The following is a 120861-nucleotide window of genomic DNA, read 5'->3' as shown; positions in this document are numbered from 1 at the left end:
GTTTCACTGTGTTGGCCAGGCTGGTCTCGAACTCCTGACCTCAAGTGATACACCTGCCTCGGCCTCCCAAAGTGCTAGGATTACAGGCGTGAGCCATCACACCAGACATTTTGTTTTTTCTTTTTGAAGTGGTTTATTTAATTAATTTATTTATTTTTGAGACAGAGTCTCGCTCTGTCACCCAGGTTGGAGTGCAGTGGCGCGGACTCAGCTCACTGCAATCCCCACCTCCCAGGTTCAAGCGATTCTCCTGCCTCAGCCTCCGGAGTAGCTGGGATTACAGGCATGCACCACCACATCCGACTAATTTTTTGTATTTTTAGTAAAGACAGGGTTTCACCATTTTGGCCTGGCTGGTCTCAAACTCTTGACCTTAAGTGATCTGCCTGCCTTGGCTTCCCAAAGTGCTGGGATTATAGGCATGAGCCACTGCACCCAGCCAGAAGGTTTTAAAAGAGTAAAAACATTAGAACACAATAAAATAATTATTAAAACTAATGAATGAATTAAATTAAATTAAAACTATCACCCAGAGAGTTTGGTACCTATCTGGGTCATTATGATGATGTAATATAGCTCCCGTGTGGAGCTATGGTCTTTGGTCTTTGGGGCTGGCCCTGGAATAGCTAATCTCCACGACAGAACCTGCAAAGTGCAAAGTGTTAGCTTTGTTTGGAGATGGCCCACCATTATGGAATATGTCGTACCTGACTGATGATATCTTGAGGCAGCTCTCTCAGTTGCCATCATTTTTCCAGTAATTGTCAAAGAGAGATCACATAGAACCTCCAAGGAGGACAGTTTTCCTGAGAAATTTCTTAGAAACCTAAACAATTGGCCAGGCGCGGTGGCTTACGCCTGTAATCCCAGCACTTGGGAGGCCAAGGCAGGCAGATCACCTGAGGTCAGGAGTTCGGGACTAGCCTGACCGACATGGAGAAACCCTGTCTCTACTAAAAAAATAAAAAATTAGCCGGGTGTGGTGGTGCATGACTGTAATCCCAGCTACTTGGGAGGCTGAGGCAGGAGAATCGCTTGAACCCAGGGGGCAGATGTTGCAGTGAGCCGAGATGGTGCCATTGTACTCTAGCCTGGGCAACAAGAGCGAAACTCCGTCTCAAAAAAAAAAAAAAAAAGGAAACCTAAACAGTTTACTTCTTTAGTTCTTATTTGCTATGCTGTTTGTAATAGGAAGACTTGAGGAAAAGTATATAATTTATTGAGGTGAAACCTGACTATCAGGTTGTATGCACCTAGCATGATGAATTTAATGACAATCATTTGGTACAGTCACAATTCTGAATTGATTCAAATGACATAGAAGTGACCTTGGAATTCATTTAGGTGCTACTTTTATTTTATGTGAGAAATTTCAAGCTCAGTGAATTACACAAATTCATTCTGCTAGTCATTTTTTAGTGCATTTTTGTTGTTATGGCATGTGACTTAAGATATTATGGAAGCCAGGTGCAGTGGCTCACGCCTGTAATCCCTGCTCTTTGGAAGGCCGAGGCGGGTGGATCACCTGAGGTCAAGAGTTTGAGACCAGTCCGGCCAACATGATGAAACCCCGTCTCTACTAAAAATACAAAAAATGAGCCGGGCGTGGTGGCAGGCACCTGTAATGCCAGCTACTCAGGGGGCTGAGGCAGGAGAATCACTTGAACCCGGGAGGCGGAGGTTGCAGTGAGCTGAGATAGTGCCACTGCACCCCAGCCTGGGTAATAAAAGCAAAACTCCATCTAAAAAAACAAAAAAGAAAAGAAAAGAAAAAAGATGTCATTATGGCATATGATTAGTGTAGGAATGGTCTGCCATGGTATCTTGGCAACCATGCACGTCTCCATGTAGGCTATGTATATTGCAGTCAGGCACCCCCAAAATCTATTTCCCCACTTTTCAGTAGAATGCCCTGTGATTGCTCCTGATGCAAAAGGCGATATGCCTGGGAAGGAGCTACTGTAAGGCAGTTTCTCATCCCTATTTTTTGGGAGACTGCTACAAGGCCATTTCTCATCAACTTCTCTAATTTCAGTTGAGCACAGAACTTTCCACTTTATTCTGACTTATGGTACAGCTGCAGACTTCTGTGCAAGTCTATAAAACACCTTGGCTGTAGTTTGGATTTGGCTCCATGGCAGAGCAGTCCACCACTTGAGCTATCTTCATCATCATGAGCTATGATTCATCATCATCCTGCTGGGCTGGGGACATGGGAGCAGACACCATCTTGCTTTTGCTGTCTGTGTAAATAATAAACTATCTGAACCCACTGGACTCATTGTCTCCTTCTTGACTGGGTCTGTGGAAGTTTGGCAAGTCAACCTAGAAACTACTGCAGTGTTAGGCACTGAGCTGTTGCTTAGGGACTGCTTGACCACTTGAAAATGAGGTTGAATATAAAAGAAATGACATCACATTTGGAGTCACCCTTGATGTGTGAATAATAGACTCATTAAAATGTCCATCAACAGGGACGAATAAATAAAATGTAGCATATCAGTACAGTGGAATACTACTCAGCAATAAAAAGGGACAAGCTACTGATGCATGTGATAACATGGATGAATCTAAAGTCATCCTGAGCAAAACCACACAAAGCCTACATACTATATGATCCATTTATATAAAATGCAACTCAATCTATAGTGACAAAAATCTCATTTGGGGTAGTGGTTTCAGTTATATCAAAAACCATTACATTGTATACTTTAGCTAGACATGGTGGCTCACACCTGTAATCCTAGCACTTTGGGAGGCCGAGGCAGGTGGATCACTTGAGGTCAGGGGTTCAAAACCAGCCTGGCCAACATGGCGAAACCCTGTCTCTACTAAAAATACAAAAATTAGCCGGGCTTGCTGGCACATACCTATGATCCCAGCTACTTGGGAGGCTGAGACACAAAAATCGCTTGAACCCAGGAGGTGGAGGTTGCAGTAAGCCAAGATTGCACTCCAGCCTGGGTGACAGAGCAAGACTCTGTCTCAAAAAAAAAAAAAAAGCTGAAAGCGGTGGCTCACGCCTGTAATCCCAGCACTTTGGGAGGCCAAGGCAGGTGGATCTGGAGTTCGAGACCAGGCTGGCCAACATTGTGAAACCCCGTCTCTACTAAAAATACAAAACTTTGCCGGGTGTGGTGGTGGACACCTGTAATCCCAGCTACTCAGGAGGCTGAGGCAGGAGAATCGCTTGAACTGGGAGCCAGAGGTTACAGTGAGCCAAGATCACACCATTGCATTCTAGCCTGGGCAATAAGAGTGAAACTCTATCTCAAAAAAAAAAAAATTGCATATTTAAGCAGATGAAGTCAGGTCAGAAAGCTCTGTGTATATATCAGTTGTCTTCTCTTTCTGAACTGATTTCTTTTTTCTTTTTTTTTTTTTTTTTTTTTGAGACAGAGTCTCACTCTGTTGCCCAGGCTGGAGTGCAATGGTGCGATCTCGGCTCCTGCAACCTCTGCCTCCTGGGTTCAAGCAATTCTCCTGTCTCAGCCTCCCGAGTAGCTGGGATTACAGGCACGTGCCACCAGGCCCAGCTAATTTCTGTATTTTTAGTAGAGATGGGTGGGGTTTCATCATGTTGGTCAGTCTGGTCTCGAACTCCTGACCTCGTGATCCACCCACCTCAGCCTCCCAGAGTGCTGGGATTACAGGCATGAGCCTTATAGGCATGAGCCACCGCGCCCGGCTTCTGAACTGATTTCTTATATGTATTAATTAAACGCTAAACTGCTGTAACAAAGAGACCTCAAACGCAGTAGCTTAAATTAAAAATTAAATAAAAAATATTTCTCTTGCATAATAGTCTAGAAGTGGTCATTCCAGGTTAGTAGGGCAGCTCTGGTCTAAAAAGTCATCTAGGGACTGAGCTTCCTTTTGTAGCCGTGGGACAAGCTCAAGCTGATTAACCATTACTTAAGTTGTGACAGGTGACTCAGAGCCAAAATTGTGCAGGCATGTGAAATAGAAAGGGCTGTAACCTCCTAATTGTTACTACCACCAGCCTTGCAGACCAGCTGCATTGGCATCACCTGGGACTAGATGGACAGGCCCTAAATGCTGGACCCACCCACAGACTGGGGAGACAAGTTTGACTGCTGCCTCCCTCCTATCTCCTTGCCAGTTGACTTGTGATAATAAAGCTTTTTTCCCCTCAAAAGCCACTGCCATAATATTAGCTTCTATGCAGCATTCCCCAACATATTATTGGCTTTTTCAAACAATTGTACTTTCACTCTATGCCTATTCAGTAGTTGCCCCTTATCCGAGGGCTGTACGTTCCAAGACCCTCAGTGGATGCCTGAAACTGCAGATAGTACTGAATCCTATATAGACTGTTTTTCCCTATACATACATACCTATGGCAAGGTTTAATTTATAAATTAGGTACAGTAAGAGACTAATGACTAATAAAATAGAATAATTATAACAGTATACTATAATAAAGCTTATGCAAATGTGGTCTCTCAAAACATCTAACTACTGTACTCACCTATTTTCAGACATCAGTTGATAGCAGGTAACAAACTGGAAGGTGAAACCTCAGTGAAGGATATACTGTATTTCATTAGATTCACTTTTCTTTTTTCTTTTTCTTTTTTTTTGAGACAGAGTCTCAGTCTGTCACCCACGCGGGAGTGCTGTGGCGCCATCTTGGCTCACTGCAACCTCTGCCTCCCGGGTTCAACAAGCAATTCTCCTGCCTCAGCCTCCTGAGTAGCTGGGATTACAGGCGCGTGCCACTGCACCCAGCTACATTTTGTATTTTTTGGTAGAGACGGTATTTCGCCATGTTGGCCAGTGAGGTGTCAAACTCCTAACCTCAAGTGATTCACCCACCTTGGCCTCCCAAAGTGCTGGGTTTACAGTCATGAGCCACCGTGTCTGGCAAATCCACTTTTCTTTCATTTATTTATTTATTTATTTATTTTGAGATGGAGTCTCACTCTGTCGCACAGACTGGAGTGCAGTGGTGTGATCTCACCTCACTGCAAGCTCTGCCTTCCAGGTTCACGCCATTCTCCTGCCTCAGCCTCCCGAGTAGCTGGGACTACAGGTGCCCACCACGACGCTGGGCTAATTTTTTTGGTATTTTTAGTAGAGACGGGGTTTCACCGTGTTAGCCAGGATGGTCTCGATCTCCTGACCTCATGATCCGCCCGCCTCGGCCTCCCAAAGTGCTGGATTTACAGGCGTGAGCCACCGCGACCGGCCCAGATCCACTTTTCAACAGAGTAGCTCGCTCACAAAAAACCCTCTCATCCTCTCTCCACAACCCTCCTAATTGCCTGCCCTGGTTTCAGTAGAGGGGAAATACTTTCTCTTCCTGAAAGCCACGCCTCTGTTGGGAGAGGAGAGAGGTTATGATTGAGTCAATCCGCAATGGTCAATGATCGAATCAGTCAGGCCTACATATGACTGTGTATGAAACTGCCACTAAAATTTCTACACAACAGGGTTTTGGGAGCTTCTGGGTTGGTAACGCATTGAGGTGCTAGGAGGATGGTATACCCAGAGAGGGCATGGAAGCTCCACTTTTCCCGTTCCCATACTTTGCTCTATTTATTTCTTCCATTCAGCTGTTCCTAAGTTGGATCCTTTACAATAACCTGACGATAGTAAGTAATGCACTTTCCTGGGTCCTGTGAGTCATTCTAGCAAATTATCAAATCTGGGAGGATTGTGGGAACCCCTGAATTTATAGTTATGTCAGACAGAAGTGTGGGTAACCTGGGGACCCAATACTGGAGACTGGCCCAGGTCGTGTAAGTGAAGGCAGTCTTGTGGGACTGAATGCTTAAAGCTGTGAGTCTTATAGTAACTCTGGGTAGTTACTGTCAAAATGGAATTGAATGGTAGGATTCTCGGTTGGTGTCTAGAGAGCTGGAGAATAGGTTGGCGTCAAGAAGGGAAAAAAACAACTACCCTCATTTGGTGTTGAAGAGGTGTGAGAAAAAACCCAACAGTGGTATTGTAAAATGGTGCAACCACTATGGAAAACTGTATGGCAGTTCTTCAAAAAATTAAAAATAGAACTACCATAAGATTCAACAGCCCCACTTCTGGGTATATATCCAAAAGAATTCAAAGTAGAAACTCAAACAGATATTTGTACACCCACATTCACGGCAGCATTATTCGAAATAGCCAAGAGGTGGAGACAACCCACGTGTCCATCAATGGATGAATGGATAAATAAAATGAGGTCTATTCATATCATGCAGTATTATTCAGCCTTACAGAGGAAGGAAATCCTGTCACATGACAAACAACATGGACTAACCTTGAAGATGTTACACTAAGTGACATAAGCCAGTCACAGAAGGACAAATACTACATGATTTCACTTATATGAGGTATCTACAGTTGTCAGAGACATAGATAAAGAAAGTTGAATGGTGGTTACCAGCCGCTGGAAGTAAGAGGCAAAAAGGAGTTGTTTAATGAGTAAACAGTTTCAGTTCTACAAGATCTGGAGATCTATTTCACAACAATGAAAATATACTTAACACTTAAAACATAGTTATGATAAATGTTATGAATTTCTCATACACTTAAAAATTGAAAAATTTATCTGTCACTTAAAAAAACTGATTTTGTTTGATTTTTGGCCTCTATAGATACCCCAAACTTGCATTAATTGAGGTAATCTAAGGTGATGTACATTTGAAGCAAATAGTTCTTTTTCCAAGTAAAGTAATTGAGAGGGCACCCTATAATATGAGAGGTGTTGTAAGGGCTTGACTACAAGACAACTCTTTTCTGGGGATTTTCGTCGGGGGGAGTTGGGGACTTCAGGCTCATATGGTACCTTGCCCAGAGTGCACAGCTTGTGGGCCTTGTGGAGCCAGCATGAGAACCCAGGACTATCTGACCCCAAAGCTAGAGTTCTTAATCATTGCACCTTGGTACCTTTGCAGCCATGGCCACAGCTATTTGTTGAATTAATTGAACAGGAGTTGGGAGAATACTTTTCTGCTTTTCTTTTCCAGATATGTTAGTGGCCCCAATCCTCTGATCACATTCTGTTTGTTGGTGCTAAATCCTGGTCTGGGGGCAGCCAACTAGCCTAGAGCAGAGTTGGATTCCAAAGAAGAGTTTGGCCCTCATTTTGAATACCTGCACAAGTAGAAACATACTGGCAGAAGATGTTCCAAGGCTTCCTGGAGCTCCTACATCCATCACCCACGTAAGAATGTTCTCCTGCCAGTTCCTATGGGTTTGGAGCTATGATAACTAAAGACTCCTATGGCTTAGAATGGAACAACCTTCTCTCCTCTGTAGTGGATTACTTCTGTTTCAGTGGGAATGAAAGTGTCAGGCCAGTGGGGCTCAATACTGAATATACATTAGAATTACCCAGGGAAACTTTCAAAAACACCAGTGGCTAGGACCCACCCCCAGAAATTCTGATTCACAAGTTGGGCTAGGGTCCAAGCAACAGTAATTTTTTTTTTTAAGCTTAATGTGTAGCTGGGGTCAAGAACTGCTGTCTCAGCAGATAAGCAACTGGAACAGTGGTTGACTGGGGGAATCACAAGAGTATCCGATTTCTCCTTGACCCTTCTTGTCAGGGTCCAAATTGTTCAGAGACATCTCTAAAGCAAGGCCCCTGTAAGAAAAGAAGAAATAAGTCTTATTTTTGAAAAAAAGAAAAAAAAATCTTTTGCTCACAGCAACTGGCCATACTGACCTCTAAATCATTCCCTGGCTTTATTTCACACTAATTTCTGCCCTTGGCCTTGAAGTTTATAATTAAAAAAAAAATAGAGATTGGATCTTGCTATGTTTCCCAGGTTGGTCTCAAATGCCTGGGCTCAAGTGATCCTCTCATCTCGGCCTCCCAAAGTGCTGGGATTACAGGTGTGAGCCATCTCGGCCTGCCTGAAGTTCATGATTTTTAAATTGCTGCTAAAAAACCTCTGCATTTGAGTTTAATCTTTAGTTTCTACTGATGGGTTTCTAATTTCTTTTCCTTTTTTTTTTTTCTTGAGACAGGGTCTCAGTCTGTTGTGGAGTGCAGTGGTATGATCATAGCTCACTGCAGCCTGCACCTCCCCAGCTCAAGCGATCCTCCTGCCTCAGCCTCCTGAATAGCTGGGACTACAGGCATGTGCCACCATACCTGACTATCTGATTTCTGATTTAACATGTTTTTGTGAGTTTCATAATGCTGATGCTGGTTCATCTTTGGCGTGAGTCATGATTCATCCTAATTTTCCCTGGACTCTTTCCCAGTACAAGCTAGATGACCTATGTCTCAGCTCCGTCATCTTCCATGTGAGCCAGGATGCAACTGCTCAGAGTAAGGACTTCTCACTCTAGCAGCTCTTCCGTCCTAGGTCCCTGTCAGGGTTTGGCTCTAGCTGTGGCCCTTGATATGGTTTGGCTCTGTGTCCCCACCGAAATCTCATGTCAAATGGTAATCCCCACATGTCAAGGGAGGGGCCTCGTGGAAGGTGATTGGATCATGGGGGTGGATTTCCCCCTTGCTATTCTCACGATAGTGAGTGAGTTCTCACGAGAGCTGATGGTTTAAAAGTGTGGCACTTCCCCCTTCACTCTCTCCCCTGCCACCATGTAAGACGTGCCTTGCTTCTTCTTCACCTTCCATCATGATTGTAAGTTTCCTGAGGCCTCCCCAGCCATGTGGAACTGTGAATCAATTAAAGCTCTTTTCTTTATAAATTACCCAGTCTCAGGTAGTTCTTTATAGCAGTGTGAAAATAGACTAATACAGCCCTTTTTGATATAATCTTTCAAACCCTAGCTGGAATCCTGACACTTTCAGAGTCAACAGAAGAGGAAACTATATAACTTAAGGAGAATGAATTAATCTGTCCCACTCACACTCATGTTTATTTTATTAACCTCTAGTTCACAAGTATATGGTTTTAAAGGGCAAATACACAGGAGGGATTAGGGAGAATTCTATCAGTAATTCTCGTTGTGATAGAAATTTAAGCAGTTTTCTAAGATGCAGCAGATTTTAGCCAGCCCTGAAGAAGTGGGATAATTTTCTGGAAATAGGTCTTCAATAACTGTTGTGGTAAGTAAGGGGTGATAAGAATTCTGGATTTACTGAACTGCCAGAAGACTCTTATCTTCCATTCTATGCTATTAGTTCATTAAGGCAGAGTGCTATAGTTTGAATGTATTCCCCAAAGTTCATATGTTGGAAACTAGGTTCCCAGTGCAAGTGTTGGGAGGTGAGGCCTAATAGGTGATTAGGTCATGAGGGCAGAGTGCATTAATATTGTTATTGCAGAGTGTTCGTTGTCACTAGAGTGGGCTTGTTACAAAAGTGAGTTTGGGCCCCTTTTGCTTTCTTGCCCTTCTGCCTTCTGACACAACACAAAGGCCCTCACCAGATGCCAGCACCTTGATATTGGACTTCCGAGCCTCCAGAATTATGAGAAATAAATTTCTTTTCTTTATAAATTACCTAGTCTGCGGTATTCTGTGATAGTAACACAAAACAGACTAATACACAGAGTAAATAATAAAATGTTGGCTCTGGGCTGGGTGCAGTGGCTCACGCCTGTAGTCCCAGCACTTTGGGAGGCTGAGGCCAGCAGATCACCTGAGGTCGGGAGCGCGAGACCAGCCTGACCAACAAGGAGAAACCCTGTCTCTACTGAAAATACAAAATTAGCTGGGTGTGGTGGCACATGCCTGTAATCCTAGCTACTCAGGAGGCTGAGGCAGGATAATCGCTTGAACCCGGGAGCGGAGGTTGTGGTGAGCTGAGATCGTGCCATTGCATTCCAGCCTGGGCAACAAGAGTGAAACTCCATCTCAAGAAAAATAAACAAAGAAAATAAAATAAAAAGAAAAGAAGAAGAAAATACTTTCATTAAAAGGATGCGGGGTGCCTCTCACAATTTTCTGGTAAGGCTAGAGACCAAGCTTGGGAGTGACATAGCCAACAACCTCACCCAAATCCTGCCACATATCTGGTCCAGTGAAAACATTCCCAGGCACAGTCGCCACAGTTCGCAGTGCTGACACAATGGCCCTGGGCCAGACCCGGACACCTGCACCAAAGCTGCTGCTACAGCACACTGGCAGTGGCTGGCTTCCCTGCTCCCACATGTGCCAGGATGAGTCTAAGTCATTATCTGGGTCATGTTCTCAAGTGAGTGGTTCTAATTGGCATGGCCTGGGTGATGTACCCATGTCTTGGCTTCAAGGAAGCCTGGGAAAGCAAATATTTTATCATTCAATGAATTTTGACTGCACACCTGCTATGAGTTAGGCACTCTTCTAGGTGCTAAGGAAATCAGAGCAAGCAAAATAGGTAAAAGTTCCTATACTCACAAAGCTTCTGTTCGAGAGATGGGCAGATAATGATAAATAACAAGTAAAACAAAGTTTGTCAAAGGGTGATGTGTGCTATGGGGAAAAATAAAGCCAGTGCTGGGGACTGGACCTGCTGCTTTGTAATGTGTTCTGGAGGTCCTTCCTGAGAAGGTGATATTTGAGCTGAGAGGCAAATGATAGGAGGGTTCTGCCATTTTCAACGTGTGTGTGTGTACATATGCTGTACGGGGCAATGCCCATTTTTTGTTTGTTTGTTTGTTTTGAGACAGAGTCTTGCTCTGTTGCCCAGGCTGGAGTGCAGGGGCACAATCTTGGCTCACAGCAACCTCTGCCTCCCGGGTTCAAGTGGTTCTCCTGCCTCAGCCTCCCAAGTAACTGGGACTATAGGTACACACCACCACGCATGGTTAATTTTTGTATTTTTAGTAGAGATGGGGTTTCTCCATGTTGACCAGGCTGGTCATCGAACCGGCTAATTTTTGTACTTTTAGTACAGATGGAGTTTCTCCACGTTGACCAGGCTGGTCTCAAACCCTGGCCTCAAGTGATCCATCCCCCTTGGCCTCCCAAAGTGCTGGGATTACAGGCGTGAGCCACTGCCTGGCGCAATGCCCATGTTTTTAACTAAAGAAACCCTACCTCCACTCCCCAGCCATTGTCAGGTCACCTCCATCCTGTCCTTCAAGCTTTATGTGAAGGTAAAGGAGCTCTGGGACAACAGTTTACTATGCCCAGCGAAACTGTGGGGACAGACTCCGAGGGCCCAATCTTTACTCTTCAACTACAGCAAGGACTGGCAACCTGGATGTGCTACCATAATTGTGGGGAGATTTTGGTGGGCAAGTGTCAGGACTGAAGAAAATGAGTATACATCAGAGTATACATGTGTGTGCATGTACTTTTGTCGAGTGTGATGCTATAGATGTTGTGTCTGAAAGCGATGATTTCAGCCAGGCATGGTGGCTCATGCCTCAAATCCCAGCACTTTGGGAGGTCAAGGCAGGTGGATCACTTGAGGTCAAGAGTTCGAGACTAGCCTGGCCAACATGGTGAAACCCTGTCTCTATTAAAAATACAAAACATTAGCTGGGCGTGGTGGTGGGCACCTGTAATCCCAGCTACTCAGGAGGCTGAGGCAGGAGAATCACTTGAACCCGGGAGGTGGAGGTTGCAGTGAGCCAAGATCGTGCCATTGCACTCCAGCCTGAGTGACAGAGCAAGACTCTGTCTCAAAAAAAAAAAAAAAAAGCAGTGATTTCTAAACTTTTATTATGTACTCATATCAGTAAAAGTCTTGTTCCTCCCCTGTAATCCTTTGTATTTATTTTTAAATTATATACACTTACTACAGAAGCATTATAAAACATGAAAAAATAGAAATGTTTTAAAAATGAAACACATATTTTGAAAATATTTTTATCAACATTTTAAAAAGTCCTAATTTCTCTCAGTAAAGATTATGATTGTGTATTTTATTGACAACACGTAATTCAGTATGTTTCGTTGTTCTGAAAAATCTTATTTATTTTTTTTTGAGATGGAGTCTCGCTCTGTCGCCCAGGCTAGAGTGCAGTGGCGCAATCTCGGCTCACTGCAACCTCTGCCTCCCAGGTTCAAGCCATTCTCCTGCCTCAGCCTCCCAAGTAGCTGGGATTACAGGCGCCCACCACTGCGCCCGGCTAATTTTTGTATGTTTAGTAGAGACGGGGTTTCGCCATATTGGCCAGGCTGGTTTCGAACTTCTGACCTGAGGAGATCTGCCCGCCTCAGCCTCCTGAAGTGCTGGGATTACAGGCGTGAGCTACCGCGCCCGGCCATATTCTGAAAAATCTTTAGCACATTATTTCAGGCAACAAAATTGCACAGTGATTAACATTTCTAAACATTTCATTTTTCAAATTTCTCTCTTCATAGCATAAGTTTCTTTTTTGTTTTTTTTTTGAGACGGAGTCTTGCTCTGTCCCCCAGGCTGGAGTGCTATGGTGCGATCTCGGCTCACTGCAAGCTCCGCCTTCTGGCTTCACGCCATTCTCCTGCCTCAGCTTCCCGAGTAGCTGAGACTACAGGGGCCCGCCACTGCGCCCAGCTAATTTTTTGTATTTTTAGTAGAGACGGGGTTTCACCGTGGTCTCGATCTCCTGACCTCGTGATCCGCCCACCTTGGCCTCCCAAAGTGCTGGGATTACAGGCGTGAGCCACCGTGCCCGGCCAAGTTTCTTTTAAAATTAGCAGTTAATGTCTCATTAAAGCTTAAAAAAATTTTTAACTTAAAGAGACCCATTAAGGATCTCCATTTTTTTTCAAAATATCAGCTAGGCATCCATATTAGTCAGGTTCAGCAAGAAAAAGACAACCACTGTAGGCCTTTCAAGCGGACAGGAATTGAGTGCAGGGTATTTAAATGCTTATGACATCATAAGAATGGCAGCGGGAATTAGGAGCTAGGGGAAGTCTGCTACCACACAGTACTTCAGAGTACAGGAGGTTGATTGCTGCTGTCACCCAGGTCAGAAAAATGCAGAAACCCCTGTTGATGGCAGAGGCCCCAAAGCACTGAGATGGGGCTAATGGATCACTTGGAGGCTACTGTGGGATTTTGGGTCTACCATGGCCTCCAAAATAATAACACCACTTTTTCCTTGCACCTGCGAAAACTTGCATGAGTACAAAAAAAATCACACCTATTCGAGACCAGCCTGGCCAACATGGTGAAACCCCGTCTCTACCAAAAATACCAAAATTAGCCCGGCTCGGTGGCGGGCGCCTGTAATCCCAACTACTCAGGAGGCTGAGGCAGGAGAATCGCTTGAACCCGGGAGGCGGAGGTTGCAGTGAGCCAAGATCGCGCCACTGAACTCCAGCCTGTGTGATAAGAGTGAGACTCCATCTCAAAATAAAATAAAATAAAATGAATAATAATAATAATCAGGTCCAGAAGCTTGCAGGCAAGAGAAATTGAGAAATGCAGTTTCCATAATTCTAGTCCCTGTAATACGGAGAGTAGCATATAAAAATTTGGGAACGAAGCCTGATTGCCAAAAATATGCTGTGAACCTCAGGGCAGCACACTCCTGACAGCCTCTTGTCATCAAAGGAGAGGTCAGCATATGAGAAATGCTTGAGTCTTTTGTAAAAGAAAACTAGGCGATTAATTTTGACATTTGACACCCAGCTGATTTTCGTATTTTTTGGTAGAGACGAGGTTTCACCATGTTGGCCAGGCTGATCTCGAACTCCCGACCTCAAGTGATCTGCCCACCTTGGCCTCCTAAAGTGCTGGGATTACAGGTATGAACCACTGCACCCGGCCAACAGTTCTTGTATATGAGATTTTCATGGCTTCTTTCCATTACATAGTAGTTTCTGTTATTTGAAGGTCTTGCTTTTAATCAAGTTAACCCACTGATGACATCCTGCGGCATGGAAACTGCAGTACACGATAATACTCAGTATATTATGAAACTCAAAACAGGCAAGCTGGACCTGCTGGATGCAAGGAGAGAGTGAGTGATTCCTTCTCATCACTGCCACTCGTCAGCTTCCTGGGTGACTTCTTTCTGTCCTGTGTGAAACTGGGGGTGGTTTACACAGCCTTTCCAGGACATAGCAGGACAATCTTCCTCTTTGGTTTTTTAAAAAAATCTAACTGGGTGCGGTGGCCCACGCCTGTAATCCCAGCACTTTGGGAGGCCGAGGTGGGCGGATCACCTGAGGTCAGGAGTTTGAGACCAGCCTGGTCAACATGGTGAAACCCCGTCTCTACTAAAAATACACAAATTAGCCAGGTGTAGTGGCATGTGTCTATAGTCCCAGCTAGTCCAGAGGCTGAGGCAAGAGTATCACTTGAACCTGGGAGGCAGAGGTTGCAGTGAGCTGAGATTGCGCCACTGTACTCCAGCCTGGGTGACACAAGATTCTGATTAAAAAAAAAAAAGTCTCTTTTTCTAGTTATTAGTCAGTCTTATCTAGTGTCATCTCAAAACTTCAAATGTCATTGACTTGAAAGCCTCTCTCCTCCTCCAGCCTGGAGTCTGTGGGGTCATGGTCAGTGTCATTTCTCTTTCTCATACTGCCTCCTCCGGCCTCGCTGGCTGCTGTCCCTGGCCTGCTGCTGTCCTGGGGAAGCAGGGGAAGGAAGGTCAGGTTTCACTCCATGAGTTGAGTCTGGGAGTGACAGATTCCAAACAGTGCTTCTTTTCTCCTAGGTGTTTTCTCGTGGGTTCTGGAGAGTCTCCACCCCCAGGCCAACTGCTGTCCCCCAGAGGTTACACCTTCTCCAGCTGGACACTAGGATACCTACCCAGCCCCTTAGGCTCCAGAAGTCCTCCCCTCTATTGAGGTTATCCCATCCCTCCGGTGTTCCCTTTGGCTGGAGCAAGGCTGTCTCCCTTTCTAGAGAACCACGGCAGGCCTACAGGAACTCTGAGAATGCAAACCATGTCAAAGGCAGCCATCTCCAGGGGCTAGCCACCAACACGGAGTCAAATCCCAGTCCACGTGTCCCTCAAACTCCAGAAGACATGTCACACTTTCCAAATGGTCCTCTTGAAGTGCTCCCTTATTTGGCATGATCTGATGAGGCACCCACCCCCTCCTGCCTGGGGAGAAGGGCAATGTCCAGCACACAGACAGTTGCTCCAAAGCAATCCTCTCACATTCCGCCAAGGCCAGGACGTGGATGCCAAGCTAATCCTTCCCAATGTGGAGCTAACGGTTTTACAATCTCAGCATGAGCTGCGAAGGTGATCTAGCTCCTCCTGCCTTTAGAATGTGGAAGTACTTGGCACCTACTGTTTTGTTCTCAGCCTTTGGGGCCTCTGGTGAAACTGACACAGAAAGAGTCCCATTTTAGTAAAAGAAGTTATCATTATAAAAAGTAACCCCTTCCTCACGCCAGGATACCTGATGCACCGCAGGTGTCTCATGACAGCCTGACTTAGGAAGCGGGCTGTGTGAAGGTATAGCTAATATAGAATTATTACATATTTATATATTACATCCTTATAGTAATATGACTTTTTATACAAAACATATAGAGAATGGTTTTTTTTTGAGACGGAGTCTCACTCTGTTGCCCAAGCTGGAGTGTAGTGACATGATCTTGGCTCACTGCAACCTCTGCCTCCCGGTTCAAGCGATTCTCCTGCCTCAGCCTCCTGAGTAGCTGGGATTACAGGCACCCGCCACCACATCCAGCTAATTTTTGTATTTTTAGTAGAGATGGGGTTTCACCATGTTGACCAGGCTGTTCTCGAACATCTGACCGCAAGTGATCTGCCTGCCTTGGCCTCCCAAAGTGTTGGGATTATAGGCATGAGCCACTGCAACTATAATCCCAGCACTTTGCCAGAATTTTTGTTTTTGACGTTATGGATAATTAGATGTGCAGATAAATCTCTGTCAATATAGACTACCTTAAAGTGTTCGGTGAAATTTTGTTTTGTTTTTGAGACGGAGTCTCTCTCTGTCACCCAGGCTGGAGTGCAGTATCGTGATCTCGGCTCACTGCAACCTCCGCCTCCCAGTTCAAGCGATTCTCCTGCCTCAGCCTCCTGAGTAGCTGGGATTACAGGTGCCTGCCACCACGCCTGGCTTATTTTTGTATTTTTAGTAGAGACGGGGTTACACCATGTTGTCTAGGCTGGTCTCAAACTCCTGACCTCAGGTGATCCACCCGCCTCGGCCTCCCAAACTGCTGGGATTACAGGTGTGAGCCATTATGCCTGGTCAGAATTTTTGTTTTTGAAATTATGGATAATTAGATGTGCAGAGAAATCTCTGTCAATAGAGACTACTTTGAGTGTTGGGTGAAATTTCTTTTTTTGGAGACGGAGTCTCGCTCTGTCGCCCAGGCTGGAGTGCAGTGGCACGATCTCGGCTCACTGCAAGCTCTGCCTCCTGGGTTCACGCCATTCTCCTGCCTCAGCCTCTCGAGTAGCTGGGACTACAGGCGCCCGCCACCACACTCAGCTAATTTTTTGTATTTTTAGTAGAGACGGGGTTTCACCGTGTTAGCCAGGATGGTCTCCATCTCCTGACCTTGTGATCTGCCTGCCTCGGCCTCCCAAAGTGCTGGGATTACAGGCATGACCCACCGCACCCGCCCGAGTTTTGGGTGAAATTTTAATAAATACACAAAAAATACTTTAAAGAATGACTGAGCCAACAGGGAAGTAAAGGAGACTAGAAGAACTGGAGGTCAGAAGGAGGAGGACCCAGAAAGACAGCAGGAACACATTGTTTGCCCTGAGGGCCTGTGCTAATCCCTGGTGGCCTAGAGGCTGGAATTTTTATCATTTTTTAGTTTTTAGAGATGGAGTGTCTGCTATGTTGCCCAGGCTGGACTTGAACTCCTGGGCTCAAGCAATCCTCTTACATCAGCCTCTCAAGTAGCTGGGACTACAGGTGAGCATCTGCACAACTGGCTTTAGAGTCTGGATTTTTAATTTGCCTCAGGCAGCCAAAAGGAAAGAAGACCCCAGACAGGCATGGTGGGGTGGCAGATCAAGACTCTTGCAGACCGGGTGCGGTGGCTCATGGCTGTAATCCCAGCACTTCGGGAAGCCCAGGACGGCAGATTGCTGGAGGTCAGGAGTTCGAGATCAGCCTGGCCAACATGGCGAAACCCTGTCTCTACTAAAAATACAAAAATTAGCCAGGCATGGTGGTACACGCCTGTAATCCCAGCTACTCGGGAAGCTGAGGCAGGAAAATCGCTTGAACCCGGAGGCAAGAGGTTTCAGTGAGCCAAGATTGCACCTCTGCACTCCAACCTGGGCAACAGAGCAACACTCCATCTCAAAAAAAAAAAAAAAAAAAAAAGAAACTCTTGCATAATGCTGGGGCCCCAAAGACACGGAATTGCTGAGAATGAAAAAAGCATCCCTGACCTTGCTGAGAAGAGGCTTTTCTGTCTCGACTGCAGTGTTGGGTGGGTGGCAGGGTGGAGAACCCCCCACAAGAGTCCTTAACCACCAGCCCTTACCACTCGCATGAATTTGTGGCTGAAATCCATCCTAACTTCGTGGCCCAGAAATCCTAAGCTGAAAATTAATTTGAAGCGGTCAGTCTTGGGTTGGTAATGTCCCTAGGAACCTGGAAGAAGCAAATCAAGTCCTCTCTAGAAGAAGGATTTCTTTAAATCCTTCTTCTTCAAATCCAGGCCTCAAATTAAAAAAAAAAAAATATATATATATATATAGCTGGGTGTGGTGGCACGCACCTGTAGTCCCAACTATCTGGGAGGCTGAGGTGGGAGGATCACTTGAGACAAGGAGGTCAGGTAAGGAATGATCACGTCACTGCATTCTGGCCTGGGCATACAGTGAAACCGTGTCTTAAAAAACAAACAAACAAATAAAATAGCCAGGCCTCAAAGAATGTCCATAAAGTTCTGAAGTGCAGGGATATATCATACAAAAATCACTAAACACAGAGAAAGAAAGCTACCGTGAGCAAGTTAGTAAAAAACCGTAAACTGCAGAATCAGACCCACAGTTTTAAGTTCAGATCTGACTCAGGTGCCTGGAAGTTTGCTCTGGGAAAGGCTGCTGGTGTTCCCAGCCCACTTGCTAAAGCACAGGTTAGGGGCTGGACCTTGCCCATGCCCCTGACTGTATGTCACCAGCTAAGGAAGCTGATAAGCTCAAGGAAAAACAAGCTCGGAGGTTAATATCACCAGATATTTTAAGAGTACAATCACATCAAAGGAGACAAACTGTCCTACAGAAACCGGAATGGAACAAGACAGATCAGGACTCTAAAATAAGCACAACAAAGATCCTCAGAGAGATAAGAAGATGATAATGAGGAACAAGCAGTGGCACAGAATCCAGTGGAAACACTGATATGAAGTTGGTAACAAACTCAGGAAACCGGATAAAAACAATAATAGTTGGGCTGCGTGCAGTGGCTCATGCCTGTAATTCCAGCACTCTGGGAGGCCGAGGCGGGTGGCTCACCTGAGGTCAGGAGTTTGAGACTAGCTTGGCCAACATGGTGAGAGCCCATCTCTACTAAAAATGCAAAAATTACCTGGGCGTGGTGGCGGGCACTTATGATCCTGGCTACTTGGGAGGCTGAGGCAGGAGAATTGCTTGAACCCGGGAGGTGGAGGTTGCAGTGAGCCAAGATTGTGCCACTGCACTCCAGCCTGGACAACAGAGTGAGACTGTCTCAAAAAAGAAAAAAAGAAAGAAAAAAAAACAAGAATAGCTGAAAAATGAATAATGATCTAAATCAGCTGAAGAAATTTTCCTAGAAGGTACCAAAAAGTAATAAGGAGACGGAAAATACCAAATAACATTTAAGAGATATGGAAAATATTAGTGTCAATATCTGCCTAATACGAGTTTCAGAAAAAGAGAAAATGGATGTAAGAAAGAGAACGTATTAAAAAATTGTAAGTGTGTGTGTTTCTTGTTGAGAGCCAAAAAAAGAAAAAAAAAGCTTAAGTGTGAAGTTTTAAAGATTAATCTTGAGACCAGCCTGGGCAATGTTGTGAGACCCTGTCTCTAAAAAAAATTAAAAATTAGCTGGGTGTGGTAGTATGCACCATATAGTTCCAACTACTTGGGAGGCTGAGGTGGGAGGATTGGTTGAGCCTGGGAGGTTGAGGCTGCAGTGAGCTGTGCACTCCAGCTTGGGTGGCAGAGCAAGACTCTTATCTCAAATAATAATAATAAAGATTAATGATAAAAAGACCGCAATGCAAAGGTCTTGTGGAACATCAAACAGAATAGAGAAGGAAAAACCTAAACTTTGACATATTGTAATGAAATTTAGCAACATTGGCCTGTAGTCCTAGCTACTCTGGAGGCTGAGGTGGGAGAACTGCTTGAACCCAGGAGGCAAGGTTGCAGTGAGCTGAGACCACACCATTGCACTCCAGCCTGGGTGACAGAGTAAGACTCCATCTCAAAACAAAAAAAAGAAATTTAGGAACATCAAAGACCAAAAAAAAAAGAAAAAAAATGCAAAAAGCTTATAGAAAGAAGGAATATAGTTCACAAAAGAATAAAAATTGGATTGGCATTAGTCTTCCTAACAGAAAAATTGGAGACAAAAAAGCAATGAAATTATATATATATATATATATAGTATACATATATACACACATATATATACGTATACATATATACACACATATATATACGTATACATATATACACACATATATATACGTATACATATATACACACATATATATACGTATACATATATACACACATATATATACGTATACATACACACATATATATACGTATACATATATACACACATATATACGTATACATATATACACACATATATACGTATACATATATACACACATATACATATACATATATACACACATATATACGTATACATATATACACATATATACGTATACATATATACACATATATACGTATACATATATACACATATATACGTATACATATATATACACATATATACGTATACATATATATACACATATATATATACACACACACACATATATAATTTTTTATTTTTTTATTTTTATTTTTTGAGACAGAGTTTCACTCTTGTCGTCCAGGCTGGAGTGCAGTGGCGTGATCTCTGCTCATTGCAACCTCTGCCTCCTGGGTTCAAGTGATTCTCTAGCCTCAGCCTCCCGAGTAACTGGGATTACAGGCCCCTGCCACCATGCCCAGCTAAGTTTTGTATTTGTAGTAGAGACAGGTTTTCACCATGTTGGCCAGGCTGATCTGCCCGCCTGGGCCTCCCAAAGTGCTGGGATTACAGGCGTGAGCCACCGTGCACGGCCATGAAATTATATTTCTAAGTGATGAAGGAAAAGAACCTAGAAAATTACATCCCGCTAAACTATTATTTAAATGTGAAGAAGCAAAGATGATACGATACTTTCAGATATACAAAGTTTTAACAAGTTTAAAACCAGCACAAAAGCCTCTTTGAAAACTCTCCTGGAATAAGTACTTTTATACTTAATATAAGTATATTATACTTAAAATACTAAGAACTTACTAAGCACATGAAAAGATGTTCAATACCATTAGTTATTACAAAAATTCAAATCAAAAAAATAACAAGAAACCACTTATACCCACTAGGAGATGACAGCCATAATTTAAAAAATGAAAAATGGCAAATGCGGATGAGAATGTAGAAGAACTGGAACTCTTTTTTTTTTTTGAGACGAAGTCTCGCTCTTGTTGCCCAGGCTGGAGTGCAATGGCACGATCTCAGCTCACTGCAACCTCTGCCTCCCAGGTTCAAGCGATTCTCCTGCCTCAGCCTCCCCAGTAGCTGGGATTACAGGCGCCTGCCACCACGCCCGGCTAATTTTTGTGTTTTTAGTAGAGATGGGGTTTCACCATGTTGGCCAGGCTGGTCTCGAACTCCTGACCTCAGGTGATCCGTCTGCCTCTGCCCCCCAAAGTGTTGAGATTACAGGTGTGAGCCACCATGCCCAGCCTGAACCACCACGCCTGGCCGGAACTGGAACTCTTATGCATTGTTGGTGGGAATGTAAAATGGTTCAGCTACTGTGGAAAAGAGTTTGGTAGTTCCTCAAATGAAATGTAGTTAGCATAAAATCCAGCAATTCCACTCCCAGGTCTGTACCTAAGAGGACTGAAAACATACATCCACACAAAAACTTGTGCACAAGTGTTAATAGGAGCATTATTCATAATCGCTAAAAAGTGGAAACAGCCCAAGTGTCTATCACCTGATGAATGGGTAAACGGTGACATATCCATACAATGAGATATTATTTGGGGTATAGATATCTGGATATTAAATTTAATACTAGACAGGGAAAAAGTCACAAAGAAAAATGAGAGACACATATTGGTAAAAGAACATTATATCAGTGCTTGCTTCAGCAGCACATATACTAAAACTGGAATGATACAGAGATTAGCACCGCCCCTGTGCAAAGATGATACACAAATTCGGGAAGCGTTCCATATTTTTTAAAAAATATTATATCTGCCGGGCGCGGTGGCTCACGCCTGTAATCCCAACACTTTGGGAGGCAGAGGCGGGCGGATCACGAGGTCAGGAGATCGAGACCATCCTGGCTAACACAGTGAAACCCCGTCCCTACTAAAAATACAAAAAATTAGCTGGGCGTGGTGGCGGGCACCTGTACTCCCAGCTACTCGGGAGGCTGAGGCAGGAGAATGGCGTGAACCTGGGAGGTGGAGCTTGCAGTGAGCCCAGATTGTGCCACTGCACTCCAGCCTGGGCGACAGAGCGAGACTGTCTCAAAAATAATAATAATAATAATATTATATCAAAAAGATATAACCATAATGAACATATATGCATCCAAAAACATTCATGGTTCTTTGAAAAGTTATTGAGAAGGAAGAATGGCAAGACTGATTAAGATGATGCATCTAAACAAGGCATAGCATGAAAACAGGAAAAAACACACAGGAGATTACAAACAATTAAAAATTGGCCGGGCACCGTGGCTCATGTCTGTAATCCCAGCACTTTGGGAGGTCAGGTGGGCAGATCCCCTGAAGTCAGGAGTTTGAGACTATCCTGGCCAACATGGTGAGACCCTGTCTCTACTAAAAATACAAAAATTAGCTGGGTGTGGTGGTGCATTCCTATAATTCCAGCTACTTGGGAGGCTGAGGCAGGACACTAGCTTGAACCGGGGAGACAGAGGTTGCAGTGAGCCGAGATCAGACCATAGCAGTCCAGCCTGGGCGACACAGCAAGACTCAGTCTAAAAAAATAAATAAATAAGTAATCCTACAAATACACTTCTTTTTTTTTTTTTTTTTTTTTTTTTGAGATGGAGTTTCTCTTTGTCGCCCAGGCTGGAGTGCAGTAGCACGATATCAGCTCACTGCAACCTCTGCCTCCCGGGTTCAAGCGATTCTCCTGCCTCAGACTCCCCAGTAGTTGGGACTACAGGAGCCCATAACCACCTCAGCTAATTTTTGTATTTTTAGTAGAGATGGGGTTTCACCATATTGGCCAGGCTAGTCTCGAACTCCTGATCTTGTGATCCGCCTGCCTCAGCCTCCCAAAGTGCTGGGATTACAGGCATGAACCACTGCACCTAGCCACAAATATACTTCTAAAAGAGTTTCTGGGCCAGGTGCAGTGACTCACGCCTGTAATCCCAGCACTTTGGGAGGCTGAGGCAGGCGGATCACCTGAAGTCAGGAGTTCAAGGCCAGCCTGACCAACATGATGAAACCCCATCTCTACTAAAAATACAAAATTAGCCAGGCATGGTGGCACATGCCTTAATCCCAGCTACTTGGGAGGCTGAGGAAAGAGAATCACTTGAACCCAGGAGGTGGAGGTTGCAATGAGCTGAGATTGCGCCACTGCACTCCAGCCTGGGCAACAAGAGCAAAACTCTGTCTCAAAAAAAAAAAAAAAAAAAAAAATTCTGTCATTGTTGATTATATATAGGTATTATGGGAAAAGCACTTGATCTAATTCAGCGCATGCATATAATCAACCTTCCCAGAAAATTAGGAATAGAACTTTCTTAAGTTCATAAAAACTATATACCAAAAATCTAGAATAACACCATACTTAATGGAGAAGACTTAGATCAATAAGGAACAAAGATTTTAATGTTCCCATTAAAATATGGAACAAAGATGCCACTTTCCCCATTACTGTTTAGCATAGTATTAAAGGACCAGTCTAAAGCTCTAAGACAAGATGTAAAATGTGAAATTGAAAGAGGAGATAAAACTGTCATTATTTGTACATTATATGATCACTTCCATTGAAAAGCTAGTAAAATAATCGGATGAGTTATTAGCATAACAGTTTAGCAAAATTGCTGGATATAAAATCAACTTTAAAGGATCAATAGCATTCCTTAGTACCAACAACAAATCAGAAAACAAAGAATAAGATACAATTCATGGAAGCAACAGCTATAAAATACCTAGAAATTAATATATAAACAAGACCTTCATAGAGAAGTTTTAAAAGCTTTATTGGAAGACACAAAAAAAATCTGTAACTTAAAGATTCTATTATTCTTCTTAAACCACTCTATAGGCCCCAAAGAATGTGAATTTAATGCAAAGTCAATCCTAATCAATATTTCAACTGGATTTTAAATGGAAGTGGAAAATTTTATTCTAAAATTTATATGGAAGAATAAAAATCCATAATTAGCTGGGCCAACATAGAGTAACAAAGACGGGGACTCTCTTTACTATACACTAAGGCATATTTTTAAGTCTATGGTAATAGAAAACAGTAAGATACTGGTGTGGAAATAAAAAGAACAATGGAACAGAACAGAGCTCAAAAATAGATCTTTCCGGGCTGGGCGCGGTGGCTTACGCTTGTAATCCCAGCACTTTGGGAGGCCGAGGTGGGTGGATCACGAGGTCAGGAGATTGAGACCACGGTGAAACCCCATCTCTACTAAAAATATAAAAAATTAGCCGGGCGTGGTGGCGGGCGCCTGTAATCCCAGCTACTCGGAGAAACTGAGGCAGGAGAATGGCGTGAACCCGGGAGGCGGAGCTTGCAGTGAGCCGAGATTGCGCCACTGCACTCCAGCCTGGGTGACAGAGCGAGACTCCGTCTCAAAAAAAAAAAAAAAAAAAGAAAAATAGATCTTTCCGTATATGAGAACTGGATATATGATAAAAATGGTACCACAAATTAATGGGAGAAATATTGATCTGTTAGGTGGTACTGGGAAAACTGCTTCACTAAATATAGAAAAATAAAGCTGGATCCCTACATTACACAATATACGAAAGTGGATGCCAGATGGATTGTAAATGAAAATGTGAAGGCAAAACTATAAAGCTCATAGGAGAAAATGCTGGAGGATATCTTTGTGGTGTAGGGCTAGGGAAATATTTCATAAGTAAACTGCCCAAAACACAAACATAAGACAAAAAGTAGATTAATTAAAAAGTAAGGATTTTTGTTCAATAAAGGATGTCACAGACAAAGTTAAAAGACAGGTAACAGACAAAAGTAACTGACACATCTAAAACTGGTAAGAGATTAATGTCCACAACAAGAAACCAAAATGCAATTGCACAATGAGCAAAGATCAACATGCAATTGACAGAAGGGAAGACTAACTATCACCTTGTTTTTGGTAATAAGGAATTGAAGATAACCTAGTTATCCACTGTGAGGGGAACAGGTATGTATAACGTGGTGCGTGCACACTAGGGAATCCGTGCAGCAGTAAGAAGCAACACCCTAAATGTACACATAGCAACATGGATGTATCTAAGTAAGCAGAAAACAGTAAACATGGCTACCACAGTACCTCTGGTATGAATTAAAATTGTATACATACAACACAATACTACTTACTTCGAACAATGCCTGCAAAACAAGGGGCACATATCAAAAAAGTAAGAGTGGTGCCTATGGGACAGAGCAGAGTGGGGACTAAGGAAGAGGAGAAACTTAATGGATAATGAAGTGAGGGAATGAGTTCTCAAGCTGACTGATGACAATGTGCTATGAATCAAGGCATATGACTGACGCATTACTTTGCATTTGAGTACAAAGTAAAAAGAAATTACCCACAGCACAAACTTACATATAGTTTGAAACTACAGCAGGCATTTGACTATAGAAAGAGAGACTGAGGCTGTCACGGACTCCCTGCGGAGCCAGGCCCTTGGAATGTCAGAGTGGAGACAGAGCTGGATCTTGGTGACATGGAAACACTCCACGACGCTTCATCTAAACCAAGTATCTGTAAGACCACTCAGATGAACCAGATTCCCTTGACTTTTTCAGCCAGGGGTGTCTGATATCTGTGATGAAAGAATTTTAACTGCTATCTATCTATGCCTGTACTTTAAGCAATAACTACACCACATTTTTAAACAACACTATGGCTTCACTTCCATACTTTTGGGAAATTAGGGGAGCAGGACGAAGCATACATTTAAGAAGTAAAAAGACAGAGGAGAGACAGAGTAATAGTAGCCACCATTTATAAGCTCTTATTATGTGCTAGGCACTGTGCTAGGTGCTCTCCATACCTTGTGCGTAATCTGAATACACCCGCCTGGGGTCTCACCCCTGTGCAGATGAGGAAATGGGCTTGAAAGGGAAAGCGTCTTGTCTAGAGTGACACAGCTTCACAGTGGGGTCTTGTGAACCCGTCTGTCTGCTGTCAACCTGTTCTTCACACCACGCCACCCTACTAGAAAAGATGATGGGGAAATGAAGAAGGGACAAACACAGAGACAACAGAGACACAGAAGAGGCAAATATACAGAGGGAGAAAAAACAAACTACGCCTAGGCACATATGGAGGCCCAATGTTTTCTGAAGTAAGGACACCCATGACACGTCAGAGTATGCCTGCCTGAGAAGAGACTGTCATTGTCCTTTGAAAAGTGTACGATCTCATGATTAACCCAACCCTTACCAAATTCAAAGGCATCTCTTCTGCCTGTTTCCAATTATTAAAAATCTTAAACAAAAGACTGATTTTCTCAAGTATTTCTCAAAGCTTTGTACGTATAGGAAGCAGTGGTACCGATTTCAGACAGACTCAAATCTAGAGTTAGATCATTTATTGTCCATGGCAAAGCAAACTTTTGACTGTCCGTTTGCAATATATACAGATGGCAAATATATAAAGGATATTGTGGTTTACCTCTGATAGTAACCTAAGCAACCCATCAATAAGTGATATCACAACTATAGAATACTACAAAGCTGTTCAAAGAACCAGACAGACCTCTATGTGATGTGAAATAACCTCCAAGATAACTGAAAAATGCTAGATACAGTGTATATGCATGCTAAGTTTATTTATTTATTTATTTATTTATTTATTTTTGAGACAGAGTCTTTGCTCTGTCGCCCAGGCTGGAGTGCGGTAGCACCATCTCGGCTCACTGCAACCTCTGCCTCCCAGGTGCAAGCGATTCTCCTGCCTCAGCCTCCTGAGTAGCTGGGATTACAGACATGTGTCACCATGCCCAGCTGATTTTTTTGTATTTTTGGTAGAGACGGGGTTTCACCATGTTGGCCAGGTTAGTTTCTAACTCCTGACCTCAAGTGACCTGCCTCCCTTGGCCTCACAAAGTGCTGGGATTACAAGCGTGACCACTGTGCCTAGCCACGTATGCTAAGTTTATATTACAAACTCAGATACATATCACTGCTTATAACCGGAGAAATTGATAGGTGGTTGCTCTGGGGAAGGAAGATGGGACTGTGGGTAGGAAGATTTGCTTTGCACGCATTAGATCCCCTTGTACTTTGTACTTTTTTTCTCGACCAAATATAACCTTTTTTTTCTTTTTGTTTTTAAGACACAGGGTCTTGCTCTGTTGCCCAGGATAGATTACTGCAACCTCAACTTCCTGGGCTCAAGTCATCCTCCCACTTCAGCCTCCCAAAGCAAAACAAATCTTTATTTTTAAATCAAGCAGTTTATTGTGTTTTCCCCCCAAGCCAAATCCAATGTTAGGATCTACTAAGGTCTGAGTGGAAGAAACACATTCCTTTCTTTCCCCTTCTTCCAGTGATGAGACAGGGAGAGGCCCCTTCCCATTTCTTTCTCCGTTTTCAACCAAAAAGTCACCTATTTGTTACACAAAACAACTTACTCATGTTATCCACGTTCATTGAAAATATATTTAAGTAAAAGGAAAAATAAGAAAAAGTACTGATACTACCACTCTACATTTTGGGGTGTATGTTCTTTTGTATATTTTCTAATGCATGTATGTACACACACATGTATTTACAGCTACAATCACCCAGGTTGGAGTGCAGTGGCACGATCTTGGCTCACTGCAACCTCCACCTCCTGGGTTAAAGTGATTCTTGTGTCCCAGCCTCCCAAATAGCTGGGATTACAGGTGTTCGCCACCATGCCCAGCTAATTTTGTATTTTTAGTAGAAGACGGGGTTTCTCCATGTTGGTCAGGCTAATCTCGAATTCCTGACCTCAGGTGATCCACCCGCCTTGGCCACCTTTTAAACTTTAAGGTTAATTGGAATTACATGAAAAAAGTGTCCCATGCCAAATACTCTCGGTAAAATATGAGTTTTTTTTTAAAAAGTTAACAATGACACCTTTGTATGTTAACATACATTTACAAGATGGTGAAAACATGGTTAAGTAGTTGAATTACATAACGACAGGGTTTTCTGGTTTTGTCAAAAATCATCTTGAGGAGTACTGCTGACAACAACACACTTTTGCAAAACTGTCCTTAAATGTTAGCTAAAGGCACTTACAGTCCCCCTCATCCCCTAATGTATGAGGTCCATGTCTTTTTGAATTTCTTAGTTCTTTTCATCTTCATGACAACACACTGAAAATACAGTTAAAAGGAAAAAATAAAAAGCACTCATACCATCACTCTATTTTGGGGTGTATGTTGTTTTTGATATTTTTTCCTACACCCCCATTTCAGCAAGAACCTTTTTTATATTTTCTATGCAGATCACACGTACACTTATAAATTATTCACTTTCTCTGACAAGCTGCTTTCTCTCTCTTCATCGTTCTCCCACCCCCCTTACCTGAACTTCTTTTTTTTTTGTTGAGACGGAGTCTCGCTCTGTCACCAGGCTGGAGTGCAGTGGTGTGAGCTCGGCTCACTGCAACCTCTGACTCCCTGGTTCAAGCGATTCTCCTGTCTCAGCCTCCCGAGTAGCTGGGATTACAGGCACGTGCCACCATGCCCAGCTGATTTTTGTATTTTCAGCAGAGACAGGGTTGCGCCATGTTGGCCAGGACAGTCTCAATCTCCTGACCTCGTGATCTGCCCGCCTCTGCCTCCGAAAGTGCTGCGATTACAGGCGTGAGCCACCACGCCCGGCCTCTTACCTGAATTTCTAAGGTTGAATTATTTTTGTGTGATTCCCACATGTACATTTCAAGTCCTGACCGTAGCAGCATCATCAAATACACACATACCCTATTACCCAAAAAACCTAGAGTGAGTCACAATCAAGGACTCCCACGCTCTGCCTTCCTCTACTTGTCCAAACATGTCCCTCACAGCAAATGATCTACCTTCCTGATCTGGCCAAATTCCACCAGTTCTTGGAGGCCCACCTCAAGTGCCATCCATTGCACTGAGACTTCCCAGATTACTCCAGTCCCGTTTCTTCCCCACTGTGAACTCAAATGTCAGGCAGCAATGGACCACACCTTTGTGACACATTTTGAACCATTATCTTTTAACTTATCATGTGACTGCAAATTGTGAGTATACTGGGAAGCAGGAGACTGTGTCCTTTACTTCTTGTACCCTGTACACCTAGCACAGTGTGATATGGACAGCAGATACTCCCCAACAGCTGAGAGTGTGATGTTAGAACCCAAGGTAACTCAATAACACAACAGACACGAGGATAGTATGTACATTCCTCTTTATTTAATACAACAACAAACACGTAACATATACAAAAAGAAAAAACACTCATTAAAAGGCCCTGTCACAAAGGATAGACAGGAAACATCTACACTGAATCAAATAAGGCTCTTGCTTCAAAAACAGGGGTTTGCTAGCTACACCTGGAATATGAGCAAGGCTGTTGCAAAAAAATTTAAAAAAAAAAACAACACAAAAATCCCTGCACTGAAGGAGTATATTCATGGGAGTAATTTACTAAATTCGCAGGTCCATATTTAGGAATGTTTATGCCCTCTCACATATCCAAAATTCATCAGGGTTTTATAAAATGTGTGATTTTTTTTTGGTTAAAAAAATTTACCTGCCCTTCTTTTTTCTTAGGAAGGAGTAATAAGAGCTTTCTAAAAACTAGAGACAAGCAAACCACACAAAGTTTGAAATGTTTTACCATTAAAGTTCAAAGGGCACGTAGAACTGAGAATGCAAAGGCAAGATGGCAGTGGGAAGAAGAACGTGACTTCTGCGTCATTTCCTGGTAGCTAGCGTTTAATTAACCAAATGGAAATACCTCGGCTCAGTGCAGGGTTCAGTAGCAGCAGTTTGTCCATATTCCTGCTCCAATTTGAGCTGGAAATTAAACAAGCACCAGTTCATCTCAAAAGAGCCTTATACAAACACACACGCACACATACCCACACCCATTCACATGTCATCACCACCCCCTTTTATTTAAATTTATTTTTTTTTTTTACTAAAATACAAAAAGGGAGACAGGTATATTTACAAAAATCCATGGCTGGTACAGTACATAATTTTTAAGACACACTAAATGCTACAATCTTTCAGGTCCTGAGATTATTACAAATATCAACTCAAAGCTTGTGTTCAGGTCCAGTTTTTAAAGGAGGAAAAAAAAATCCCAAAATATTAAGTCACACACTATTTTGAAATACAGTATATCCCTTCAAGTTAGTAAAAACACACCTCCCTATAAGCAAATGCAATACAGTAATTCGTGTCTTTCACCTAGAGGACCATCAACTCTTTAGGCTCCTTCGAGATTGGTTTTGAAACATGTTGGCATCTATGTCAAGTGTGGAGGTGGCTAATGTATGAGGAAGATGTAACTGGAGGGAAGTTCCTCTGCAGAGTGAACATTCACTGTATAAATACGTCCTGTTTTTCCTTGGGCCACCAAACAAGTCTTTCCCTTATCAAAATTCACACCGTAATGGTTGGAAGTATGTGCTTACCCAGACTAAAAATCAGAATCATTATTTCCAATCAGTTATAGCAAATAGGTCTGGAGTTCGGTAATCATTTTTACAACTGCAAATAAACTTTCTTGCTTGTAATAAAAGAGAGAAAACACCCATCACTTAGTTACCTTGGTAGACTTGGATTAATATATTATTTGGGGCACAAAATTTTCACCAGCTGGAGACTTATTTTCTTCTTTTAAGTTTGAGGGTGTTTAACAAGTGAAATCCAAGGGCAAGCCCCAGATTTACATACCCTCTGAAAGACCAATTTGGTATTTTTGATACTTTCTGAAATAAAGTAAGTTTTCAATGACAATCAACAAAAGGGCAGTGCAAAGCTTGAATGTTTTCTCTGGAGGCTTGCCATGGATCACAGGAAATTACTTGTAGGCTGGGAACCTACCTCTAATTGGGAAGGGCCCACTGATTATCTGAAGGTCTCAGAAGGTATATGTAACTAATTACAAAGGCATAGCCAAGACTCAAAAATAGGTGACCAAAGTTGGCCAACTTTCCAATTAACTATGTAAAACAGTAATACTTTTGTCAACTAAGTTCTTTTTAATTCCTCTAGACAACATTGGGGTAACCCTTGGTAATTTTGCAGGTATAGTAAAGCAAACCCAATTTTCTGACAGAGGGCACACTAACCCTACAAACAGCAGGGATAAGCAAAAAAGGAGGAAAGCTTACGGCTGCAAGCACAGCAAACACAAGATAGTTAAGATCTGACAATTTAAGGGCAGGTTGTCACACAGAAAAACATGTCAACTGGCTGGTCTTGGTTGATACTCCTAAATGTGCTTTGAGGGCAGACGGTGTTGTTAACTTCAAAAACAGAAGTATTTCCATGTTATCTTGGGTAATAGTCATCTTGTTTGTATTTATTAGGTTTCCATTAGTGCTCTATTATAAAATATTTAAAACACAGATTTACAATAAAATCATTATATTATTATTAGCAAAGTGGGAACAAATAATATATAGAAAATTTTGTTAGGAACAAACATAAAATTTGATTCATATGGCCTGTTTGCAAAAGTAGGCTTATTTCAGGGGGAGTATGAAAATAAGCAAGGCAGACTATTATGAGAAATAGCCCCTAATAAAGATCTCCATCTCTTTAGAATAATCTTGAAAAGTAACAAGAGGAAGTCATGAAATGCCACATTATACAGTAGCAAAATCTATTTTTTAATACAAAGGAGAAGAGGAAAAAAAAACCTCTAGTCCCAGTGATGACCACTGATGACTGTTAAGTCCTAGACACAGAGACCCTAATAATACTACTGCGATTCTGAAAAGCATTCCTGACTTGTTTAACAGTTTGGAAAAGTGTCCGAAGTTTAAGTACTAACCCACTATGAAATGGAGATACACAGGAAAGACTGAGAAGTAGAACTATTACAATATAAGGAAATTAAAGATCACAAGTAGCTACTTTCAAGCAAGTGGTACTTTGAGAGTCTATGAGAAAAATAAAATTTAATATCACATTATTCAAAGGCAGTCTGATTAAAATCCTAAGAGAGTCCCTGCCTGATTCCTCTGCTGGGATGTAAACAGTCTTCTAAAGCAGGCCTGCACACGGCTTTACTTTTCAGTTCTACGGGGACACAGGATAGGTTGCCACAGTGAGTGAGCAGAGGATGAAAAAGACAATTTAACCTTTCCTCCCCAGACTCCTAATATACAACTCATATTCTAGTGTAGCAATATGATTAAGAGCTCTGAATAAAGAATGAAGACTAAAGGAAACCATGAAAGAAGAATTCAACATTAATATTCAAAGCTATTTTTAATTAGAGTTTGACCACCCATTCAGCTCTATAAACCTGAACATTGTGTCATATAATCTAAAACTCTCAGAATTGAACACTGGGATGATTTTATCATTAACAACCCAAAGACATTCCATGATACTAACTACAGCTTTGCACCAGTGAAAGGATCTGTAGATAGTTTTTGAATACAGAGTTCACATTTTAGGATAGATGAACACACAAAGTATCTCTATTTTATGCTTCTGTTAATTTTCCCGAGAAGAACAAACACACATTCAACAAAAACCCTTATGCCTTATTTCTTTGGGTCTTAACATTTGTTATCTAAGAATGGAAAAGACAGGTAAATGTGAAAAAAAAGTAGTATGTTTATCTGCATAGTTGATATTTAGAGGCTAACTAAGGCCTTATCTGGAAAAAGCAACAAAAATCCAAAAAGTGTCTTACACACACACACACACACACACACACACACACACACACACACGCATCCTATCTTTAGAGATTCAGTGGACCTTAGCCAATTCTGGAAATTAACCAGATGCTTTGTCTGCTTGGACCTGGTGCTTTCTACTAACTCACTTGAACCTGATAAAATTGGTTCCTCATCCCACATTCTCCTTTCCTGACCGTGAATATGTGCTACAATTTAAATTTACACACACACTCCAACAATCGTTGCTCAGCATTTAGCCCCAACTAAAACTGCAGCATCCATTTTTTTTCCTGTTGCTATTATTTTAAACGATAACGGGAAAATTCTATGTAGTAGTACTACTTAATATACAGGGATGGAAGGTGGGATAAAACGATCTTCGTCTCCTCCTGGGAGCCGGGGAAAACATGTTTCCTTCTACCCTGACCTTCCCCACCCCGACCCAGTTAGAAAGTGAATCCTGCCTTCCGTCTCCCATTTTCTTACAACCTGAGCAGCTGATGGCTCCACCTCTTTCATGGGTTGAAGAAGCATGAATTACAAAGGTGCAATGGCTACAAGAGTATCCGGCTGGCTGTGTGTAGTGCTCACCCCTTCAGTGCAGAGCTGGATACACCTACAGTTCATGGAATTAGTACACAATCTCTGATTTGCAAGAATGAGACATCCTACTCAGAAAGTTAAAAAGCTTAGCTATCCATCCCCAAACAAGCAATAAAAGGAAATTAGACTGAGAAGATGGAAAAGTGAGGCAGTTAAAACTTCCAGGATCATTTATCAACTCCAATAACCAAGCATCATAACTTTATCTAACTTTAGCTCCACAACCTTGACAAAAATCACAATAACACCGTAAAAGGCTAAAAAAACTACTTAAACTTAGTGTTATTTCTCCCCCTTGTTAACCTGAAACTAAACATTTTATCCCACTTCAAAGATAATGTTTAAATAACAAATATGTATCTAAATTAAAATTCCAGTGATTTTTTTTAATTTAAAAATCATAGGGTGCTTTTTATACTCATTATAAGGAAAACATTTTTTAGCCTCTGCAGGAAGATGATAATACTATTTTTAATTATATAGGACATTCTACAAAAACTCAAAATATTTTTGAAATAGTAAAGTCTCTGATATCCCTGGGAGGTAGGTGAATATGATTATACCCAATTATCTAATGGGTAATCTGAGGCACGAAGGTTAAACAATATTCCCCCTAGACACAGTCATTCAAGAATAACACTCATGAATTCCAACTGCCTGGTAAGTTCTGCTATCAGGTAACACTACCAGGAACTTCTGCTTTTTCCTTTTAAGCCACTAGTCTCTTCTTCCCAATTAGAATGTATTGAAAGGGGGGCACTTACTAGGTATATTTGTACTGGGTTTGAGGGATGGTTCAACTTGGTCTCCCTTAACATGTCACATCTATTTGTTTTCAACAAGAAATCGATGAATCTTAGATACTGAAAATTATGTTATTTTGCTCAAGGGAGAAATCTAAATAACCATAAAATCAGATTAAGCCAAATGTAATTATCTAGCAAATAAAAAGCAAATGGAAAATCTCTCAAGAATGCTATAGATTATATGAATGTTTTCTTCAGCATCTGAAGTCTTTCTACTTCTGAGTTTATTAATCTTTTAACAGATAGATATGCAGCTATATGATTTCTTCAAAAATCATTTTCCAGAAGAAAATATGATACATTTTTAACGTTGATAGTTGCTAACTTCCTTCTAAACTTATTTAGATACCAAACCGTGGTTCTAACGCTAGCCTTCGCACGTTTAGTCTAGCGCACCTTACCAATGTGACTTGCAAGGTACTCTTGTTATTCCAATGCTGTCTCCTATATTACTTATGCCAAGTTTAAAGAGCATAGAAAAGTGGGTTATATCCAAGAACAGTCAATGATTCACTAAGTTTATTTTACTTGTAGTAACTGACGTGTGTGTGTATTGTTATTAACTTCTACAAGCAGATATTCAAAGGGCGAAGATGGCCTCTTGTGAAAAGATACTTTTCTATACTTTACTTTTCTTTTTTTGAGACGGAGTCTTGCTCTGTCGCCCAGGCTGGAGTGCAGTGGCGCGATCTCAGCTCACTGCAAGCTCCGCCTCCTGGGTTCACACCATTCTCCTGCCTCAGCCTCCCAAGTAGCTGGGACTACAGGCGCCTGCCACCACGCCTGGCTAATTTTTTGTATTTTTAGTAGAGACGGGGTTTCACCACATTAGCCAGGATGGTCTCGATCTCCTGACCTTGTGATCCACCCTCCTCGGCCTCCCAAAGAGCTGGTATTACAGGCGTGAGCCACCGTGCCTGGCCGAAAAGATACTTTTCTAATCCACCCACTTTAATCAACTAAAAGCAATGGAATAAACAAGGCAGAAGTTTTGCAAACATTGAAAGGGGAGTGTTTGGAAAGGATGCAATGGTACAGCAGCTCCTAGTTTTATATATATGTAATGTATGTATCTTACACATATATCCATATACATAGAAAAGGAAGAGGGTTACACAGCATGACATGACGTTGGCAAGTGTGAGATTCTTCCTCCTGAATCCCCTGACTTATCAGTCTGTACTTTAAGATAATCTGACAATAGTTCCAAAAGAGAGGAAAAAAGAAAGAAAAAAGGCACTTAACAAAGACAAAGGCCTGAATTGAGCACGTTTTAGAGGAGTAATATAAGCATTTTACCAGAGCTAAGAAATGATTTACAAAGAGTTAAACTTTTCCCCTTAAAATTTTATAAAATAAAATTGCATAACATGTTGTGATCATTTATCTACTACTGCACTTTTCTTCTGCTTCATTATTACAAACACAAAAGCCCCCCCAAAAGCAAAAAACAACAATCATACATGCACAATAGAAAGTAAAAGTGCCTCTTTTGAGAACATTAGGTCAGCAGAATTACAGTGCTGAAGCACAGGAAAGTTCTCAAGTTTGGCCTGATTATAGATTTTTCTCATTCTTCTATTTCCAACTTTAAAAAAAACAAAAACAGAAACAAAACGAAAAACAAAAAAAAAGCAAACAGAAATTCCAAACCTAAATAATAAAAACAACAAAGGGACCAGTGTGCTTTTATGGTACACTCCTAAAATAAAGTATCCTAATTCTATACATGAGTCAAACTAGAGGACAAAACATCCTAGAAATAAAGAACTGTAAATTAAAGTCAACCAATACAGGCAAAGTTCATTTTACAAATGTAGCAGCAAATATGATAGATCACTGGAGTTCTAAGAGATGATCCCAAAGGACACAGAGTTCTCATAACCAATGGCAGTTTGAATAACAGTAGAATTTTCGTTTCAGAAAATGTCTTGAACCAAGTATAGGTGGAAAGGGGCGTGGGAGAGGGCAACCAGAGGAGAAAGACTAGATTAGAGGTGCCTGCCCTTTCCAACCCTGGGTAGTAAACAATTTAGATCTGCTTTGGGAAAAAAATATCCTGGGTTAAAAATCATGTCCAATAAGTTGTTTTCAACCAGGTGTCAAACCCACAGTATTCCAACACATATGTGCCCGGTTCTTCCCCTTACCTTCCTGATTCGGTAAACCCTATTCAATGTCCGTGATGTGAAAATGTAATCTGGGCCAACAACATCCATCAGAGGGGGGTGGGCACGAAACAATGCACTATCACCATCTTCTCATTTCCGCAAACTATCAGAATTGTATGACTACAGATTAGCCTCATTTCCTTTCCCAAAACCTTTTTCTTCAGGCTGTTTTAAAATCATGATTTCATTTACCCTCTGACCTCAAAAGCATACAAGAATTATAATTGACTTATAATGGAAATTATTGCTTGCATTTATTCTGGATGCTCTGAATGAGCTTGACACTTTGCTCCCAGTCTCCAACTGAGGCTCAGCATAGCTATCTCCGAGGACAACCCTGCTGACTGTTATTGCTTGTGAATACTGAGGATTAACTTGTATGTACAGTAACAGCTTATATATCAGTGAAGGCAATTTAAAATATAAAACAGTTGAAAACAAACAGCTTAATCTTCCTGAATCAAGAATCCCGAGGAGTGGGATATAATCATGTGTGCTGATTATTTTTGCATTTGGATGTTGCTAATGCTCTTCAGAAATACACGTTGCTCTATAGATATCCTTTCCAATGACTCACCATTTTAAAAAATAACATAATTTGATTTTTAAGTGCAAAAATACAGTATGAGTCACAAGTCTCTGTGCTAAAAAATAACCAATTTATATGTTTGTTTTTAGTAATAAAAACGGTAAAGACAGGTGACCATAAAGTATGGGCACCTTTTTCAATGTTATGATCTAGAAAAGAAACAGATTACTATTTACATGTAGAAACTCTCTGATCACACTTTATCTATACAGAAATACAACGATGTTTGACTGATTCATACAACATAAAAGGGGGGGTCCTGACTGAAATGAATGTAAGTCGTCAGTGCAGATGGGGGTTTAAGGTAGGGATCTGACAGTAGTCCTCAAGGAATCAAGACTAAAGAGAACACAGAAGAAATCTCCATATTATATTCTTGGAGCCAAGGGCCTTCAGATATTTTTACTGGTTCGTTTAAAATGTTAAAGGGAAAAGAACTGATTATCTTGTTCTTTTCTAATGATGAGAGTCACCAGGGATCTTCACATGGCATGATTCAGAATTGATGTTTTAAGACATTCAAATGATTTTTTGACTCAAACTAGTCATTTATATGAATATATGTGTGTATGTACATATACATACAGACAAACATATATACAAGTATTCAGGAAGAGAAATTAATATGCACTTCGACTTCTCTTGTGGTATGAGAAGTAAAACAAAGGTCACCTTCGCAAAGGAAAATCCCATCACTTCCCCTAGTATGAAGCAAAGACCTTTCTGTTCAAATTTTGTAAAAGCAAGAGGTCCACTACATTTGAAAAAATAAAAAAAATTGGGCAAGCTTCCTTAATTGAAACCAAGCAAATCTTCATCAAACATACTGAATTCAAGTCAAACCTCTCTGCAACATCCTCCCAGTATCCTTCCAAAATATCTACTGGGGTTCATACTACATCCATATTTGTTTTATTGATAAACTAAATTCTTAGTCAAGAAATTATATCAGTGATTCCTTTGAAATAATCCTTTCCCTTTACTGTAACAAGTTCTTGGAACTAAAGTTTTCAGTTATTTATTAACTTTTTCGCTATGAAGCAAGCCAATGTGACTTTGAAGTCAAAATATAGGCATACAGATCTGAACCGATCTGTGGTTATTTATTCACAGTCCTGTAGGATATCTGGGACTTCTGTGTATAAAAGAAAAAAGGGCCTGGTTAATACTTTTAATTGAGTAAATCTAATGGTATAGGGTAATGTATAATAAACACAAATGCAATAAATCTTGTCACTACCAGTCTATTTTTTTTAGGTTAGTGTCATTATAAATGGATCAAGCTTACACCATTTAGAGTTTACACAATTCTCTGATATAGTATGAAAATATTCAGAAGCTTAAAAAACTAGAATAATGCGGCAAAAAAAAAACATCAAATCAAATGTATCCAAGAAGAACCATAAATTTTTCCCTTAACATCCTTTGTTGAATATGCTATTTGCATAAGGAAGCTATAATAACTAAGGAGGAGTCTTATTTTCTGCAGATTTACTCACATATCAATACACTGAGTAAATAGTAAAGCTTTAGGATCTCAAATGCTCCAAACAATTTCGCTACACTGGATACAGGGAGTAAAAATACATCGTGACTGTGATCCTAATGTGATTCCTCCCTTTAAAATACCATCTTAAAAATTCAAAAACTATATTCATGCCATTCGAATGACCAATGAAGAAACACAGTGTACACTTCTACCTGTTTATACCAATAGCTAATAATCACCTGAAGGACCACGAGCTAAAAGAACAGAAGGAGAAGTTGTGAAGTTAGATGAATTGGGGAAACTTAGAGTTTAGTTGCTGCAAGGGCTAAAAGCAGCAAAGCAATAACCCTGTAAAGATCCCCATTTCTCAAGAGAAAAATGTGAACACAGTCACATTTTAACATCAAGAATGGAAGTAAGAATTAACCAGTCAATACTAGATGCACAAATCACCTGAAGAAAAGAGTTAAGTACCTGCTTCTGAACGGAAGATGAAATTGACCCTTTTACAAAAAGGGGACATCTAGGTTTCATCTCTTAAGAGCAACAGGCTCAACTTCCTGATTTTTAAAAATCTAGATGATTTAATAATATATATCACTGTGCTAAAATAACTTTCCTGAAGGATCTTTAGTCCACTGATTTAGGGGAGTTGCTACACACTGGAGGAGATTCAAGTTTGTTCAGGATTTTTGAGGGTGTGGTATTTCTTCAGCTACTGTCTATCGGAGATAGAATCATTATTATTTTTTTTTGTGGCAAATCTGCTACACAGTCCATTCAAATAGACATGATCATTATTCCTGACAAACTGGCCTAATTCCAGTTTTTAATGCCTTTTATTAGCAATTATGTCTGTAAGTGTTCAGATCCAACCCCCAGGATGGATGGATGTTTACCCAAATTCTCTTGACTTCCTTCTTCCTCCCCCGGGAAAAATCAAATTTGTATTTCTGTGGGTTTGACAACTGAGTCTCTTTCAAGTCTGTTAATACGGTAACTTTGTCATTCTTTAGAAGAGACCAAAGGTCACTAACTTTGCACAAAAGCATTTCTTCCTCCTGCACCTGGTTTTGCTCAAGTAATGTTTTCTTTTCTTTTTCCTCCTCACCACAGTGCTTGGGACGAGAGAATGTAAACATCGACAGAAACAGCAGCCCTATGACCACATAAGTACTTTCCCATCAGGTAGATTCCATCAGTCAACTAAACATTTCGTCTCCTTTGCTTGCCGGGCAGTCACTGAGATTTCCGTGGTAATTTAGTGTCCCCTTTACTTTGGCCTCCATCTGAGAAAAAGAGATGTTAAATTGGTATGGGTGCATATGTTACAAAAACCAGCTAAGAAAAACAAAGCAAAAAGAACAATTAACTTTTATCTTTTGTGAACGACATCTCTGAAAAGATGTAACTTTTAATATCTTGCATGCCATATAGCATTATAGAGGTTGATACAACATCATGGAGATAAAAACTCAACAACAATGACCCTCTTCTCTCAAATGACTGTGGTTTTCAGTGTTTTTTAAATATGATTTCAACAAGTATTTATCATTTACGTCCCAGCCAATTGTGTCAAATGCCATGAGAGGGTTATAAAGGAACCAGAAGACACAATTCCTACCTCCGAGGGACCTACTACATCTTTCAATTCCTTTGGAAGACAGGTCAATTGCATTTTTTTTTTTTTTGTAAGTGAAATAAAATTTCTTGCCAGGACACAGCATTTCATAATTCCTGATTATCTGTGTAAACAAATGTAGCAAACTTTTCATCTGTAGTGAAAAACATCCAGCTGAGTCTGTGTGCTCATTCTAACCTAGCTTTAAGCGACAGGGAAGTCTGCTACTGGGACAAGGCTCCTTCCTTTTTTTTTTTTTTGAGATGGAGTCTCGCTCTGTTGCCCAGGCTGGAGTGCAATGGCGCGATCTCAGCTCACTGCAACCTCCACCTCCCAGGTTCAAGCAATTCTCCTGTCTCAGCCTCCTGAGTAGCTGGGATTACAGGCGCACACCACCATGCCCGGCTAATTTTTGTATTTTTAGTAGAGACGGGGTTTCACCATGTTGGTCAGGGTGGTCTCAAACTCCCGACCTCGTGATCTGCCCGCCTCAACCTCCCAAAGTGCTGGGATTACAGGCATGAGCCACCATGCCTGGCTCTTTCTTTTTTTAAGAGAGAATTTTGCTATGTTTTCCAGGCTGGAGTGCAGTGGCTATGCACAGGTGCGATCACAGCGCACTACAGCCTCAATTCCTGGGCTCAAGAGACCCTCCTGCCTTAGCCTTCTAAGTAGTGGGACTACAGGTGTGTGCCACCACACCAGCTCAAAATAATTTCTATTTTTACATACTGCTGTTTAAATGCTTGCAGAAAAAATGTTGGTTACTTCATTTAAGCCTCAACTAAATTACCTACAAAAACTGGACAGGAGGAGAGGAAAGGGGGATACCAGGGCAAGGGTAAGGCCCAATGACTTGGAGAGCCAACAGAATATGGAGAAAGTCTCCAACAGGTCATGGCCTTAGCAAGAAAAATGAGGCCTCAAAGACAACCCATGCCTGACAGCAAAGGACAGGAGAAGGAAACCTTTTACTCTGAGGGAAGAGGCATGAATGGCAGAAATACACAGGTGAAAAGGAACAAATTTGACCAGGGTTTGGCCAACTACAGCCCATAGGCCAAATCTGACTCCCTGCCTGCTTTTGCACATGAAGTTTTATTTACAGTCATATTCATGTGTTTAAATACTCCCTATGGCTGTTTTTCACTACAATGGTCAGTTGAGTAGTGGCGACAGAGACCATATGGCCTGCAAAGCCTAAGATATTTACTATTTGGCCCTTTATAGAAAAATTTTACTGACCTTTGTTTTAGACTAAATAAAATTAATTAACATTAATTGAGCTCTTACTATGCACCAGGTGCCAAGCTAGAAGCTTTAAATCAATTATTTTTTATTAAATTCTCATATGAAGTCATTAAAAAACATTTGTTGTCTCCAGTTTACAAGCAAGAGAAAGTGATGGTCAAACAAGTTAAGCCTACTCAAACTGGCAGTTCTGGAATTCAAAAATCCAAGTCTGATCCTCAAGTTCAGTGACTTATACTTTAAAATGTTTCTTAAAGGAAAAATTGTAAACTTTTTTTTTTTTTTTGGAGACACACTCTCACTCTGTCACCCAGACTGGAGCGCGGTGGCACAATCAGAGCTCACTGCAGCGTCAACCTCCCAGGTGTAGGTGATCCTCCCACCTCAGCCTCCTGGGTAGCTGGGACTACAGGTGCACACCACCATGTCCAGAAAATTTTTTGTATTTTTTGTAGAGATAGCATTTCACCATGTTGACCAGGTTGGTCTCGAACTCCTGGACTCAAGCCATCCGCCTGCCTTGGCCTCCCAAAATGCTGGGATTACAGGCATGAGCTACCATGCCTGGTTGAAAAATTTTAAACTTTTTAACTTTAGTTATTTGGAAAATACTGACAGTCATATTTCCTTTCTCCCCCTGGAATAGCAGTGCTGCATAGATAAATTTGATAGTTCGTGTAAGAGCCAACACTGGGGTCTTTTTGAGCCACAAGAATCCTGCTTGTCTAATTCCTTGCAGGTGGCCACAGTCATGCCAATCTGCCCATAAGTACACTACCCTCAGCTGGATTCATTATACCAAGCAGCTGTCTACACCCGGGGGGGACGTGCTTTAGTCACAGGGCAATTCTCTTTAGATATTTAAACTAGTCAGAGTTCAGGAAGATAGGGATTGCTGATGTTTGTGCCACGACTCTGTGTTACCCATTTTATACAACTGTGGTTTTATGCCCACTCTCAAGGGTAAGACTGAGACAGCTCACCAGTTAGTTCTTTTGGAGGATTAATGGCAATCTGTTGCCTCAAGATTGCCCCTCAGTTCCCATCTCTGCACTGTGGTTAATGGTAAACTGGTTCAAACATCATTTTTAATGCAGTGGCCAAAAAAAAAAAAGTGAGGCCTAGACAACTTCCAAAGTTAAGAGGGCAGCTGAGCAGTTATTTCTCCTCAAAACATCCTGAAAATAGGCTTCAGAATAATATCAGTGTCTATGGAGGTAGACTGCTGGGGAAAACGAGAAGCTGGAGCCCAGTGTATTATGCACACTGCCTAATCTGACTGCCTAATGTCAGATTTCAGAGCTATCTGGCTGCCTACAAGGACATAATGCATACAGCTTGGATCATATTAATTTTTCTTTTTTGAGACGGAGTCTTACTCTGTTGCACAGGTTGGAGTGCAGTGGCGTGATCTCGGCTCACCGCAACCTCCACCTCCCGGGTTCAAGCAAATCTTCTGCCCCAGCCTCCCAAGTAGCTGGGACTACAGGCACGCGCCACCAAGCCTGGCTAACTTTTGTATTTTTAGTAGAGATGGGGTTTCACCATATTGGCCAGGCTGGTCTCGAACTCCCAACCTCAGGTGACCTGCCCACCCTGGCCTCCCAAAGTGCTGGGATTACAGGGGTGAGCCACTGTGCCTGGCAGGATCATATTAATTTCATCCCCGCTAAAATGCCAAGACATTTAATGGTTAAGAATACAGGCCATGGAGTCAGACTTCCTGGGTTTGTATCTCAGATCAAGCATTTGTTATCTGGGCAAGTTGTGTATTATCTTGGGCAAGTTGCTTAGCTCTCTGATTCAGTTTCATGATTGGTAAAATGGAGATCGTCATCTATCATTCAGGGGCTTACTGTAAGGATTAAGTTAGCTAATCCATGTAAGCTGTCACAAGACTATGTGGCATTTAGTAAGCTTTCAATAAATGTAAACTACTATCATTACTGTACATAACTTTTAACTATCTTATGAATCCTCTGATTAGTCATCATTTCCACATAATAAACACCTTCAAAAAGGCTCTTTCCTTTGTCATTCCATTCACATTGTTTTCAGAAAAGTATAATCCATATCTATAAGCCTATACAAATAAGAAAGAGATGAAGAAGGAGGTGGCGTTCTCACCGTGAAATGCTTGCTGTAAGTGTGCAGGCAGAGGTGAGTGGGAAAGCGTTGCTGCATGCTGAGCTCCTCCTGGCTGTAAACCCTTTAGTAAATCTGAGAGGAAAACAGACTTGTCAGTCATCTTTAAATTCAGATTTGAGCCCTTTTAGTCCAAAAATGAAAACTGATTTATGTAACGCAGGCATAGCACCTGACTTCAAAGGCCTTCTAAAACTAGAGCATGTTTTTAAAAATTTACTTATGTTAATGTATGTGTATGCATATAACCCAACACAATTGCCTTCCTCTTAAAAATTTCATTAAGATGGAAATGTGGTATAGATAGCTTAAAAACTGTATATAAAACCCGTGTCCAATAATTTGACTTACTATATATAAACTGCATTTCTTAAAAAAACAAAACAAAACTATAATCTTCATTAACTCCAACTGGACTACTCTTAATTAGAATAAATTTGTGAGGTTTCCTGTTCTGTGAAGCTAGACAGCCCAACCAAATAGAAGAGCCCCACTTACTCTGAGTTAGGCTATGGTGGAAAGCGGCTGAGGTAGATCCCGAGGTGGTTGTCACTCCAGCTGTGTCCGTTCCAAAGCCAAATATCTCCAAGGGAAAATGGAAGGGCATGGTCACTGGAACAAGGCCACCCAGCATCCCAAAAGGAGTCACATTTTGATTTGTTACAGACAAAGGTGATGTCATGAGAGTCAGAGGTGAGGCATTAGCCAATAATGATGCTCCTGCTGTGGACTGTGCAGAAACCAGGGGTCAAAATACATAAGAAATAAAGTAACCCAAATTGATTTATTTTCTATAATATCCTCACAGATGCAAGACTGTGCCTTACATCTGCTCTGACAGAAACGTTGTGAGACAGGCTCTTCACTACCACGGTAGGTTCCTTAGACGCTGTTATTTTAGTGGCACTTACATGAACACCGACGCATTCTCTCAATCTACTAATTCCCAACCTTCCACTCGCACTCCTCCACTTTCGCCTCCTAGCCCAAACACCTGAACCATGAGTAAATAATTCTGTGCAATTTCAGCTCGGTCTCTGAAAATGCTCACTTTACTATTTGTCTCATCATCTTTCCTGCAGCAGCTGCTCTAGACTGCTGCTTTCAGGGCCCTACTTGGTATTCTTTACTGTCATCCCATCAGCTTAGAGAGACGAGGCCGAGGTGTTCTTCCTCGCCATGAGCCTCACCTGCCCTTCTCCAAAGCTAACCACCTGACTTACACCATGAATTCTCACCGTGTAGAACTTTCTTGTATAAATATCTAGTACTGCACCTTTTCCATGTTTCCTCTGCCTTCTCAGATACAGAAACTTATTATTTTTTAATAACCACACTGTTATTCTAGCTCTTCCCCAACTCCTAGCAACTATCTAATTTGTCTTCCTTTTATCATCAAACAGAATGACAGACTTCAGTTTCCTTAGTTCTAGTCTCTAACTCCTGAAAGCGGGTTTTCACCTTATTACTTTTCTGAAATTACACTCCTTGAGGTAAAAGATATATTGGACAGTGTTTTCACACTCCCCTACCTGGGCTTTGATGCCGTGTTTACGAATAAAAACACTGAAATCAGAAATATGCTAACATATTTGGACTGCAGGGAGGACTTTAAAAAAATAAAATAAATAAGAAATATGCCAACATGGATGGGCTTTCACAGAGAACTTACTTAAATATATTCCCCCTGCCCAAACTCCGCCCCCTTTTTTTTTTTGAGACAGGGTCTCCTGTTGCCCATGCTGGAGTGCAGTGGTGCAATCACAGCTAACTGCCATCTCAACCTCCTGGAGGCTCAAGTGATCCTCTCACCTCAGCCTCCTGAGTAGCTAAGACTACAGGCACATGCCACCATACCCGGCTAACATTTTTTGTATTTATTATAGAGATAGGGTTTCACCATGTTGCCCAGGCTGGGCTCGAACTCCTGGGCTCACACCATCTCCTCACTGCGTTGGCCTCCCAAAGTGCTAGAATTATAGTGTGAGCCAGAATGCCTCGCAAATATATTCCTATAGCTAGTTTAATTCTTTGAACAATTTTCTACACAGCAATTAAATCATTTTTTTCCATTTTGACTTTTTTATTAAAAAAAAATTATTATTATTATTTTTTTTAGAGACGGGGTTTCACTCTGTTACCCAGGCTAGAGAGCAGTGGAACAACTGTAGCTCATGGCAGACTCAAACTCCTGGGCTCAAGTGATCCTCCCACCTCAGCCTCCCAAGTAGCTGGGACTACAGACAGGCGTGTGCCACTAGACCCAGCTAACTTTTCAAAATGTTTTTGTAGAGACAGGGTCTATGTTGCTCAGGCTAGCCTCAAACTCCTGGGCTCCAGCGATCCTCACACCTAGGCCTTCCAAAGCACTGAGATTACAGCCCTAAGCCACCATGCCTGGCCAACATTTTTCTTTTCTATGTGCACTTACTTATCAACAGAGAGTTGATACAATCAAATTTTCTCATTATCATATATTATCTATTACAGTTTCTGTCATTCTGAGATTTTTTTTGTAGCCTTATTTTACCAAATCCAAATTTTCCTGGTCAAAATTTAACAGTTCTAAATTTGTATTTTTTTTGTTTTCCTTTTTTTTTTTTTTTTTTGAGACGGAGTCTCACTCTGTTGTCCAGGCTGCAGTGTAGTGCTGCGATCTTGGCTCACTGCAACCTCCACCTCCTGGGTTCAAGCAATTCTCCTGCCTCAGCCTCCTGAGTAGCTGGGACTACAGGCATGTGCCACCACGCCCAGCTAATTTTTGCATTTTTAGTAGAGACGGGGTTTCACCATGTTGGCCAGGATGGTCTCAAACTCCAGTGCTCAAGTGATCCGCCTGCCTTGGCCTCCCAAAGTGCTGGGATTACATGCGTGAGCCACCGTGCCCATCTAAATCTAAATTTGATCAGGAAAATGGAATTTGTTCACTATTTTAAAAATAACTGATAAATGTTAGCTCTTTCCAGTTTTATTATGTGTATCAATAAGCATTATTAATTAAGGACTGAGTATTTTAAAAATCTTTGTCCTTTTGCTTCTGGTGGGGTATTTCTTAAGTTAATGTATAAGAAAAATGCAGACAATCTTTCCACATACCATACACATGCCACATAACATTACGTATATATATATACACTTAAGAGGCTACGCCACTGCTGAACAAACATGAAGAATATCCGCAAGCGGCCTTCTTTCTGGTTCTTTAACTGCCTCCCTCCCCTGTTCTCCTTTATTTGTTAATAAAAATAACAAATTTTACAACTGAAATTTATATCCGTAGTTATGGCCTCTCATCTCAATTTCCATCCTGCATATCTGAGAGTTAAGTGAATAATTCCACTTGAATATCTAGCACCAACTTGACATATCCAAAGCTGAAATCATCTTCTCCAATGGGTTCCCCCATCTTCTGTCAACTGCTTTCATCAGGGAATTCCATTCTTTTCAGTGCCTTAGGCTTGAAACCTTAGTTTTCAGGCATTATAAAATGATAACATTATAGTCAACAAACCCATGCTTTCCTTGTTACCAAAATTTCCTCTTACACTTAAGTACAAATCTTCACCACTCCATGTTTGAACCTGACAGTTTTTCTTATTTGCCTGTCTTTTCCTGTACTGTGCCAACCACAATATATAAAATGGGTGCATTTAGGAAAAAATTACCAAGTTAGAAATAATAGTATCTTAATGCAACTGGGATAGAAAAGATCCTACATCAACTTAAAAATTAACCAGAGTTGGCCAGGTACGGTGGCTCATGCCTGTAATCCCAGCACTTTGGGAGGCCAAGGTGGGCGAATCATGAGATCAGGAATTCGAAACCAGCCTGACCAACATGGTGGTCTCTACTAACCCTGTCTCTACTAAAAATACAAAATTACAATGATTAATTCATTAATACAATACAAAAATTAGCCAGGTGTGGTGGCGCGTGCCTGTAATCCCAGCTACTCGGGAGGCTGAGGCAGGAGAACCGCTTGAACCTGGGAGGCAGAGGTTGCAGTGAGCCGAGATTGTGCCACTGCACTCTAGCCTGGGCGACAGAGCAAGACTCTGTCTCGGGGAAAAAAAAAAAATTAACCAGAGTTGCTTCTAATCATAATTCTACTGCAGTCTTGGGATGATAAAGAGTCTCCAAGGCTGTGTGCCCCAGCTGGAGTTCCCTAGTGAGGAACATTAAATACTGTTAATAAAAGGAATCTTTTAAAGCTTTTCTGGAGGAGTGTAATTGAAGCATTAAAATAGATGCAAAATGAGGGCCAGGTGCTACAGCTCACTCCTATTATCCCAGCACTTTGGGAGGCTGAGTCGGCTGAATCACCTGAGGCCAGGGGTTCAAGACCAGCCTGGCCAACACGGTGAAACACCGTCTCTACTAAAAATACAAAAATTAGCCAGGCATGGTGGCGCTCGCCTGTAATCCCAGGTACTCTGAGGCTGAGGCACGATAGCTGCTTGAACCCTAGAGGCGGAAGCTGCAGTGAGCCAAGACTGCGCCACTGCACTCCAGCCTGGGCAACAGAGTGAGACCCTGTCTCAAAAAAAAAAAAAAAAAAAAAAGCAAAATGTAAATTAGGGAGGGCAATTTCCAAAATTAAATAAGTATAGCAAAAAAGTGATACTGTGCCATAACTGTCTAACATTTTACACTTTCAAGTAACTTCTATATCCACTTTAATTTGTTTATAAATATAAATGGAAGCATCAGATAATCTAAATGTGACATGGGTATTTGCAAATCTCTCTATCCTAAAAGATGGAGACCTTTCAGCAGTGGGGTACTCCAATGTTGACATCATCGGGGATCATGCACAGGAAGTCAGCATGAAGCAGGTAAATAGTTCCGGATTATGCCCCATAATCAAAAATAGTTTCCGTGACCTCTACATTTTATTCCCAGGGGAAAAAACATTGAAGGGAAACCTTGCTCCTCCTGCAGTGGGCATTAATTTTTTCTTTTTTTTTTTTTTTTTGAGATGGCGTCTCCCTCTGTTGCCAGGCTGGATTGCAGTGGTGTGATCTCGGCTCACTGCAACTTTCAACTCCAGGATTCAAGTGATTCTCCTGCCTCAGCCTCCCAGGTAGCTGAGATTACAGGCACGTGCCACCACATCCAGCTAATTTTTGTATTTATAGTAGAGACGGGGTTTCACCATGTTGGCCAGGATGACCTCAATCTCCTGACCTCGTGATCCGCTCACCTCGGCATCCCAAAGTCCTGGGTTTACAGGCATGAGCCACTGCGACCGGCCGCAATTAAATTTTTTTAAACCACATACTCTACTTTGGTGAGTGCACTGGTACCCTGTTCCCAACACCCAGAGTAACCTTTTGAAATGCAAATCAGACCATACCAGTCCCCTGTTTAAGAACCTCCAATAGCTTCCCACTGCACAGAGAATAAAATCCAAAGTCCTTACTATGGTCCACAAGGTCCTCCACGCCATGGTTCTGGTCTCTCTCTGATCTCATCACCTACCGCTCTCTCCCCATGGTCCAGCCATGCAGGCCTTCGCTTCAGGCTCTTTTCCATCTCAGTGTCTTCATACAACTGCCCCCTCTGGCCTGAACTATTTTCCCCCTCTTTTCTCCACATGGCTGGCTTCTGCTCATTCAATTCTCAGATCAAACATTACCTCCTCAAACCTTCTTAACCTTCTTTACGTTAGCAGCAATCACTTTATTATCCTACAATTTTATTTTTTCACAGCATTTACCACATTTTGAAAAAACTTGTATTTTTCCTTGTCTTCCTACCTAGACTATATGTGTGAGTATGCTGTTCATCCCTATATCCCCAGCACCTAGAAGAGTGCCTGGCACATAGTAAACACTCAATAAACATTTGCTTAATGAATGAATGATGTTTGGAATTATAAAGTGGCAAAGACAGGATTCACAGAAAATCAGTAAGGTGAAGGGTAAGAAAGAGGAGGAAACCCCTGTGTGGAAAGTTATTAAATAGAAAGCAAGCAGAGCTAACAACCTGAACCCAGAAGGAGTTTAACTTTTGCCAGTCATTTTCACTCTGCAAATGAGTAGACACCCACAGATGCCTTTCAGACAGAAGGTGAATGCTTTACAGGCATAGATAGGAACTCTGTTTTCAGTGTTGGAGAGCTATAGACAGGTTCTAGAGGCTACAAGATAGCTGGTAAGACTTCATTGAGACGCTATGTTAAAACAAAAAGAACTTTACTTTCGCCAAAGGGTAGAAATGACCTTATTCAATTATTAACCTTTTATTCAGTCAAACCAGTATGACAGAAAAAAAAAAAAAAAAAGATCAAATATGAAGGCAGGAACACTTCAGTCTCCAAATCATAAAGCCATTTGGGAGAGGAAGAAAACCAGGAGGGAGTAGTTAGTCTTCAGAAACGCATACTTTGCCAAGTAGCCTCCATGCTGACAAACCAATTATTTGTTAGACAGTATAGGGGTTCTTTTGCAATAAATAATGAAATACAGGAAGATCTTTGGGAACAAAATAGAACTGACAGACTGTAGAGATGACAAAGGATGAAGAAAGATTTAATCTTAAGTTCAAAGAAAATGAAGCAAATGAAAATAAAAATGAATTAATTCCAGAAATAACTCCCCAATTTTTTATAAAACTGATAAAATCAAGAGTTTTCCATTTATTATTCTTATTTAAAAAACAAAAGAAAATGCTGAGAGAGTTAAAAGTAGTTAACCCTAGGAGGAGGATATGGGGCAGGGAACTACCATTTATGCTATCTTTTCACTTATTCCTTTGATCAAATTAAGAATTAATTTTAAGAAGAGTAAACTATTTAATAAACAGTAATGCAGACTAACTCCAATCTTCCATATACCTTTTTTTTCATAAGGGAAGGCCTTTATTCATCCATCTCCATATACATTTTAACATATAATCCCTAATATCAATTTGTTTTTATTATTTTATTTCTGATGAAAGTAAATGTACATACATAAAACATCAGTTAATCCTAGATTTCAATTAATGAATTACCAGTTAGCTGAATTTGTTCTACATTAGAATTCTGGCATCCAGTCATTCCTATGCCTACATTAGTAGCAAAGAATGATGATTTGAATATACAATGTATATTGAATATCAACCCTTAGACTATATTGAACAGCAGGAAACCTTGACATACAGCAAGGGGAAACTCTTCTCATTACATGTTCCTGTTCCACATAAATAGGAGGCAGTACAAAGAGCACTTCCTTAGACAACACAATTCGATAAATAAATAAACGTTATGTTTTCAAAGAATATTTAAGAACCTAAGAACTTGCATATCATAAAATGGTACTTTTTTTTTGCCGGTTATAAAACGAAATATTATATAAAACACATTTTGTTGAAAAAAGTCTTAAAAAGTACCTACAAAGCATAAACAGTATTGGATTAATAGGTGATTTTTATTTTCTTTTTTCTAAATTTGCCTTCAATGAACACATACTACTTTCAGGGGAAAAAAGTTAACGAAACTAAATCATTAACATAAAGGACAAATCTGAGAAAGTGTCAGAATACAAAGAAGTGACACAGAGATGAAAACAATAACAGAAGATGATATGGAAGACAGAGAGATGAAATATAGGCCCAGCGCAGTGACTCATGCCTGTAATCCCAGCACTCTGGGAGGCGGAAGCAGCCAGATCACTTTAGGTTAGGAGTTTGAGACCAGCCGCGTCAACATGGTAAAACCCCATCTCTACTAAAAATATAAAAATTAGGCCAGGCGTGGTAGCTCATGCCTGTAATCCCAGCACGTTGGGAGGCTGAGGTGGGCAGATCACCTGGGGTCAGGAGTTCAAGACCAGCCTAGCCAACATGGCAATACACCGTCTCTACTAAAAATACAAAAATTAGCTGGGCATCGTGGCCCACGCCTGTAATCCCAGCTACTCAGGAGGCTGAGACAGGGAGAACTGCTTGAACCTGGGAGGTGGAGGTTGCAGTGAGCCGAGATCACGTCATTGCACTCCAGCCTGGCAACAGAGGAGACTCCAACTCAAAAAAAAAAATAATAATGATAATGAATAAATATACAAAAATTAGCCAGGCATGGTGGCGGGTGCCTGTAATTCCAGCTACTCAGGAGCCTGAGGCAGGAGAATCTCTTGAACTGGAGAAGCAGAGGTTGCAGTGAGCCAAGATTGCGCCACTGCCCTCCAGCGTGGACGACAGAGTGAGACTCTGTCTTAGGGAAAAATAAAAAAATATATATATATAATAAACAGTTCTCAAAAAACTTACGATAAATGGATCAGAAACAGTAATCAGACACATAATACAATAAAATATTCTTGATCTAAAATAAATAACCAGGTCTGAGATGGGAAAGCTATTACTATGTTCTAGGTATACAATTAATGAAAACTAGGCAGAGAAAACACATTAATGCTAATGGAACAAAAAGAGAATGAGAAAGAGTCTGAGAACGGCCTCAGACTTCTCCATAATCCTAAATACTAAGCAAGAGTCAGTGGAGAAGTATTTACAAAATTTGGAATGGAACAGTTAGTGCCCCCAGAAGGCTATGCCTACTCAAGTGTGACAGCACAGAAAAAAATTATCAGGTGTACATGAGCTAAGGTAAAATAGCATTTATGCCACCCTTTTTTTTTGAGATGAAGTTTCGCTCTGTCTGGAGTGCAATGGCATGATATTGGCTCACTGCAACCTCTGCTTCCTAGGTTCAAGCGATTCTCCTCACTCAGCCTCCCGAATAGATGGGACTACAGGCATGTGCCACCATGCCCAGCTACTTTTTTTGTATTTTCAGTAGAGACAGGGTTTTGCCATGTTGGCCAGGCTGGTCTTGAACTCCTGACCTCAAGTGATCCTCCTGCCTTGGCCTCCCAAAGTGCTGGGATTATAGGCACGAGCCACCATGCCCGGCTACCCTTCTTGAAAAGATTGCATGAATGAGGCACTCAGCTAATTGAGAGATAAGTTTAAACTAAAAATTCATGAATGGGAAAACTGTGGTATAAAAGGGCGACTGACACTAATTTGACATAGGAAATTATATATAACTACAAAATTAATGCAAAATAAAAATTTTGATAAGATAAATGATTTTAAAAATAACATGAATGTATAAATTTGATTTTAAAATAAGAAAATTGGCAGGAGAAAAAGGGAAGGGAAGAGCTAAGCAAATGTTTGTTAAATTCCTAAGTTACTACTTTGTTCTGAACTCTGATAAGAGAGAAAGTTTGAAATAAGCATTTTAGTTTTGTTTTTTCAAATAATTTTAAAGTTGATTTAGTGATGGTTGCTTGTAATGAAGACATCGTTGTGTCAGACAGCTGAATGCTGGTGCACCTTTGTTACTTTGTTTTTTAAAAAAAAAATCCATATCCCAACAAATACCTCATCTACAAGTGTGCCTGTCACTGTGATGTCAGCATCAGGAACATTCCATGGCCACAGGCTGTAATAAGCCAATTGAGAACAATCCACGTATCATAAAAAGCTTATTAAAGTTACCCACAAGAAAGACGACATTATACAATCTTACAGTTTATCACATGGATGTACAGAACATACATACCTGCACGCTGGCTGTTACCACTGAAGACCCTGAGGCAGTGGATGGTCTATGTGGAGTAGACAATGGTTTGGTAGCACCCTGTGTTCCACTTCCTGTTCCCCCAGATAGACTAGTCCTATTAGCTCCGCTTGAGTTAAGGTTGCTACCTCTGCTGGCAGGTACATTCATTGCAATTCCACTCAAGCTATTCTTCCCAACAGTTCCAGTGGATGATGAGTTTGTTAGCTTTGAGGGGGCCTGAAGATTTTTTGTAGGTGGAAGGCCTGAAGTGCGACTAGAGGGCAATAAATTCAAGGTGGGAGACTGTCTGCTGATGTTCATTCCACTGGGCTGTTTATGGACTGGGTTGTTAGTGCTGGAGTGGCTACTCTGGGCGACTAGTGCATTTGGACTGGAACTACTTGGGGATACAGTAGGCTTGGGAGTTGGGTTGGATTTAGAAATAAGTTTAGTTGATAGTGAAGGCTTAGCTGACAGAGAGGGCTTGGGTGAGGCAGAAGGCTTAGGCGAGTGCAGGGGTTTAGGAGATGTGGCAGGCTTGGGAGATGCGGCAAGTTTTGGGGAGGCAGCCATCGAGAAGGGAGATTTGAAACCCTGCGTGGAGATCTGTGACACCATAGCCTTGGCTAAATAGTTACTGGAGGTAGTGGTGCTAGGTACTGTCCTAGAAACCAGGGGGTGGGACCCTTGAGAACCATTTCCAGGTGAGGGGGTAGATAAGGGAAGGCGGTACATAAGTGGCTTATCTGAAGTCTTAATAAGCGAGGAGGAACAGGAGAGTTGGGGATTATTACTTAACTTCACGACGGGGTTGGTCTGGGATTTACTGATGGTGGCCTGTAATGGAGACACATAGTTCTGCTGGACAGCTGAATGCTGGTGCACCTTTGTTACTTGTGTTAACGAAGAAGCATCTTGGGCCTCGGATGTTCCCAGAGCATGAGAAGAGGCAGCAATTTGGGCTTGGGAAGAAGAGGAGACATGGGTCTGTGAAGAGGAAGAAGTGTGAATCTGGCTTGACCTCTGAAGTCCTTGTTGAAGTAGCCTGGCTGGCAAAGGTTCTAAAGAAACTTTAGGGTTCTGAATGGAAGAACCAGCAATAAGGCCTGAAGAGATGCCAGTATGAGCTAAATCCTGGGGTTTCTTTGGTACTGGCCCTGTGTGACCAGCAATAAGACTTGAAGAATGTGTAGTCTGAGTAGAATCTAGTTTTTTGGGAGTAGCTAGTGGCAGCTTACTCATGATACTTGCTAATTTTTCTTCTCTCAGTCCTGGACGAGGCTTTGTGGCTGGCATGCTTATCCTTGAGCCAACTGGAGGGCCCTTGTTCCCATTGTTGATAACCGCTAAAGCTTCAGAAACAAGATCCAGTGAAGGTGAATGGAAAGAAAGGTCTTCATCTAGTGAGTCGTCGAGGCAGATGGTTTCTTGGGCTGGTGCAGAGCTAGAGCTGGCTGCAGCAATGGCAGTTGTGCTGGAGCTCGTTGGAGGACCGCTAACCGAAGCCACCAGGGATGCTGGAGTTTTCTGGTCCTTTTTTGGACTACACTCCTAATGTAAAGCATCATATGGAAAAAAATAGAAATGGTGAATAAAAAATTACAAAGTTAATTTTAAATAACTAAAAGATTCTCATGACAACTAAAATTGTTTTTCTACTGGACATCTTTAGAGACTATCAAAACAAACATAATTTTTGAGATGACAGAGCTCCTGACTGAGCTGTCCTCACAAGACAAAGTATCTGATATATTGCACACAGCTGTCATACTTAACACCAAGTGGAAGGAACATTCATATACTAGTTACATTACTGATGAGCTTCCCTCATCTGCATCAGATCTTCAAATCCTGCTCCAAATCCATCTGTTCAGATTATTCTCTTTTTATTCCCCTACACTCAGAAGACATTCTGCCTTTATATTAAGACTCTCTCCTTCTCGTCTGGGACGGTTTGCTAGGAGGCTGACCTTCACTTTCTGCTTCCATGCATTTCTGCCTCTTTGTATGCCCTGTCCTGCAGCTACCCTACAGCCAGTACATAGAAAAACTGGTACGTCAAAGTGGCAGATGATTCAATCCAAGCATAAATAAATTATGCTATTTATTATGGTGAATCTGTAATTTATTTGTAAATTATTCATTTGTCATTTATTCAATAAATATCCACTAAGTGTCCGCTGTGAGCAGGGCTCTATGCTAAGAAAACAAGGGTATTAAGAATTACAACTCTGAATACCTAAGAGTTGTTAGAGTCTGTTTCTCAAATAATCAACCTTCTTAATATTTAAGAAAAAGAACTAGAGCACAGTTTATAATATTCAAACAGCAAAATAATTAAAAAGCAACTATTTATTTTTAAAGATAAAGTATTTGACTCATTTTATTTTTAAGATTGAGAAGCAAAAGCCTATTACATAAAAGTCATATCAAAGTCTCTTCAATTAGTTTCTTAAACAAACCCAAACAAACCTAGAGTGTTATATTACATACTGATTTATACAACCATAGCACTTACCTTAAGCATAGTGGGGAAAGAATGGAGAGGAAGGGTCTTTACCATCACCTCCTAAGGTATTACATAAGCAAGCTGTTAAGAATACTGTTACACTCTAACTTCCTTAGTATTTTTTCTAAGCTTTTACTCTAAAACCCCTGATTAAAAAACCTCACTACCTATTGGAAGTACAAGTGTAACTGCATTAAGGTCACAAATGTCTGCTAAGAAGAATGGGTAATGCAGATCAAACACGTTTGTTTTGATATGCCATCCACTTACATGATTAGTGAAAATTCCATTATAAAAAGTACAGAATAAAGGGTAGGAAATGTATCCAAATGTTGGAAGTATTACGAGTATAAAACTGCTGTTTTAAAATAACTTTTTGATTAATTTTTATTTATAAAAACATTAAATTCACTCTAATAGAATACTGTGCAGATTTATACGGGCAGAGAAAATTGTTCAGGATATATAACTGAGTCAAAAAAGCAGGTTATCCCATTTATATAAAAGACTAAATAAATAGATAGCTGATTGGATAGATGGATAGATGTATGGATGGATGGATGAATGGAAAGGAAGGAGGGAGGAACGGAGTTTCAGAAAAAGGGAAGGAAGATGTGTCCTAGAAAGCTAAGAGCTTTTATTCTCTGACTGAGGAGAAATTTATACTTTTACTTTTCTCCTTACTTTTCTGCGTTATCTGCATTTTCTTTTGTAGGCATTTCCTTATCTTAACTTTATAACTAGAAACAATATGAGGAGTTACAGTAGAAAAAAACCACATCAACAATATAGCTTTTCCATTTTGGGAAAATGAAAAAGTAATTTAATCACAGAGAAGGAAACAAACAAAAAAACTGATGACTCCCCCATATCATCCTAACACAACCAGTATTAGAATTTAATAAATTTCCTATCCTATTATTCTATTAATCGTATGTTTGAATAGATGTATCAAAATGTAACCAATCCTTTACGGAGGTTATTAAGACTTTAGTATTCTAATAAAAATAAAGTCAAGTGTCAAAACAACGTCTAAATTCAACAGATTTAATGAAAGATTGGCTCAGTATTATTTGGATCAGAAGACAAAGTAGGCTATTAAGAAAAAGAGGATTACTGGCTGGGCGTGGTGGCTCACGCCTGTAATCCCAACACTTTAGGAGGCCAAGGCGGGTGGATCACAAGGTCAGGAGTTCGAGACCAGCCTGACCAACATGGTGAAACCCCGTCTCTACTAAAAATATAAAAATTAGCCAGGCGTGGTGGTGCACACCTGTAATCCCAGCTGCTCAGGAGGCTGAGGCAGGAGAATCGCTTGAACCTGGGAGGCGGAGGTTGCAGTGAGCCGAGATTGCACCACTGCACTCCAGCCTGGGCAACAGAGTGAGACTCTGTCTCCAAAAGAAAAAAAGAAAAAGAAGACTATTTACCCTGCATTTAAAGAGGCTCTAACACCAAAAAAGTCAGGAAGGCCACAGAATAATCTATATTGACCATCTGGCTACAATCTTATAAGCAAAGAACCTCATCTATTAAAAACAACAACAACAACAAAAAACCAAAGAGACAAAGGCTACGGAGCAAAGTGTAAAACCTAAAGGATATGAGCTTTCATTAAAATTTTAATTTCAAATGATTATAGTTTTTACTTCTAGAGGTTATATTTTGATTCTCTTTCAAATTTACTTTGTCTATTTTGATAGGATATTTTTTATTCCCTTTTCTATTTATCTAAATATTAAAAATTTTTAAGTAAAATTATTTTATGTACTAAATTCCATAAATGCACTACTTGTCTGTCTTAGGGATCTAACTGCTGTTTATTGTTCCTACTGACTCTCACTCATAGTAACTTATTCTCTCATGTATTCTGTATTTCAGACTGCAAGCTCAGGTCTGACATGGTTTATAGAAGGAAGGCCTTTGAGGCCTCTGAAGAGGGCACGTTATACCAGACAGAATTTGCTTTTGCTAGTGGCCCCGGGTTACTACTAATCCAGTAACTAAGTTACTTTTTCAGCTTGGGGTTTTCTCAGATTGTAGAGGTAGTGTAACTTAAACTCCTAAGCCAAGAAAAATTTTCAGGAAGGACATTCTTCCCCCAAATCAGAACCCAGTCCAAGACAGCCAAGACAGCCACTTAATGTCTCTGCTGGTGGCTGGATTTTTTTCTAGTCCTTTCTTTTACTAAAGATGTTATTGTTTGAAGGTCCAGTTTTACGCAGATTTCATCCCAAGTTGTAACCTGTACAAGCCCCAGAAAACCCTAACTGCTATGCTCTGAGAAGAAACGTAAAACGAAACCATAAAGTGATGGGTAGAAAGTGCCAAATGCCTCTAAGGGCAACCAAAGTTTAAGCGACAGATTAACACTGTCAGCTCCTTTTTTGTTTTTGGTCTTATGAATTTTTCTTACATATTTTCAATCTCACCTATGCTATGAAAGAATATTTGTTATATTTTACCTAGCATTTCCAAGTATTAATAAAGTTAAGCTTTACAATTGGTGTATGCATATTTCCCACTGCTACACAGGAATCTATTCTCCCAAATACAAAAGTACTAAGATTATTATGAAGTTGAAAACATCTATCTTATAGTGCCTACTGACCTCTGCTAAATACCATACACCTTTTCCATCTTAGGAATGCATTTCAACATTCACCAACTACAACTAACTAAATATTTTGTTTCAATACTTACCTTTACTTTGGGTTTAGGTGCAGGAATCACCTTTTTCTTTGCCCTAAGATAAAAAGATTTTAAAAGGCTATTTCAGTAGCAGTTATATTGCTCATTAGAAAGTTATAATATGTAGCTTTGTAATTATGTGGTAAATAATTCCTTCCGCTATTTGGAAAGCTCTTTGAAGGAACTGTATTTAAGTGCTCAGTTTATACGAAGTATGTAGCAACATTTTCCCCAGTTCAGATTAACTGAAAGGCCAAACAACTAGTAAAACATGAAATGTAGATAATACAATTTTTAAAAAGTTAAATGTAAATAAACTATAAAATAACCCCCCCCAAAAAAAGAGCTTCAAGGAACTTCAGGCTCAAATTAAACCATGCCAAGAAGATGTGAATGAGATTTAACTTAACCAAAACAAAAAAAAACCCTGAGCTTTTAAAGAAAAATTTTTGTAATGTAAAAATTCAAATAAAAAATGTCAAAATGACATGGAGAAAAAGGGCAAGGAAAATTACTATGGAATCTTGGAACTTTTGGAAAACTATGCAAAAGTTTGAAGATGAAAAAAAACGAACGAGTTCCATAGTAAGTCAAAGTATTCAAATGTTTGTTGAATAAAGTGTTGACAAGCTAAAATACTTCACCTTGTCTGCTTTACTTGGCTAAAATGTCATCAATTAGATTAACAAGAATCTTGATTAAAACTGTCAATTTACAACTTCATTTAGGCAACAGTAATTTTCTAAGTTTTTTTTTTTTTTATGAAGGCCATTTAAGGAAACGACCTCTAGGCCCACTTATCCCATAGATTCCTACTTTCTGGTATAAAACAAAACACAAAGTTAAACAAAACACAAAGTTAATGACAATAATGAAGCTATTTAAAAAAAGGGAGAAGGAGGCTGGGTGCAGTGGCTCATGCCTGTAATCCTAGCACTTTGGGCTGAGGCAGGCGGATCACGTGAGGTCAGAAGTTTGAGACCAGCCTGGCCAACATGGTGAAACCCTGTCTCTACTAAAAATACAAAAATTAGCCGGGCGTGGTGGCGCACGCCTGTAGTCCCAGCTACTCAGGAGGCTGAGGCAGGAGAATTGCTTGAACCTGGGAGATGGATGTTGCAGTGAGCCGAGATCATGCCACTGCACTCCAGCCTGGGCGACAGAGCAAAACTCCATCTCAAAAAAAAAAAAAAAAAAAAAAAAAAAAGCCAGAGAGAGAGAGAGAGGGAGACATCTTTTGTAAACACCTTTAGAATTAAAGGAATGCATTATTTGTACCTGAATTGTAATGCATATATGGCTTTATAACTACAGTAGCCCCCCTTATACACAGTTTTCAATTTCCACGGTTTCAGTTGCCTGTGATCAACTGAGGTCTGAAAATATTAAATGGAAAATTCCAGAAATAGAGATAAACCACATTCACATAACTTTTATTATAGTATACTGTTAAACTGTTCTCTTTTATTATTGTTGTTGTTAATCTCTTACTGTGCCTAATTTGTAAACTAAAATCTATTATAGGAATGTATGTATAGGAAAAAATAGTCTATGTAGGGTTCAGTACTGTCTGCAGTTTTGGCATCCACTGCAGGCATCCTGGAGTATATTGTCTGAGGATAAGGGGGACTACTGTATAGGGAAATTAAAGCCAAAAATACTACTGACACAAACATCTACATATGTATATAAAATTTATTTCAAAGACAACAAAAACCCTTGCAACAAAGTAAACCTGTAATATATGAAACCAAACTACTTAGAATTTATACTAAAAAAAAAAAGTAAGAACCAAAAACCACAATCAACTCAATGCATCTCTGATATAGGGTTGACCCCTGAGGATGAAGACCTTTATGATGATTCACTTCCACTTAATGAATAGTAAATACAATTTCTCTTCCTTATGATTTTCTTATTAACATTTTTTCTTTAGCTTACTTTATTGTAAGAATACAGTATACAGTACATAAAACATATAAAATGTGTTCATGAACTATTTATGTTATCAGTAAGGCTTCGGGTCAACAGTAGGCTATTAGCAGTGAAGTTTTGGGAGAGTTGAAAGTTACACATGGATTTCTGACTGTGTGGGATGAGGGGGTGAAATCCCTAACTCCCGTGTTGTTCCAAGGGTCAACTGTAATAATGAAGTGTCCTTCCTAAAAACTAAAAAATTCCTATATAACTGCATACAAGGGGAGTAGGAATTTTATAATGTTGCCCAAAAGACATTAAACAGACCTCTCAGCAGAATATTGAATTAGAGTGTTCAGTAAATTCTCAGTAACTTGCTAATTTTATATTTTAATAACCCCCTTTTTTTTTTCTGGAAACAAAGTCTGTTCTGTCCCCCAGGTTGGAGGGCAGTGGCACGATCTCCACTTACTACAACCTCCGCCTCCCTGGCATAAGCCATCCTCCCACCTCAGCCTCCTGAGTAGCTGGGACTACAGGCACACACACCATACACACCATGCCTGGCTAATTTTTGTAGTTTTTGTAGAGATGGAGTTTCGCCATGTTGCCCAGGCCAGTCTCAAACTCCTGGGCTCAAGCGATCCACCCGCCTCGGCCTCCCAAAGTGCTGGGATTACAAGCGCAAGCCACTGTGCCTGGCTTTAATAACCCTTAATGCCACCCTTGCGGGCTACAGAGAAGTAGTCCTAAGTTGTAGGGAAAAATAAAACTGTTCTGGAATTGACCAATATTCAACCAAAAAGGTGACCACAGAAAAAACTTGCCTTTTTGTTGTATGTGGGGGGGATAAAAGATCTTTCTCTAGTAATCACATCACTAAGGAAATATGCAGTTTTAAACAGAAGACCTCAAGAATAGGTTAATTTTGTGGAATAAAACACTCTGCAGTGCAGCGAGGGCGGGTGTGCATATGGATCTGTCCTGGTAAACTCAGGATACAGAGGGCTGTAGATTACAAATGCAGATGGACGTTAAGAGGTGGAGAAAAAGACTGGCAGGTAGAAGGCCCAGGAACAAAGGAAAACCCCTGAGCCTTCGCGCTTCCCTACTACCAGAATCCCAGGCCATTATGTGTCACAGTGTGGATTTAGTAGGTGTTTAGAGAGTAGCCTGACAATTATTTCAATAGATAAATGTGTTCTGAAGTCTAAATAGTCAATGGTCAAAATGATCTTTTTAAGTCCTATTCCAACTAGCATTTAATAAATGATACTTTTGTTCACTAAAGCACATAATGTGAATAAATGAAGCAATCTGGAGTCTGCATTTACTCACGGAGCAGAAGTAAGATGATTATGAACACTCCGGCTTTCCTTAAAAAGCATTCTGGAAAAATTTAAAGAATACAATTATTATTTTCTTTATAGCCAATAATAACATAATTGCTTTATTTTTTAAAGTAATTTAATTTTCAATAGACTATTACTGCTTATTTACCAAGTAATAATAATCTATTTTATGGAGAGTTTTATTCATAGCTCACTATAACCTAGGCCTCCTGGGCTCAAATGGTCCTCCCAACTCAGCCTTCAAAGAAGCTGGAATTACAGGTATGTGCCACCATGCCCAGCTAATTTTTAAAACTTTTTGCAGAGTCAGGGGTCTCACTATGCTGCCCAGGCTGGTCTTGAACCCCTGGCCTCAAGCAATCCTCTCACTGTGGCCCCTGGCCTCCTAAAGTGCTGAGATTACAGGGGTGAGCTACCACACCTGGCCAACAGATCTTTTCTGTTGATAGAAGATGGAGCAATTTAAGATCATGGGTTGAACTAGCCAAGCTTATTAATTTTTACTTTACTTAACTCTTTTTTTTTTTTTTGAGACGGAGTCTTGCTCTGTCGCCCAGGCTGGAGTGCAGTGGCGCGATCTCAGCTCACTGCAACCTCCGCCTCCCAGGTTCACGCCATTCTCCTGCCTCAGCCTCCCGAGTAGCTGGGACTACAGGCACCCCCAACCACGCCCAGCTAATTTTTTCTATTTTTAGTAGAGACAGGGTTTCACCATGTTAGCCAGGATGGTCTCGATCTCCTGACCTCGTGATCCACCTGCCTTGGCCTCCCAAAGTGCTGGGATTACAGGCGTGAGCCACCGCGCCCCGGCGACTCTTTTTTTTTTTTTTTTTTCTTTTTGAGACAGAGTTTTGCTCTTGTTGCCCAGGTGGAGTGCAATGGCGCAATCTCAGCTCACTGTAACCTCTGCCTCCCGAGTTCAAGTGATTCTCCTGCCTCAGCCTCCTGGGTAGCTGGGATTACAGGTGCCCACCACCACACCCAGCTAATTTCTGTATTTTTAGTAGATACAGGGTTGCACCATGCTGGCCAGGCTGGTCTCGAACTCCGGACCTCAGGTGATCCACCAGCCTTGGCCTCCCAAAGTGCTGCTATTACAGGTGTGAGCCACTGCAACGGGCCACATTCTTAACTTAACCCTTGAGACTTTAAACAGAGCGACTCTTTGTTTCTTGAGATATCTCTCTACACTGAATATTTTCTTATTTATTTACTTATTTTTTGAGACTGGTCTCAAACTCCTGGGGCTCAAAGTGATCCTCCCACCTTGGCCTTCCAAAATGCTGAGATTATGGGTGCGAGCCACTGTACCTGGCCTACACTGACTATTTTCTTTTTTCTTTTTCTTTTTTTTTTTTTTTTTGAGACGGAGTTTCACTCTTGTTGCCCAGGCTGGAGTGCAATGGTGCGATCTCAACCTCCACCTCCGGGGTTCAAGCGATTCTCCTGTCTCAGCCTCCCTAGTAGCTGGGATAACAGGCATGCACCACCACGCCCAGCTAATTTCGTATTTTTAGTAGAGACAAGGTTTCTCCATGTTGGTCAGGCTGGTCTTGAACTCCCGACCTCAGGTGATCTGCCTGCCTTGGCCTCCCAAAGTGCTGGGATTACAGGCATAAGCCACCGTGCCCCGCCTCTACACTGACTATTTTCAATAGAATCTAAGGCTGTGTCTCTTTTCCTATGCTCTAATCCCATATTACGTTCCTTATCTTCATGTTACCCATATGAAGCTCCTCTCCCAAACTTCATAACCATTTGGGAGTCTTCCCTCCTCTCTTTTTCTCTACTAGCAAATTGGGTGTTAAAAAAAAATGTTAAGTAAAATATCACCTTTACATCTATCTCTGTGTGCACGACTGTTTTGTCATTTAAGTGCTTAAGGTTTTCAAAGCAAGGATCATCTGAGATGACTAGACAGCATGCTGAATATATTAGGTTCTTAGCAAAATCAATGTCACGTATGTGTATGTGTATGTATATCTTTAATAACAGCAATAATAATACGATCCAGTAAGTCACATTTCTTACCTTGCCTGCATCCAGCCCTTAGGCCACAGGGGCTTCACTTCTGTCTCCATAAAAGACTTAAGATAATCTTCAGCAGACTGGCTTTTATTTGGTTCTAACTCATAGCATCCCAATTTGATCTCAACAAGGTTACATAACAAAGTTCTAAACAGATTGAAAATTAAATTTGAAATTTTTTTTTAGAAGAACATACATTTGGCAGCAATAATACAGATTATGTGAAAAATTCAGAAAATAACATATATCATTCATTGCACCACAGTCAAACCCGCAATATGAAACAATTTCCTTTGATATCTTTAATCAAAGCACCAAAGATTGAAAGGGATGGTTCTCTACTTGGGGTACAGAAATACTATTGAGAAAGACAGCTAAAGAAGAAATAAGTTGAAAGTACTTCATCTTCTGAAACCAGTATGACTTACTCCATTATTAGATTAGTTTATAAAAAGGATTACAGTGTATATGAAAATAAAAGCAATAATACTCTGAGGATATTAGAGCCCAATTAATCTTCTCTTGAATAATTTTTTCCTACACACTAATCTTTGGTTGCTTCCAATCTAGTTTTATATTTATTATAGGTTTTTTTTTTAAATGAGGAATCTTACTTCTGCATTATATATTAAAAGTGAAAACTAATTAAATCTTACCTGATGGTGTCATCCCAGTGGAATTTCTTTCTTGGTCCTATGACACGTTTTCCTGGTTTCTCATCATCATCCTCTTCAGATCCATTTTTTTCTCGTTCTTCATCTGTCTGCAATCTAAAAATGAAAAACACCTTACAAAACTTTCTACCCAACACTGCCTATATAATATGCTCCATAAATACTTGTTGAATTGCTTAATTGAATGTTATAAGAGAGGGTAAAGACAGAATCTACCTTTCCACATAATACTTCAAATTTGAAAGGAGTTATAAAGTAGTTTGGTAAACAAGGACTTCAGATTATAATGTAAAGGCACCAACATTCATCTTTTAGGTCAGAAAATACTTGTGTTCAACCACAGTCAGTCAAGCTGGGGTTGTGAAATCTCTCACCAGTGTCAGCTCTTGCTTGATCACCTCCATACAATCAATCAACAGACACCTTTTGTCTCTGACTGCAAAGCAACTGAGTGCCATTTACAAAATACTCAATTATATCATGTCAGCAGTATTTGCGGATTTCTACTTGAGAATGAGGTCCACTTAACATCAGAACAGCTAAAAGTACTTCTCAAATGCACATCCACGTGCAGTGGCCCACGCCTGTAATCCCAGCACTTTGGGAGGCTGAGGCAGGTGGATCACCTGAGGTCAGGAGTTTGAGACCAGCCTGGCCAACATGGTGAAACCCTGTCTCTACTAAAAATACAAAAATTAGCCTGGTGTGGTGGCACGTGCCTGTAATCCCAGCTACTTGTGAGGCTGAGGCAGGAGAATCACTTGAACCCGGGAGGCGGAGGTTGTACTGAGCCGAAATCGTACCACTCCACTCCGGCCTGGGCAACAGACTGAGATTCCGTCTCAAAATACATACATACATACATATGTACATACACTTCTCAAATGCAAAAGCCAGTCCAAATAGAAGAGATACATACTTGGCACACTTAGCTTGACTACGAGCCTGGCAGTCCTCCTGGTATTTAAATAGCTGTTCAGGCATGACATTGCTAACAGCCAGTTTCAGTTTTTGCAGAGGTTCTCTTAAACGATCATCCTAAAAAGAAAAACATACTAGAAGTTTTTATCAGACATATTTACAAAATCTTGTAAGCAGGTCCTCAAAAGATAAAATTTATGTCTTAGATACCAATTATAGATTTGAAATATTAGCATATCTAAATATGGACATTTCTTCTACAGCACTGACTTTTCATAAAACACACTGGATACAAAATTAGAATGACATTTTCCAGTTAGCCAAGAAGAGTCCCAGTTTTTCCCTGTCGCCCAGCATAATTATTAATAGCGTTCCGTTACACTCTTAAAAATGCCCTGTGGACACTTTCATACAGAAAACAGAAAACAAAATCATTGTATTCTACTTGTATAGACTACTACTGGTTAATCTCCATTATGATGGGAAACCAGTACCCTAAGAAGAGACACTGCTCTGGAACACGAAGACACATGTTTGGTTTGGGTGACTACCAACTCGATGTTGGTATCCTGTTCTCAGTTATGGTTAGTAATTTTGACTTAGGCTGCAAGTAAAAATGCAAGGTCAAGGCCAAAGTAAAAGGAACCCAAAAACTCTTATTCATGTGGGTTTTCAGGGCAAAAAAGAAAGTAGGTTTGCACCTGACAGTTTTAATCAAACAATTTATTACTTTCATCTTACAAGCAACCGTATATATATGTAACTACTTAAAACATACTTTTATCACCATCATAGGTGCAGAAATATTATAAGACTTTACTTTTCTTCACTGAAACAATTTTTTTTTTTTTTTTTTGGAGACAGAGTTTCGCTGTCACACAGGCTGGAGTGCAGTGGCACCATCTTGGCTCACTGCAACCTCCGCCTTCTGGGTTCAAGTGATTATCGTGCCTCAGCCACCCAAGTAGCTGGGACTACAGGTGTGTGCCACCATACCCAACTAATTTTTCTATTTTTAGTAGGACAGGGTTTTGCCGTGTTGGCCAGGCTGGTCTCGAACTCCTGGCCTCAAGTGATCCGCCTGCCTCAGCCTCCCAAAGTGCTCGGATTACAGGCGTGAGCCACCCAGCCAAAACAACTGTTTTTAAAATATGATTTTTGGTAAAGAAAAGATTTTTAAAACACAAATATTACAAATAAGCATATTAACCTATTCCATGAACACCAGTAAATATTACAGCACATATAACATAAAATCCTATGTTTAAAAATGTGCATATTAACCTATTCCATGAACACCAGTAAATAAATATTATAGCACATATGACAAAATCCTATGTTTAAAAATGTGAACATCTGGCCAGGCACAGTGGCTCACGCCTGTAATCCCAGAACTTTAGGAGGCCAAGGCAGGCGGATCACCTGAGGTCGGGAGTTCGAGACCAGCCTGGAGAATGGAGAACCCTGTCTCTACTAAACATGGAGAAACTCTGTCTCTACTAAAAATACAAAATTATCTGGGCGTGGTGGCGCATGCCTGTAATCCCAGCTACTCAGGAGGCTGAGACAGCATAGTCACTTGAACCTGGGAGGTGGAGGTTGTGGTGAGCCGAGATCGCGCCACTGTACTCCAGCCTGGGCAACAAGAGCGAAACTCTGTCTCAAAAAAAAAATTAAAAAGTGAACATCCAGTATCATGGTTCCTAGATGATTACTTTTGAAGAATTATTTAGCTTAGCCTATCTGCCTGGAAACAACCCAAATATCCATAAGTAGTAAAATGGACAAATTAATTGGGATATATTCACACAACGGAACACTGTGTACCCAGCAGTAAAAAATGAATGTATTTCTGGCCGGGCACGGTGGCTCACGCCTGTAATCCTAGCACTTTGGGAGGCTGAGCTGGGCGGATCACTTGAGGTCAGGAGTTCAAGACCCCAGCCTGGCCAACATGGAGAAACCCCATCTTTACTAAAATACAAAATTAGCTGGGCATGATGGCGGGTGCCTGTAATCACAGCTACTCGGAAGGCTGAGACAGGAGAATTGCTTGAACCCGGGAGATGGTGGTTGCAGTGAGCTGAGATCACGCCACTGCACTCCAGCCTGGGCTGAGCGAGACTCTGTCTCAAAAAAAAAAAAAAAAAGTATTTCAGCTATATGTAGACATAAGATGAATCTCAGGTGCACAATATTGAGCATTACAAGCTGCAGAAGAAAGCAGACAGTAATTCTTTATATATATGAAGCTCAAAAATATGCAAAACTAAATATAATGTTTAGGGATACAAATATATGTGATAAAACCATATAAAGAAAAGCAAGGATAAGATATCTTTCTTCCATAGCCAAAGGGATATTAAATAACTCCAAACATGCCAGGGATTCAAGACCAGCCTCGGCAACATAGTGAGACCCTATCCCTACAGAAAAAAAATTAAATGGCCAGGCGTAATGATGCCAGCCTGCAGTCCTAGCTACTTGGGAGGCTGAGGTGGGAGGACTGCTTGAGCCCAGGAGGTTAAGGCTGCAGTGAGAGCCATGTTCACGCCAAGGCACTCCAGCCTGGGCAACAGGGCAAGACCCCGTATCAAAAGGAAAAAAAAAAAAAGGTTTTGAGTACTTATATTAAAAAATACTGTTTGTCAGAGCATACCTACTATATTAACTTACATCCAACAATCTATGCAATAGAAAACATTTCTCATCTAAACTTAACAATTGTTGAAGATGCAATTATTTTTCAGGGGATCCAACATACTTTTAATAACCTCCTATGGTTATTAAATACATACAATATGACTATAAATCAATTAATGTGCAAAGGCCCCAAACAGAAACAAGTATCTTTACAGGTTATGAAACCCAAGATGTAGACATTATTGTTCTTCCTCTTACCTGGACATTGAGATGTAACTTCTTCAGACGTTTTACTAGTGTTTCTTTATTGCATGGCACAAAAGCTTCAAGGTGGGAGTAGACACCACTGCGAATGACAGGGCCTAGTTCTTGTAGCTGTAGCTCAATGCTGGCCAAAAAAGTTAACAACAATCAACAGTATAGAATTTATTTTAGGTGGCATTGTACAGACAAGAAAGCAAAGACAGTTCCTGTTCTCTTTATCTTTTCATGATTTCCTAAACAGTATTCTTCATGGGAAAAAAAAAAAAAAAACCCATTGCAATATATAGTTTATTTATTTATTTATTTAGAGACAGAGTTTTGTTCTTGTAGCCCAGGCTGGAGTGCAATGATGCAGTCTTGGCTCACTGGAACCTCCACCTCCTGGGTTCAAGTGATTCTCCTGCCTCAGCCTCCCAGGTAGCCAGGATTACAGGCACCCGCCACCATGCCCAGCTAAGTTTTTTGTATTTTTAGTAGAGACGGGGTTTCACCATGTTGGTCAGGCTGGTCTCGAACTCCTGACCTCAGATGATCCACCCGCCTCGGCCTTTGATCCCAAAGTGTGGGATTACAGGTGTGAGCCACTGCACCCAGCCCCATACTAATAAATAGTAATGCTATAAAAGTATTCTATCAGTCTAGTTTAAGAGCAGAACTTCTATAGCCATGAACAAGCTGGAAATATTTTTTGGGTTACAGGGGCTAACTCTATGTTTTCAGGTAAAGCACAATAAATTTGTAATTAACCAAAAGCTCCTTTTCTCAAAGAGATATTATACTACCCCTCGGCCCACTGGCAATTGCCTGGCAGGTCAAGGCTGCAGTGAGCCATGAGCACATCACTACTCCAGCCTGGGCAACAGAGTGACACCCTGTCTCAAAAAAGAAAAAAGAAAAAAACATTTATGAGCAACGTCTGCTCTAGGTAGTAGGCAAGGAAATCATCAGCATGTTGTATATTTATTGATCTGGGTCAAATTCAATCAGGAAAAAAAAGGGGGGGGTTCCCTATTCCAACAAATTGATCTGTTTTTTCCCTAGTATAAGGAAGCAATGGCGAGGCATCACCAATACAACTGGATAGCTTCATGGAAGTTCCTACTCTAAATGATCATGTTCCATATTCTCTTAGAAGGGCAGCTCAATACAGAAAATAAGACATGTTTGTTTAGGAAAGTGGAAAAAGAGGCTGAGGGAATAAGAAAGTGACTAAAAGGGAAAAAATTCAACTCAGAACACTAGTACTTGTGAAACTGGAGGCATACCCTCTGTGAAATAAAAAGCAGATGGGCTTCAAAAAATGAGAAGATTCGTTTTAAGATAGACATGAGAGGAATAAACAGGAAAGCCTGTTAATGGAATGCTGATACTCTGCTTATCTGAGATGTTATGTCCCAAGGATGGTCTTTTGACTCTCCCGGGAGAGAAACAGTTGTTCCCTTTTACAGAAGAGCAAAATAAAAAAGAACAGCCTCAGTCACAAGAGAAGGACCTGATCACACTTCGGGTTCCCAGGTGGAAAGAAAAAGAAGAGTTGGTCAGATCCCTGACTATGGAATCTGGGACAGCTCTGACAAGTAATGGCTGCACTGTTCACTGAGTCCAGGGTTTTAAAGGGAGCTAGGTAAAAGGAGGTGGTGTAGATAGAAAGCATTTGCCTGGCTGCCAGGCAGAAAGACTCCATCTGAAAATTCCTGGTTAAAGTAACTAGGAACAGAAATGAGAAACTCCTCTGCCACCATACTAGCAGCAGACTAAGTTATACATTTTCTGAGTCTATTTTTAAGCACTCCAAAATAATAGACAGTAATAAATTACAAGCATTATCAGAAGCAATGATCAATCAGCCCTTTTTCACATCTCATGAGAAACTGTCTCCATTATGTATTTAAAAGATGGAAATCATAGTATTATAAATATTACTTTCCTTTTCCCTTTATTTCCCTTTTCCTTCTCTCTTTCTCTCTCTTTTTTTTTTTTTGGAGACAGAGTTTCACCCTATCACCCAGGTTGGGATACAGTGGCATGAACACAGTTCACTGCAGGCTCAATCTTCCAGGCTTAATGAATCCTCCCAACTCAGCCTCCCGAGTAGCTGACATGATAGGTGTGCACTACCACACCTGGCTAATTTTTCTGTATATTTTATAGAAATGGAGTTTCACTATGTTCCCCAAGCTGATCTCAAATTCCTCAGCTCAAGTGATCCTCCCACCTTGGCCTCCCAAAGTGTTGGGATTACAGGCATGAGCCACCATGCCTGGCCTTTCCTGTGTCTTTCTATAATACATGATACTACTAAGCCACTAAGAATAAGCAAACATTATTTTCACCAGAGAGGGCTAAAATTTGCTTTTTTCCTCCTGATTACTTTTTTGCCCAGTTCTGCATCCAATTATATACCTGATTCCTGTAAACAATGGTTAAAATCTAAGTCAAGGACAAGGTTTATAAGTTCAGTTTATTTGACCACAACCTTAGAAGCTACAGCTTCATTAGTATCAAACTCTGAGTGCAAAATTATTGCTAAGTTAAATACAAAATTTGCTAATTTAAATACAATCTATATTATATATCTACCTTCACCTTTTTATTCTCAATCTAACTGCTATCTCCTCTACATTATCTCTATCCTACCTCACAACCACAATTTCTTTATAAAACTGTACTTTCCATTTGACTATAAAAGTTTGTACAAATTATAATCAAACTCACTAGATATCAATGGAATTACTATTCCCCAGTGTAAGTAATAAAAGTAGATGGAAAATCATGCCAAATCTGTATATAAATGCTCTAACATTTCCCAGAAAGATACTTTCATATAAGGTGATATGAAGTACGTTAAGTCTAGCTTAATATCCAACCTTTATAGTCGTCACTTGCTCTGGCAGTTGTAACTATTAGAAGCTTTGATTATCCTAAGTGGTCCAGGAAAACCAATATATACAGAAAGATAATTTTGCTGAGAAACATATGTGAATCATACATGCTGTAAGGCTGAAGGGGAAGAACTCATGCCCAAGACTTGCCAACCACTCAGTATCTCAAAGGCCTATTACATTTTTTAATGAATCATTCTTAAGGTTTCTTTTTTCTAAAGAAAATTACTTACTCCAGAAGAATATTATTCATATCCTGTGTAAAGAATTTTTTCCTTCCTTCTTCATCAAAAAGTTTGGCAGCCTAAAGAAACAAGAAAGATGATCATAAATCAAAATAGGCCATTACTCTATTTTGTATTCTTAGGACACGTGTTCAAAGGTTTTTTTTTCTGTTTTTTTTTTTTTGAGATAGGGCCTCACTATGTTGCCCAGGTTGGTATCAAACTTCTGGGCTCAAGCAATCCTCCCACCTTACAGCTTCCCAAGTAGCTGGGATTACAGGTATGTACCACTGTGCCCTGCTGCAATAAACACTTACTTTGAGATGAACATCTAATGAAAAAAAAAAAAAAGATTCTCCTATCAGCAGAACACCAAATGAGTTGTGATGAACAGAGAGGCAAAACCATTTGAGACATTCAAATTCAGCTGGGTATTGTGTAAGTTTCCTGCAGCTATTATAGCAAACTACCACAAACTTTTTGGCTTGAAAAAAAGAGAAATTTATCCTTCCTTAGTCCAAAATCAGTATCACTGGGCTGAAATCAAGGTGTCAATGGGCCCATGGTCCCTCCGGAGGCTCTAGAGAAGACCTTGTTCCTTGCCTCTTCCAGCTTCTGGTGGCTGCCAGCATTTTTTGGACACAGCCACAGCATTCCAACCTCAAATCCCTCTAGGCTCTCCCTTCACATTACCTTCTCCTCTGTGTGTATAACACCTCCTTCTGCCTCCCTCTTCTAAGCATACAAGTGATTGCATTTATGGGCCATAGGCTAATCTAGGATAACAACCCCATCTCAAGATCCTTAACTTAATCACACACACAGATTCCACCCTTCTTTTGCCATATAAAATTACATTCGCAGATTCCAAGAATTAGAATATGAATATCTTTTGTAAGGCTTAATACAGAAATTTTTTTCTTTCTTTCTTTTTTTTTTTTTTTGAGACAGAGTCTTACTCTGTCGCCCAGGCTGGAGTGCAGTGGCGTGATCTCAGCTCACTGCAACCTCCACCTCCCGGGTTTAGGTGATTCTCCTGCCTTAGCTTCCCAAGTAGCTGGGACTACAGGTGTGTGCCACCATGGCCAGCTAATTTTTTGTATTTTCAGTAGAGACGGGGTTTCATCGTGTTAGCCAGGATGGTCTTGATCTCCTGCCTCAGCCTCCCAAAGTGCTGGGATTACAGGCATGGGCTACTGCGCCTGGCTGATATTTGAAAAATCTGTAAAAATTGTGATCCTAAGAATATGAAAAAACAAAAAAATTCCCATCAAGGTTAAGAGTCTTTAGAATCAAATACAAAGATATTTAGAAACAGTATAGGTCACAGTAGGGTAGCTACAGTTAAAAATAATTGATGGCACACTTCAAAATAGCTAGAAGACAATAATTCAAATGTTGCTGGTATAAAGATAAATATTTAAGGTGATGGCTATCCCAATTACTATGATTTGATCATATAAATGTATAAAATTATGACATGTACCCCGAAAATATCTACATCTTATATGTATCAATTAAAAAATAGTGTAGGCCAGGCATGGTGGCTCACACTTGTAATCCCAGCACTTTGGGAGGCCAAGCGGGTGGATCATGAGGTCAAGAGACCAAGACCATCCTAACGAATGTGGTGAAACTCCGTCTCTACTAAAAATACAAAAATGAGCTGGGTGTGGTAGCACGCACCTTCTAGTCCCAGCCACCTGGGAGGCTGAGGGAGGAGAATTGCTTGAACCCAGGAGGCGAAGGTTGCAGGGAGGTGGAGGTTGCAGTGAGCTGAGATCGCACCACTGCACTCCTGCCTGGGGACAGAGCAAGACTCTGTCTCAAAACAAACAAACAAAAATAGTGTAGGTCAAAAAAAAGTCCAAATCGTGTGATCAACCCACGTTGAAGTTGCAGACTTCTATGAGCACACAAAAGAATGTGGTGCCATATCTAACTTGAATCCAAGAAGACAGACTATGACTCTGTCCTTAAGGAGTCACTGACATCATAATTATTAATAGAGTTAGCTACATTCCATGAGGATCGTTGACCAGAATACAGTCAATGATCCAGCTGAAATGTGTGGCTGGAGGCAGTATGCTGTATTTTGGGGGAAAAAATAACCTTAGATATAGTCAACAACAACAAAAAATCAGTAGAGTTGGTAATCTCTAAGAGGAAGTTAAAAAGCCAAACGTAGTGAATAAGTAAAGTAATACGGAATCGATAGTACAACTGTCGAAATAAAGGATTTTTTTAAAAGGTCACTTAACTGATGATTTGGTGAAGGCAAAAACAATATTTTTTAAAAAGTAATGTGAATAATAAATTAGTACTATTTTTAGATTCAATCATCATCACAGGTCATAAAAGGTATCAAACTGCAAATTAAGTTATAATCTCTTCATGATGCATATAGTACTTACCAAAGCCTAATGTGAATAAAAAATAGATTTCCTTTGAGTAAAAACACCTAGAAGAATTTCTGATGGAATTTTAAACTTTATAACCTTAAGACTTTTTATATGACCTAGTTATAGAAAATTAGATTTAGTCATCCAGTAGTCACACATGTATATAAACAAAAATGTCATACAACAATACTTTTGGAACCTACTTTTGATGTATTAGCACATATTCCTATGTTTTTTTTTTGTTTGTTTTTTTTTTTGAGATGGAGTCTTGCTTGGTTGCCCAGGCTGGAGTGCAGTGGCATGCTCACTGCAACCTCCACCTCCTGGGTTCAAGCGATTCTCCCACCTCAGCCTCCCAATTAGCTGGGATTACAGGCGCCTGCCACCACGCGGGGCTAATTTTTGTATTTTTAGTAGAGATGGGGTTTCACCATGTTGGCTAGGCTGGTCTCAAACTCCCGACCTCAGGTGATCCGCCCACCTCGGCCTCCCAAAGTGCTGGGATTACAGGTGTGAGCTACTGTGCCTGACCATTTTTATTTCATTTTTAAAAAATGCTGGCCTTTACCTACTATTGTGATTTCCAAACCAATTGATAAGTCTCAATCCACAGTTTAAAAAACAAGATACTGTTTCCATATTTATTTACTAAAAAATAAGCTCCTTGAGGGTACGGCTATAATTCACTTAACTTTGTATCCTTGGTATGCAATTTAGTACCTGGCATAAAGTAGGCAATTAAAGAGTGTTGAAATTTAGCATACATACCCTTCTTTCATATTTGATATATATACATATAATTTGTCTTCCTAAATTCACAAAATGAGGCAAATACTTCGGATGTCTTGTGTATTTTGATTATCCATAGGTTTATTAATTCTTGCTGTGATTTCCAAGGTAACAGAAAGGAGACAGAAAGAGATGTCTCATTTTCTATACACGTTACTGCCTACCATGTGTCTGACTTCATGCTCATCACCATGTTTAACATTCGTAACAGCCAAAAAAGTTGGTGTTACAGTCCCTATCTTATAAATAAGGAACTAACACACAGGATTGGTTCTTGCTAAATAAACGATAACTATTATTAATAATTACACCTTGAAAAAAACTGAATTACATCATTAGCACTTTTTAAAACCTAAAAGAAACTAAGATTGTAGAGATGGGGCCACATGGGATAACAAAAAACCTATGCCACCTACTCTGGAGTCAGGTGAATCCCGTTGTTTAATAATAAAAGAATCAACTCTATTGATGTTATCACTATAATTATTTCTATTTATTTATTTGGGTTTTTTTTTTTTTTTCTTTTTGAGATGGAGTCTCGCTCTGTCACCCAGGATGGAGTGCAGTAGCGCAATCTCGGCTCACTGCAACCTCTGCCTCCCAGGTTCAAGCAATTCTCCTGCCTCAGCCTCTGAGTAGCTGGGATTACAGGCATGCGCCAGCACGCCCAGCTAATTTTTTTTTGTATTTTTAGTAGAGACAGGGTTTCACCATATTGACCAGGCTAGTCTCAAACTCCTGACCTCAAGTGGTTCACCCACCTTGGCTTCCCAAAGTGCTGGGATTACATGCATGTGCCACCATGCCCAGCCAGTTATTTCTATTTAAGAGAAAAGGTCTAGGCTGGGCGCAGTGGGTCACACCTGAAATCCCAGCACTTTGGGAGGTTCAAAGCAGGCAGATCACCTGAGGTCAGGAATTCAAGACCAGCCTGGCCAACATAGCGAAACCCCATCTCTACTAAACATACAAAAATTAGCCGGGGGAGATGGTGCGCACCTGTAATCCCAGATACTCGGGAGGCTGAGGCAGGAGAATCTCTTGAACCCAATAGGCAGAAGTTGCAGTGAGCAGAGCACGCCACTGCACTCCAGCCTGGGCAACGGAGCAAGCCTTCGTCTCAAAAAAAAATAAATAAATAAATAAAATAAAACGCCAGGTGTGGTGGCTCACGCCTGTAATCCTAGCACTTTGGGAGGCCAAGGTGGGCGGATCACAAGGTCAGGAGATTGAGACCATCCTGGCTAACACGGTGAAACCCCGTCTCTACTAAAAAAAAAAAAAAAAAAAGAAAGAAAGAAAAATGAAAGGTCTAAAAGGAAACATGGCAAATAAAAAGTTATAAAAATGTTGGGATTGTATTTATTATTTTTATCTTAAAAAACAAAAGCAATTATATCAGTGTTATGTGGAAAATAAAAACAAACAAACAAAAGCATTAATTCTTATGTTTGTGCAGCAAATAAAAAGCAAGAGAATTATTACACTTACTACACGAAGGTCTTCGATACGTTTTTCAAGAAGTACAGGTAGACCCTCTGGGAGTGTAGGTACCACTTTGGGCATAACCTGAGAAGTGTAGGTTGGCTGGGTGGTGGTTCCATTTTCACCCCCCGACTCAGATAAGGGGCTACCATCAGAAGCAGCATCCAGTAATCTGTCAAAGTCAAAATCATCTAGCATCTCTAGGGCATTTTCAGCTTCCTGAAACAGCTCATGTTCATTTGTGCTAACAAAAATGGGAAGGTCTGGATCAGCGCTGCTCAGATTTAAGTCCGGGACATCATTCCCCAGTGCTGCAGCAGCACATGGGGGTTTATTCAGAGAAGGGGTTGACAAGGTCATTGGGACTTTGGGGTTAGACTCCTTCTTTAATGCATCCTTCTCTTTCTGGAATTTTCTAATCATGGCAGCTAGAGAAAGAGAATCTTTATAACGTTTCTTCTTTTTTTCAGACTTGTGTGAATTTAGAGCCACAACTCTGCAAAGAAAAAAATGATCAGTTAGGCTATGTGTGATTTTAAAGGTTAAAGTGTCACATAAATAAGCAGGCACAGAATTAAAATAATCATTTGACAGGTGACAGAGCAGTTTTCTTAATTTCTTATTAACTTATAATATTACAATAGCACCTTCTTCAGTATAATCTGGAATGTCACCCACGAAAGGCAAATAGGTAAATGGCCATTACAGTGAAGAAAATGGGGAAACAGCTCAGTTTAGCTATTACTTCCTCCTAGAAATCTTTTCTAAATCCTATGGCTTAAATGCTTCTATGTGCACTACAGAACCTAAAAGGTTACTAGCATCTTGAAGGCAGCCCCGTGTTTCAGTCACTGTTATACAACCCAAACCCTGTGTCAGTGCCTTATATACAGCAGGGTACTTAATAAATATTAGCTGAATAAATGAATAAGTTATAAAGTTGAAAAACAATACATTCAATAAAAGGGATTACTTATAGCCTACATTCCCAAAGAAGTCTACTTGTAAATAATGAACATTTAAGACAACCATTAGTAATATACACATTTTTTATCCTAATTTCTTAATGACTGTAATCCCAAGTTTTAGGAGGGGAGAAATACGTCCTACATCAATCTTATGGATATTGATAACCCAAAATTCAGATGCACCTCCACTGCTAAGTAGAGTAAGAAAATTCAGCCTCTCACAAGCGTCTTTCCCTTAGCTCTGTGAAAAAAGCCACAGAGAAGTCAAGGCAATTGGTAATTTTTGACTGCATTATACAAATATTTTATTCTTCTGATGTAAGGCTTCTGAGAAATTCTATTTGTTTTTTAGCAGCAATATCATTAATAATAGCTATATACTGGCTGTGTGCAGTGGCTCATGCCTGTAATCTCAGCACTTTGGGAGGCTGAGGCTACTGAATCACTTGAGCCCAGGAGTTCGAGACCAGCCTAGATAGCATGGCGAAACACCATCTGTACAAAAATATAAAAATTAGCCAGGCATAGTGGTACACGCCTATAGTCCCAGCTACTCAGGTAGCTGAGGCAGGAGGATCCCTTGATCCCAGGAGGTTGAGGCTGCAGTGAGCCATGATTGTGCCAGTGCACTCCAGCCTGGGTGACAGAGCAAGACCCTATCTCAAGGAGAAAAAAAAAAAAGAAGAATAGCTATATAAAATCAATGAAAATTTTGGCTGGGTGCAGTGGCTCATGTCTGTAATCCCAGCACTTTGGGAGGCTGAGGGAGGCAGAATACCTGAGGTCAGGAGTTTGAGACCAGCCTGGCCAACATGGTGAAACCCTCATGTTTCACTACTAAAATATTCTCTACTAAAAATACAAAAATTAGCTGGGTGTGATGGCATACAGGTGTAATCCCAGCTACTCGGGAGGCTGAGGCATAACAATCACTTGAACCCAGGAGATGGAAGTTGCAGTGAGCCTACATTGTGCGACTTGCACTTCAGCCTGGGTGATAGAGTGAGACTCTGTCTCAAATCAATCAAATCAAAATTTTTAATATTAAAACAACCATAAATTGTTTACATATAGGCTACTGCCAATCCTCATTCCCCAGGCATCTAAACTTAGTTTTAGTACCAAAAGATTAGAACAGTTTTTTCAATGTTTATAATATCTTTTCAAACTGGTTCTTGTTGGTAAAAGTAGTAATGAGCATTTCACCTAAAACACTATGAGTCTCTAAGATGACAAAGCCTTCTACTTAAGAACAAATACTACAATACTATTAAATGTAAGTCACTAATATTTGTCAATAACATACTAAATTAGACTCAGCTAGGTTGAATTAGTTAATGGTAAGTATATCTTTCTAAAGGGAGAGACAGTCAGACTGTGACACCAGTTCCCTTCTTAGGTTTAATTTAACGTACCCCAGTTGTTTGGGAACTTTTTTCCTTGGCTTCTTCTCCTTTTCCCCTTCCTCTTTCCGCTTCCGCTTCTTCATCTCAATATCATCTTCTTTTATTTTGGGGACCTGCAAAATGATAAAAGAATGATCACTTATGTAAGTAACAATGCTTTACTCTTTGATGTTAGCAATCCAGCATTGGCAGTGGTTTTTCTCAAATGTCAGTGTGCATTACAATCGTTTATTATAACTGCAGATCCTTGGGGTTCAAGAGCACTCTCACCTCCGGTTTCGATTCAGTTATCTGAGTTAGGACCTTATAATTTGCATTTTCAACAAGCATTCTAGTGATTCTGGTATAAGTAAGTCTTTGGACCACACTTCAAGAAACACTTATCTAAGGACACTATATCTTTCCCAAAGACAATGTACACAAATTCTATAGATTTTGTTAAAAATGACATCTTAGGAAAGGTAACAGCTATTAGTATTAACCTATCCGAGAAATATAACCTTCTCCCAGAAACAGTAAATTATTAGCCCACATTTGTAGAGAGAAGTTTTTATAAGAAAATATAATTCTATGATGTAAATACCAATTTTCCCATATCTACATAATTTAATTTTAAAGCATGTAATTATATATTCATGACACAATGGTTTGTATTTTACTTTTCCTTACATTCACACGCGTGACACAAGTAACATTAAAAAAAAATCCTATTAACTGAACATTCTCATTACTGTTGCAATGTTTGATAAACTCACCTTGGGTGGCTTGTGCTTTTGGTTGTCTGTAATATCATCTTCTTCAGTATCTGAAGCTTGGCGAAACTGTAGAGTGCCAGTGTTGATATAAAAGCCTCCATATTTTGTTGTTAAAGAAGCGGGAACTAATTCATCATACTAGATTAAAAAACAAAAAAGTTTCAGCTATATCCCATTGTCTTTAACTCTATAAATGTCAAAGAAATTCATCCACCATGGCAGCATCTCCCTTAAATCCTAACTGCAACACAGACTGCAATGAGGATGTTTGTAAAATAAATTTAGAAAAGGTTACTATCTGAAATAAAAATTAGTTCTGATAATTTGGTATAAGAAAAAAACTTTTGAAATAATAAAGTAAATTCTAAATATATCACCTGCTAAGAAAAATTTAAGGATCACTGCTATTATTCCTTTTTTTTCCCTTCCCATTGCTACTATTCTTAATGACAAATGGTTCTGATGAGAAATCAAGTTTAAAAAGATGACTAAGTGTCCAGATAAGGAGTAAATTTCATTTCCTACCATAAGGAGATTTTATAAAGAATAACAAAACTGGCTGGGTGCGGTGGCTCACGCCTATAATCCCAGCACTTTGGGAGGCTGAGGTGGGTGGATCACCTGGGGTCAGGAGTTCGAGACCAGCCTGGCCAACATGGTGAAACCCTGTCTCGACTGAAAATACCAAAAATTAGCTGGGCGTAGTAAGCCCAGCAACTCAGGAGGCTGAGACAGAAGAATCCCTTGAACCCGGGAGGCGGAGGTTGCAGTGAGCCGACATTGCGTCATCGCACAACAAAAGCGAAACTCGGTCTAAAAAAACAAAAAACAGCAACAACATTCTATTTAACAGAAACTATTTTTTCTGTCTTAGCCGTACGCTTTTAAGTGGAGAAAACTTTTAAAAACATTTAATTTAGGCCGGGCATGGTGACTCACGTCTATAATCCTAGCACTTTGGGAGGCCAAGGCAGGTGGATCATGAGGTCAGGAGTTCAAGACCAGCCTGGCCAACATAGTGAAACCCCATCTCTACTAAAAATACACACACAAAAAATTAGCCAGGCGTGGTGGGGTGGGTGCCTATAGTCCCAGCTACTTGGGAGGCTGAGGCAGGAGAAACACTTGAACCTGGGGGGTGGAGGTTGCAGTGAGCCAAGATCATACCACTGCACTTCAGACTGGGTGACAGAGCAAGACTCTGTCTCAAAAGAAAAAGAAAAAGAAAGAAAATAGCAAATATATTTTAGAAAAAGAATAGCACATATTTTAAAAGAATTGAATAGCATAGAAAAACAACTGCCCAGTTCAGAAAGCACACACTTGAGGACCTAGAATGAGGAGGTACTTTGCTTGGAGCAAGGAACTCAATTTGTTTAAATCACACTTATGTTCCCAAAGGCTGGATCTTAAGGTTTATTATTACCTCACCTGATAAAGATGGGTAAAAAGCAAACACTAAGTGAAGGACAACTTAACCAAATGAAGGTGTTCAAAGTAAGAAAGAAAAAAGGAACTTATCTGATTGTAGAAAGATATCTGTTACCTGGGATCTCCAGACCTCTACTTCCGAGGTTCTTCACATCATCTAACTAGTCTTTAAGAAAGTCAGATTTTTAGGGAAACTTCATTGCCATGGGCAAGGAATATACATATCTTATTAGTTACTGTAAGAATATTAAGGCTAAGTACAAAAGTTGTAATTTTAACCTGTATCCTTTTCAATTATATGGAGAATGGAAAAAGGAAGAGGGTCCAGTTTAATCACACTGAATTAAAAAGAAATAAAACGACTGAAGAAAGGTAAAAGAAAAAAAAAACTTTCTTATCGTTCTACTTGATACACTACTAGAAAGATCTACTACAAACATCTACAACTACAAACATCTACACTATTATAAAGATCTTACAGAAAAGGGGCAGTACCATCTGCAAATAAAGTGATATGAGAAGTGAGGGATTAAACGTGAAAAGACAGTAGTAATTTTGAAAACTAACTGTGATAAGATAAAAACACCTGTACTCTTTGCCTACATTGCTTTGTACAATGCTTTATAATTTTCAATACTTCTTCATATCAATTATTTCATTTGGTCCTCATGATACCCTTGTGAGGTAAGAAAGGCAAATATTACTCCCACTTTAAAAATGAAAGCCAGGTAAGTACCTTACCAAAGCAATTCTATACATATGTTTACGGCAAAGTCAGTGGCTGCCTCCAACCCATCTACTATACCAAGCAGCTTCACATGGGAGTGAAACATGTTCATCTCCAGGTATACAGGGCAATTCTGATGTGCTCAAAGTCTGTTTTCTTATGCAGTATTCTGCTGAGCTTTTCCTATCCGAACACTCTTCAGCGGAATACACTCTTTGTGAATATTTAGTTCAGTCATTTCAGTAGAATGTGTTAAGAGGTAACACACTGAACTTAAGAATCAAAAGGCCTGGATTTAGATTCTTTGCCTATGACTAGCTACTGTGACCCAGGGAAAATCACTTAACATCAATTTTGGAGGGTTATAAAACAGGGACAACATTACTTCACAAAGTTCTAGTGAAATTTAAAAGAGACTATCTAAATAAAAGTGTGAATCATGCCTGGTATCATTATTTATTAATAATAAATAAAACATTTTCTTTCAGCTCTTTTACAGTTTGGTAGCATAAATATGAGACTAAAAATAATCTTCAAAAGCATTTATTTTCAGGTATTTATTTTTAGTAATTAGTGCATGATTCAGAATATATTAAATAATATGCCAACACTGAAAGCTTACTGGCAATACAATAAATGAAAAGAACAAGAATCATTTGGTTCGACCATAGTTGTTTTATGTCTGAATTATCTCATAAAAAAAACCAAATGTCAAGGGCAAAGACACTAAGTTATTTTGTTAAGTCACGCAACCTGCACTTCAGTTCAATTTCTTCTTATAAAACAGGAACCTACCTTGTTCAGAAACTAGTTGTGTGACTAAACAATTTGTATCTACAAAATTTATCCTGACTTATTAAAACAGAAGCTTTCAACTTTTCTTCACCACAGCCCAAGCGGAAAAAACATTACCCATCAAAATCTAGCACACACATACACACAAAATAAAAATTGTATAGTCTACCAATGACGTACTAGTTCCTATTCTATTTGATTTCATTTTCTTTAAAAATACCAGTCATGCCCTTTGATATATAATCCAACTATGGGTTACAAAAGTCAGCATGAAAATATCCTAAATGCTATAAAAGGAGATATTAAAAATGCTATTTATAAAAGTTACATAGTATATGATTTTCTCTATAAGGCATTCTGGAAAAGGTAACACTCTGAAGACAGTTAAGACCAGTAGTTGCCAGTGATTAGGAGGGAAGGAGGAATGAATAGACAGAGCACAGAAGATTTTAAGGGAAGTGAAACTATACTTCTGTGTGATACTACCATGGTAGATACGTGTCATTATTCATTTGTCCAAACCCACAAAGTGTACAACCCCAAGAATGAACCCTAATGTGAACTATGGACTTTGGTGACAATGATGTGTCACAATGTCTGGGCTCATCAACTATAACAAATGTACTACTGTGGTACAGGATGCTGAGTGGGGGAAGGTAGTGTGTACATGCGGGCAAGGTGTTCATGGAAACTCTGTACTTTCTACTCAGTTTTGCTGTGACTCTAAAACTGCTCTAAGAAAATAAAGTTTATTAATTTAAAAAAGCTATTTATGTAAGTGTGAGTACATGTGATGCCCATTTATATATGGCTAAGCTCCTTCTTGGGTTATTTAGAATTCAAAATGTACACATAACACTTCTACTGAGTGTTATTCAAAGCAAGCTTTGCACTTGCTTCATGTTCTTCAGCTAGTTTACATTCATTACCTTATTTAAGGCTCAATAATTCTGTGGGGTAAGCAAGTCATAGCAGAGAAAACCGGGTGGTGCTAAAAGACTTGCTCCTGGCTACACAGCAAATTAGAAACTGAATTAAGATTACAATCTAGACTTCTGCACCGAGTTACTAATCAAGGTCAAGACTCCAGAAAACATTCCATGCCCTGATTTATTGGTTGACAATCTTTTTTGTAAGACGAAGGCCATTTTACTCCAAAGGGCACTGGCAATGTGTTACTTCTAAAGACCAGACTGCCTAGTATGGTAAATAAGTTTATGTCGGGACAGCAGAATTTTTTTTTTTTTTTTTTTTTTTTGAGACGGAGTCTCACTCTGTTGCCCAGGCTGGAGTGCAGTGGCGCCATCTCGGCTCACTGCAAGCTCCGCCTCCCGGATTCAAGCCATTCTCCCGCCTCAGCCTCCCGAGTAGCTGGGACTACAAGCGCCCGCCACCACGCCCGGCTAATTTTTTGTATTTTTAGTAGAGACGGGGTTTCACTGTGTTAGCCAGGATGGTCTCGATCTCCTGACCTCGTGATCCGCCCGCCTCTGCCTCCCAAAGTGCTGGGATTACAGGCGTGAGCCACCGCGCCCGGCGGGGACAGCAGAATTAACTTAGGAGTTTGACAGAGTATCCAATGTGCCTCATGTTGAAGTTCTTACTGTCACTCTCCTACCTTTATATGTTCTGTCATCAACTTTATAAGCAAGCACTGTAGCAACAGGAAAAAAGACATAATATATAATTTGTGGGTAGTGTAATAGTCACCTAATGTCACTTTCTGTATATGCTTAATTACTGCACATTGCAGAGGATATCATAATCCCAGGGATTAGATTACTCAAGTACATGGACAAGAATGGAAGAACATACACCTTCTCTACTGCAAAACATGACTTGCTGTCTTTCATTTGTTATGTGATCAAGGGGCTGCTACAGTCCTTAAATGCTCTCCTAAATTCCTTTTCCTTTTGGTAAGAGAAAGGCGATTCCAGGGTAAAAGCTGTAGGGCTCAATCAAAACAGACTGGTGATAAAGACTGGCATTCAATGTACCATCCTGGTAATAAGGCATGGCAGCAATAAAGAATTAAACAGATATTAGAGATGCCTGCCAGATTAATTTCAACCCAGTAGCACCAGTCTTTAAGACTGCATGGTTCTTATCTTGGAAGTCATTTTGAAACACACCTGCCCAAGTTTGGGAATATCAATAAAAATCAAGATGCAAATAAATGCCCTTTGACCAATAAATTCCACTGCTAGAAATTTATCCTACCCATATAAATGCACCCTCTAAATACCCTTCATACACAGTTACTTAAGTAGATAAATGCACCCAGATGCTCAATTATTTGTATGCACATAAAACCAGAAACAATTTAGATGTACATCAAACGGGTGTAGATAAATACATTATGTAATTTAAGTATATTCACTAGCAACCATTAAAAGGATTATACCCATGTACTAATATATAAGTATCATTGAAATTTCTGGACAACTACACAAGAAGATTTTTAGTATCTCAGGAGTGGGGCCTTTGGGTACTTTACCTTCTACTTCATAACCACCTTGTACTTTATTGTTGTTTTACCATAAGCATATGTTAATCTTATAATTAAAAAAAAAGAACACTAAAATCTCTGTAGGCCTCACCTCCAGAAATCCTAATTCCTTAAGTCTGAGTTAAGACAAGTGTACTAATATTCTCACCCTTGACTGAGAACCATTAGCTTAATATAATGTTTTTCAGCATTTGATTTTCCTTTATCTCTTTTTTTAAAGAAACTTATTTTTGCTCTGTTTGAGCAAGGGGTGAGGATGGAGTCAATGCTATAATTAGACTTCTGAAAATGAGCAACTACTAGAGAATCCCAAGAGATTCTTTCAGGAACTGGAAAGGAGCAGAGCATATGAAAATAAAGACATTGTACAGAGTCAGCAAACCATGAGATGCACTGGCCAAATCCAGCCCACTGGGTTGTTTTCAAACAGCTTGCAAGCTAGAAATGGATTTTACATTTTAAAAATTATTGGAAAAAAAATCAAAAGAAATTAATATTTCATGACACATGAAAAATTATATGAAATTTAAATTTCACAGACCATAAAGTTTCATTGTAACGCAGCCACGCTAATTCTTTAGGTATTATCTATGGCTGCTCTCATGCTACAATGGCAAACTTGTGTAGTTGTGACAGAAACCATAGGGTTCACAAAGTCTAAAATACTATGTGGCCTTTTACAGAAAAAAGTTTGATAAAACTTGGTCTATTTTAACAATGTAATAACAACTCACCACAGACAAACCCGAAATTACAAAATTCTCAATCTGCAGTATTCTTTAAAAAAAAAAAAAAAGGGTAAAAAAATCTTTAAGTAGTGAACATGGCTTTAAAAAGCACAAATAAAAACATTCACTGCACTATTTAAGTTACTTTACCCTTGACTTCTACTATCTCATACAAACAATGAAGTTGCTGCTATATTAAAGATACATTACTCACAGCCTCTGAGTTATCAATAAATGGATCTGTCTCATCATAGCCAAAGCCTATATCAATTAAATCTTGTAGCCGATCCTTCCGGTGTTTACGGGGTTTCCCACCCTGCAAAGAACAGATACGTTAGACTGATTTGGTACTCATGCTGTTTCCATAAAGTTTAAAAAGACCTGTTAGAAGAATTCAAATAATTTTTGTAGATAATCCCCCTCTCCAGGAGGTTTAAGTCCTCCCACACCTTGAATGCAAGTTGCACTTAGTGACTTGTTCCAAAGAGTATAAAAAGGGGAGGGACAGAGTAACTTCATAGTAGAAAACCTGGCCAACACTACCTCTCTAGGTGATCACAGTCAACGTCAACAGAGATACATCATACTGACTGCATGTGTCCATGATCTGTGATTAAAAACTGCACTTCATCACCTCTGTGATCTTCTCAGTAGCCTATAACCCCAGCCTAACCCTGAGAAAACCATCAGACAAAACCAAATTCATGGACATTCTATGAAATGAGTGACCAGCTTCTTCGAAGTTGTCAAAATCATCAAAAACAAAGAAAATGTGAAAAACTGCCATAGTATAGATGAACCTAAGGAGAAATAATGACTAAGTGTAATATGGTAACCTGGCTGATTCAGGAACTGAAAAAAGACACTAGGGGAAAACTAGTAAAATCCAAATAAAATAAAATGTGGAGCTGAATGGTAGTGTACCAATGCTGGCTCCTTAGCTGTAACAAACGTACAAACTGCAAGATGTCAACAACAGGGGACAGTGGGTGAAGACTGTATGGGAACTCTCTGTATTGTCTTTGCAACTTTCCTGTAAACCTAAAATTGTGTTTTAAATTATTATTATTATTTTTTTTAAAGACAGTGTCTTGCTCTATTGCCCAGGCTGCAGTGCAGTGGCATGATCATGGCTCACTGCATGTTTGTTTTTTGAGATAGGGTCTCACTCTGTCACCCAGGCTGGAGTGCAGTGGCATGATCATGGCTTCACTGAAGCCTCAACCTCCCGGGCTCAAATGAACCTCCTGCCTCAGCCGCCTAAGTGGGACTACAGGTGCATGCCTCAAAGCCCTGCTAATTTTTAAATATTTTTGTATAGACAGGTCTCCCTATGTTGCCCAGGCTGTTCTTGAACTCCTGGGCTCAAGCAATCCTGCTGCCTCAGCCTCCCAAAGAGCTGGGATTATAGTGTGAGCCACTGGGTCCAGCCTAAAAGTATATGTTTTAATAATTAGAATTATACACACAGACATACAAGAAAATGAAAAATGAGTGCATGTAAAAACTGAAATGAGTATGTGAAATCTGAGTTAAAATCTATTATCTAGTTGACTGTATTATGCCAACGTCAATTTCCTAGTTTGGATAACTGTAGATATGTAAGATATTACTACTAGGGGAAGCTGGGTTCAACGGACACATGGGATTTCTCTGTAGTATATCTGCAACTTTTTGGAGTCTATAGTTCTTCTTCTTTTTTTTTTTTGATACAGGGTCTGGGCCGGAGCAGTGCCTCATGCCTGTAATCCCAGCACTTTGGGAGGTCGAGGCAGGCGGATCACCTGAGGCCAGGAGTTCGAGACCAGCCTGGCCAAAATGACGGGACCCCCATCTATACTAAAAATACAAAAATTAGTTGGGTGTGGTGGCATGCGTCTGTAGTCTCAGCTACTTGGGTGGCTGAGACTCAAGAATCACTTGAACTGGGGAGGCGGACGTTGCAGTGAGCCGAGATGGTACCACTGCACTTCAGCCTGGACAACAAAGCAAGACTCTGTCTCCAAAAGAAAAAAAATGACACAGGGTCTGGCTCTGCAGCCCAGACTAGAGTGCCATGGTATGGTTACAGCTCACCTTGAACGCCTAGGCTCAAGCGATCCTCCCGCCTCCCACTCCCAAGTAGCCAGGACTACAGACACAAGCTATGGTACCCATCTTAAATTTTCTAAGCATCTTCTAAGACTTCCCTGTCCCATGATATTTTTTTTTTGGTAGGGGATGGGGGAAGAGGATGCTTAGAAAGAGAAGAGAAGGCCAGGTGCAGTGACTCACACCTGTAATTTCAGCACTTTGGGAGGCCAAGGCAGGAGGATTGCGAGAGCCCAGGAGTTTGAGACTAGCCTGGGCAACACAGTGAGACCTGTCTCTACAAATTTTTTTTTTTTTTTAATTAGCCAGGCATGGTGGCATGTGCTTGTGGTCCTTGCTACTTGAGAGGCTAAGGCAGGAGGAACCCAGGAGGTTGAGGCTACAGTGAGCCAAGTTCATGCCACTGCATTCCATCCTGGGTGACAGAGCGAGACCCTATCTCAAAAAACAAAAGCAAAAACAAAACCAAGAAAACAATTAGTGCAAAAGATTCTGCAAACCAACATGCCACCACTAGGCCACAGTGAGCCTTGTAGAGAGCATGAGATGCAAGATGTAAATCTCTAGTCATCTCATTTGGTTTCAGCTCTCAAACCGCATACCTCTCAATGAAAAGTGAGATTCTAATGGTTAAAGATGAGTAAGTTGTATGTAACATGGCCCTTAAATAAAAGCAAATTGCTTCGCTTTGTTTCAACGCAAAGAAACAGTGATCTGTTCCAGTGCTTGAGGGAAAAAAGTTATGCCAGACTTATGAAAGACATCTCCAACATGGTGTCATCACTTTACAAGTAACTTGCAAAGGCAATTCTGACTAGCTGCTATGTCTGTATTACATAGTGATGCTAAAAAAACCTAACTCCCACATAAGCTGTGACTCCACTGTACACTGTTCAGTGGAGAAAACAACACGATTACTATACCATCATCACCAACAAAGGTACTGTGGTGCGAAATATAAGTAATGGTTCCCATATTTTTAGACTTTACAAGTTAGGTAAAAGTTTCAAGTACAATTCTAGGAACCAACATAGGGTGGCAACATCTTGCTAAATAGGGCTACTGAGGGTATAATCCCAGAACAATGACAATCCTTCTCAAGAAATGCCAGTTGGCAACCTTAAACAACATGCGTACATGCATATATATATAAACACACCCACACAGATGTAATATATATATACATATACACATACACATATATACATACAACATACCCATGTGCTTAGATGCAAAATACATATTAGATTGTCCTTTATTTTTCCCATTTTGGCAGGTCTGCAGACTGAGACCTTTATATTATGTTATAGAATTATGGTGAGAATCAGCATTCAGGAAAAGGAAAGAGAGAGGTTGGTAGGAGGTAGTCTATTGAGAAAAAGTTACACACAAGCAGTTAGGGAAATGAGGGATGACTTCACCCTAAACTGAGAGAGAGAGGAAGAGATCTAAGAAATATATAAAAATCCACAGACAAAACTAATGAAGAGGACTAGTCCTGCCACATACGAAATATTTTTAAAGGTATGGGAGTTAAAATAGATGAGGCAGGAATATAAGAATAAAAAGATTAATGAACAGCATTGTTCAGAAACCTACCCTAGTATATAAGAATTAAAGATGAAAAAGGCAGCATTACAACTCAATGGAAAATGATCAATAAATAACTGAGATTAAAGTAAGATATCTATTTCCTCTATCAAATTATAAACCTTTAAATTCTGAAAAGATGGAGAATAGGACTGCTCAAACACTGCTGATAAAGAATGTACCAATAAAACCCTTTTGGAAAGCAATCTGAAAGCATCTGCCAAGAGACTTTGCAATACTCTTACATTTTCTTCTCCTGCCTCTTCCATGATTTCCAAATTTCCTATGAAGTATTACTGTTATAATAGAAATATGCTAAAATAATTTTTAAAACTCTTCATCTTATTTGACCCAATAATTCTACATAGCTTATTTTGAACCATTACTTAGAGTCAAAAATATCTGTTAAGAACTTATGCCATAGAAAGCAATATGTGAAAATATCAGAATTTAAGTATGAAATGTCCTTGTCTTCAAGTAACTTAAAACAAGATAATCTATTAAACAAACTTACAGAGCACTTACCATGTGCCAGCCTTCATGGATTTTATAGTCATACACAAGCAGTTAAGTACAGAGAGGGGAAGAGAAAGATTAAACAAATGACTACAGTAATTATAAATGGTAGAAAGGAAAAAGGTTGAAAGGAGATCTTTTCAACAGAGGACCTCATCAAGGTTTCTTCCTAAGATATTCATACCCAGACAAGGACAAGTGGAGTTAAGCATTTGTGGAAGCCACTGAAGGCATCAGCACAAGGAAGTAACTGACAAGATCAGTGTTTAACAAAATCACTCTGACTACTGGTATGGGGAATTAACACAGTCGGGGAATAAAACAGCTAGAAAGAAAAAAATGCTCAGATTTGCAAGAAATTCACAAGTTACTGGGGCATAAAATATATATTTAAATACCAAGCTACCATTCACCGAATGCTAACTTTGCATCAGATCCTATACTAAGTACAATCATCTATTATTTCACATTTGACAAATGGGAAAAACGAAGGCTAGGAAAGGACAAGCAACTTATCTAAGGTCACACAGAAAATAGGTGAGCCAATCTTCAAACTCATGACTGCCTAACTCCAACAGGCCATTCTTTTAAAAATTCTATATGAGAAGTTATGGAACCTATAGGGTCATTTTTTTAGTTGAAAACACCTTAAACTCTAATAAAGCAAAACTGAAATTAGTGTTTCCACTGTCATTTGTCTCCAAATTAGCTTCTCCCACTTGACATTCCAATTTTGTTCATCCTTACTATTTTTTTCTGCCTTAAAACCATTATTGGCTAAAATTAAAGGAGTGATGACATCAAATGCTAACACGGACATGGAGCAATTGTTCTCTGATTCATCACTAGCAGGAATGCAAAATGATGTGGCTACTTTGGAAAATGGTTTGGTAGTTTCTTTTAAAGCTCCCTGTCAGCGAATCAGGTAGTTTCGCTTATTAAGCATACAGTTACCATTGGACCTAACAACCCCACTGTTACATGCACCCAAGAGAAATGAAAATGTGTATTCACACACAGACTTGTACTCTCACGTTTATAGCAGCTTGACTCATGGCAGCCAAAAACTGGAAACAACCCAACGGTCATCATCTGGTGGACAGATAAACAACTGTGGTACATAATCCACAGTAGGAATACAGTGGATTACTGCTCGGCAATAAGAAGGGACACAGGCAATACATGGAGGAATTTCAAAAATACTATGCTAAGTGAAAGTACCCAGACGCAGAAGACATGAGATTCCATTTACAGGAAACCCTAGAAAAGGTTTCCTTTTAAACAAACACCAAAAAAGCCTAGAGTCACAGGAACCAGATCACAGGATGCCAGAGGCTAAGTGTGGAGGGACAGATCTGTCTATAAAGGGAATTTTCTGGGGTGATGCAATTGTTCTGTATCATGATTGTAATAGTGGTTACAGGATTGCATGCATCTGTTAAAATCCATCAAACTGTACACTTAAAAACGGATGAATTATATTTATTTAAATTATACCTCAATAATGCTATTTCAAAAGTCTCTCACAATTTCTGCTTCCAAGTGTCTCTTCCCATAAATCTTTGTTGCCATGATTAACCATATCTACAGCTTCCTTTCCATTCTAACTGTCAATACTAGAATGCTGGCCTTTGTTTTTCACCTAAACATAATGAATGTCTTAATTAGCCTCTCTTCCCTCAAATTTTTTTTTGAGACGGAGTCTCACTCTGTTGCTGCCCAGGCTGGAATGCAGTGGTATGATCTCAGGTCACTGCAACCTCTGCCTCCCAGGTTCAAGTGATTCTCCTGCCTCAGCCTCCCAAGTAGCTGGGACTGCAGGTGCGCACTACCATATCTGGCTAATTTTTGTATTTTTAGTAGAGGCAGGGTTTCACCATGTTGGCCAGGCTGGTCTCGAACCCCTGACCTTAGGTGATCCACTCGCCTTGGCCTCCTAAAGTGCTGGGATTACAGATGTGAGCCACTGCGCCCGGCGTCTTCCCTCAAATTTATCCTGCATAATTACCACCTAATTAATATTTTGAAAATACCCTATTATTTCCCCTGCTCAAAATGCTTCAGAAGCACTCCACCTATAAGAATTGAAAACCCTTAACATGGCACCAGTTAAATGCCTTCTACATGTTGACTCAAACCACCTTTCCAACTTTTTTCTTACAATTTTCCAACGTGAACACTTCATCCATTCAAACTGTCTACCAACTCTCCCCCAAACACACCTTCTTACTGTTCCTTGTGCTTTCTCCCCGTCTGGGATAGTCTCCTGCTACTCACTTAATCCTCCCAGCTTTCACGTATCAGCCTACATTTTCAATCTTTTCTCCAGGATGCTTTCTAATTAAAATCACAATGACAATGATCTTTTTCTGCTCTTCTAACATATTTTTTGTCTAGGCATAAATAGCTGCCTATAACATTTACCTGGGAAAACTAAACAAACTGGTTCTGTTGTAATGGGCACAATCAGATATGTACAGAAGTGCAAACAATTTATGGGTAATTAGAGATTTAGGAACATCTATGTCTAGCCAAAGTGACTAGTTGGTTGTCACCAGAAACCATAATAGTTGAGTCCATAATCTAATCTAAGTAGTAAAATGATTAGTATTGTTAAATAAGTATAAATCTTATCAAGGGGAGCAAATAAAAGACTTAAAGCTTTATTTGATCATAATAGTATTAATCTGACCAAAATGCTTCCCCTCAAAATGATCTTACAGGTATAAGGTCTTCACCAAGCATATCAATTATAAAAGTATAAATTATACAAACTATCACATATCCATTCAGTGTTAATAGCCATTGAAGAATAATGTGGTAGGCTGGGCGAGGTGGCTCATACCTATAATCCCAGCACTTTGGGAGGCTGAAGCAGGTTGATCGCTTGAGCCCAGGAGTTCAAGACCAGCCTGGAAAACATGGTGAAATCCTGTTTTTCAAAAAAAAAAAAAAAAAAAAAAAAGCTGGGCATGGTGATGCATGCCTGTAGTCCCAGCTACTTGGGAGGCTGAGGTGGGAGGATCGCTTGAGCCCAGAAGGTCAAGGCTGCAGTGAGCTATGACCACACCACTGCACTCCAGTCTGGGTGATGAAGACCTTGTCTCCAAAATAAATAAATAAATTTTTAAAAATTGTGATAGAGAGTATTTATTAATATAGAAGGTAACAAGAAGAGTTTCCTAAATGTTATGTACAGCTCAGGCTATCCACGAAAAGGTGCTATCAATGTTCACTAAGCATTTGAAAAGATCCTCAACTTAACTGGTAATTATGGAGACAACATCTAAATAACAAGATATTGTTTCTTCCACTATCATATGAACAGGATATTCTCATCTATGAAAAACAAAACATAGCAATATATATCTATAGATATGTATAAAATGCTCAAAGAATACACAACAAGCAGACAACCATGGTCATTACGACGGAGAAGGTATAGAACTGGAAGCAGTGGTGCAGGAAGACTTTGATGTAATATGTATTATTTGAATTTGTTTTTAATAAAAGGAACATATTCATGTATTGCTCGGGTGATCTAACTTTTATTTTAAGAGATGGGGTCTTGCTATGTTGCCCAGGCTGGTCTTGAACTCCTAGGCTCAAGACATCTTCTCTGCCTCAGCCTCCCAAGTAGCTGGGATCACAGGTGTCAGCCACCACACCAGGCTCTTAAAACATTTTTTTTATAGTGTAAGAAAGTACGAATGTAATTGCACATGCATTTTTAAAACTCCTGAAAGGATACACTTTAAACCATCAAACTATTCACAGTGGTTCTGCCTGGCAGTGGACTTACAGGTGATTTGCTGATTTTTATTTTGATCTTTTCATTTATCTGTATTTATATATCCTCTTACAGTGAACAGTAACAAAAAAAAAATCTTAGAAATATGTGACTGCCCACATACACATAGCTCTCTGGGGCAAGAAACTCACAGTGTCTCTAAGGAGTGACCTGGTTAGCTGGGAGTCAGGGGTAGGAAGGAGATTTACTTTTTATCATTAGCTTTTGTATCTTCCGAGTTTTATTAAGGACATGTACTACCCACTCAATAAATGTTATTTTATTAGGTTTGGCCCACCAAATGTTCACTACCAAAGTTTCGAACTCCTCCTCATTTGGCTCTACTTTCCAGTCCCATTGTGGGGAAAGAGTTTCGGATAACCTGTATTTGACACACCCATACCTGAGTAGCTCTTTCTTAACTCACTCTCCAACAACCGGAGTTCCAAAGGCATTGCTCCACTTATAAATAGATTTTTGCCAACTATAAGGCACAATCTCCAGTTCCCTCCTTCATCACAGAGGCCATTAGAGTAGTTTTCTAGGTACAGTTTGCCTTTCCTCACTTGTGGCCTTCTTGGAAAACTTCTAACCCTGACCTGCCTCCTGCCTTACCACCTCATATCTATTCTCCACCCTCCAGTTCCCTAACTGTGCTAAAATTCAATAACGTGTAAATTGTATAAGCTGGAACCAAACTTTTGGCAGTTGCCAGAAAGGTACATATAAATTAATTCACAAATATTAAAATTTAACCTAAAGAAACTCAAGTTACATTGGCAAAGGATTATAGTATCTTCCCTACTATAAACACTTCTGTTGAATTACTCTCTTTTTCAGTACCCTTACAGCAACAGAATCAAAGTCTTACTTGATAAATTCTCTGAACCTCTGCAGTTGATATTACACAGTTTATAAATTAAGTAGATCTTATAAAAATCAAAACTTATTTTCTAAACAACAAGAACAACAAAAAAAAACCCTTGAATTTTGCTATATCTAAAGTGAAGAACCTTCTTCTTATCTACTCTTCTAGGCACTAGCTCCCTGTGACTCAGAAGAATATTCCTTACTGAGTCATTAGTACTTGCTTAACCTGACAATCAGTGTTTTAGGCCAATGCAGCCTCATTACAGTGTAACACTAAACTGGAAAACAAACAAACAAGATGTTCTTAGTACTGGTCCCCCTGACCCCAAATTGCCTCCAGCTAATAGTAAACCAAACTAAAAACCAACATTCATTGATCACCTCTAGTAGACAGAGCAAGAATGACCCTGATTGCTAAAAAACACACCAGTCCTATAAGTGAGAAGAAAACATCCTGTCGTCACAAGACTCCCTACTTGTCCCAGCCCTGCCACCTTATCTCTTTACATCTATGCCCATTTCTTCAACCTACCAATAGAAAGGAGCTGAGTTTCAAGGCAGTGGAAATACAGCCAAGAGCTGACTACACAGCACAAAAATAGTATACACAATTTCTATAATCACCACATATGGATACCAGTCCTTCCTCCTAAATACCCTAAAACTGCTGATTCTCAATTGTTCCTAAGGGATTAAAGAAGGCTGAAGAGAATGGGCCAAGGAATTGAAAGGGCATGTCACAGCAAGTGATCAGAACGGGTAACTGCAATAAAGAAATTATTATTTGAGCTAGGAATTCCCTTTATTTAAGGCCCTCTCCCCTCCCCCAGTTTGCTTTAAAAGATTATTTTATGTTTTTATTGTACATGTAGTATCATACTATTATTGGTCTACAAAACCCTAAATCCACTGGTATTTGTGTTTTGCAAGTAGAATTTACTTTGTGGTGGTGTCAACCAGTTTGCCCAAAGCTCTATATCGAGATGATCCTTAGGGACCAGACCTCACATAAGGCCAAAACAAACAGGTTAACCAGCCTATGAAGTTCCCAAGGAAGCTCTAACCCCTCAGCAAGTGTGGATGATCAACTAATAATATGAGTAATTGATATGATTCTTACAACTCCCAGAAACAGTACACAAATGCTTTCAAAACTAACTACTTGGTATCAGTTTCACATTTGAAGACAGTTTAAAACAATAATCTATAATTATTTTAAGACAAAATTATATTTCTTTCCACTTAGCTGAGTAGTATTTGCTGTGAAGAAGTTACTCATCAGAAATTAGTTATTCCAAGATACCGCCATTCTTTAAAACATTATCTGGAAAGACTCACTTTTACAAGTCATACAAAAGAAAATCAAGACTTTTTTTTTGGGAGCTGGATTCTCGCTCTTGTCGCCCAGGCTGGAGTACAATGGCGTGATTTCGGCTCACTGCAATTTCTGCCTCCTGGGTTCAAGGGATTCTCCTGCCTCAGCCTCCCGAATATCTGGAATTATAGGTACCCACCACCACACCCAGCTAATTTTTGTATTTTTAGTAGAGATGGAAAGGTTTCACCATGTTGGCCAGGCTGGCTGCACTCCTGACCTCAGGTGATCTGCCCACCTCGGCCTCCCAAAGTGCTGGGATTACAGGCACGGGCCACTTCACCTAGCTGATTTTATTATTCTTATTCTTATTAGAGACAGGGTCTCAAGAAAATCAAGAGTATTTAGAAGAATAATTTGTCTTTGAGTAAAAACAGTGTTATTCCATTTGGTCAACTGTTTTATTTATAAGACTGCTCAGAATTACTTTTCTACTATCAAATCTACCCTTACCCTTCTTTTTAAAACAAATATGAAACTACTAGGGCTCTGAGAGCCCAAAACCACACAGAACTAAGCGTGAAAGATGGTATTCAAGGTCTATATAGCACAGTAAGCAGATTTTAAAGTTATAATGTGATTTCATGATTATTAATAAATGCCTGGCAGAATATATGTCTTCGTATTCAGAGAGTCATTCAGATTCAAATAGTCTTAACCGAGCCCCTGCTAGGCACAAGGTATTGTGCTAGGTGCTTTCATTTAGATTACTGAATTTATATCCAATTCTAGGACAGTATGATCTTTCAGAACGGCTAGGGTAATGGAGTGAGAAAAAAATCACTAAGAGAAATCTTCCAACAATTATAGGTTATCCTATGTCCTAGAAGGCTAAGAGAACAAGTCTATACCCATCAAATTGAAGCATCCTACTCTTGAGTATAGAGTATAGGTGGCCTCATAAAAGGCATATATTACCTAGAGACCATCTAAAAACTGAATTGGAAACCAAGATGTTTTGCCTAAACATTTTGGAGCCTTAACTGGGAATAAAGAGAGGCATGGGAGCCTCTTTTACCTGTATCCTGCCTCCTTTCTAACCATCAAGATGAATCTGGAGCCTATACAGTTGTAGAAATGTCAAAACTTGGACTTAGCTATTTAAAAAAGATTTATGTACAAGAACCAATTTAGTATAATCTAGGTAAAAATAGGTACTTAATAGTCATATTGACCTTTTCCCAAAAAACCATTTAGTAATTGATGCTGAATATGAACTGTCACATTACCTGAGCATAAGAACAACGTAACAGGAAACAGAACATGGCCATAAAAATAGGACACAATGGAGGGGGGAACCCCATAAATTCAATGCAGGGTGCTCTTTTTACAATTTTATACTCCTTATAATTTCTGATATCACTGATCTTCAACTGCTGCTACACCTGCCCCAAACACTAATAAAGATCATTGTAGTTTAAGAGAGAGATTTTGTGATAGCCTAGAGCTCTAGGCCTATAGCGCCTAGCAGGACAATGTATCTTCTCTGAGGTAACTTTTGGCCTGATGATTTTCTTAAAAGATTCCAAATAATTATTAAAAAAAAAAAATATATATATATATATATATATTTAGGCTGGGTACAGTGGCTCATATCTGTAAACTCAGCACTTTGGGAGGCTGAGGCAGGTGGATTGCTTAGGCTCATGAGTTTAAGACCAGCCTAGGCAACACAACAAGACCCTGTCTCTACCAAATAAATATATATACACATATATACACACACACACACACAACTCATAGATATAACACTTGGGCATGCTTTTTGGTTAATATACATACAATGTCTAATTAGAATGGAAATAAGAGAGTAAGTCAGCAAAATAAAAATCCAGAGAAGAAATACAGCCCATTAATTTAGATAACAAGAGTAATATTTTATCACTGCAAACAAAATAACAAGGCTTGAATATATCTAAGTCAATTGAAACTCAATTTCATGCATCAAACAACTTCTTCAGAACGCTGGTCTTTCTATGCCAGATACTATCCTAGGGTTAACTAAGAAGACTTAATGCTAACTTTAAGGTAGTGTGTCATATACTGAATCACTTTACTTATAGGATTATATATAGGAATTTTTCCATTTGCAAAGGGCAATTCTAATCCTTGATTTTGTAACCCACAGCAAAATAGACACTCTAGGCTGGGCGCAGTGGCTCACACCTGTAATCCCAACATTTTGGGAGGCCAAGGCGGTGGATCACCTAAGGTCAGGAGTTCGAGACCAGCCTGACCAACATGGTGAAACCCTGTCTCTACTAAATACAAAAAATTAGGTGGGCATGGTAGGTGGTGCATGCCTGCAGTCCCAGCCACTTGGGAGGCTGAGGCAGGAGAACTGCTTGAACCTGGGAGGTGGAGGTTGCAGTGAGCCAAGATAGTGCCATTGCACTCCAGCCTGGGCAACAAGAGTGAAACTCTGTCTCAAAAAAAAAAAAAAAAAGACACTCTAATATAGTGATGGAGTAGAACTAGTAATTTAGTAATATATACTAAAATTATAAATGCATAAATCTTCTGACCTGAATCGTCTACTTCTAGGAATCTGTCCTAAAGATAAACTTGAAATTGTGTAAAATGCCATTTTACAGACTAATTTACTGCAGCACTATTAATAAGGGCAAATTTTTGAAAACAACCTAAATTATTTGGGGACTGGTTACAGTGTGATAGTTCCATGCAATGAAACAGCATGCAGCCTTAAAAAAAAGGGAGAGAAAGCACTTTGTCCTGATATGACCGCCCCCCATATACTAAGATACAGTAAATAAAAAGCAAAGAGCTTAAGTGTGTACAATTCTATAATATGTATAAAAAGGGGGTGGGAAAGGAATAGATGTATATGTATAGAGATATATCTCTAGTACCACAGGAATGTTACTTGCCTAGGAAGTGGGATTCCATGGGTGGGCGATACAATAAAAGGAAGATTTTTAATTTTTGAATTTTGAGCCGCATAAGTGTACTAGTTGGTTAAAACATTAAGTGTAACCAATGTATAACTTGTATAAAAAACACAGTATTTTAGGATTTATACATGCTAGGATTTTAGCATTTATACATCCTATAGGATTTTACGATTTTATACATCATGATACAATATAGTCTCAAAAGATTACATTGTAATTAAATACTACAATGCTATTCCTTCTATTTAAACACCCACCAGTCCATCCCTAAATTTATTATTATATAGTCACAGAATAGAGAACCAATAGGGTCTCTGAAAAATCTGAACCTCTGAATTTATAGATAGGAAAACTGTAGCCTAGGCCAGGCCCAATGGCTCACGCCTGTAATCCCAGCCCTTTGGGAGGCCAAGGTGGACAGATCAGTTGAGGTCAGGAGTTCGAGACCAGCCGGGCCAACATGGTGAAACCATCTCTACTAAAAATACAAAAATTAGCCAGGCATGGTGGTGCATGCCTGTAATCCCAGCTACTCAGGTGGCTGAGGCAGGAGAATTGCTTGAACCCGGGAGGTGAAGGTTACAGTGAGCCGAGATCACACCACTGCACTCCAGCCTGAGTGACAGAGACTCTGTCTTAGAAAAAAAGAAAAAAGAGAAAAAAAGAAAACTGTGGCCCAAAGCTAAAAAACCTCACCAAAAGGACACAATTAGTAGATGGCAAAGTATGGCCTAGGACCTGATTCCAATTCCAATCTATTCTCATCTACTTCTTCTACCTTCAAATGGTTTTTTAATCACCACAAGGAGCCAGCACGTATGGGTCAAGATCCCTGTTGTATCTTGAGGGTAGTATTAATGACAAGGCCAATGTGAGCTGATATCCTTTCTCTTGTGGGATACTTTTCAATGCTCACAGAGGAATCAGAGGGGTAAGGTGTTGCTTCTCAACAGGGTTATGTTTTAGCAAAGTGCCAAGAGTACTCAAAGCCATAGTATAAATGTGGGGTGAGGGGTTGGGCTTTCTACAAATTTAGTAACACTAGAAAATTTGAGAAAAATGTTAAGCAACTTAATCAGGTAATTAAAAATTATTTTTGTATTCAAACAAACACCACTATATTGTGGCACTGAATATAAAATGTACATGAATATTTAGCATAAACCGGACACTTTCAAAGAAGTCTCATGCTGGTTCTGAGTCTGATGCAATGAGCTTAGAAGTACACACATTCACCCTCAAACTCTTAAGAGGCAGGAAGGTTTCAGAACTACTATACCAAAGGAATTAAAATAGCATTCTCAATGGTGACAGAAAGGGAACAGTTAGAGCTACACAGACCTGGACCTGTAGCCTACTCTTGCCACTGTGTGACATTGTATCAGCTACTTAATCTTGAACTCAGAGCCTCAGTTTCCTCATCGGTAAAATATGGTCAATATTACTTAGCTTTTGGTTTTGTTACAAAGATTGGAGATAATATATGTAAAGCAAACCGCCCAGACTCTAGAAAGACTATAATAAATGATGGTTACTTGGCAGGATGCATCACTTGAGGTCAGGAGTTCATGACCAGCCTGGCCAACATGGTGAAACCCCATCTCTACCAAAAATACAAAAAATTAGCTGGGTGTGGTGTTGCCCCTGCAGTCACAGCTACTTGGGAGGCTGAGGCATGAGAATGGCTTGAACCTGGGAGGTGGAGGTTGCAGTGAGCCAACACTGCACCACGGCACTCCAACCTGGGTGCCAGAGCGAGACCCTGTTTCCAAAATAAATAAATAAAAATAAAAATGAATGATGGCTACTTTAACTATCACAAGCCTATTGGAATCTTTATTTGACTGTCTAACCATTCATTTGGTTTCCATTGGTGAGAACAAGGTAAGGCAGGCAATGGATATTTATAGGCCCTCCCAACCAGCCACAGAAAGCAAACAGGTCAATAGGATAAAATTACCTAAGTGATCAGTTTATTATACTCACATATTTCATTTCAAACTTCTTAGCCAACATTTCCACCTCTTGCCTCTCCTGATGTTCATCATTAAATGGGTCTTCTGTGTGAATGAGCTTCTTCTGATTCAAGGTGAATGGGAAAAGAAACAGAAGTATCCATTAGTATTACAAATAGTATTATTGTTTATTTATTTATCATTATGTAACAACCACTTCAATTCTATTTCAATAAATGTGATCTGAAAGGAAATAAACCAGTGAGAATATATAACATGTTATATAATTAATTATATTATTACTCAGAGACTATATCTTAAACTTAATCAATACGAGACAACTTTTCCTAATACTAACAAGTAAGTCAGAAGTATTAAAACTAAAAAAAAAAGAAGTTGGTTCATAGCAAAAAATATTTACAGTTGTAATGGACTCATACACATTTCACAGTGTTTTGATGAGTAAGAACTCAACAATCCAAATTGTCTTCACCTGCAAAATGATCAATGGTCACCTCATCCAAAATAACAAAGAAAAAAAATCCCCAGGAACACTAGCTAAATATGAAAATCTCACTTATAACTCTAGATTGATATCTTCACTAACAAAGATTAACTGCTTTGATCAGGAAATGCTTCTAAAAGGAGCTCTAGATTATTAATTAAAAGCAACACTTAATCATCTGCCTGTGAGTTAACACTGAGTTGTGTGTAGCGGCTAAGGCTTTCTGTTGAGGTCCAATATCAACAACCATTGCATCACCAATATTCTGTCAATGGATATCCATTCAGGGAATACACATTACTTTTAAACAAAGCTAGAAAAGAGAAATAGCTGCAAAAAGATTACATTACCATGCCTTTCTTCTAGTAGGAGAGCGTGAAAGTTTATTATAATACATGGTTTAAAACACACACACACAGAGCTAGAAGCCCACATTAACCATCTATTTAACAAAACAAACAAAAATAGTGATCACATCCTTAAGTCTTCTATTTTAGTATACAAACATATATATGGTTTTCAATGCACAAAAAAACCAAAACAAGGATAAAAATACTACTTTTATCCAATTTCAGACAATTGACTCAGGTAATTAAAAATGAAGGTATACTACAACTGAAATACTGATATAGATTCAATGGACCCTGAAGAGCAAGAAAAAATGCAGAAGGAAGATTTGCACACTTTGAAACTGAGACACTTCATCCTGGATATAAAGGTTGAGACATGATCGGTCTAAAAAACATGATAGAAAAATGTGGACAGAATGAATACGAGACAATTCCTCACACTTGGGACATTAGAATAAAGGGATACTTCTTTAAAGGAGTTAACTTTAAAATCAATTTTTAAAATTACTGTAATAAGTAATAAATTTATAGAATAGTTCACCCCAATAGAAGCTACCAATGAAAGGCCGGGCACAATGGCTCACACCTGTAATCCCAGCACTTTGGGAGGCCAAGGTGGGTGGATCACCTGAGGTCAAGAGCTCAAGACCAGGCTGGCCAACATGGTGAAACCCCGTCTCTACCAAAAATACAAAAACTAGCTGTGTGTGGTGGCACATGCCTGTAGTCCCAGCTACTCGGGAGGCTGAGACAGGAGAATCGCTTGAACCCGGGAGGTGGAAGTTGCAAGTGAGCTGAGATGCTGAGATTGCGCCACTGCACTCCAACCTGGTTGAGACAGAGTGAGACTTCATCTCAAAAAAATAAATAAATAAAAATAAAAATTTACCAATGAAAAACATAATCATGATCCAAAAGGGAATAAACTAGTGAGAATAAACTAATAAGGAATCCTAGGCATGTCCAGGGTATAGCCTTAACTAGAGGCTCAGGTTAAGGACAGTAAGCAATTGCCATGCCTATTACAAACTGCTCCCTCTTGCACTGTCAACCCCAAATACTTACTACGGTATGACTCATTTTATATGTATAAATATAAACACATGGATCTATATTTTTAATAAGAATCACCTTATATACCATTCTAAAATATTTTATGTACTTTATGTAGGTATCAAAAGTACAGCTCTTATTTTCTCTTGACAGCCTACAAAAACAAATTTAAGAAAATGGACTCATTTTTCTTTTACAGTTAAGAATAAACACCCTCCCCCAATCAAGACTAAGCTTTTTTGTTTTTTCAGGTGAAAAAAAATCTGAAAATTATCAACTACCCACATGCAAAACTGATGCAATAATTTTGTCCTTTGATCTTAACTCATCAACACCATTTTCAGGAGGTCTTTCACAAATTTCATCAAAAATATGCAAACAATGAAATACCATGGAATTGTCAAATAGTATAGTTATATTAACACACTTAATCACTTATTTTTCTTTTTACAGTAAATGTTCAATTAAGCATGTTCACAAATGGGTGTTCTGGTTAACTGATTTTTCTGGTTTACTAGAGTTAAACCTTTTCTTGTGTATCAATCATTGCCAAAATTTATTTCTAAAATGCACTATTACTCTTTAGCCAGAAATGGTGACCAAATTAATCTTTCAGAATAGAGATGATTCCAATGCCGGTCATCATCCTAAACCATCTCAATCACAGCACTGTACCGCCTAGAGACAATAAGGTTAAAGGTTTAGCTAACCTGTGGTTTTGTTTTTCATATTTTCCCAACATATTTAATTGTGCTTTCCTCATTAATACAAATAGAGCATAGAAAAATTTCTGATTGTGTTCCAGTAAATCAGGGTTTTACTGTTCATTTAGTATTTAAGAAGGGAACTGATTTAAATGCACCCATATGAATGGTATCCATATGTAACACACCTTTTGTTGTTTGTTTTTTTTTTAATAGCCCCACATCTACCAATTTCAGCATCTGGGGCTAAAATCTTATTTAGTGATAGATGGCTATTTCAAAAATGTGGAGCCCTTCCTTTCCTAATTCTTCTTATTTTGGGAACCACTAACTTTCCAGACCAATTCTAATGTTCGCATTTTGCTTTTTGATGGTCTCTCTTCTAAGATTTCCTTTCATGAAACCATGACAATTTTACTTAAACATATGTTTTCTATGCTTTCTTGCATAATAAGGATATACACTGGCAGCAATCACAGGAAAATGTGGCAAATCTTTGTTGCAAAGGTGATTATATACAATGGATTTTGTTTTGTTCAGAGGTATATGAAAAAAATAGAAGGTTGATATACGAGATAATTGGGCCAAGACACCTACACTGTTAATAAGTAAACAGAAAAATTAAATGGAATTATTTCTCTTTCTCCTATTGCATGAAAGTAGTAGTTCTGGTGTTATCAAGTGAACAAAGCTAGGGTGTCAAACCTTTTTCTTTTTTATAACTAAATGATACACATTACTAGTTTGCCATCGTGTGAATATTACAGCATAAACAGGGACATAATAAAGGTCTTTGTATTTCTACTATGACTTACATTTTACGTCATTTTGGCAGAATCCTCTAAACTATATGAGTTAATTTTAAGAAATTGTATCACTATAGAAATAAGTACTAATAAAATTACATACATTTGTAAAGTGAGGATAATAGTTTTTACCTCATGGAGTTCTGTTGGACTACTAGAAAAACCATGTGCAGTGCTTAGAACTGTGTCTAGCACACAGTAAGAACTCAGTAAATGTAGTTATTGCTATGTATTTTTACCCAAAGATAAGGCTTTTCTCCTGTAATTTATGAAAATTACAAGAACTGCAAACCAACTTAGATTAGCAGCTCAAATACAATGTTTGAAAAATGCTCCAATCCAGTATTTTTAATATTCTTTTGGGAAAAAAGTGACCTCACATTTATAAAGAGGGGGCATTCAAGTGAGTCTAAAGAGCAAAATGTTAGGTGGAAGTGACCAAAATGATCTCTCCCTTTAAACAATTCATTTTGGTTGAAAACGTTTTGTAATGATTTGACCACACAACATTTCTAAATAATGATCAAAACATTAGCTGGCCATGAAGTAAACAAAATCTAGTGAAATTGTTCAACATGATACTTTGTGACTAAGCAGTCAGTCATTTTCACCATAAAGGTAGTTGAAGATGAAAACAAAACAAGTGACTTCGGGAGTCCATTAGACCCAAGCTAAAGCAAAACCTAATAACGTGCATAATTGCTAAGCAACAGAGAAAACTGTTCTCTTTCTTTACTGTTAATCTATCATTTCCTTTTCTAACTTACTTCTGAAGATCCACCAACCCACAACAATAAAAATTACAATTACGAACATAACCCCTATCCTTTCTCCATTGTTCACCTCTTACATCAAAAGCATACCTATATATTTTCAATTGTTTTAAAAAATTCAAAGCTGAGATTTTTTTCATCATCCTCCGAAAATTACAAAGGCTGAGTACAATATTCTTCTATAAACTAATGATAGTACACTTAAATAATATGACGGGTAGGTGTCAAATAAAACAGGAGACACCTTCCCATTCAATTACAATATGAACGAACTCCACAAAAAAGGAAAGCTAAAAAGGTTTTCCAATACCAACACGAGAGAAAAATTAGTAACCAGATTAACTAACCCACTTCTCCATTCCTAAAGTGGGATCCTTAGTCTCTGAAAACCTTTAATTATTCTTAAATTCCCTTCGATTAAGAAAAATATCACAGGCACGCAAGCACACCTCAGCAGCCACGGCGCCCAGCAAAACAAACAGTGATGAGGATGAGGATGATACGAGAGGGGTTACACAATCTCTCTGCTTCAGACTGGGGGGCGTGTCCCCCAAGGTTTTCTCTTCCTTTCTACTGGAACGACAGCTGTAGCGCCACAGGGAGAACCCAGCCACACGGCCTGCAGGGCCCCAGGATTTTGTGTGGGGAGCAGAAAGGAAAGAAGGAAAATCTGAGGTTCCGAAAGGTGCACAAGAAAACAGGCTCGGCGCGGCGTTGGGAGCGAGTGCCGGGGGTTTGGGGATTCGGCGCAGCCGGGTGAGAGCCTTGGCCACCCCGGGGAGTGGAGAAAGCAGCGCTCACCACCCCGTCCACCCGCTCGGCCCCGGCCCCCCGCACCCCACCCTCGGGGCGACCCGGACGCGCTCGGTGGGCGTCCCAAGGTGCAAACCAGCTGGGGAAGGCGGCGGGTCCTGAGGCTCCCGGGGTCTGGGGCAGGAGGGAGGAATCTTCTGTACCCGTTGTTCTCCGCACAGCAGCAGCTCCGGATAACTGAACTCCACGCAGCTCTCGTCGGTGGGGTCTTTAAGCACCAGCTCCAGGCGCACCGTCTCCCTCGGCGGCCGTGGCGGCTGCTCAGCCCGGGAAGCCGACTCCCGCGGCGGGGGCGGCTGCAAGGGCAGCGGCGGGAGCGGCGGCGGCGGCTCGGGCCGCGGGGGCTCCCGCTGCAGCGACATGAGCGGCTCGGCGCGGCTGACCTCGCGCTGGGGGAGCGGCTTCTCCCGCGGCGGGGGCTGCGCGTCCGAGCGGGGGGCAGGCTCCCGCGGGGCCGGCGGCTCCGCCCGGGCCGGCTCGCGGTACGGCTGCGGCTCCAGCCGGGGGGGGTCACGGGGGTACTCGGGCTCACGCTCGGGCCCCGGGTACTCGGCCTCGCGCCGCCGCACCGGTGACAAGCTAATGAACGCTACTCTTCGCGGCTCCGCCATCCCCACTGTTCTGGCCCTCCGCTTTTGCTCGAGCCGGCGCTCGCTTCTACGCCGCGCTGCGTGCCTGCCCGCCCTTCCTCTTGCTCTCCGTCGCTTTTCTTCCCTCCACCACCCTCAGCCGTCTCTGCCGACGCCACGGTGAGTGCGGACCGTGTCCCCTTCCCCGCTACTACGTTCTGATGGGCTTCGCCGCCATCGCCAGGGTCGCCGCGGCCGCCATGTTGGATCCCCCACATAAATAGAAGCAGGCCGCTGAGCGGGCGCATGCGCACAGAGGAGACGCTCGCGTCCACTGTCGTGGCTGTTGCTCAGTTTTCCTTTTTTCCTCCCAACAGTCTGGAGTCCAGACAGGTCGGCGGAAGTGACGACATGGCTCGGCCTGTTTCCGTGGAAACGGAGACGCCGTCTGCACCCTTCCTCAAAGGGAGAGTTTTGGGGTTTCCCGAGCAGCTTACTATTCGCACCCGGAAACGAGAGGCGCTCCAGGAGCTTCCCGGGGCTAGCATCGGGATGGGACTGAGACCGAACTAGCCATTGGCGCCGGGTCTCCCGCGCTGGGTTCAAGGGAATTGGGGTTGTTAGCTGTTTATTCGAGGCGGACTCTGGGCAAGGGTAGAGAGACGCGCCAGCCGTTGTGCCTGCCCGCCCTGTGTCCCCGTAGCCTTAAGTATCGAGGGAAAAAAGGAAGTGCCCAGCTTTAGCCAGACTAGCCCCAGCGGCTTCCCTCCCGAAAGCGCAGGCCTCCCCTTCCTCGACCTACTCTGGTTTCCCTCGCCCAGCCGCAGTGGGCGTTGCGTGGGGCAGGGTCATTAAATGTTCAATAACGCTTTGCAGTTGGAAAATTAACAAGCAGATGAGGAGTTCTGGGCTCATTCAGAAGGCCTAAACTGCTGAAATCATAGAAAACTTCTTAAGAGTTCAGGAAACGTACTGTTTAAAAGAATGCTAAAGGACCCATTTCAGGATGGGGAAGGAATTGATTGGGCACGCCCCATAGGCTCCCTTGAAATTAATTAATTGAAAGTCGGGTTTAAAAGGATAAGAATTACTGGCCATTTAAATCCATTGAATAAAAAGTAAATTTGAGGGCTCGTCCTTCACATCCTGAAGGGAATCCAAGCCTTCTGTTAATTGCATTAACTGGATTAACTATTGAAAGCTCTTTTATTAAGTCAGTGTGACGTCATAGACAAATTCTGAGAGGGTTCCGTTTTTTCCTCTCCTGTTATTACTTTCCTTACTTGGACGAAGATGGTGATGAAATCTATGATTCCAAAGGTCTCTCCCAGCTCTAAAACCGTATCTTTTCTACTTGGCACCATGTTTTACCTCCATTATCTCCTTCCCTATTGCTCCTTTTCTGATTCCGAATTCGGATCTCATTTTTAGATTGCCTTAGTGATACTTAAATTACCTTTCTGCCTTCAGTCTCTATTCCCGCCAGTCTTGAGACGGGGTCATATTAATGTCTCTAAAAGAGTTTTTATTATATCGTTCTCTGTTCTGGCTGCAACTTACCTACAAACTGAGTTCTATGTATGTATACTCATATTCAATATCCTCCACAATTTAGCTCAGAGACTGCAAAGTGGTGGTCTGTGGGCCAAATTCTTCTACAGGTGTGTTAGTTATCCAACATTATCTTCTAACTTCTAACCCACTGAGCTTTCCAACTTTTTGATCCACAACCCACAGTAAGAAATTTTACATTGTAACCCAGAAGATACACCCATATATACATAACACATATGTGCATATCTGAAATATGTTTCACAATACTTACCTACTGCTTAGAATAAAGTAAAAGCAACAGACACAACAGAGTTAATTTAATATAAAATATTTTATAATACAGTGTAGAAAAAAATGTTAACATCATACAGAAGCAAATTAGGAAAGATTTTATTTAATGCCATGGAAGTTCTTGCCTGTTCATAGGTTTATTGCACTCCAGAATTCATGAGGACAGTGGTACATGAACATCTGATCCACTGTGGCACCTGATCTTTTTCTTTTTCTAAACTGATCAAAATTGAAAACCCTAGTTCAGATATATAGGCAGTCATGAATAGTAATAATGCGTATGCATGTTCTGCATAGTAATAAATTCTTCTTTAATCTTAGTCTGACATCATGATAAATTGCATGCCCGACAATCATTTTTCTGTGTAAATGAAGTACTAAGCTGTAATAATTTATTCTCTTCATAAAATACCAAGTTTAATCAAATTAATTATTTAAATCAATAAAAATGATCTGGTTCACCCTATTAACTGCCCAACAAACTGTTTGAAAACTATATATTCTTTGTTAAAGGGCAGATTACAAGAAATGTTTTCCATGTTCTTAATTTAAAAAACAAGATTCTGATATAATGAACCTAAATCAAAATTCACAAATGGTGGCTGAAATCCTGTGAGAGTACAACATAAATCCATAGTTATTGTGCATAAACAATTCAAAATTGGTTTATAAAGGAAACGTCAACAAGTCATATAACCACCACACCTTATTACTAATGGGTTCCACCACACTTCTCCCAGGCACAGCAGATATAAACATCTGATAGACTACTCAGAAAATTAAAGCTATTAGAGCTATAAATAAGGAATGCCTAAATATAAACATAGCAATGCCAATACATTAGTGCCATTTTAAAAAGTAAATAAGATGCAGTGTTAACACACCTGATAGTTCCCTCTGTAAGCCACTTTCCCACTGATTTATAAAGCTATGGTTCTATAATTCTTTTAAAAAGGACGATTTTTCTACACTGCTGCATGCAGTAATTTCACCGTATGTTCTTGATTACAACGCAGTCTTCAAATCCTCTTGAAGAGCTCAACATATCAGGATTTCTCCAGAAAGTTAGATTGTCATGTTTTCAGCAGCCTTTTGTGCTTTGGTAGTCTTTCGAAGCTCCTTAATAACCGGTGGTATTTCCTTGGTTATTTATTAATTCTGGGTTAAGTCCTTGCTCACAAAGCTGTACACAAATAGCCAGAGTTTCCAGTAAGCCAGTATTCAGAATTCTTGAAATCTCTTTTTTTTTCTCTCTCTTTTTTTTTTGAGATGGAGTCTTGCTGTGTCGCCCAGGCTGGAGTGCAGTGGCGCGATCTCGGCTCACTGCAAGCTCCGCCTTCCAGGTTCACGCCGTTCTCCTGCCTCAGCCTCCCAAGTAGCTGGGACTACAAGCAGAATGTGCACGATCTCCCTCACCGCATTCTGATCACTGCTGCCGCCCCGATGCCGCTACTACCTGCCATGATGGAGGCCAAGGGAACTATTTTAAAATTCTGAATATATTTTTCTTTATACAGTCAATAATTCCTCTATAAAATTATCTTGCTACACATATCTGGCATAAAAATATTATGCAACTTTCAGTATTAGTACTGTCAGCAAGTTGGACTGTTACTACATCATAGTTATTGTTGCTGTAAATATTCTGTGGTAGGTAATACACTGATACTGTGTGTTTGCCAAGAAGTATAGTTTTTCATTTATCAGCTGATTTGTCACTGAAAGCATGTGCACCATACCCGTAAATACTGGATGAAGTTTTTCAGCACTTACTATGACCCATATTTCTTTTGCACACTGATTGTCTTTCTCCTTAAGATTTGTGGAACAGCTCTCTGAGCTCGGACGCAGTTCACGGCGACATGGCTAAACCAAGAAGTTGGAATCGTTGGTAAATACAGGACCCGCTATGGGGTCTCCCTTCAGAAAATGGTGAAGAAAATTGAAATCAGCCAGTACGCCAAGTACATTTGCTCTTTTCTGTGGCAAAACCAGGATGAAGAGACGAGCTGTGGGGATCTGGCGCCGTGGTTCCTACATGAAGACAGTAGCGGTGTCTTCATGCAGGAACCACATTGTCTGGACCTACAATACCACTTCCGCTGTCACGGTAAAGTCCACCATCTGAAGACTGAAGCAATTGAAAGACCAGTAGACGCTCCTCTACTCTTTGAGACATCACTAGCCTATAATAAATGGGTTAATTTATGTAACCAAAAAAATTTAAAAGATTTGTGGAAAAACTGAGAAATTGTACCAATAACTCTACTCCCCCCCCCTTTTTTAGGAACATATTTGAGGGGCTTATTGACAAGTTCATCATGTTACATTTTCAGATGTCCTTTTATTTTTTTTCCGAGATGGAGTCTTGCTCTGTTGCCCAGGCTGGAGTGCAGTGGTGCGATCTTGGCTCACTGCAACCTCCGCCTCCTGAGTTCAAGCAATTCTCCTGCCTCCTCCTTCCGAGTAGCTGGGTTTACAGGCACGTGCCACCACACCCAGCTAATTTTTGTATTTTTAGAAAGTTTTAGAAAATTTTGTATTTTTGTATTTTTAGAGATGGGGTTTCACCATGTTGGCCAGACTGGTCTTGAACTTCTGATCTCATGATCTGCCCACCTCAACCTCCCAAAGTGCTAGGATTACAGATGTGAGCTACCGCACCCAGCCTCAGATGTCCTTTTAATTTTGAAGGTATTAAACTTTCATTTGCAGAAGTGCTTTTTCTTTTTAGAATGAGATGTCAATGTTTGATGATAGAGTTAACATTTTCTCGTATTTCCACTATAATTCCAGACCCAGCAGCTTGATTGGAATATGTTTCTGTATTGTTCACTTTCTTATTCCTTTTTCTTCTAATAATAAAAAATCTCTTTGAGAGCAATTTATACTAGTTTAATATATCATAGTTCACACACACATGTCATACTGATGGTGCTTTCCCAAAAACATACTTAAAGGTGTTCACTGTAACCCAGTTGAAAATTATGAGTTTTTTTAATCACTGAATGAAATTCTCCTTTACTTAATTTCATAAGTCACAGGCAGTTGTGATAACATAAAATTAGGCTGTACAATGTTATCTGTCCAACAAAGGAACCTAGGAGTTCCAGTGAGATCCCAGTGACTGCAGTCACCCCTCCCTCCCTGTCCTTCTCTTCATCAGCAGTTACAGTGTCTGTATTCCTGGATAAGGATCAGTGTGGTACACTCTGATATTTTCCATAAGATTCTGTTGTAATATATTGCATGATTTAAAATGCTGCTTGTGATCCTCAAAACTGTTTCACAAACTTCTAATTTGCTGCGATCACCAATTTGAAAGTTCAGTCTCTTCCAGCAGAGGCTGAGCAGGTGATGAGAAAGTAATTTTGTTACTAGGGACTAGGGATAGAGCACACCTACTTATGCATTTCCATGTAAATTTGGAAAATCCAAAATGCTTTTGTTGGGTAGTGGGGGCCCTTCAAGGAGGCTGAGAAGAGGTCAAAGTCAATTCCTGTAGAATACAAAGTCAAAATGCCTTTAATATTATTTAACTGTAGTGCTATAAGGTCAGATCAGGCACTCTTGTTTTATTTAGCAAATAAATGAATACATAATAAAATACCCTGTGAGATCAAGTTACTCATCCCTTCTTGACAACATTTAAGTTTAAAGACCAAAATGCCTTGTGAAGATCCAAAGGAAGAGTATCAGAGAGAAAGAAAAGCAAGTACGAAGCCTATGGAGGGAGTGATTTGGTGAGTTGGAAGAAAGGTGAGGGTAGCCAAAGTGCAGTGAGCAGGGTGGGCAAAGATGGCATCTGAGAGGGAGCGAAGGGCCAGGTCATGGAATGGCATAAAGAGATTGGATCTGGCAGGTGCAGTGGCTCACGCCTATAATCCCAGCGCTTTGGAAGGCCGAGGCAGGAGGATCACTTGAGCCCTGAAGTTCGAAACCAGACTGAGCAACATAATAAGACCTGTCTCTAAAAAAACTAAAAATAAAAAATTAACCAGGCATGGTGGCACACACCTGTAGTTCTAGCTACTCAAGAGGCTGAAGTGGGAGGATTGCTTGAGCCCGGGAGGTGGAGGCTACAATGAGCTGTGATCGTAACATTGCACTCCAGTCTGGGCAACAGAGCAAGACTCTGTCTCAAAAACAAAAACAAAAAAAAGAGTTTGGATCTTACTGTAAATGAAACCAGAAGCCATTTGGGAAATTTTAAGTAGAAAAGTGACATGATCTTAGAACAAACACATTTCAAGAAAGTAGGAGTAGCCAACTAACTGTTGAATGCTACCAAGAATTCTAGTAAGATGAGAGCAGAGATACTGGTAACCTTGATGAGCTTTTTATTTTTAATTTTCACTTCAGGCAAAGAAGGTTGAATTAATCATATTTCACAGTTTGTGGCACATTATCATCATCAGTCTTTTTCTCTCTCTTTGAAATTCCTCTTTATTTCCATTCATTGCATCCAATGGCAAAAATTCTAAAATTTTAACTTTTTTTTTTTTTTGAGACAGAGTCTCACTCTGTTGCCCAGGCTGGAGTGCAGTGGCACAATCTCGGCTCACTGCAACCTCTGCCTCCCGGGTTCAAGTGATTCTCCTGCCTCAGCCTCCCGAGTAGCTGGGATTATAGGCATTTGCCACCATGCCTGGCTAATTTTTGTATTTTTAGTAGAGACGAGGTTTCGCCATGTTTGTCAGGCTGGTCTCGAACTCCTAACCTCAGGTGATCCACCCACCTCGGCCTCCCAAAGTGCTGGGATTACAGACACGAGCCACCGCGCCTGGCCAATTTTAACTTTTTGTATGTGACCTTGTATATATTATTATTTTACATGCATATATTTTAAATTTGTAAATTTGTTATTATGTTATATATCTCATTCTGTTTCTTTTTTTGCTCAACACCATATTTTTAAAAACCACTTATGCTGCTGTGTATAATATATTCAGTTTACAACTTTTTTTTTTAACAACTTTTGAGTGGTAATCTGCAATCACATATTTTGCCTGTTTACTTCCTCAGTGATGGATGCTTGGCTTGCCTCCAACTACCCCCCCCCACCCCACAACCACCACAGTGCAACTATGGACATCCTCAGTCATGTGCTCTTTGAGTCTATATGAGAATTTATTTCAGACACAGACCTATGAAAGAACCATTGGATCTTCAGGCCTGTGTACACATTAAGAGACTATTCTCCAGAATGGTCACACCAGTGGTGTGAGGGTTGCTGTATCACCTCCTCTTCTCCCACTGCATTGCCACCAATAAATACAGTTTAATTTCTGCCATTCATTATTATTTTAATTTGCACTGCTCTGATGACGAAGGAATTTGAGCATCTCTTCATATATCTGCTAGTCTTTTAAGTTTCTTCTTGTGTAAATCACCTGTTTATAATCATTATTCATATTTCTGTTATGGTTCCTGTCTTTTTCTGGTTGAATATGCAAGCATTTTAAATCAGTGAGGAAAGCTTAGATTATTCAATAAATAGCTTAAGACAAATAGGTAATTACCTAGACTAGAATAAAATTGTATCTGACGCCTTACAAAAGGATAAATTTCTAGTGAATAAATATTTTAAATAGAAAAAAGAAGTCATAATATTTCTAGAAGAAACTGGCTGAGATTAAAAAAAAACAGACTAAGAAAGGCCTTTCCAAGTATGACTGATAATTTCAACTGCTTCAACAGCATTAATCAAAAGACTAATGACAAAACTGGAAAAAAATTTACAATACATTTCACAAAGAGTAAATTTCCCTAATCCATAAAGAACTCCTGCAGATCAAAGAAACAACAATAACCTCTTAGAAAAATGGAGAAAGATATGAACAAATAGTTCACAGGAAAGGAAATATAAGGCTCTTATATGAATGAAATATGTTCAACCTAACTCAATTGCTGAACCAAATAATATGTGTATTTCTAACTTTGATAAATTGCCTTCCATAGAAAGTACTGATTTATAGTCCACTGGCAATACATGAGGGTCTCTATTTCCCAAGCCCCTTGGGCAACTTATGTTATCAAATGTTTTAATCTTTGCCAAAAGCTGATATATTTCAAAAAATGATTTTGGTGTACATGTCTCTTATTTTGAGTAAATCCATGCAATGGAATTCTATGCAATCTTTTAAAAAATTAATTGGCATAATCTATTCTTAAGTGAAAAAAGGAATATGCAGACTATTATTTAATATACTACCATTAGAATAAAAAGAAGGACATTTTGTTAAAAGGGAGAACTAATGTATTATTTGTATATGTATGTATCTATGTATGTGTATGTATATAAGAATTTATTTAAAAAAACTCTTGGTGTATATTCACAACACTGAGAACTGATCTCAAAAGGGATATTATATGGCCCAGTTTTAGAAACAGAAGAGAGACCTGTAGATTTAACTACGGAGACAGCCCAGCTGTGCTTGTTTAGCCTTGGGGCAAACTCTGAAGCAGAATATTTGCATCTTTTAAAATTTTTAGGCTGGCTGAGTGGCTCATGCCTGTAATCCCAGTACTTCGGGAGGCCAAGGCAGGAGGATCACCTGAGGTCAGGAGTTCGAGACCAGCCTGGCCAACATGGTGAAACCCCATTTCTAGTTTAAAAAAAAAAAAAAAAAACGACGCGGTGGCTCACACCTGTAATCTCAGCACTTTGGGAGGCTGAGGCAGGCAGATCACGAGGTTAGGAGATCGAGACCATCCTGGCTAAGATGGTGAAACCCCGTCTCTACTAAAAATACAAAAAATTAGCCGGGCACGGTGGTGGGCGCCTGTAGTCCCAGCTACTCGGGAGGCTGAGGCAGGAGAATGGCGTGAACCTGGGAGGCAGAGCTGGCAGTGAGCCGAGATTGCACCACTGCACTCCAGCGTGGGTGACAGAACTAGACTCCCTCTCAAAAAAAAAAAAAAAAAAATTAGCATGGCATGGTGGCTCGTACCTGTAGTCCCAGCTACTTGGGAGGCTGAGGCAGGAGAATCGGTTGGGCGGAGATTGTGCCACTGCCCTCCAGTCCTGGGTGACAAAGTGAGACTCTGTCTAAAAAAAAAAAAAAAAATTTTTTTTAAATTAAGGGATTCTAGACATACAGAAAGATGCATACAACTTGATGAATTTTGCCTTTTGCACACATTCCTTTAACCACTATCCATTCAAGATGTATAAGATTTCCATCACCTCTAAAGGTCCGTCTTTCCCCTTTCTAGTCCATATGCTCCCAGAGGTAACCATTCTGACATCCATCACCACAGATAAGTTTTGCCTGTTCTTGAACCTTATGTGCATGGAATCATTGCAATATGTATTTATATATTATGTCTGGCTTCTTTTTCTCAACACAATGGTTTTGAAATTCATGTTACTGCATATCATCAGTAGTTTATCCGTTTTCCTGCTGTATAGTATTCCATTTATGAATATACCACCATTTCTTTATACTGTGAACTTATAGTGGACATTTTATGTACTATTCAGTTTTTATGCTTATAAAGTATAATAATTTTGTTTTTTAATTAATGTTGAACAGTTCCCTTGAGCAAAACTTGTTTTGTTGCAAATTGTGCTGGAAGTAGTGAAATAATAAATTAATAGTAGATTTAGTCCTGGTTTTTTTTTTTTGTTTTGTTTTTTTTTGAGATGGAGTTTCACTCTTGTAGCCCAGGCTGGAGTGCAATGGCGCGATCTTGGCTCACTGCAACCTCCGCCTCCCAGGTTCAAGTGATTCTCCTGCCTCAGCCTCCCCAGTAGCTGAGATTACAAGTGGCTGCCACCATGCCCGCCTATCTTTTTTTTTTTTTTTTTTTGTATTTTTAGTAGAGACAGAGTTTTGCCATGTTGGCCAGGCTAGTCTTGAACTCTTGACCTCAGGTGATCCCCGTGCCTTGGCCTCCCAAAGTGCTGGGATTACAGGCATGGGCCACCGCACCCAGCCAATTTAGTCTTGAATAGGTTGATGAGATTGTAACCATGGGTCAAGGCTGTGGGAATTTCACTACAGAAGCAGGAGGACTAAAAGATTCCATGTGAAATTCACTCAGAGGCTTGAGATTTAAAAAGCTTTGAGTGTTATTTGGCATAGTTGGGGTAACATTTTTCAGCTCTTCCAATATATTAATGCAACATGGAAATTCAGAGGAGGGAGAAATCAATGAAATTTAGAATAGTCAGGGAAAACTTGATGGAGGAAATGGGGACTTGATGAGAATATGGATAAATAGAAAAGGGTAGGCATGGCCGGGCATGGTGGCTCACACCTGTAATCCCAGCACTTTGGGAGGCCAAGGCGGGTGGATCACCTGAGGTCAGGAGTTTGAGACCAGCCTGGCCAACATGGTGAAACCCCACCTCTACTAAAAATACAAAAATTAGCTGGGCATGGTGGCACATGCCTGTAGTCCTGGCTACTCAGGAGGCTGAGGCAGGAGAATTGCTTGAACCCAGGAGGTGGACCTTGCAGCAAGCTGAGATCATGCCACTGCACTCCAGCCTGGGTGACAGAGCAAGACTCCGAGAAGGAAGGAAGGAAAGAAAAGAAAAGAAAAGAATAGAATAGAATAGAATAGAATAGAACAGAATAGAATAGAATAGAATAGAATAGAATAGAATAGAATAGAATAGAATAGAATAGAATAGAATAGAAAAGGGAAGGAAGGGAAGGAAGAGAAGGAAGAGAAGGAAGGGAAGGAAAAGAAGGAAGAGAAGGAAGGGAAGGAAGGAAGGGAAGGACGGGAAGGAAGGGAAGGAAAGGAAGGAAAGAAAAGAGGCAGGTAAGACTACAGTTTAGAGATGAACTCAACAGCCTGGGAAGGTGGAGTGAGCTGCCTCGACAGAACAGAGCCAGAAGAGGGGCGGTGGGAATTAGAACTGAAGAATATGTTAGAATTTTTGGTTGCATGCACTATAAATCAACTTAAGCTAGTTTAAACAGAAGAGTTTGTAAGCAGAGGTAGGGATATCTCCCAGAATCCAAGGGAAGGATTGCAGTCAGGTCCCAAGAAGATGGAACCAGAATTGGGAATTTAAAAATTTACACGGATTCCAGGCAATTTTATCTCTGTCTCATTTATGCATCTAAGATCTACTTCATTCTGTTCCCCTCTCTGTGGATTAGTTTTCTCTACTCCCCAAGTTACATGGTTAAAAATATGGCCATGTTATAATTAGCAATTTTTTAAAATACCTTCTTTGTTGAAGAGAACAGTCCAGACTAAGACTGGAAACCCTTACACCTACCTCCAAAATTCTAGGGAAGGATCTGTGATTGACCTATTTTGGGACAGTCTTAGAAACAGAAGAGAGACCCATAGATTTAACTATGGAGACAGCCCAGCTGTGCTTGTTTAGCCTTGGGGCAAACTCTGATAGCAGAACATTTGCATCTTTTAAAATTTTTAGGCCTGCACGGTGGCTCATGCCTGTAATCCCAGTACTTTGGGAGGCCAAGGCTCACCCCTAGGTCAAACAACTGTGAGGAAAGGAATGGCTACCAGGAGCTTCTGATTAGGTGGAAGAGGCTTAGGGGGCAGGATGCTATTCCAAGAAAGGGTAAAGGGCCTGTCAGGCAATCCATCTGATGTTTACAACATGAGATAGCAGAACAAAACAATGCAGGATGGGCTGGGCACAGTGGCTCATGCCTGTAATCCCAGCACTTTGGGAGGCCGAGGAGGGCAGATCACTTAGAGGTCAGGAGTTCTAGACCAGCCTGGCCAACATGGCAAAACCCCATCTCTACTAAAAATACAGAAAAAATTTAGCCGGGCCTGGTGGCAGGCACCTGTAATCCCAGCTACTCGGGAGGCTGAGGCAGGAGAATCGCTTGAACCCCGGAGGTGGAGGTTGCAGTGAGCCAAGATTCCACTGCACTCCAGCCTGGGGTACAGAGAGAAACTCTGTCTCAAAAAGAAAATAAAAGAGCCAGGCGCGGTGGCTCACGCTTGTAATCCCAATACTTTGGGAGGCCAACGCGGGCAGATCATGAGGTCAGGAGTGTGAGACCAGCCTGGCTGACATGGTGAAATCCCGTCTCTACTAAAAATACAAAAATTAGCCAGGCGTGGTGGCAAACGCCTGAAATCCCTTCTCTACTAAAAATATAAAAATTAGCCAGGCATGGTGGCAAACACCTATAGTCCTAGCTACTCAGGAGGCTGAGGCAGGAGAATCGCTTGAACCCAGGAGGCAAAGGTTGCAGTGAGCCAAGATTGCGCCACTGCACTCCAGCCTGGGTGACAGAGCGAGACTCTGTCTCAAAAAAAAAAAAAGATGCAGGATGTTTTGTGTAAAAATGTGAATTACAGTGATGGCTTATCCATAAAAAAGGATAACAAAACTGGTTTCAGAAAAGACAGAAAATCCGGACCAGTTACTATAAAAGAAATCAAGAATGTTGCTCTGTATTCCCAGCACTTTGGGAGGCCAAGGCAGGAAGATTGCTTGGGAAGATTGCCAGAGGCCAGGAGTTCAAGAGCAATCTGTGCAACATAGCAAGACCCTCTCTCTACATAAATTTTTAAAAAACTGTCCAGGCATGGTGGTGCATGCCTGTAGTCCTAACTACCTGGGAAGCTGAGGTGGGAGGATCACTTGAGCCCAGGAGTTCAAGACTGCAGTGAACCATGATCATGCCTCAGCACTCCAGCCTGGGCGACAGAGCGAGACCCTGTCTCAAAAACAAAACAAAACGAAACAAAAAAACTAGGACCGGACAGTTTCACAGGGGAATCCAACCAAGCATTTATAGAAAAATAGGTTTAATATTATTTAAAGTAATACAGCATGGAAGAAAAACTTCCAACTTCTTATCATGACTCAAGCAAAACAGATTCCAATTCTGGCAAAGACTATAACCACCAAACAAAACAAAAAAATATAGACATTTATCTATAATACTATACAGAGGCACTACTTTTCATCTTTCAGGTTGACACATTGTAAAAATGGCTAATACTGCGTCGCTGAACATGTGAGGAAACAATCAGTTCCATTCATTGCTGGTGGAGGTGGAAATTGGAAAAATCTTCTGTATATGGCAAATCAGCAATATCTGTCAAAATTATAAATGTTCATACTCTCTAACTAGGATTTTCCACTTCCGTGAATTTTTCTAAGATCTATAATATTTTGTATGTTTTCATTTCTTTTGATTGTTTAAAGGCTCTTCTGTTTTATTGGTTTACCTTTTTTTCAAAGAACCAGCTCCTTCACTTATTTATTGGTAGTACCATTTTTTCTGTTTGTAAATTCATTAACTTCATTTTATTTTTCTTTGTGGATTCCTTATTTTTATTTCAGTTGTGTTTTTATAACCTCTTGATAAGATCCTTAAGTCACTCATTTTTATTTTTTTGGTTATTAATATAAAAATTAGGGGGGAGGGGGGAGGGATAGCATTAGGAGATATACTTAATGCTAAATGATGAGTTAATGGGTGCAGCACACCAGCATGGCACATGTATACATATGTAACTAACCTGCACATTGTGCGCATGTACCCTAAAACTTAAAGCATAATAATAATAATAATAATAAATAAATAAATAAATAAATAAAATTAAAGACCTTGTCTTCTGAGCTTTAACTCTAGTCCCAGTTTGGATTATCTTTTACCCAAAACTTAAAGGGTAGTTTTTGTTTGTTAACTGTTTGTTTCTTTGGTTGATTGGTCGGTTTGTTCATTTATTTTTTTCTTTTTAAATTTTAGGTGGCAGAGTTCTTAAGCTTTTTTGTTTTTACTATTAACTTCTGCTTTTAGGGCATTGTGATTAGAAACTATCTGCAGCAGTTGTACTTTTGAGACTTTATTGAAAAAAGTCTCTGGCCTAGTGGTTAAGAGCACAGATTGGGAGTGAGGCCGCCTGGGTTAAACTCCAGCTCTGCTGCTCACTAGCATGCTCTCTGCAATCTTGGCAAAAGTGATGTAACCATTCTGTGCCTTAGTCTCCCCATCTGCAAAATGGGAATCATAATATATGTACTTTTAAAAGTTGTTGGAATTAAATGAGTTAACATACATGAATTGCTTAGAAAGATGGCTGGGGCATAGTAAGCACCTGTGTAAGTGTTTAGTGTTATTTTCTTTGTGACCTAAGGTACAGCCAGTTTTATTGAACATGCTATGGATCCTATTCTTTGTTTTCAAGGCATAAGCTGTATTTACAATCTATTCTTTATTATTTGTGATATTTAGATTGCCTATAAGCTTTACTCCTTTTTTCATGTCAACTCTCATGACCTGTAATCTTCTGTTACTACTGTCCTTGTGACTCTTACCATTTTTGTTTTTGAATATTGATGCCATTTTCTCTGCTGCATATTCATAACTGTTATATCTTCATTGAGAAATGGATCTTTTATCATTCAACATGTGTTTCTTTGACTTGCTTAATGATTTTGACCCGGATTCAACCTTGTTTGATTGTGACACCTGCTCTCTTTTTATTTGCATTTGCCTAATTGTACTAGTGCCCATCTTTTTATTATCAACATTTATGCATCACTTTGTTCTGAGTAGAAGTAGCAGCACAGAGTTAGATTTTGCTTTGTGGTCCAATCTGCCAATCTTTTTCTTTTAATAGGTGAGTTCAGCCTATTTGCATTTTTGACACCAGAGGTATGTTTGAGCATAGATCTATCACATTATTTTATGTCATTCTCTCTCCTTTAAACCTTAAAAAAATACTCCATGAGCTTCTCCATTTGCTTTATTTTGTGTATGTTACTTCCAATAATTTGGAAGGTCTATATTTTTGTTCTAGCATTTATCTTTCATGTTACAAAAATCCAATTATATTCTTTTTGTTATTTTAAAATGTACAATTAAATTATTATGATTTTTTTTTGAGACAGGGTCTTACTCTATGCCTTTAACCTTTAATTTTTGGAAACACATCTATCATTTCATACTATAATTCAATTATGAAATTAGTGGGTTTTTTTCTACATTTTGTGTTGAACTTGGTATTGCAAAATACACTCAGTCCTACTATTTGATTTATCACCTTTAAATGACATCTTAAATATATTAAGTTGATGCAAAAGTAATTGCATTTTTTGTCATTGAAAGTAATGGCGACAACCGCAAGTACTTTTGCACCAACCTAATATCAATGTACTAACACTACTTTCTACCTTTCTGTCCGATATGGTTTGGATCTGTGTCGCCACCCAAATCTTGTGTTGAAATGTCATCCCTACTGCTGGAGGTAGGGCGTGAAGGGAGATGACTGGCTCATGGGGGCAGAGTTCTCATGAATGGTTTAGCATCATCCCCCGCTTGGCACTGTGTGGTGACTGAGTTCTCGTGAGATCTGGTTGTTTAAATGTGTGTGCCACCTCCCCTGCTTCTCTTCCTCCTGTTGTGGCCATATGAGATAAGCCTGCTTCCCCCTTCCTCCTTCGCCTTCCACCATAATTGTAAGTTTCCTGAGGGTTCCCCACAAGTCCAGCAGATGCTGCCACACTTTCTCTACAGCCTGCAGAACTGTGAGCCAATTAAACCTCTTTTCTTTATAAATACCCATTCTCAGGTATTTCTTTATAGCAATGTGAGAACAGACTAATACACTGTCAAAGTAAAATGTTTGGTGATAGCTTTCCTATACATGAATATTCTGGTTATCTATTTTCTATTGATACTCTCTGTCCACAATTTGATTTTTTTGTTCCTTTCCCTTATGTTTTTTTTTCCTCTTCTGTTAATTTTCTATAGACTCTCAGCTGTGTTGTCTGTGTGGTTGCTCATCTTTGAGGAAGAGTTTTCCTGGACCAGCTATTTTGATGAATATACATGTAGGGGAACCCCAGAGCCATGTGCCAACCTATTTA

General features: G+C 40.1%; 1 protein-coding gene and 1 non-coding gene across 14 annotated transcripts; one reads left to right on the top strand and one right to left on the bottom strand.

The window, feature by feature from the left end:
- Positions 1 to 6420: 6420 nt before the first annotated feature.
- Positions 6421 to 109013, bottom strand: UBN2 (ubinuclein 2). Of its 13 annotated transcripts, none has more exons than XM_054496770.2 (18): positions 104754 to 109013; positions 99638 to 99730; positions 84722 to 84823; positions 78318 to 78455; positions 77572 to 77675; positions 75195 to 75684; positions 70522 to 70592; positions 67401 to 67530; positions 64498 to 64616; positions 63561 to 63674; positions 62908 to 63051; positions 60863 to 60913; positions 57620 to 57662; positions 54926 to 54976; positions 52408 to 53958; positions 43350 to 43581; positions 42834 to 42926; positions 28694 to 39123 (listed from the first exon to the last, which is right to left on the bottom strand). In XM_054496770.2, exons 1-18 carry the CDS (start codon positions 105219 to 105221, stop codon positions 39074 to 39076), a joined length of 4044 nt encoding a protein of 1347 aa, XP_054352745.1. In that variant the 5' UTR covers positions 105222 to 109013; the 3' UTR covers positions 28694 to 39073. The 13 variants fall into 13 exon arrangements, with proteins under 13 accessions (XP_054352752.1, XP_054352753.1, XP_054352745.1 ...); XM_054496775.2 differs by having other exon boundaries at positions 43350 to 43434; XM_054496771.2 differs by having other exon boundaries at positions 99638 to 99727.
- Positions 21191 to 21294, top strand: LOC129041749 (U6 spliceosomal RNA). Its single transcript, XR_008503905.1, has one exon. It is a non-coding gene; the product is annotated as a U6 spliceosomal RNA (small nuclear RNA).
- Positions 109014 to 120861: the final 11848 nt, after the last annotated feature.

This window comes from Pongo pygmaeus, chromosome 6 (genome assembly GCF_028885625.2).
Source record: "Pongo pygmaeus isolate AG05252 chromosome 6, NHGRI_mPonPyg2-v2.0_pri, whole genome shotgun sequence".
NCBI classification, from domain to species: Eukaryota; Metazoa; Chordata; class Mammalia; order Primates; family Hominidae; genus Pongo; species Pongo pygmaeus.
Note: the sequence above shows the minus strand (reverse complement) of the source record. Positions and strands in the feature narration are given on the sequence as shown.

Excerpts from the sequence above, each read along its gene's own strand:
- UBN2 (XM_054496770.2), bottom strand. The coding sequence starts at position 105,221 with ATGGCGGAGCCGCGAAGAGTAGCGTTCATTAGCTTGTCACCGGTGCGG. Across the intron at positions 75,685-77,571 it reads AAAGTTCCCAAACAACTGGG|AGTTGTGGCTCTAAATTCAC; the intron begins GTACGTTAAATT and ends TTTTCTTTGCAG. Across the intron at positions 67,531-70,521 it reads ATGAATAATATTCTTCTGGA|CATTGAGCTACAGCTACAAG; the intron begins GTAAGTAATTTT and ends TTTTTTGGCCAG.